This window comes from Delphinus delphis, chromosome 1 (assembly GCF_949987515.2).
Source record: "Delphinus delphis chromosome 1, mDelDel1.2, whole genome shotgun sequence".
Taxonomy (NCBI): domain Eukaryota; kingdom Metazoa; phylum Chordata; class Mammalia; order Artiodactyla; family Delphinidae; genus Delphinus; species Delphinus delphis.
Window position 1 is genome coordinate 27,556,090 of NC_082683.1, and position 128,881 is coordinate 27,684,970.

General features: G+C 46.6%; 2 protein-coding genes across 4 annotated transcripts; both read right to left on the reverse strand.

Moving 5' to 3' along the window:
- Nucleotides 1-22,769: 22,769 nt before the first annotated feature.
- On the reverse strand, nt 22,770-26,701 carry SMIM12 (small integral membrane protein 12). The gene is made up of 2 exons (XM_060018810.1): nt 26,574-26,701; nt 22,770-23,721 (listed from the first exon to the last, which is right to left on the reverse strand). Exon 2 carries the CDS (start codon nt 23,714-23,716, stop codon nt 23,438-23,440), a length of 279 nt encoding a protein of 92 aa, XP_059874793.1. The 5' UTR covers nt 23,717-23,721; nt 26,574-26,701; the 3' UTR covers nt 22,770-23,437.
- Nucleotides 26,702-31,261: 4,560 nt separating this feature from the next.
- Nucleotides 31,262-92,757, reverse strand: DLGAP3 (DLG associated protein 3). Of its 3 annotated transcripts, XM_060003624.1 has the most exons (13): nt 88,658-88,743; nt 88,317-88,425; nt 71,232-71,314; nt 68,622-69,770; nt 64,222-64,427; nt 63,825-63,897; nt 52,117-52,330; nt 51,528-51,841; nt 51,062-51,147; nt 34,278-34,762; nt 33,230-33,321; nt 32,846-32,989; nt 31,262-32,144 (listed from the first exon to the last, which is right to left on the reverse strand). In XM_060003624.1, exons 4-13 carry the CDS (start codon nt 69,717-69,719, stop codon nt 31,926-31,928), a joined length of 2,931 nt encoding a protein of 976 aa, XP_059859607.1. In that variant the 5' UTR covers nt 69,720-69,770; nt 71,232-71,314; nt 88,317-88,425; nt 88,658-88,743; the 3' UTR covers nt 31,262-31,925. The 3 variants fall into 3 exon arrangements, with proteins under 3 accessions (XP_059859607.1, XP_059859601.1, XP_059859614.1); XM_060003618.1 differs by lacking the exons at nt 88,317-88,425; nt 88,658-88,743 and adding an exon at nt 92,596-92,756; XM_060003631.1 differs by lacking the exons at nt 63,825-63,897; nt 64,222-64,427; nt 88,317-88,425; nt 88,658-88,743 and adding an exon at nt 92,596-92,757.
- Nucleotides 92,758-128,881: the final 36,124 nt, after the last annotated feature.

Sequence of the window (128,881 nt, forward strand, 5' to 3'; positions counted from 1 at the left end):
GCCCCTCTTCATCTCTAAGTGACGTTCAGACTACCTGCCCTTTGTTGCAAAACTCTTATATATCCTGGCTCCCCGCTTTGCCTCCTCGGAGCAGTTCTCTCAGGGTTACTTGAGATGCTGCCTCCTGGGCTTGAAGTCCTAAAACTTTCCACCGAATAAAGCATAACTCTCAACTTTTATATTTTTTTTAAATGGACAAACTTTAATTCAGCACGCTACCTCCTGATTCCAAGTCTTTGGAAGAGAGGGAGTGTACATCCTGTCACTTGACGTTTGTAACAGATGCTAGAAAGCAGTGCTCTGTCTGCTTTGGTCCAATTTGTCCCTGTGCAAGGGTACACCAAGGTGGAGGGGGGAGTGGTCTACCCCACATGTGGTCAATAAAGGGGTGCATTGTCTGTAGCAAATTTAAAAAGAATAATAAAACTGACTAAAACTCAGCCGGCTTTTAGGGCTTCCCTGGTGGTGTAGTGGTTAAGAATCCACCTGCCAACGCAGGGGACACGGGTTCGACCCCTGATTTGGGGAGATCCCACATGCCGCGGAGCAACTAAGCCCGTGCGCCACAACTACTGAGCCTGCACTAACTAAGTCCGTGCGCCACAACTACTGAAGCCCATGCACCTAGAGCCCGTGCTCCGCAAAAAGAGAAGCCACCGCAATGAGAAGCCCGTGCACAGCAAGGGAGAGTAGCCCCCACTCACCGCAACCAGAGAAAACCCTCCCGCAGCAAGAAAGACCCAAGGCACTCAAAAATAAAATAAATTTATTTTTAAAAATAAAAATAAAGGAAATAAAACTCAGCCAGCTCTTTGTTTTCGCCATACAGTGGCAATTCTAGAGAATGTCAGTGATAAAACAGTCCTCACCACCCCCCGCCAAGGGGGACTGCTCCCACCACCACCCCTAAGGCACCACTGCTTGGTGCCACTCCTCTCCCACTCTGTGTCTGTGACAGACATTATAAAGCAGTCAGGTCTCTCTTTTCCACTGAAGTGAGATGCTGCTTCAAAACCTCTCCTCCACACGTTACTGTAAGCAAACCTGCTCTGAGCTGGCATCAAACTGATCCCTAGCACCTAAGATCCCTGGCCCAGGCCCTGTTCAAGAAGTGTTCCACAGGGCTTCCCTGGTGGCGCAGTGGTTGAGAGTCCGCCTGCCGATGCAGGGGACACGGGTTCGTGCCCCGGTCCAGGAAGATCCCACATGCCGCGGAGCGGCTGGGCCCGTGAGCCATGGCCGCTGAGCCTGCACGTCCGGAGCCTGTGCTCCGCAACGGGAGAGGCCACAACAGTGAGAGGTCCACATACCACAAAAAAAAAAAAAAAAATGAGGCTCAGAGACCCCCCAGGAATCCAAGGAGGCTCAGCAGCAGGGGCTCCAGCTGAGGTGACACCGTGGGCAGAAGATCTGGGCAGAATGCTGCTGCATTCTGCAGGACAGGTGCCTGTCCCTGCTGGCGGCAGGCTCGGCCTCTCTGAACAAACCCGCGGCTGCCCTTGATCTCTGGCTCGTTCTCTCTGGACTCAGAGTCCTGAGCCTAGATCATACACCCCCACCCAAGCTGCCAGAAAGGGGGAGGGAGGATGATCTCACAAAGCGAAACGTCTGTAGTGCGAGATGGGGCTCAGCTTCCTTCTAAGACACATGTGAGATTCCCCCAAAGAGGGGAGTTGGCGTGCTGGGCAGCCAAAACTATACGACAAATATCAACCTCAGACCTTTGCCTCAAGGAGTTTACATTTTGGAAGGAGAGGTGAGGCGGGACCTTGGAGATCATCTATTCCAACATCTTCCACATGTTGTCAGTGGAACACCATGAGGACAGGAGTATGAGGAAGGCTAAGTGAGAGACACTGGCTAACCCAGTTCCCTCATTTCAGGCCTCTCGGAGCCTTTGATGGGCCAGCATACGCTGTGAATGTCCAAGGGAGGAAGGGATCATCCGCTTTTCCCTTATTTCACCATGCAGCCCTTTTCTTGGAAAGTATTCTATAGAACTAGTATTCTGTTCAGCAGACCACACTTAGGGAACTCTAACTCAATCCTCACTTATAGACAGGGGAACTGAGAGACTTCCCTGGCCTCACTGGGTCCCTGGCCTCCTGACTGTCCACTGAGGACTTAGGGAAAGGACCTGTTCCCAGGAAAAGGAGGCAAAGATGGAGGCAGAGACCTGGGCCAAGGCAACTGCTCAGGCCCTCCCCCTGACTGGAGTCGCTGACATGAGCTCACTCTCCAGGTGCAGATGAACAATGCCCACCCTCTAGGCCTTTGGGGCCCACTTCCACCCTCAGGAAACCCCTTCCGGGGAAGGAGGCGGGGGACGGTCATGGGCAGCACAAGGCCACCCAGAACCAGGTCCCAGCTTCCTCAGCACCAGAGGGAAGGATGCAGGACACGCAGCAATTAGCAGGTACTCGGGACATGGCTGTGCAGCAGGTGTGCTGGAGCCCAGCCCCCGCTCTGCCACATGGCTGTGTGACCTTGGGAAGGTTAGTTAATTCTCTGAGCCTCGGTTTCTTCAGCTGAAAGAAAATGATCCCCTGAACTACAAATGACTCAGTAAAGTGTGAAGTATTCTTCAGATATGAAGTATTGTTGAAACAAACTTGCTTCCTTTTCTTAATGAGAGACACTGAAAAAGACTTCACAGGTAGGTCATGGCCACTCTTTGCGAGGCTTCCCTAAAAGGAGGGGTCTCCTATTTGGTTATGTTTGGCAGGGCCATAGCCTACCTAGAAACAGAGACAGGACAGCATTAACATTGAAGTATTCATTCCGGAAATATTTCCAGAGTGCCAGGAATTGTGCTCAGGGTTACATATTACACACACACACACACACACACACACACACACAGGAATTGTGCTCAGGGTGACATATTACACACACACACAGGAATTGTGCTCAGGGTTACATATTACACACACACACACACACACACACACACACACACACACACACACACTTCATGGTGCCTCACATCTTTTATCTCCATGCCCTTGCCCTAACAGTCCAGGCTGCCTAGTAGGCTTTCCCCTCTTCACCTGGTAAATTTCTATTTATCCTTCCAACCTCAGATGAGGGGTCTCCCCAGGGAAATCCTCCTAGCCTCTCCTCTCTCCAACCTAAGTGGATGTCTCCTCTGTGCTCTCTCTGTGCAGACCCTCATCGCTGATCTTCCTACCCTAGAGTGACCTTACCTGTCTGTACACTGGTCTCCCCAAATAGACTATGAATGACTTGAGGGCTAGGAGCCTAGCCTGGCACATACAGGTTGAGTGAATTAATGTATAACCCAACCTTCAGCTCTTTCTGTTGTGGGAAGCTTGGGGTTTCTCCTCATGTCAACCCTTGAAGCAAGAGTCCATATGTCTTCCCATCTACCCCAAAGAAAATACACGCCACACAGCATCTGACTGCTGTTGATTTTGTAAAGACAGAGGACATGCACACCCCACAGCAAGATCCTCCAAATACCCATCAGACATGTTTATTTCTAATCTCCTTCCTATGACACCAGTAGTCCTTGATGGTAGCCAGTATGATGCCCCCTCCCAAGATGTCCAGGTCCTAATAATGCCCAAACCTGTGATTATGTCAGGTTACATGGCAAAGGGAAATTAAAGTTGCAGATGGAATTAAGGTTACTAGTCAGTTGACATTCAAATGGGGGATTATCCTGGGATTATCAAGGGTGTCGTAAAAAGTGGAAGAGGATGGCAGAGGTGAGTCAGAGTGATGTAATGTGAGAAGACCTTGAGCCAGCTTTGAAGATGGGAAAAGGAGAAAGGGAGTCATGTGCCAAGGAATGGAGGTGGCCTCTGGAAGCTGGAAAAGGCAGGGAAACAGATTTCCCCCTGGAGCCTCCAGAGAAAAACGCAGCCTGACAACACCTTGATTTTGGCCCAGTGAGACCCATTTTAGACTTCTGACCCCCAGGACCATAGGAGTACACTTGTGGGGCTTCCCTGGTGGCACAGTGGTTAAGAATCCGCCTGCAAATGCAGGGGACACAGATTCGAGCCCTGGTCCGGGAAGATCCCACATGCCGCGGAGCAACTAAGCCCGTGCGCCACAGCTACTGAAGCCTGCACGCCTAGAGCCCGTGCTCCGCAACAAGAGAAGCCACCGCAAGGAGAAGCCCGCGTACCACAATGAAGAGTAGCCCCCACTCGCCACCACTACAGAAAGCCTGCACGCAGCAATGAAGACCCAAAGCAGCCAAAAATAAATTAATTAATTTGCTTAAGAAACAATACACTTGTGTTGTTTTAGGCCACTAAGTTTGTGGTCATTTGTTTCAGCAGCAATAGGACACTAATGCATCCTCTTGCCCTTGTCCCTTACCATGCCCAGACTCTCCTGCCTCCAGCAATTCCACTCTAGCCCCAAACTTGCACAGCTCACCCAGCTGAACAAAAGCCCTGCAGTTTGCCCAAATGCACCCTCCTTAAAAGGCAGTTTAGCAACCATCTGTTGTTATATAAAGTATATCCCTTGACAAGCGGGCTCACACCCTCGCAACTAATCAAAATACTGCTTCCAAATAGATACGATATTCTCCCTGAGATATTCTCCCTGAGGGAAGTCTGGCGAATTGATTTTCTCCCTCTTACCACAGGTGAAATAATAATATAGCTAACATTTGGGAGCACTTGCTATAAGCCAGGCACAATTCTTAGTGCTATATGTATTAACTCATTTCATTCTCCCAACAACTCACTGAAGCAGGTGCTGGTCTCAGCCCCATCTTACAGTCCAGGGAATTGAGACACAAAGAGTATAAGTAACTTGCCCAAGGTCACACAGCTGAGATTTTAATTCAGGCGGTCTGACTCCAGTCTGGGCTCTTAATCACTGCACATCCTGTCCCCCCATACGTGAGCAAACGAAGAAATGAGGCATGTGTGCAAAGTGCACGTGGATGTGCATGTGGATGTCTCTGTGTGCAGATGCTGAGAAACCAGGTCATGAAGACAGAGGTCCTGTGCTCACGTTTCTCATGGTCCAGCGGGAGACAGGAGGCCAATTCATCAGTCCAATGCTCTGAGAGCATCTGTGCAGAGCTCTGGGAGCAAAGGGGAGAGTCCAGATAGGAGTCAGGGAAAGCTTTCTGGAAGAGGTGGCATTGAGCTGAATTTTTAAGGGTGTGTAGGCAATAGTCAAGTGAAAGGTGTCAAAGGGCATTGGGTCAAAAAGACCCTGAGGCCTGAAAGAGAAATACAGAGACAGGACAGAGCCATTGAGAGACAGAGAAACACTGACTGCAGACTATAGAGGCAGAAAAAAAGAGGCAGAAAACAGCTGACTGTGTCGCATCTGGCTGTTCCCGGCCCAACCTCCCTCCAGTTCTGGGACAGAAAATAGCCTGGCTGACCCGTTGTGCGCAAAGCATTTCCTGTGCAGCCCTGGGGACCCCCGAGCTGTACTTTCTCAGGGGTGGGGCTGGCGGGGGGTGGGGCAGTGAGGGCAGTGGGGGAGGGGATGAAGTCTCCAGGACGAGACTGGCTGAAGATGGGAAGGAAGCATGTGCCTATGTCAGGGTCCATGTATGCGCACGGGGGTGCATGTGCGGGAGGGTGCCCCGGGTGTGCGTGATGCGCCTCCGTGTGTGCACATGGCTGACCCTGGGGTTCATGTGTCTCTTCATGGAAAATGAAGGCTGGGTGGACACACAGCAGGTCATGGCGGCCACCTCCCTGTCTTAGGTCTCGCGGCAAAGGGCAGCTCTAGAAGCCTTCTTGAGTACACACGCCATCTCCTCTGGGAAGCCACCAGCATCAATGCTCCTGAAGCAGCTTCCAGTGGACTCTTTATCCTGCCTGGTCCCCAGGGACGCCACCTCTGCATGCTCCCTTCTCGGGTCACTGACCTAGTTCCAACTCTTGCTGGGGACTGAGTGATCCAGCCAGAACCTTCTCCGAGGACCTTTCCCAGAGAACAGGGGGAGGATCTGGGGACAGTCAGGCCTGGCCTCCAGAGCCCAGAACATCTAATCAGGGAAGACATCCTCCTCTCAGGAAGATCCCAAACAACTCCAAGTGACTTCTCCGTGCCTCCAGCCTAGCCCCTTCCCTCATCCACCTCACTGAGTCCCTGTCACCACATTCCCCAAGGTTGTTTTTGAGACTGTCGTTAAACAAGCTCTCCCTACCCTATCTTTATGCAGTTTATTATTTTGCCTTCTACCCCCGCTAGGTTTTTATCATTCCAACACACGTGATATCTTTGAATCTAGAGCACACATTTTTCCTATTTGATGGACCTGCAGAGACTGAATGGCCAGCTGCTGGGTGGCCACAGAGGGACCGCTGCAGAGTGGATTCCTGTGCAGGAGGGAGGCTGGGCTTTCATTTTCGGCTGGGTAGAAACGCACACTGCAGGAGGGGGTCCAGGTGGAACAAGGGCTTTCGGGACACTCAAAATGTATGTTCCCTTGCTCTCCTTCTAAGCCTGAGGTCTCAGCCAGCATCACCTCAAACTCTGACACACCTAACAACCAGCCAGGATCTTTGTTTCCACCACACTGGGGCCCATGGAGCTCACCCCAAAAGACCACAGAAGAACTTCAAGGCTGGAGATACACTGGCTTCACCTGGCCGGGCCAGCCAGGCCTTCCTGGCCCTCCAAAGGCCTACAGCCCTGGCTCCCAAGCAGCTGCAAAAATAAGAGGTGCTGTCGTCCTCGGCCTCCCAAAAGGAGACCAATGAACTCCTGGACTAAGAAACAGGAAGTAATGTTGTGGAGCACCTATCACGTATCTCCTTTAACTGACACCAACCCTTCTAAAAGGGAATTGCTATTCTGGTGAAGAAGGGGTTTCCAGAGGAGGCTAAATCAGGATTCCAAGTCAGGTTGTGTCTGATACATTTAAAGGACAGCACCCCCTCCCCCCAGCAACCTTTCACAAGGGGAGGGCCCGACATCGGGGTATTTACAGGACGCAGGCTCCCAGAGAAAGGGGCCAGAGCAGATGACCTTCCCCCGGCCCAGCTCCTGGGACTGGGACAGAACGTCAGGGAGAGGGATGAGCTGCTGGCAAGGGGAATTTCTCTCCCGGAGGATCACGTGAGAGAAGGCTCACAAGCACACAGCTTTGGGGCCCAGAGACAAAGTATGATCTGAATTTGGTGAGAGGAATCTTCTCCCCACTTTGTGGAACTCCAAGTGGCTCCAGTTCACGGAGGACTGAAGGAAACAGGATGCCACCTGGCACCCAGTCTGCTCGCGGGTTTGAGGGCACGGGGACAGCACCGAGCAGGGAATAAGGGCGTTTTCAGGGGTCCCATAGCCCTTCTGTGGCTTGCAGGCCAGGACCAGTCATGAAGTAACAGACTATGAACACATGTGAGATGTCCTGGGAACCCTCCGCGTAGGTAGAAGTCTGGGTGCTATAGATGGGGAGCTATGAGGCAGAAAAAGTAGGGCGTTAAGGCCCATGTGATTTCATTTGCAGGCACAGGTTGGTGAGGCCAGGGAAAGCCACATCTCACACACTTTAGAGATGGGGGTCAGGCTCAAAGAGGCCAAGTCACAGGCTCCACAGCCTTCCACTCCTTCCAGGACAGCAGCTGACCTGGGTCACCACTAATGTCCACCTCAATGCCAAGGCCCCAATTCTAAGGCCAGTGCATTTCTACTAAGAAATCACCATAGCAGAGAGGGCTGAGCCTACGTGGCAAACCCCTGCCCTGCCCAAGAGGCATTATCATACCCATTTCCCCTGTAACGTCTGCCTTCTCTGAGAACTGGGTCCCCTTCCACCAGCCTCTGCAGAAGCTGTCGTGTCTCACCTAACACTCACCTTTCCCCCAGGCACTACCTGCTAGTCAAGGGCCAGTGTGTCTCTTCTCTGGGATTCTTTTGGATTCAGAAACCAAGGATCAAAGTTGTTCCTGTAATATATCAGACTTGGGAGCTCTCAGCAGCCCTGTTTTCCTCCACATGGAAGAAAAAGGTGTGCAGTGAGAGGCTGAGAGAGCACTGGTGAGCCCCGTGTCTGCCACTGAAGCAACTCTGCGGAACTTGAAGGTCTTCTTTGCCTGCACAGTACACGTTGGAATTTGGTCACTTGCCTAAAGCCCTGCCCAGCCCCCACACGCCCTTTCCCCTCCATCCCAGGACGGGCCGGACAACGAGCAGCGCCAGGGAAAAGAAAAGCTGGGGGGGGCACCAGTCAGGCTGTCCCTTGGGGCTCCTCCCAACAATGGCATGGGCAGCACCCTGTTTGTTCTGGGTCAAGACACCTCCCCGGATACCCCCACCCCTCAGCTGGCAGTGAGTGAGGCAGAGGCAGAAACAGACGGTAGGGGCAGCTGCCAGTATCTTTGGAAACCTTCTGATGCCTGGGGACCACCTCCCTGACCCCAACTTTGCGTAAGCAGGGAGGGAAAGAGGAGAGGTCAGATGGGGGACGAGAGAATAACTTGTTCTATGCTGGGGAGGAAGGCGATGACCCTGGTCTTAGGTGGAGAAGGGGCTGGGAGACCTCTGACCAATAGAAGAAACAAGATGGCCCGACTGGGACCTGCAACGCAGCTGGAGCCAGCCATTTCTCTTGTCTTTCCTTCAGGGTCCCCAACTGTGAAACATGCAATGGGAGCAGAATATACTCTGAACTAGAGAACCATGATCTCTCCCAAGTTTGGGGATAACTTGGCATCACGTGTGATCCCAGACCCACTCCTAACCTTAGCACCTGCCAAGCTCCCCTGAACTCTGACTACTATGACTGTCTGTGTAGCTGCCTAAGGTGGGGGCAAGCATAGGGGGCCAACACCAGTGGCCTCAGGTGCCAGGCATGCTGGACTTCACTGCTGGTGCAAGCTGATGGGAAAGGACGGGAAGCTGGGACTTGGGCAGGGAGGGTGAGTTCCTCCAAAGGCAAGATTCAGCCCAACATCAATGTCTTTAGGCCAGTTTGGTATTCAGAGCAGACAGCTTTTAGAACTGGAGCTTCAGGAGATGAGTATATTCAGAGCAGGACCCGAGTCCTGCAGCTTGGGGGCACAGAAACCCATCCCAGCCCCTCTGGGGATAGAGGGCGAGAGGAGAGGGACACCAACAAGACTAGACAGGGTATCCGGAAGCAAAGCAGGGCTTATCAATGATATCGACTGGGAAGGTGCAGCTGGGGTTAGATGGCTAAGATCCACGGGTGCCCAAAGCTAACTCCAGAGCCCAGAGCAGCCACGTGAATGGCTCTGGTATCTACACCAAGGACAGGAGACAAAGGGGGAAGAGAGTCCAGAGCAGCAGGCTTTGGGGTAAAGAGTCTCCGGGCAGCTGTGGCTCCCCCAGGCCTAAGCAGTCATGATTCGTACATGCACGGGGGCCACGGAACACTGTCAGGCCTGGAGGTGACCCAAGCCTGGAGTGCAGGGCTGACTCTGGGCAGCTTTCTCAGCCCCGTCTCAGAGGTCCCTGGCATTTGTGCTGTGGATTAACTCCACTGATGGCAGAAGAGTGCCACACACAGCGTCCGAGACCACAGACACTCCAAGTAGTAGAGGGCCACTCCTCAGCTCTGGGTTACCCACACTCCCACTCCCCAGTCATTTATTTCCCTCCTTATCTGCTTATCAGATTCCGGGGTTAGAGCACATCCCCCAGCACAGCGCTGTCCAGTGGAACACTCTGCGATGACGGATATGTTCTGCCTCCTCTGCCCAGTACAGTAGCTACCAGTCACCTGTGGCTATTGGACATTTGAGATGTGGCTGGCGAGGAATCGAATTTTTTTATTTTAGTTCATTTCACTTTTTTTTTTTTTTTTTGGCTACACTGTGCGGCTTATTGGATCTTAGTTCCCAGACCAGGGACTGAACCCGGGCCCTCGCAGTGAAAACGCGGAATGCTAACCACTGGACCACCGGGGAATTCCCCATTTTACTTTTAATAGTTACATGTGGCTAGCACCTACCATACTGGACAGAGCACTCTGTCAATACGGTGGGGCAGTCAACCCTTCTGAGGTCCAAACACTTAACCATGTCGTTGTGCCAGGAACGATCAAAAGGGTTCTCTGTTAAGGTAGGGCTGGAGTGACAGAGATAAGAGGAGAAAGAAAAGAAAGGAAGACGTATCTACCTTATCTCATCCTCACAGAAACCCTGCAAAAGCCATATGATTATCTCCACCTTACAAATGAAGAGACTGAGACTCGAACAGGTCTAATAACTTGCCTAGGGTCACACAGTTAGTTAGGGTCACAGTCAGGGTTTGAACCCAAGTGTCAGACTCCAATGTCCACGGTTTTCCACTTCATCATGTGTCTGAGGAAGAAAGTGTCCCTTCCTGGCACTGACGGGTCAGGGTTGGGAGGGCAAAGCCGTGGGCTGCTGGACGGTGCTCTAACGCGCCTCTTCCTGAGCTAGGTCTGCCCTGTTAACAACTTCATTATTTATCTTGAAGTGCATTTCAAGAACTCGGACACACCCAGATCCACACATAAGGCCAAAGGCACATGGCCAAAGAAAAATTATCTGTTCTGTGCTTCCATTAGTGCAGATAATTAACAGCTGGCTTGATATTCTTGGCATAAAGGAAGACAGAGCTCTTGTTTTGTTTGGGCTGATATTAAAATAACTATTTATCCCCTCTGCACGCGGATTTGCTCACTCACTGGAGAACCAGACAGCAGGGTCAGAAGTGAGCTGGAAGGGAAGGAGATGAGGGTGGAGAGGGAAATAACATTTCTTAGACATCTAAGACTTGCCAGGTACCAAGCTAAGAACTTCAACAAATTACTCAACTAATAATCATCCGATGAGGTAGCTATGACTATTCGTGTTTTACAGGAGCAGGACTGAAGCTCAGAGCGGTGAAGCAACTTGCCCAAAGTCACACCGTTGATGGTGGCAGAGTATGACTTCAAAATCCAGGTCTGCCTGATTCCAAGGCCATTTTAAATCACACTGGCTCCTGGCAGAGACCTGGAAAACTCCCCACTGCTAGCGAAGTGCCTGAACTCCTTTCCAGCTCTGTCTGGCACCACACCTAAAGCCAGGTTCCTGCTACAACCATCCCTTCTCCCAAGTTCAGGCTCCCAGGAGCGGGAGAGGACCCCAGCCCCCAATCCCACTGTGCAGTCGATGACAATGAGAGGCAGGCGTCCCCTTCTCACCGACCACTTTCCTCCCCACCCCATGGGGAGCTGCCAGTTCAGCACAATAGTGCATTCTGTGTCCAAGAGCCTCTGCTGGCGGTCCCCACGCTTTTGCAGCCCCTCCAGACAATGGCAGGGCCCAAAGGCCTGATAACCAGTGACAAATGTATGTGAATGACCAGCTCACAGGAAGTGGCCTTCAATAGTCCGATAGCTTCCTGTATCCTGACATTGTGAAGGCCCACTTCCTGTGCTGTCTCCGAAAATACAGCAAGACAGAGCTGGGGGCAGGGGCAGAGGCAGAGGCAGGGCTTCCCTGTCCACCCCCAGGCCAGGTACTATTCAACCCTCTCCCCCAACGATGCCAACAGTCTCACCTGACTCCTGGCCAAACCCCACCCCAGCCCAGGCACAACAGAGGACCTATTTTTAAAGGGTCTGCAGCCTTTCTCAGTCCCCCACCGCCCACCCCTGCCCAGTTGCAGGATCCCAAGCCTTCTGCTGGGAAAGGCTTTCCCATGGCTACTTGCATACCTCGGGTGTACACTATAAACACACTTCCCTGTGTCCGCAGGTCACTCGACTCTGAATGATAACCTTCAATAGGCTTACAAATGCTTATTAAGTCACCGGCTTCAACCTTATCTTCCCAGAGCGGACAATCACAATTCCTTCAGCTTCCTCCTTGTCAAAAAAGGCAAAGCACAGCAAGAGCCAGGGAGGCCTCTGCCCTCACTGGGCTCCAGATGGACTCAGCAAAAGGCTTTCCCAGGTTTCACCTTCCCAAGCACCTTTCCTCCCAGAAGGAGCTGGTCAAAGAGATCAAGACCGCCTCCCAACTAGCAGGAAGGTGGGGTAAGAGCAGGGCTACTGTCCTGAGTGTCTTCCGTGGAGTCAAGCACTATGCTTAGAGCTTTCCCCTCGATTACCTGGTGACGGAGGTAGGAAATCCTCATATTAAAGATAAGCACTGAAATAAGCCAGACAAAGACAAATACTACATGTTATCACTTATATATGGAATCTAAAAAATAAAACTATGAATATAACAAAACAGACTCACAGACATAGAGACTCACAAACTAGTGGTTACCAGTGGGGAGAGGGAAGCGGGGAGGGGCGAGATAGAGGTAGGGGATTAAGAGGTACAAACTACTATGTATAAAATAAATAAGCTACAAAGATAAGTTGCACAACACAGGGAAGATAGCCAATATTTTATAATAACTATAAATGGAATGTAAACTTTTAAAAGTATGAATCACTCTGTTGTACACCTGAAACATATAATATTGTACATCAACTATACCTCAAAAAAAAATTTTTTTTAATAAAGACAAGCACACAGAGAAGTTAAGTCACTAGCCCAGGGTCACCCAGCTAATGAGAGGCAGAGCCATACTACCCCCAGCCTTGCTTGGCACTGGGAGATAGGTTTAGGTAGAGGGGAAAGGGGAGGATACCATTCGCCCCCTCCTCTCATACCCTCTCTAGGACACCCACCCACATTCCAGACATGGAAAGTCCTCCCCTGCCTTCCCGGCAGGCAACCCTGGAGGAGGGCAGGGGGTTGCACCCACCCCATCAGTGGCCTGCTGCTGTGAGTATTGTTCTCCACTTTCAATGCCGGGGCACTGAATCAGCCTCAGGCCATTGTGGTCGCTGGGTGGGAGGGGGGCTGGTGTGGGAGGCAGGGAGAGGTCAAGAAGTGACAACCTATTCATTGCCCTTAGCCATTGGAGACCTGAGAGCTGCAGCTCAGCCAGTAGGAGCCCCCAGGTTCCGTGTGTCCAGGAATCGGGGAGAACAAAGAGGTCTCTGGAGATGGAAGGAAGGAGGGCAGGAAGCCCTCACCAACTTTCCCACCCTCCACCCTCCACCGTCACAGGGGAAGAAAGTAAAAGGGAGTGGCAGCCAGCTTCCCTGGGGGTAGAAAAGAACCCAAAGCCAGCAGCCCAGGGCTGAATTCCACAGCCTTCTCCACCAGTGACTTAGAGGGTGACTTAGCCTCTGAGTCTGTGTCCTCACCTGTAACTAACTAGGCTTTGCAGGGATTAAATGAGGTATCATGAAACACTCAGCCCCACGTTCACTGGAGCTCAGTGAGCAAGTAGGTTTTCCTTCTCAAGTTTTCTGGGCTTTCTCTGCCTCGGGTTTCCGTGACTAACAAGGTCCACAGCAGAAAGAGGGTGGCTGCCCTCTTCCAGCCCTTTTCCAAGAAGCAGGAAACCCGCAATCGTGGGACTCGTGGAGTGGTCTGGGCAGGAGGCGGCTGGCAGCCTGGCCTAAAGCACCGTCATCCCTGCCTCCAATGCTGGCTCCTGGACCCTGGGGGACCCGCGGCCACATGAGACCCTGGGCTGCTGACCACAGAGGGAGGCACCGAGGGCTGGGGAGGGGCAAGGCACCATCAGAGGCCCCTGAAGTGACCTCTAGCCCACCTAGTGGGGCTGCATAAAAGTGACAGGGAGGTGGGCCCCTGGATTTGTTATCTGTGGCCAATTCTGAATCCCAGCAAACTTCTGAGCCACTTTCCCACCTGCTCAGCTTTTATCAAAAAACACATAGCTCAAGGGAAAGAGTCTTTTCCAGAATATCAGCCTGAACCAAAACAATCAGACAGGTAAATCTTCTAGAAAACAGACAACAGAAGTGATGCTTGGATGCTCAGTGCCGCTTCTACTCCTCCCTACACAGAAGGGTCCCAAGTTGCAGAGCTCAGCTAAAGCCCAGGCAGCTGGAGTTGTGTCCCCTTCAAAGTCAGTGTGGCCCCTCTGGGAGGGCCTGGGGCCACGGCCAGACTCTAATGGTTGCCTAGAGGCGGAAGGGCGTCCAGTCTCTGATAAGAAGGGGAAGAGAGGACCAGTGCCTGCACCCCGCCACTGACTGTTCCTTCACCCCAGAGACCACAGGGATAACCAGCTCAGAGAACCTTCCAGCCCAGGGTTCCCACCCCGAGGCTTCTGGTGAGAGGCGCCGGCACCAGCCTCACTCCAGGACCAGGCCAGCAACCAGGGACCAGTGAGCTCCTGCCTCAGGAGGCTGGGCACCCGTATCCAAGGCTCTGGCCACTGCCGCCCTCTCCTTGGAGATTCCCCCAGAGGCAGCCCCTTCCATGATGCCACCCTGTCTATCCTCCTATTATGGGCTGAGCTGTGTCCCCCCCCCCCCCAGATTCATACATTGAAGACCTGACTCCTCACCCCAGCACCTCAGAATGTGACTGTTCCAGAGACCAGGCCTTAAGCAAAGTGATTAAGCGAAAATGAGGCCATTAGTGGGCCCTAATCCGATCTGATCAGTGTCTTTATAAAAGGAGGAGATTTGGACACAGACACCAGGGGCTCAGGTGCCCAGAGGGACAAGCTTGTGAAGAGGCAGCAAGAGCATGGTCTCTGCAAGTCAAGGAGAGAGGCCTCAGAGGAAACCAACCCTGCTGGCACCTTGATCTTGGACTTCTGGCCTCCAGAACTGTGGGAGGACAACAGAACAAATTTCTGTTGTTTACACCGCCTGGTCTGTGGTACTTCGTTGCAGCAGCCCTAGCAAACTAAGACAGCCCCCCGCCTCGTCCGGGGATCATGAGGAGCGGTCTGGGGGGACTGCCCCCCATTTACTCCCAGCTGAGCCTCACAATGGGTTGGCGCTCCAAGAGCCACAACAACCCAGGCAGGGCCCCTCCCACTCAGCCCCACCCCTCCGCTGCCCAGCTTCTACATCCTCTTCCAGAAACCCCCATCTGCCTGCAGACCATGCAGTGAGCCAACCAAGGCAGGGCTATGTGGGCATCAGGGCCCCCCACCGGAGCTGGGGATGCTGTAAAATACCAAGGGGGTACAGAGGGACTGGGAGTGGGGGAGGCACGTGGGAAGAGAGCAGCATCGAATGGCAGAGCCAAGCGGCCTCAGAGTTGAGGACCAGGACCCCTCACCATCCCCCAGCCCTCTGCCACGGCATTGCCCTAGGCCTCGGTTCCCCTCTACAGTCAGGCACCCCTTCTTAGAGACCACAGACCTGAGTCCTGAAGTGCGGGTAAATGCATGGGATGGAAAAATACCACTAATCAAAATAACCAACTTTTCCTAAGGGCTAACTACACGTGAGTCTCTGTGCCAAACGCCTTGCGTGTTTTCTTTCCATCTTCACAATAACCCTGAGGTAAGCAATATATTAGTTCCACCTGACACTTGAGATTAAACTCTGAGAAGTTAAGTAGCTTGGCAAAGGCCAGAGAGCTGTAAGTGGCAGTGCTGGGCTTTGAACCCAAGCAGTCTAACTCCAGAGCCAAGTTTGTTGGAGGCAGAAGGGGAAGGCTGGGATCTGAGCCCATTGGTGACGCGAGGGCCAGCCAAGGACAGGGCTTTAGGGACAACAGCAGACGGAGCAATCCACCTTGTCATCAACTGACCAAATTATAAACACAAAGGCCTCCATCTGTGGGAAAGACTGTGACCTCCTACCCTCCCGCACGTGGGGAAAACAGCTTGGAGAGCATCAAAGGGGCACAGCTGCCCCAAAGCTTTATCTTTGGTCTGTGTGCTGGGAAAATGAAACTGGGAAGGGGCAGGAGAAGCGGGCTGCAGCCTCGGGCAGAGACAAGTCACGCCAGCCACCAGCAGAGGGGCTGTGGCAGTGCCAGCTCTGTGCCCACTAGCCCTCACACACTCAAGGGTGTTTCCATTGGTAGAGTCAACTGGTTGGCAGGCCAGCTGACCTCAGTTTGGTGTGATGACAAGAAGCAGACTGGGAAGGGGCGGGGCCGTGGGATGGCCGCAAGCCAAGCTCTGCCAAGAATTCCCTGTGTTATCTTGGGTGAGCCATTTCCCGCCCTGCGCCTCGATCCTGTTAGCATAAGGGGAGCCAGGACTCCTCTCCTTTCTGTTTGAGCTCCTTGGGGAGAAGGGACAAACGAAGAGGGCTTCATATAAACACAAGATGTTCTAGGCCAGCTTCTTGATGAAATGAGGATACCTAGGGAATTCCCTGCTGGTCCAGTGGTCAGGACTCGGTGCTTTCACCCTGGGGCCCAGGTTCAATACGTGGTCAGGGAACTAAGATCCCGCATGCTGCGCAGCATGGCCAAAAAATAAATAAAATAAAATGGTTAATTAGAAAAAAAAAAAATGAGGACACCGAAGCCTGCCCCATCCCTGTTTTCAAGGCTTCTGCCTCACCTTCCAGCCCACCCCCTCCCAGGCCACAGCCAGAGGGAAGGCACGAAGGGGAAAAAGGAGACAGAGAAGACACTCCAGAAACAGCGGTTCCCTTGGGCTCCCAAGCATTCCCATGCCTTCCCAGATTTCCGTGTTCCGCAGGGTCAACCCAGAGGTCTGCTGAGGCTGAGGGAGAGCCCTACCTGGTAAAGGCATTAAGTGGTTCCTTGGGCTCTGACCCAGAGCCCTGCCGGGCTCCTTGGAGGGTTCCCATCCACCCTGCTGAGCTGCTACACGGCTTTGATCACTACTACACGAAGGGTTTCCTGAATGCTTTCCTGAGGACATTGTTCCCCACTACAGAGTCATCAGGGTCAAATTCATCATGGGCTATGCTGGTCCAGGTCCTACCCAGTGGGGAAAGCCCGCCCTCTGTCCAAGCCCCACTTCCCCTGGGAAAATTAAGCCAGTGGTTGCTCTTGGTTTAGCTCATTACCAGCTTTGGGGAAGGCAAAGCTGTAGCAAGACACGGCTGCCATTAGCTCAAGGCTGCCAGGCAGCTCAAAGCACACACCTGGGAGCCCTGCTCCATCTTCCAAAGAGGCTTGTCTCCAAACCCAGCCCCAGTTTCTGTCCCAGAATCACACTCAGGGGCCTCTTAATTCATTCAACATTTATTGGAAATGAATCTGTGCAAGGCTTGGTCCCTGCCCTCAAGGAACTCACAGTCTAGGGAAACAGACACACGACCATCACAGTGCCTTGTGTAAATGCTGCAGCAGGAGAGCGGACACAGGGTTAGAGAGGCAGAGGGAATGGCAGTCCCTGCTTAGCTACCTAGGCTGTCTTGTGGTGTAATGGAGTTCACCAGGCAGCCAAGGAGGCCCGATGCGTAGTGCACCCGGAAGCATCAGGATCGGAACGAGCATAACACGTCAGGAAACGGTATCAATACAAAGCATGTTCTGTCCTGGGGATGACGGGAGGGAGGCTAGGGCAAGATGATGAAAGAATCTGCATGGCACACAAGGGGCTTTGGTGAGAGAAGCCATGGAGGTCTTTAAGGAGTGACCTCATTAAAGATGTGTTTTAGAGAGAAAATGCTGCCAGAAATGGGAAGAATTTTCAGGAAGAGACCAAAAGTTTAGGCAAGAGATTATAAGGGCAGGGAAGTAAGATGGAGAACAGAGGATGAATTCCAGATGAAGAAGAAGTGGGTCACCACAGGTTGGGGGAAGGGGGAGTCAGAACCAAGTTGAGCAACAGGAGAGAGGAGACGGAATCCATGCCAAACACCAGGCCGGGTGTTTTACAAACACCCTCCATCTTCACAAGAATCGTCCCCATTGTACAGATGATGCTTAGAGAAGTTAAGTGACTTTTCTGGTCACGCAACTAGATTACAGAGTTAAGCTTCAAACCCAGGTCAACACCTTTAACTGTCATACAAATCTAGACAGAGATGCAGTGAGCTGTTTCAGAGAATGATCTAGAGCTTGGGGGGAAATTCACGACTACAGATAAGACATCTGGGAGTCCTCAAGGTAGATCAGCAGGTGGTTGAAGCCACGGGTGAGGCTAAAACAGTGCAGCAAGAAAAAAGCCAAGGATGAAACTGGAAGAACACTCACAGGTAGGAGAACAGGAGGAGCCAGTGGCAGAGGAGACAGCTGGAAAAGGAAACACAGGTGGTGGTGATGTCAAGACAGAATTCAGTGAAGAGTGCCGGACACTGCAAAAGATTAATTAGTATGACTGGGAGTGGATTCCACATGTGCAATCACAAACGCTTTTAGCCAAACTGGTTTCACCACTTTAGTGGTGGAAGTGGAGAGCAAGCAGCAAGGGCTAAGAGGAATGCAGGGGTGGGGCTGACGGCAAGCTGGCCTCACAGCTTGTTTTCTTTTTTTAAACCAAGCTTGTTTAAAAAAGAAATCAGGAACTTCCCTGGTGGTCCAGTGGTTGAGACTCCATGCTCCCAATGAAGGAGGCACAGGTTCGATCCCCGGTCAGGGAACTAGATCCCACATGCCGCACAGCACAGCCAAAGAAGACAAATAAATAAGAAATCACCTTGAAGGCTGCATCTGAACCCATACATGCAGAGTGTCAGGCCACACGGTTATGCAAAATTCTCTAGCTGCACTGGGCAGTTCAGGCCCAGAAGCAAACAGAAATGGACAGTGGAGCTGGGGTTGGAAGTGAAGGAACAGGGCCAGTGGAGAGGGGCATAAGAGTACAAGGGACTTTGGACTCTTCTAGACAGAAGAGCTGCCCTTTCTGGGACACCAGTAAAGATGTTTAAAAATCTCAAAAATATTTGGAGGACCCATTTGGAATTTTTAAACAAAAAACCAAAGCCAAGGTTCATCTCTGCATTGTGTAAAAGGGATTTGATAAACAGATAACTAATGTTAACAAATTTAATTTAAAAAGAATAAACTTTTTAAGTACATCAAGGCACCACTGGAACAGGATGCAAAATGATACACACTAATTACTAATTACTCCTCTTTACTCTTCAAGCTGATTCCCCAAAGACTTCTACTTAGCAAATACTTTGAAGAGACTGTTCAGAAAAAGAATAAAGGAGCATTTATGTCTATTCCATTATTCAGACTGGCTGCCATCCTGCTTCGATAAAAGGGAGATTTTACTGGGATAGAACAGCACTTGCACATTTTCGAAGCTCTAAGCTGGCTTCTCGCTCTTTTTACACTACAGCAGGAAGGATATCAGTACCCCTATTCTTCCAAGGCCAGAAGAGGTGAAGGGGCATGTCCCAGGCCACCCCAGTCTCTTGCCTCCAAGTCCAAGGCTCTCACCTCCACCCATCCTGACGCATGCTACTCCCCGGTGTTCCCCCAAACCTCGCTCCGCCCGTCTTGTCTCTGACCTTGAGACGGCACCGATGCGGCTACTACTTAGCGACACAGGTTGAAGCCTGCACCCCCGTGGCCAGCCTGGTTCTTGGACAAGGCAGCCTTTCCTGTAAAATACTCCTAAGAAGCCCTCAACCACCAGGCCTGAGAGGGTCCCTGTGAGGGTGGGTCCCTGTGATCACCCTCCCAACCACGGCTGCTCTCCCCTCCGGATCCCTAGCTCAGTAGGATCACAAGGCTACGTGAACTCACTAGGATCACAAGGCTACGTGGAACTGTTTTTCTGCAATAAAACTCCAGCAGCCAATATTTATTGAGCACCTACTTGTTGCCACGGACTCTGCTAAGAACTTTACATATGTTACCTTAACTTTGTAACAACCCAGCAAAAATAGGTACTCTTATTCCTGTTTTACAGATGAGGATAACCGATACCTGAGGCTCAGAAAGGCTACGTGACTTGCTCAAGGTCACTCAGCTAGTGGTTGAGGCAGTACTCATAAGTCTGTCAGACTCGAGAATCCACTTTATTTTCACTGTACCACACCGCCCTGGCTCACCACTCTACAAGTGCCTAGAGACCCACACCAGAGTGGAAAAGGAAAAGTGAGGCAAGGCACGAGCCTTTTCATTTTCACTGCCTGGCTCCCAAGTGACTCTGGGGACGCTAATCCCATGGTGTTTCACTCGGCCGACGGCCTCACCAGCCTGGGGCCCTGGGAAGCTGACAGGAGTCAAAGGGCCCCCTGGCAGGCTTGTCCTGGCAGCTGCCCAGCTGACTTGAGCTAACACAGCAACAGGCACAGGAAAGGCTCGAGAGAGAGTGGAAAAGCACCAGACCCTGGGCCGCTGAGGGCAGAGAAGTGATCCCGGCCATGCTCAGACGGGATAACGCAGCTCTAAAGCCACCACTATCACCAGGCTGGGAAGAGACGGGGCGGGGCCGGGAGGGGTGCGTAAAAGCCCCAAGTACATCTACTTACTAATGTGTTTCAGTGAATCGTGACTGCTGGGCCAACCCAAAAGAGGGTCATGTGCCTCCAAGGTGAATCAGCAAGTGTGGAAGAAAACCAGTCCATGCCCTGGTTGGTCCCAGCAAGCCTGGCCCACCTTTGCCCCATCCACAGAAACCCTGCTGCCTGATGATACCTGAGCAGAGGCAAGAAAGCACGCATGATCTCACAGCCCCGCGGTAGCAGCGGAGCTCAGCCAGCCCGTGGGAAAAGAGCGAGCCAGCTGAGAATACTAACAGACTTGCTGGAGGCAAAAATTCAGCGAGGGCAAGCCCGAGGAAATAAAATTATTTAAAAGGAGCACAAAGTGAGACTAGAAAAAGGGAGCAACTTGGACTTCCAAAGATAGTGCTTCTTCCATCAGGCACTGGGAGGACGTACATCAGTGGTGGCGGGGTTATTCTAAAATATCTGAAAATCCAAAAATGTCTTAGTCTGTGGGAAAACTTTTTTTGTGTTATTTCTGTAGGTTTTCTGTCCTGTTATGTTTTGCTTAGGCCGATATTAAACTACATATGTGCAGGATGCCCAAAACTGTTTTGAGGGAACCAATCCTGGGATCTAATGTTTGCCACAGTTGTTAGACTGCTTAAAAACAAAGCACACCTCTAAGATTTCATTAGAAGGCAAGGGGCAGCTTGACAGGTGGCATATTGGCAGCCACTGGATCAAATTAACCCTATGGGTATGTTAACATGCTTAGAATTTTTAAAAAAATAAATTTTCAACATTTAAAAATCAGAAGTTTCCATACCACACACCTCCCCCGTCCCCCCAAAAAATCTGAACTTCTGGCATCTTTTCGAGAGGAAAACAACAATCTGGTATCTCTGGGCAAGCAGCACAAATTGCACGAAGCTGCACAGCCACTGCCCCCTTTAGGCAGGCCTGTGCTTTTCTAGCACCTGGCCTGGCCGCTCATTTAAGCCACCTGACTGACCCCTGTAGGCAAGAGAGTTTGCTACTGGTGGTTTAGCCCAGTGAAGGGATCCCAGGCTTGGTCGTCCTCAGGACTGCCACAGGGGGGCAGCACTGGTCTGCCCATGAGGCCTGGACAGCCTGAGCCTGTAACCAAGCTGAGCTTACTAGCACATCCTTCCAGAACCAGAAACCTCACCCTCACTTCAGCAGCAGACCCTGCTTCCCCACGCTCCCCATCGGATTTATGCCCTGAGAAGCAACAGCAGCTCATCTCAACATTCCCAGCAGGCCTCGGCGACTGAGGGGAAGCCACCGAATCGACTTGCCCCTCCTCCTCTGGCTTCTGGCTACCACTTTCCACGTCCCCCCGCTCCTCCCACCCCACAGCCGGCATCTCTACCTGTTCAGGAATTCTACCTTCACCCACCTGTTAACACCACTGGGCCTCAGATCCTGAGGTAAGAGGCAGGGCAAACACCCTCCTCCTTTTAAGGCAGGTTCATTCTTCATCAAATGCTCATTACTTGTCTTTGCTCACTCAGGTTAAAGGTCAGTTGACTTCATGAGGCAATAGGTTGGCTCTCTGCTCTCACCCCTTCCAACCTCACCGACAACATCTTTAGTGGCAGCATTTAGTATAAGCTCCTACTGCCCTTCAGGAAAGACATTTAGTATTATGCATTGAGGCCCTTAAAACTGTTCGTCCCATTTCATCCAAAATGCCATTTACTCTTAGAGGAAAACACAGGCAGAACACTCTATGACATAAATCACAGCAAGATCCTTTTTGACCCACCTCCTAGAGAAATGGAAATAAAAACAAAAATAAACAAATGGGACCTAATGAAACTTAAAAGCTTTTGCACAGCAAAGGAAACCATGAACAAGACGAAAAGACAACCCTCAGAATGGGAGAAAATATTTGCAAATGAAGCAACTGACAAAGGATTAAGCTCCAAAATGCCATTTACTGTTCCTACCATTTAGTCCAAAAAAGCAGGAAAATCCTTATATGAGATACTCTTTGCAGTATTTCTCCTAGTGAATGACCAGAAACAACCCAAATGTCCAGCAATAGGGAAACTGCTAAAAACAAACTATGCTGTATTCCCACTTGATGGGCAATTATACAGCTAATGAAAACAATTAGGATTACGAGGACCATGTGATAAGACAGGAAAGTGATTATGATATGAAAACACTATGTAAAAAAAGAATATAAAATTAAATGTACAGTAGTATCTAAAAAAACTAGTCCAAGAATTAGTGAAAGATACCAAAATGTTAATATTTTATCTGTACCAGAGCCCTCAGAATGTGGGTAACCTTTTTTAAACCCCTACCAAATTTAATGTACATATACTACTTTTATAGGGAAAAGTATGTGTGCATGTGTGTGTGAAGTTGGAAAATTTGATAGCAATTGTTAAGCTCCTTGGTCTACTCTTAATGTAGACTTTGAAAGTATATAAGCCTCATGTCATCATGATAAAAAGGCCCTTGGGAACCTGCGCCTCCAGGACTCACCGCCTCCAGGATCCAATGCAGCCACGCTAGTAAAACAAAGCTTGCTTCCGGGGCCCCAAAGTCCTTAGTTAAAGGCCAATTTTATCCTACCCGGAGATGCCTGCTTTGCATAGCTCCTAGGAGACCCCAGCACCACCTGGAAGACAGGATTAGATCAAAATGGTTCTCAGACGCCACTTTAATCAAGTTTTGCACTACACAGTGACGGGGTGGGGGGTGAAAGACAATGACTGTTTTCAAGCAAATTCACCTGCCCCAAGGTGAACAGCCTGGGCTCCCAAGAACAGAAAACTGCTTTCCTTCCCAGGGGAATCCCCTTCCTGAGCTGACAGGACAGGATTTCAGGGAGAATGCGCACAAAGGACAGAGCAAGCTAGCTAAGGGAGCCAGGGAGATTTCTGAACTCTTCCCAGTGCAAACTAGAACTAGGCATGTAGGTACCCCTCCTAAAGGCATCACCCCAATCCCAGCCACTCCCACCTGAGGCCAAACTGCCTCCCCACAGGGACTGACAGCCAATGTTCACTTCATCACTCTCCTCCCTGTGGTGCACCTAGCAACGCAGAAGCCTGAGCAGCTGTGGTCACCATCCAGCAGAGGCAGCCTTCAGGCCAGAACCCTCACGGGCCTTCCTCTTCACTGGCCCCTCAGCTACTAGTGTGTCTGCCTGGCCATAGCAGAGCAGCCAGTATGTGTGTGGCTGTGTGGGGCGGGAGGGGCCAGAAGAAGCAATAAAGTAAATCAGATGTGGGTTCTGGTTGCTGGGTCGACATGGTGGCAGGACCAGTCCTGGCCCCCAGAAGGACCCATAGGGCCCTGTGTCCTCCATTAATTCTTCTCCGGGCGGTTTCTGTTCAGGACAGCTTTAGGGGCAAATTCCAGCTTGTCCTTAAGGCTCACGACCTGGGTGTGGTCCTTGCCTAGCAGCTCATCCAGCTTGCGGTCCTCCCGGCGCTCCGAGATGCTCTTCTCCTCCTCCACAGGCTGGAGATCCTTCCCCCGGATGAACCATTCCAGGTGGTAGCCCACAGCCCCAACCACGAAGGCCACGGGAAAGGTGACATAGGGAGCATAGGTACGCACCACGGTCCAAAGCACAGGCCACATGACATCTGCAGAAGAGTAGGAGGCCGCATTAGGGAGAAGCAGCACCCCTTCCCACCAAACACGGACAACCCACCAGGGCTCTCCACTCACCAGGCAGCCTGGCACAATTTACTGAGCATCCACCCCATGCAGAGCAATGCAAGAGGGCACCCTGCTTTATGCAACAGTTGGGTCTCCGAAACAATCCAGGAAATTTCAGAAGAGTCAATTGTTAGGGAAGGGGGAAAGAATCTCATTTACGTACTACACTCTTTGACAATTATGCAACCACGTATGGCAGCGTTCCCCACGAGAGGACCTCTGAGCCTTACCTAATAAAGCTTCAATCCTACTGTTGACCCCAGGCCCTCCCTGCACAACTTGCCAACATTCTAAGAGTGGGTAAGAGCCTTTCTCTGCTCTACAATATTCCTCCATCAGCAGAGCCAGCCATCCTTTCCCCACCACGCTCACCGCTGTGAGTCTCCTGTCTCCAGGTTAATGAGAAGTAGTTCCTCTGCCCCACATAAAGAATAAGCAACGTATTTAGGCAGCCAAAACCCCAAACCATTACCCAACCACTCTGGATTTTAGATAAAGATAATGGTTTTTTCCTATTCTGAACCTGACTTTTCTAACAAGACAAACCTCTTCCTTACAAATCTGCTTGCCAAACCCCTTTCAAAATACACTCTCTTCAACCAAAGCCATATCCTCGTATTTGCATAAACTCCTAAAAATATCACCAGCCCATTATACATACTCTGGACACACTAGAACTTGAAAATTCTATGTTAAAAAACTACTGTACAAGAAGTGGAGAAACAAAGAAGTGGAATGACCCCAGGGCTTCCAGAAATTAAGTAAGGCAACACCAGGATAATGTAAAAACACAAAAATTGGGTCACTCTCAGCCATTTAGTCTCAAATGATTATTATCATTATTAACAATTATCAAAGACTATTCACAACTATCATAATAGTGATAGCTCCATTTATTGAGCACTTATTACATGCCAGACCTTGGGCTAAGCTCTTTATATATACTCTCTCCTTTAATCCGCATGTCCACTCTCTTGATGTAGCTGGCATGACCAGAGGGTTAAGTAACGTGCCCAGAAGTCTCAACTGAAAGATCATTCCTTTTGTGCCCCTGCAGGTATTTCTCCAATCTAGCTATTTCTGGTCTGAACCTCACCAAAGTTAAGATGACTCTCTCCCCCTCCCTTTGGTTCCAATTCTCTCTGGAAGAACCCCAGCATTTTGTGGACCCAAGACTATAATGGACCATCACCAAGGAAAAAACTGCAGCAGCTCCAAGACTGCCCTCTGAGTCCCTGTCTTAGCACCAGGCACTATGCTGGACAATTAACACACTAGTCATCATCTGATCTTCACAACACCTCTATGAGGTAGGAATTATTAGCCCAGATTTTTGTTGAAGGCCACAAAGGCTCAGGGACATAAGCTTAACTTGCCCAAGATCACCAGAAGTGAGAGAGACATTGACTGGAACCCAGGCCTCTCCAACTTCAACACCTATGCTCCTTCTACTGGAAAGAACACACTGCAAATAGGTGTATGGTTTCTGTCCAAATCCTGGACTTGAGAAGAACTTACTGCAATTTTTTCCCCATCAGCTTGGCATTTCACTACCTAGAAGAGCTTCCCTTTTTGCAAACTCTAAGATTACACTCAGAGATTTGTGACATTACAAGATTTAGGAGTTGTTAAAAGAGGCACCCTTGAAGAATCTCAAACCTAATATTTCATTTTCTTTCCTACCTGTAAGCAAGTTCTCTATAAGTAAACACTTTTCCTAAACAGCAACTCTCCACTCAGATTTCCAATCTGTCTTCAAATATATGAAGCATGAGTCCACAACTAATATTGCTTCTCACATGCAGCCCGAGGTCTCCCTCTGTGGTCGGGTTCACATTCTAATCATTCCCAAATAACGTAATCCTTTCATTTATTCAACATTTATAACCACTTTCTCTACGTCACACATTGGGCTGGCCTACCCCATTTGTCTGCATTTCTCAAAGCACTTAACCCTCCAAGAGGGAAAGGCCCATGTTTGTGCGTCCCCACTGTGCCCTATTCATCCCCCACCCCTCCCACCACGCCCGGCATTAAGTGCTTAAAAAGTCTGGTGAATGAATGAGAGCCCAAGCAACTCATTTGTGTAAAACCACCGCAGTCATCTAACCACCCGCCCTCGAAAGGCGGCAGGAACACAGCAGGTGACTTTGCTGATTACAAGAAGCTAGATACTCTAACAAGTCATCTCCAGGGTGTCAAAACGAAACAGGCAAAAGTGGCAAATATTTCCAGCCCCGCAATGAAGGAGCCTGAGCGTCCGGTGAAGGTCAAACGGTAAAGGTTGCCGGGAAACCTGCCCTTGTGCCGGGGACCTCGGAGGCCCTAGGAGACGCGAAGCCGCAGTCCGAGATTTGAGAACTGCTAACAAGGGCAGAGGAGACCTGACTGGGTGGAAGAATTCATTCTGACCGGTACTGAGCCCGGTCCGGGTATGAGAGCGCAAGGAGGTCAGGTCCAAGGGTCTGCCCTTCTCCCTCCTCTACGTTCCCGGTCCCCTGCCCCTATCCCACCACGCTCACGGCCTCGTCTGGTCTGTCCTCACCCACGTGCCTAAGGCCGAGAAGCCCGGGCTGCAGAATGTCTGCAGGGCGCTCAGACTGCCACGCCGAGCCCGGGGAAGAGAGGGAGCAGTCTAGCCTGGCCAGGGCCGCAGCGGACGCTCGCCATCTCCCTTCCCCTAACTCAGAGGTCAAGGCCACCAGCCGTCGCCACAGCTACGGGCGGCCCAGCAGCCGCTCGGGGGTAGGAACTGCCTGCCGGGACGAGTGCTCACCCGCGCCGCAGCTCACACCCCGCCGTCCGGCCCCAGCCCTCCGCCCGCGAACCGCCCGCGCTGGGGGAGCTCCGAAGCCGCCACTCCCAGCGGCCCGCGAGACCTCGCCCCGGACCCCGCCCACCGGCGCCGGCTCCCTCGGAGCGCAGGGATTGGCTGAGCTCCAGAGCCAAAGGCCTGAGGAAGCTAGGGCTCCGCAACGGGCCGCGCTGCGCTGAGGGACACAGCGCCCCCTCCCGGACAGGAGGTTTCCCAGTGACATCACCACGGGCTTTCGCGTGGAGAAAGTGGAAGGTCACGCATTCATGTATTCAACTGATGTTTATTAGGCTTCTTCTAAGACCTTGGTCTGGGCACAGAAAAATAAAAAACATGATCCTTGACCTCAAGAAGGTCTCAGCAGAGTAAAATCTAGAACTCTTAAGAACTCTTCTCGTCTGGGCTAGCTTTCTAGCAGCGTGACCTTGGGAACATTGTCAATCTGCCTGAGCCTCCTTTCCTTCTTATGCATAGAGGTAATAACACCTATTTCACAGGATGTTGTGAGAGTTGATGAAACAATGTATGCAAAGTGCTGTGCTGGCACATAACAAGCAGGGAAATAAATGGTACTATTGTTAGTACACAAATAATTGAAATATAGTAAAACCTGTCTTACTCGACCCCTTAGGTGCAAGTATTCACTGCCTCCTCTGTGTCCCCACTGCGCTCTGTACAGATGTCTACTTTAACACATATAGAAAAAAAAAACACCAAAGCTTAAGCTCCATAACACCCCCACCTAGCCCTGTCTTTCCACCTTCATTCCACTAGTCTCAGGCAGGCGTACTTATTTACCTTTGGTAACACATACTAAACCCCTCTTATTCCCCTCCCCCACGCAGACCAAACTGTTTCACACCTCTGTGCCTTTATTTATGCTTTTTCATCTACCTGGAGTGCCCTTCCCACCTTTCTTTACCAAAGTAGCTCTGTCTTGTTTTTCAAGCTCAAGGGACACCTTGGTAGGAAGCCTCCTAGATTGCATTATCAGGGTAGATTCCCTTCCTTTATGATCTCAAAGATCTCAATGCTAAGCTCTGACAATGGAGGTGGAGAAAAAGGAACAGATAAAGAATAAAGAAATGTGTACGAAACCATTATTAGCAGAACGTGTTCACTGAGGGAGGACAAGGGAACAGAATTGCCCAGAATAACTAGCATTCAGTCAGCCAATTAACATGTGCTAGGCATTGGGGATGCAAAGATGACTGGGACCGTGTTTTCCCCCAAGAGTTGTCTGACTAACAGGGAAGCAGAGGGGTCTACAAAACGTCAAGAGAGTGTGAGAAATGGGATGACGGGAGCATGCACAAGTAGCACAGAGAAGGAGCCCCAGGAAGAATCAGGGGAGGCTCCCCAGAGGAACCTGCCCTTGAGCTAAGTCTCAAGTAGTGGCTAGCAGTTCTGTCAGGCAGAACTGAGTGGGGCTGCAGGGCACAGATTTAGGAATCAGAGAGTTGTGGGTTCAAATCCTAACCCTGCTGCCTGCTAATCTCAGGAAAGCTGTTTACACTCATTGTTTTAAAAAAGACAGTAATAGTACCCACCCCCCTTTGGTTGTTCTGTACTAAATCACCTAATGTGTATAAAATGCTTAGCATTTACAGTATATGGCACCTTCTAAGTGCTTGGTAATTGATCACCAGCATGTTTAGTATTCCTCAAATTTACTCCTCCTTCTGTAATGTCCTATGTCCATTTATGGCATTACTTACTTACCAAGCCAAAAACCTGAGTGACACCTTCAAGGCCTCTTCATCTCTGCATTATTCCCCAGATCCAGTTTATAGCACCTATGCCTCCTGAATGTCTCTCAAATTCATCATCATCTCTTACCTGGACCACCTTGGCAACTCCCTTCAATGGTCTCTCTGCCTTCCATTGCCTCCTCCAGTCCATTTCTATTCTGTTGGCCAAAGAGTCTTTCAAACACTTAAATAAAACCATGGACTCTCCAACTTAAACCCATGGCTCCCTTCCAGCCACATCTCCTTTATTTCCCCTCTACCTGTTCTAGCCTGTCACCTCTCTCCAGTCTCTGCTCTTCCCATTATCCCCCACACACATAGCATTCCATGCCTTTGCCTAAGCTGGTCGGTCCTTTTGCCTGAAATGAATGTCTTCCCTCCTCATCCCTGACTACAAAACTCTAATTCATCCTGCAAGACCCAGTTCAAAAGGCTCCTCTTGCAGAAAGGTTTCCTAGACTCGCCGGCTGCTAGAGGCTCCCTCCTCTGGTCTCTTCAGCCCCTCTGGGAGAGCAGGCCTCCCTTTGTACCATAACTTTGTGTTTATGCGCCTTGCTATGGCCAGATGGGAGCAACTCAGGCACAGGGACTGGATCTAATCCTTCACATGTCCATGGAGCCCAGCACAACTACCTAGGCCACAATACCCTAAGGAGACTCCCCACATGCCCCCTACATTAGCCCCACAAGGGGAGATTTTAGACATCACATCTGTAGCAGGATGCCCACACAGTCTTGGATGCTACCCGGCTCTCCGTGTCCATTCCCATATACCTCATGGTCCCGGCAAGCCTGGCCCAGTTTCTGGGAAAACACAGAGACCCATAAAAATCTATATAATGTAGAGGTTAAACTTGGACTCAGCTACTTCCTGGCTTCGTGGTTTGGGCTAAGTTGTTGAACCTCTCCAAGCCTCGGTTTTCTCATCTGTAAAATGGGGGTGATAACAATACCTGCTTCATAGGATTGCTCTGAGTATTGTCTAGTTCAAACCTCTCCCAGCTCCCCATTTTCGAGAAAACTGAACCTCAGGATGATAGTCACTCAGCCAGTGCCCCACTTGGCAAATCTGGGGGAAATAGACATATGAACATTTCTAGTTGAAACTTTGAGCCATCCAATTTCAGTATTCCCAAACCTGGCTGCCATCAAAATGATGCAGTGGTTAAGAATCTGCCTGCCAATGCAGGGGACACGGGTTCGAGCCCTGGTCCGGGAAGATCCCACATGCCGTGGAGCAACTAAGCCCATGTGCCACAACTACTAAGCCTGCGCTCTAGAGCCCGCGAGCCACAACTACTGAGCCCATGTGCCTAGAGCCCGTGTTCTGCAACAAGAGAAGCCACCGCAATGAGAAGCCGGTGCACCACAGGGAAGAGTAGCCCTCGCTCACCGCAACTAGAGAAAGCCCGCACACAGCAACGAAAACCCAACGCAGCCAAAATAAATAAGCCAAAAAAACTCATCTGAGAGCAAAGACTCTTCACTAAGTCTTGCACAGGGCCCAGGAATCTGTTTGGGATCAGCTCCAGGCTGATTCACTTTTGGGAATTCGGGTCGCACGGGAGCCCTCTTCACCTCCCAGTGGTCTCAAATGAGTGTGTGTGGGAATATGACCTCTTGCTTTTCAGGTGGTCTTCCAGACCAGCCTGTAAAATATGTTCATGCCACTCTCTTGTTCAAAACCCTTCTGTGGCTCCCCGTGGCCCTCAGGACCCAGGCCCACCTTCCTCAAATTGACCCCAAAGCCCAGCATGATCAAGCCTCTGCACTCCCAATACCTCTTTCTCCTCCAAGCCTCTGCACAGCTGTTCTCTGATCTTGAACACTCTTCCCAGCCCTCGCCCTCCTTCAGTGGCTAATACCTAGTCATCTTTCCAGCACTCACCCTTATAATGTAACTGCTTACTTACTTGTCTTTCCCATATGGCTGATAGCACCACAGAGCAGAAACTAACTTGTTCAGAGCTATCTTCAGGTGCTGGACAGGGCCAACAGTGGTTCTTGATAAATATTTGCTGAATACATGAATGAGAAGAACTGGCTAGTCCAGTGTGGCCCAGAAGAGCAGCCAACCCTTTTGGAAGGTTCTTCGTCCTGCCTCAGAGTCCACGTCAACGCAAAGACTGGAGAGAGGGCTTTGTGGGTAGGAGCTGCCATTCAACTCTTTCTGGGCTCAAAAGGCTGTAGAGCTAAACGCTCAGGATTTACATTAGACAGACTTGGGTCCACCACTCTTAGGCCTGCCTGTGACTTTGGCCAGGGCACTTGACCTCTCCTGGGCTTCAGCTTTCTCATCTGTTGTAAGGATGAGCTACGTTCATGTAAAGCACTCTCATCTTGCCTGACCCTCAGCAAGCATCCAATAAATATTAGCCATCACTACTAGGTTTGGGATGCCACTGAGCTTCCCAGGAAAGTTCTGTTCTCTCTTTTGTTCCCCATCAATGTACCCATGCACAGGAGGCATCAGAAAACATGACAGCACAGAATTGAACAGTTTTCTGGAGCGGAAAGAACAGTGGCCCCTTAGGGAGAAGGAAACCAATATTTGCCCATATCGAAGAACAGCAGCCCTCCTGTTTATGGAGCACACGCTGTGTGCCAGGCATTGGGCTCTGGGCTTCCCTCTCTGGGGGAACCCTGGGGAACTGGAAGGCAGAAAGGGAACCGGACTAAACTAGGAGGAATTGGAAGACAGGCCTCTTCACCCCACCCGGGGCCCCTTCAACCCACCCGGGCCCCTCCAGGAGGGCTCAGGTCCTCTGTCGCCACCCGGCGGGGCCGAATCCCCGTTCCCCCAGCTGGCCCAGACAACCCCGCTCTCCCCAGACCAAAAGCCTGGGCTCCGGCCTCTCCTCCCTCCACCCCGTCCCAGGCTCGGGCAGAGGTGGCTTCTTCTGGAGAGAGCAGCTGGCTCGAGTGCAGTTCTGCCGTTTTATTTTTCCTGGGATACTCAAGGGGATGTGGGAACAGCCACAGGTGTGGTGAGGGGAAGCCCCCATCTCCCCTCCCCAGCAGCTGGGAAAGGGGAGAGGCCCAGGCGCCCTGGTCCTGGGTTGGTCCAGCCACTGTGGTCCCTGGGCCCGGTGGGCTGAGGGCTGAGGGTAGAGCCCCTGGGAGGGTGGGGCGGGCTCCTAGGCGGGGTTCGGGAGTCTTCATAAAAAGCCACGAAGCTTGATTCCCCACGAAGCCCAGCCCCGCGGGGTGGGGGGGACGCAGAGCCCAGATGGGGGACCCGGCCCGGCCTGGCCCGTGGGGTAATGGCAGAGATGGTGCCCGTGGGGAGGAGGTGGGGACGAAGCGTCGGACCTGGAAGGTGGGGGGTCCCGGTGGGAGCGCAGGGCGGAGAGGCACGGCCCCCAGCCCAGCCCGGGCGCCTTCGCGTGGGGTCGGGAAGGTAAAAAACCCACGAGACCGTGACGGGCAGGAGGGGCCGGGGCGTGCGGTGCCGGCGGGGCGGGCGCACGGGGCAGCCCGCGTTCACAGTGACCTCGACGCTGGGTGTACAGTACGGGTAGAAAACCGCGGGCCCGGGGCCGGGCTGGGCGGGCCGGGCCGGTCACAGCCTGGTCTGGGCCTCGGGGATGTAGATCTCGATGCTGTCGGCGCTCTCGGTGGCCGAGCTGTGGCGGAAGGAGGCGGCGCGCTTGGCCGCCAGGAGCCGCTTGCGCGCTTCCTGCCGCTGCCGGTCCACCGAGTCCAGGGAGCGCTCCTTCACCGGCACGCCCCGGCCCCGCAAGGGCTTCTTTGGTATCGGCGGAGGGACCTTCTTCTCCTCCTGCCGGCAGAGGGGGCGGCACTTAGTTTGGGGGCGGGTCCCACCCGACTTCCCAACCGGCGCCCCCGCGGCCCGGAACGGTTAACAGCGCGCGCCTCTGACTCGTGAGAGAGGTTCTTGAGAGCGTGTGACGGCCCCCGAAGCCCCAGGGGTGCTTGTTCTGCCGAGGTGAAACCCACATTTTTCATTTTTTAAAGAGATGGACTCGAGCGCCCCCTGGTGGAGCCGTTTTCCACAACTCGCATCAGAGCGTTCGCTCCCTCCTGGTCCAGAGGAGTGCAGTTCCCCCGACGCAGGCAAGGCAATGAGGGCTCACGTTCCAGGCTGCTGGGACCCATCACTGACAAGGTCTAGTGAGATGAGGGCTGAGGGGACCTTGAAGGTCCCCTCTGTGCCGAGGTCCAAGCTGAGGGCAGTCTGCCCTTCTGGAAGCTCTAGTTTGGCTCCCTCAAACGACAGCTGGTCCGAGGTGGCTGCAGCCACCAAAGGGTTCTTGCAGCTCAGGTAGTGATGAGCAGTGGGACCAAGCAGAGGGCAGTGACCAAGAGCAGGGTCAAAGAGGGTCACCATCACCTGTCCAGGACTACCTTTGCTGCCCAGGGTCTTTTCTCCTGCCTTCCTCCCCCCGCCCCCACCCACACTCTCTGGGGAAGGGCATTTTCCAGGGTCTGGACTCTTGGTTTGAAGGGACCTCCCCCCACCTTAGGCTCCAGGAGTTTCCAGCTGTTGGCCTTGAGTTGCTGTAGCTCCAGGAACTTGAGGGTAACATCCTCGATAGAGAGCTGCAAGAGGTCCCAGAAACCCGCCAGGTCCTGGAAGGTGGGCACGGGGAACGCAGTGGGGTCCTGCAGTGGAGGGAGACAGAGGGGAGGCAGTCAGTCGGCAGGGTCTGAGCCCCAGCTTGGACCAGAGAAAGCCCAACCCACCCTCATTGTCAGGAAGCTCAACCTGGGAGAGTGGGGAGGGGACTGGGAGGTAGGGAGACAAGACAAGACAAACACCTGGTCTCACTTCCAGGCGTACACACACTCCAGTCCCCTACCAGGTACACACACCTGATAGGCTCCGTGCCAATGGGCACTCACCATGCTTTGCTGACACAGCCGGAAGAACTGCTGAACCTTCTGGGACAGGAGAAGTTGTGTGCTGCCCACGGCACTGCGGATCTTCTCCAGGACTGGAGAGCAAAAGGAGATGCGGGGAGAGGAAAGATGCCTCTCCTTACCCAGCCTCCAGGAAGTCTGCCCTGAATGACTGACCCCTCTGTTATCTGGCACCGTCTATCCGTCTGTCTCCTCCGGGCCCCTCCCCATCCCATCCTCAAGGTCATAACAAGCAGCTCCTATCCCACTTCACCAAGAAGACTGTCTCCTCAGACACTGATGTTTCTTCTTTCACACGATCTACACGTCTTGACCGCTTATCCTCCTGTGTCCGCTTCCCTCCCATGTCAGAGAACAGATGGAAAGCAGTGCCAGCCTAGCCCAATAGCCTTAGCCAGGCACTAGGTCCGTGACCACTCACTGGCAGAACTTTGTCACTCCTCAGTATATGACTCCTTGGCTCACTGAGAATTACCAAATAATGTCATGTGCATGACTCTTGTCTGCTAGTCACTATCCCATCAAATTGGGGATTCTGCGGTTAAGACTGTGTCTCCCCTCAGACTGGACTTGCAGGGAAGGGCATGTCCTCCCTCGTGCAGGGCCCTGTCTCCCTGGCTGAATCTCCTTCTCCTAGGCCTCAGACATGAGCTGACACTGTGCACTGCCTCCCCCTCTGCCTGAAGTCCTGGTCTCACACCTGGATCAGACCTGGATTCCCACACCAGCCCCGATGGGAATAGGGTCCCCTCAATCCCCATGGACTTGGGCTGGCAGCCATCTCCTAGAAGGCCCAGCCCTTTCACCCGGTCACTTTCCCAGTCCTAGCTCCGACCTCTGAAGCTGCTCCCTGCTTCCTTCCGAGAGCTCCCAACATGCCCTACTGCCAATGGGAGCCACCAAGGTCTGGGGCCATACGACCAAACTGTGAGAAAGGCACAGTCAGGCCCAGCCAAAGGCCTCTCCTATCACATCGCGGTAGTGGCCGCCGCCGCCACGATGCCTCCGTGCCCGGGGTCCCCTCACTCACTCTCCTCCGGCAGTTCATAGTCCTCCGCCTCGCGCTCCATCTGCTGGCACCAGTGCTCCAGCTTCTCCACCTCCGCCCTCAGCATCTTGATGAACCACTCGCCATCCCGTGGGCTGGGGGACGTGCGGCCTGAGTCGGGGAGGCTACGTGAGCCGCGCTCCATCCAGGAGTCACGGCGCCCGGACCCGGGGCCGGGGGTAGGGGCAGGGGCGGGACCGGGCGACCCATCGGTGGCCGGCGGCTCATACGGCAGTGGGTAGCCCTCGCGGTAGGCCCACTGGCCCTGCGTGTGGACCGTGCGGAAGACTGAGTAGGTGGGGGCCCGGGGCCCGGGCTGGGGCTCAGAGGCGTGCCTCTGGAAGGAGCGTCCGAACTGCAGGGCCTTGTCTTCTGTGGCCACGGTGGCCAGGCCGGCCAGGCCCTCCAGCTCCAGGTCGGCCTGCACGCCGGCTGTCACACTGTTGGAGCGCTTGAACCTCGCCCGCCTGGTGAGAGAGCTGGCGGTTATCTCTGCCCCTGCCCAGTCTCATCCCAGCCCTCACCCGCACCCCAGGCCAAAAGGAAACCTACAAAGTGATGGACATTAATTCACGACCTTTAAATGTATCAGTCCTTGCCATGGGTCGGTACATAACATACCTACCTGTTGCACCGGTTCTGGACAGGGGTGATATTCAAAATATTTAACCACCTGTACTTCATGGGCAGAACAGATGCTGGCAGACACCAATCAGACGGACAAAGCCAAAGTGCTAGGGCATCACCCCGCAGAAGCTGGATTGTGGGCCAAAAGGGCCTGGGGAGGGTCCAGGGTGGTGGCTCTTTACCAATGAACACAGCATTATTTCAGCATTTTAACAAACAACGTGTCTTCGCTAGTTCATACCAGCTGTACGGGTATATCCTCAGTCCTATGGAGAGATGAATAAACTATAGCACAGAGAGGCCCACAGTCAGCCAGCTGGAAAACAGCGGAGCCAAGATCTGGACCCAGGGCTGCCACGCTCCACAGCCCAAGAACTTCCCACCACACCAGCTGCTAGAACATCAGGAAGAACTGCCTTAGAGCAGCTGGCGAGAAGGGGTGGGCTGCAGCTGGGAGGACTTCTCCTCTAGGGACCCCATGGCTCAGCACGGAGCCTGGCCAGACACAGTCAGCGGGTGCCAGTGGAGCTGAATTAAGTTGTTGGCAGGAATGACACACGGCCTGGAAATTTCTTGTCTTTGAGTTAATAATATGCAAATCTTATGCAAAACAGGACGTCAGTTGACCTTGTTCTCCCCCTCCCCACCGAGTTCAATCAGAGTGAGGGCTCTTTTCTATGAAGAAGTAAGTGCTCCCTGAGGCGCATGAGGTTGGGGTCAGATAATAGATAATACTTAAAGAAGAGAGAGTCAGGAGATGTGAGGGTGGCAGGGAGAGGTGAACAGACGTTTGAGGTCTGGAAATTCAAGGACCATGAAAGAAAAGCCCATGTGTCCTAAGCTACCTCCACCCTCATATGGTCAGAAGAGAGAGGGTTTTAGGGGGCCAGATTTAGGGGCTCCTCCTGCTTCCCAGAAGACTCCCCCACCCCCCACAACTTTAGCCTTCCTCATGCTGCCTGGGCCTTCTCTCCCTGCCTGCCTGCTTCCCTCCAGCTGGCGGGCTGCCTGCTGGGAGCCTGTTGCCATAGAAACCAGACCCAGAAGGATGCTGCAGGACCCAGGAAAGAGAGATGCACTCATGTGCAGTCCCCAGCCAGCCCTATGTCCCAACCCCCACCCAGAGAAAGAGAAAGCAGGAACATATCCGCATTGCCTCCCATGTGGTCTTCACCTTGGCACCTGCCCTGGTCGGGGCTTGCATCTCTCTTTCCTTGACTATTGGATCAACCTCCTTTCGGACACTGCTGCCTCCACTCAGAAGAGCACAGAAGAAGAGCAGTGGATTGCGAGGCAGACCGGAGTTCTAACGCTGGCCTTGTTGCTATGTGCCTTTGGGAGGTCACTCACCCTCCACCTGGGCCTCCACCTGGGCCTCCACCTGGGCCATCTAGTACGTATATATGTATGTGTGTATATAAAATACACTATATGATATATATGAATATGTATTATATATAAACACACACACACATATGCTATAAAATGACAGGAATGAACCAGTACCAATGCCAAGGTACCTCCTCTCTCTAAAATTATACTTTGCAGGTGGGGGATGAGTGAAATAGGTGAGGGGGATTAAGAAGGACAAATTTCCAGCTACAAAATAAATAAGTCACAGGGATGAAATGTACAGCACGAGTAATACAGTCAGGAATATCGTAGCAACTTTACACGGTGACAGATGGTAACTAGACTTACCGTGGTGGCCACTGAATGACGTACAGAAATATTGAATTTGTGCACCTGACACTACATAGTGTTGTAGGTCAATTACACTTCAATAAGAAATAATAATAAAATAATTTTTTGAATAAAATAAAATGAAATTATACCTTTTAAAAATTATACCTTGTAAAATTCTACCTATGCATATTTTAAGATCTGGGGCCCAACATTCTCTCACCAATCCACCCAGCACTGGAGTAGTCTTTCTAAAGCTGACCTCTGCCCAACCCATTCCCCTGCGCAAAACCCTTCCATTGCTCCCCATTGCCAACAAGATAAAGCCCAGGCTTCCTGTGCTAGCATTTACTCTGGATGCAGTCCTCTCTGACCTCATCTCCCTTGAACCCTCCTTGCTCCCCAAGTAGATTATACTGGCCCTGACTTCAGCCTCTGCACGTGCTATTCCCCTGCCTGAAATGGCCTTCCTCCCCCTCACTGCCTGTTGGTTCCCTGCTCAAGCCCCCTCCTCTTCTGTGAGCCCCCTGACTGCCCCGAGGCCATCCTCGTACCATCCCTCCCTCAGCCGTCTTCTTGCATTTGGAGGCGGTCCCACGGTTTGGTTACCTTGCTCTGTTTCTGGTGAGAGTTTTGTACGTCTAACTGAACTGTCAGGGTGCCCTTTGGCTCCCTTTAAATATTTTTGTGCTTTGAGCTCGTTAGCCTCTGGCTCCTTCGGCGCTCCAGCAATTGCAAACCACACAGGTAAAGGTGGGGCTTGCCCCAATAAATACATTAGTGAAGATCTGCCTTCCCTATTTGCTTTTCTGTTACCCCCATGAAACATGGAGCTGTCCTTTGTCATCACTGGGTCTGTGCCTTTCACTGTCCTCTGAGGGGTCCTGAGAAGATCACACTGTATCTTTTTTTTTGGGCTGCGTTGGGTCTTCGTTGCTGCACGTGGGCTTTCTCTAGTTGCAGCGAGCAGGGGCTACTCTTCGTTGCAGTGCGCGGGCTTCTCATTGCAGTGGCTTCTCTTGTTGCGGAGCACGGGCTCTAGGTGCACAGGCTTCAGTAGTTGTGGCATGTGGGCTCAGTAGTTGTGGCTCATGGGCTCTAGAGCACAGGCTCAGTAGTTGTGGCGCACAGGCTTAGTTGCTCCGTGGCATGTGGGATCTTCCCGGACCAGGGCTCGAACCTGTGTCCCCTGCATTGGCAGGCAGATTCTTAACCACTGCGCCACCAGGGAAGCCCCACACTGTGTCTTGATGGAAGTAGGCCACGCAGTCTGGAACAGAAGCATGAATGCCCCAGGCTTCATGGTTCTCAAGTCAGTACCTCAAGTAGCTCTCTCACTGTGTCTACTTGAAGGAAGACCAAAGAAATTGAGGAGCTTATGGGATTACTGGAAACACAATCTTCACCAACACTTCCAGCCAGGAGCCAGAGCACAGCACAAGCAGGAATTGGTCATCTTTGTGCAAGTGGCATTTAAAACCAGCAGTGTGAGACAAGATCACCCAAGAAAAGAGAAATGGAACAAAGATGCAAAGCCCTGGGGAACACAGACATTTCAGGGGCCAGTGGAGACGGCAGAGCCCCAGGCATGTCTAAGCCAGAGAGGAAGAGGAGGAAAATCAAGAGAAAGTCACCTAAAGGCAGACAGGGGACCACAAAAGGATCAAATCCTCAAAAAAGGGTCTCAAGCAGGAATGAGCAGCCAACCGGAAAATGCAGCCAGTTGAGAATGAAAGGTGTCCATTGACTTGGCAATATGGAAGCCACTGGTGATCAGGGCAAGAGTCAGTTTGGTGGAGTATGGGGGCAGACGCAGATGGGAGGGGGTTGTCACGAGGTGGAGAAAACTAGGCAAGACAACTCTTCCAAAGGGCTTGGTTGAGAAGGAAGGAAGAAAGAAGACAATGTACCTTTAAGGAAGGCATGATCTGGTTATTTGTCAATTGTATCTCCATAGAGCTTGAGGGGGAGAAAAAGGAGGGACATCTGGATGCTTCTCACATGCCATATCCCCAAGGGGTAGGAAGAATAATGGCCACCCAAAAAAGTCCATGTCCTAATTCCCAGAACCTATGAATATGTTACCTTCCACAGCAAAAAGGACTTTGCAAAAATGATTACGTCAAGGATCTTGAGACGAGATCCTGCAGTCTCCAGTTGTGTCCATTTTAATCAAAAGGGTCCTTATAAGTGAAAGAGGGAGGTAGGAAAGTCAGAATCAGAGAAGCAGATGGGACAATGGGATCAAGGTTGGAGGGATTGCCTGTGAGGACTCAACCCGCCGCTGCTGGCTTTGAAGACAGAAATGGGCTACAAGCCAAGGAATGCGGACAGCCTCTATAAACTGGGAAAGGTGAAAAAATGGATGCTTTCCAGAGACTCCAAAAGGGGTCAGTCCTGCCAACACCTTGATTTTAGCCTAGTGAAACCCAGTTCAGACTTCCAACCTCTAGAAATGTAGGATAATAAATATGGACTATTGGATGCCACTAAATTAGTGGCTATAATACTGTGCTGTAATCATACAGCAGCCGTAGGTAACTAATACAACCTGTAAAGAGAAGTCAATTCAAGCTAGAGAAGAGAGAGGCAGTAATCCAAGGACCAGATAGGAGGGGAACAAATAATAACCACTTTACATGAATCAATATGCTCGGCCCTCACATTAGTATCACCCCTACTCACAGACGAGAAAACTAAGGCTTAGAGAACCTAAGTGACTTCCTAAGACCAGACACTTATTAATTTAGTGCAGTCTGTCTGCAGAGGCCAGCTCTTAAACCATTACACTCCACTGCCTTCCTAGGACGGAGGGACAGGAGCAGCTTTAACCAGAAAGGCAGATGCCTCAACCCCTGAGGCAGGACTGCTGGAGGAGGCAAGGAAAGAGATGCAGTTGGAGGCTGGTCCGGCAGTGGAGAGGGGTCCCACCAATGACCTCAGTCGTTACAAAGAAGTAAGCAGGGAGGTCGTCTGCTGGAGATTTGGGGGTGAGAAGGCTGGGGGAGGGAATGAGAATGAATAGTTTTAAGGAAGGTAGGCTAGCAGAGTGGTTAAGCATGTATGCGCTGGAGCCAGAATGTCCGGGTCCAAAACCCAGCTCTATGGCTCGTGCCTCAGTTTCTTCATCTATAAATGAGAATGATAATAGTACCTACTCACAGGATTGTTATGAGATAATGTATCTAGGAAACTCAGAACAGCACGTGGCCTGCCCACTGCAAGTGTTAGCTGTGACATGGTGAGGCAGGAAGGTTTGTAGCTCACACTGAATAAAAAAGGGAGGTGGACAAATAAAACAATGGGAGTGTAGCACTGAGAACCCAGCCAGACCATTGTAGTTATTGATTATTATGATTGCTGTTGATCATTCCCATCTGTTCTCCCACAGCACTCTGAATAAAACCTTTTTTATACTCCATATCACATTGTATTGTAGTTAGTTATTTACATATCTGTCTCCCTTACTAAATTGGGCACTTCCTCAAATAAACGTTGGTTATTTGGTTGGTTGGTTGGAAGGGAGGATAGTAGAGATTACGAATCATCCCCCAACATCCATTCTCCTTTCTTCCTTAGTAAAAGAATCCCACGATTTTAAGCTAGACACAGGGCCCCTTCAAATAAAGATTCTTTTACCCATCTCCCTTGTAGCTAGGTGCAGCTATGTGGCTAAGTTCTAGCTCATAGGTTATAAGCAGAAGTAGTATGTGCAACTTTCAGAAAATGTCCTTAAAAGGAAAGGGCAGGCCCTTCTTTGTTCCCTTCTCCTCCCTGCTGACCATAATGTAGATATGATGGCTGGACCTCAAGCAGCCATTTGGGAACATGAGATGGAAGCCACGTGCTGAGGATGGAGGAGCAATAAGATAGAAGGAGGCTGGGTCTGACACTGCGGAGCACGTACCAGCCCTCAACTGACTCTCTGGACTTCTAAGCAAGAGAGAAATAAACTTCTATCATGTTTGAGTCACTGTCATTTGGGGGTATTCTGTAACTCACAGCCAAACGTAATCCTAACTCTAACTGATCCATTTTCAGGGTAGTGAAGTCCAAGGCTTATGTCCCTATTTAGTTTTGGATTTGGCAGTATTTGCTGCAGTCTTCACCAATCGCTGCAAACACAGGAGAGAAACTGGCTTCAGTTATGAATCATCACTAATTCATAACAATGCCTTTTACAATATTTTCTCCCCAAGCCTTTTAACACGGTTGAGGAGGCCTCCTCCCCTCAAGTCCTTTAGCGTGACAATGCTCACATTCCTGATGATTCTGGAAGTTATCATGGTTACTTCTGGGAGATGTTTCTCCTGTGATTCTCTAAGGGATAACACAAAAGGCTCTGGGAAGAAACTGGCTTATCCCAAGAGACATACTGTCCAAGGAATGATCAACATCCAGGAGTTGTCAAGAAGTTTTGCCAGGAGTATTTGGCAGCAGGCTGGCGGGGGGTGGGAGGGAGAATGGGCGTGGACATTTCAGCAAGGCTCAGCCATTATAGCAGCTCCCTCTCTGAGAAAGCATCTAAGAGCTTAAACATATAATCAATCAGGAATCCCCAAGCCCACCACCGCAGGCTGGGGGCTGTGACAGTGATGCCGAGGTGGGGCTAGGGTGGGAGTTGAGGAAGAGTCATGACCATCCTGGAGTTGATGCTGAGGAATAGGGGCAGTGTCCACACCCCAGGCTTGTGGTCAGTCAGCAACTCGTTGCTTTTGCAGGACTGCTCTTGGAATCTAACTTCATGAGGATGGAAGCTTCCTGTTCTTTCTGCACATTCCCTTCCCAAGGTCCCAAAGCCGGAAATGATCATGAAGCTGAGGGAGGGGTGGACTTCCAACACAGAGTTCTCCAGGGAGCCCTGGTTGGGCACAAGGGGATCTAAGTAGGGTTGTCAGATAAAATACAGGACTCCCAGTTAAATTTTAATTTCAAATAAATAACAGATAATTTTTTTAGTATAAGTATGTCTCAAGTACTGTTTGGGAAGTACTTATACGAAAAATAATTCATTGCTTATCTGACAATCAAATTTAATTGGGTGGTATGGTGTTTTTACTTGTTTACTTTGTTTTGTTTCTGCTAAATCTGGAATTTAAGATAAGATCTTAGTGGCAGGGATCTAGAAGTGGAAGCTACAAGGGGATCCCATGATTAGTGAGAGAGGCAAAAATCACATGGTTTTGATGTTCTCAAAAGGCCCTAGGGACAGACTTCTCATGTCCATCAATGACATTTGATGCATTCTTTTATCATGGCCCACAGTGTGCTGGGTCCGGGAAGACAGGTGCTGTAGGATGCCCTGAGATGGGGGTGGTAACTGTTTCTTAATGATGCTCCCTCCCACCACAGGGCCTTAGCACCTGCTGGGCCTTCTGCCTGGAACACTCAGCTCCCACTTTCACTTTGTTAATTTTTGTTCCTCCCTCAGATCTCCACTCAAATGTCACATTCTCAGGAAATCCATGCCTGAGCCCTCTGCCTGGGTCAAAGGCCCCTATTACACACTCTCATAGTGTACACACCTCTCCTTTGTGGCTCCTTCTCAGCTGTACTTCTGCATCACTCAGGAGGTTCTTAGATTAACATGGCAGCAAGCTTCACAGGGCAGGGGCTGTGTCTGGCTCTGCTCACCTTTGTATCTTTGGTGCCCAGTACAGTACTTGACAGATAATAGGGTTATAATAAATGTCTGTGGACAGATGAATCTTAGGTGGAGGTGCGGTGGACATGGAACTGAAGGGGCACCAACCCCAACCCCTGTCTATTTCTAAGCCAAGTCACCACTGATGATGAGCAACAGAACGGACCCACAGACAACTCCCAGGTATAAAGGGCTATAAATCTGCACTCCTCACCCTATAGGTTAGCAGGGAACACCTGAAAGGCAGAAAAGGAGAAACTTTTCCTCCCCAGCAATTTTTTTAAACCAAAGTACAGAAAGAGAGAGAAATACTGGGACCAGTGAGACAGAAGCAAGGACAAGAGAGTCCAAGAAAATGGGGTGGCAGTGGGTGGGGGGCTAGGCCTGGATGTGTGCCTAGAAGGGCTGCTGGTATTCGTGGCTCACTTTTATGTACCAGCTGGGGCATGGTGTGCGGTAAGTCAGACTTAAAGTGCCAGGGACATAAGGGAGAGAAAGGACGGTGCAGGTGTATAACTAAGGATGCCTTCAGCAGACAAGCAAGGGAGCCTGGCCAGAAAGATGCGCCAGATTTCTTCTCTCCCCACCTGTCACCCCCTCTGGATTCCCAGTGTGATCACCTGTCCCAAGCAATCCAGTTCTTTAGACATTTATCCATAAACCTTCTCCTCTCCCCTGCCCACCCCTCCAAACCTCCCCAAGCACCTACACAAGACCAAGGAAGACCTCATTCTCTGCCTGTCCCCACCCTTCCCTGACTTCACTCCAAACGCTTCCAAAATCGGTCCCACTTCTCTCTGTAACTGCTGCTGACGACTGATCCATGTAGTGGACTGGACTAACTTAGGAAGTGCCCACCCACCCCACCCCCATACCTATAGAAATGCTGGATCAAATAGAGCCCAAAAGATGGTTTTGCTACAATGCCAAGCTTGAAAGCAGGAAAGAGACATCTTCAGGTATCAGAAACAAAAAGGAAATTCAAAACCTTAGTGGTGAAAGGGAACCGAAGCCAATGAGCCACAGGACTATGGGCCAGATATATCCTAGAGGCTAGATGGTAACGCCCAGGGAGGATTAAAGGAGAGACCCCAAGCCTCTGCATCCTGCGGACCTGGAAGGAGACCCCACGCATAAAGCCAGCAGCCAAAAAAAAAAGGTGGTTTCATTTACAAATGTGGACTAGAAAATTCATGTCATGATTCAGGTATGCGGCCTGGAAGTAGGATGCTGAGAAATCAGAATATTAAGGCTGCTCTGGTTGTGGGTACGGGGTTTGAATGAGTAGTACCAGTGAAATACAGAAACCTCAAGCTGAGATATTAACTCTAAAACTGGTCCCAAGCTCAAGCAATGCTTGAGCATAAAGGAAATTGAACCCAGGAGGAAGCAGTGGGCAGTAACAAGCAATAGTGAACGCATAAATTGTTAAAACATGTTTGTAAATCCAAACTATTAAACCATAAAAGATATAACAACAACAGATTCTTTAAAGGGTTTTAAAGGCAGGGTTTTTTAAAGAGGTATAATCAAAATACTAGATAAATATAACATGGAATGGGAGAAAATATTTGCAAAAGAAGCAACTGACAAAGGATTAATCTCCAAAATATACAAGCAGCTCATGCAGCTCAGTAGCAAAAAAACAAACAACGCAATCCAAAAATGGGCAGAAGACCTAAAAGACATTTCTCCAAAGAAGATATACAGATTGCCAACAAATACATGAAAGGATGCTCAACATCACTAATTATTAGAGAAATGCAAATCAAAACTACAATGAGGTATCACCTCAAACAGGTCAGAATGGCCATCATCAAAAAATCTACAAACGATAAATGCTGAAGAGGGTGTGGAGAAAAGGGAACCCTCTGGCACTGCTGGTGGGAATGTAAATTGATACAGCCACTATGGAGAACAGTGTGGAGGTTCCTTAAAAAACTAAAAATAGAACTACCATATAACCCAGCAATCCCACTACTGGGCATATACCCTGAGAAAACCATAATTCAAAATGAGACGTGTACTACTATGTTCATTGCAGCTCTATTTACAATAGCCAGGACATGGAAGCAACCTAAGTGTCCATCATCGGACGAATGGATGAAGAAGATGTGGCACGTGTATACAATGGAATATTACTCAGCCATAAAAAGAAACAAAATTGAGTTATTTGTAGTGAGGTGGATGGACCTAGAGTCTGTCATACAGAGTGAAGTCAGTCAGAAAGAGAAAAACAAATACCGTATGCTAACACATATATATGGAATCTAAAAAAAAAAAATGGTTCTGAAGAACCTAGGGGCAGGATAGGAATAAAGACGCAGACATAGAGAATGGACATAGAGAACGGGGAGTGGGAAGGGTAAGCTGGGATGAAGTGAGAGAGTGGCATGGACATATATACACTACCAAATGTAAAACAGATAGCTAGGGGGAAGCAGCCACATAGCACAGGCAGATCAGCTCGGTGCTTTGTGACCACCTAGAGGGGTGGGATAGGGAGGGTAGGAGTGAGACGCAAGAGGAAGGGGATATGGGGATGTATGTATACATATAGCTGATTCACTTTGTTATACACCAGGAACTAACACAACATTGTAAAGCAATTATACTCCAATAAAGATGTTAAAAAAAAAAAAGTGCTGACTCAGGGCTGGAAGGCATGGGAAACACTGGCTCTGCCCTGAAGGAGGAGGAAGCTGCCTGTTGCCAGACACACCTGATGGCTTTCACACTTTGATGGCCCTTGAGATTGCTTTGTAGAATCACTCTTTTTTTTTACCAATAAAGGAAGAATTTAAAACATATATATATATATATATATATATATATATATATATATATATATATATATATATATATATATAAAACATGGAAAATGGGAGGAGGGAGTTAAGAAGGAAATTAAAGTATACCAAGGTTCTTGTTTTGTGCCTATTTCAGGATAGAAGTACTAACTAATTTTAGACTTTATCAGAGACATATGAAATTAAGTATATTTGTTTAAAATTTGAGGGAAATCACTACTAAAACGTAAACTTCCAAAGCAGTGGAGGGATGGAGGGAACAAGAGAAATAAAGTCACCTTGATCGGTTCAATAGAGGACAGAAAAGTAGGGGAGGAGGAAAGCAAAGAAAAAGCGTGTCCAGGGCTTCCCTGGTGGCGCAGTGGTTGAGAGTCCGCCTGCTGATGCAGGGGACACGGGTTCGTGCCCCGGTCTGGGAAGATCCCACATGCCGTGGAGTGGCTGGGCCCGTGAGCCATGGCCGCTGAGCCTGCGCATCCGGAGCCTGTGCTCCGCAATGGGAGAGGCCACAACAGTGAGAGGCCCGCGTACCGCAAAAAAGAAAAAAAAAAAAAAAAAAAAGCGTGTCCAGTAGAAAATTTTTAAAGAGATGATAGAAATAAGGCCAAATAAATCAGTAATCAAAAAATCTATAAATGGATTAAATAGGTCTACTTAACTCTATTAAATAGGTCTACTTAATGGATTAAGTGGATTTAATAGGATTAAAATATATAAATGGATTAAATAGGTCTACTTTACTTAATTTTAGGAGTTTAGCATAACCTTAATGCCTGAACTGAAAACAATAAAACAATAAAAAAGCATGTCCAGTAGAAAATTTTTAAAGAGATGATAGAAATAAGGCCAAATAAATCAGTAATCAAAAAATATATAAATGGATTAAATAGGTCTACTTAACTCTAGCTCCATACTGCTTACAAGCAACATATGTAAAACATAAGGCTATGGTAGGCTGAAAGACAAAGGATGGAAGAAGATATAATGGAAAATTAATCAAAAGAAAGCAGACGTAGCAATAAAATCAGGCAAAATCAACTTCAAGGCAAAAACCAATAGTAAGGATGAAAAGCATCCTATTTAATGATAAAAGGGCCAACCCACCAAGAAGACACAACAATCATAAGCCTGAATGCTAAATAGCATTCTCTCAAATTAAGAAAAAATTGATAAAATTCCCAGGGAAAATGACACATTCACAATCATGGTGAGACATTTTTAAAACACCTCACTCAGAACTCTTAGATCAGACATCCAAAAAATATCAAAGATAAACATTTGAAAAATGCAATTTATAAGTCTGACCATATATATGCTATGTGTATATGATGAAGGAAGCCTTGACAAATTCTAAGGAATAAATATCATACAGAATGCATTCCATGACCACAATATAGCAAATCTAGAAATCAGAAGTGAAAAGGAGCCCCTCAAACCAAAAAATACATTTCGAAACTAAAAAAAATTAAAAAATAAAAAATTCTTCTAAATAATTTACAAGTTAAAAAGTAAGTTATGATAAACTTCCTAAAGGAAGTTAGTTACAAACTATTTATAACTGAACGATGAAAACACTGCACCCCAAAACATATGAGATACAGATACAGCAGTGTAGTTAGAAGGGAATTTATAGCCTTAAAAACGTGTTAGAAAATAAGAAATAGTGTTCAAGAAGCTGAATAAAATCAAATATGGTAGAAGAAAGAAAATAACAGAGAAGTAGTAGAAGAAAGGAAATATTAAAGCTAAAAGAGAAACAATAGAGATGCTCACCCAAACCAAAAGCTAGTTTTTTTAAGACTAATAAAATATAATTTTAAAAATATATTAAAATGATAAAATATACAAACCTTGAGCAAAATGAATCAAAAAAGAGAGGTAGGGTATAAGCATGTGGTATTAGGAATAAAAAGGGGGGCATAACCTATAAATATAATAAAAATGTGTAAAATTATAATACCATGAGAAAGAATATTTGTACCAAAAATTTTGAAAACTGTCAATTTTTGTTAAATGGTCCATTTTTTAGAAAAATATAAATCATCAAAATTGACTGAAGAAGAAAAATAAAACCATAATAGATCAATAACCATGAAATAAACTGAAGCTGTAGTTCAAAAAGTTTCTCTTATCCCAAAAAGGCCCAGATAGTTTTATAGGCAACCTTTACCAAACCTTAAGGAATAGATAATTCCTACTTTACACAAATCGTTTCAAAGAACAGAACAGAGAGAATGTTACCAAACTCATTTTAGGAGTTTAGCATAACCTTAATGCCTGAACTGAATAACAACAATAAAAACAAAATTGTAGGCCGATATCACTTATGAACATAAATATAAAAATCTTAAATAAAATAACAGCTATTCAAAAATCCAGGAACCTATATGAAAATAATACAGCAAGACTGTGACAAAAACTGTTAGAGTTCCATTTCCCATTCTTCTCTTTGTGTTTAGCCATAAGAACCCTGATTTTCAGCTCTGCTCATTGCACATTGCTTCCCAATAAGAGACTATTCCACAGCACCTCCCTTGAAGCTAGATGCCACCACGGGATGAGTTTTTAGCCAGTATGATGTGGGAAAGTGTTGTGTGTAACTTTCAGGAAATCTTTTTTTTTCTTTTTTTTTTTTTTTTTTTTTTGGCCTCACCAAGCAGCTTGCGGGATCTTAGTTCCCCGACCAGGGATTGAACCTGGGTCATGGCAGTGAAAGTGCCAAGCCCTAGACCATTGGACTGCCAGGGAATTCCCGCCGGAAGTCTTTCTAAAAGGAAGAACTGCATCCTTCTCTCTCTCTCCTTGGTGCTGCTCAGAATGCAGACAGGATGGCTGGGGCTTGAGCACCAGCTCCTTGGTTATGAGTGATATACAAAGGGTAGAAGATCAGCAAGACAGGAGGAGCTGGGGTCCTGACACTGAACTTCTACATCCAGCCTTTTTCTTTTTTCTTGGTGAGAGAGAAATATACTGAAGTCACTATTGAGACCCTGTTACAGCCAAACTTAATCCAAACTGATAATGGGATCAAGTGGGATTTATCCCAGGAATGAAAGAATGGGTCAACATGGAAAATCTATTAATATAATTCACCACATTACAGATGAAAGTATTAAATCTATGATCATCTAGGTAGATTCTGGAAAAGCACTCAATAAAATTCCACTCTCATTTTTTATTAAAAAATAAAAATTAAAAGCTCTTAGCCAACTAGGACTAGAAGGGAATTTCCTTGACCTGATCAATAGTATCCAACAAAATCTGTTGCAGGGCTTCCCTGGTGGCGCAGTGGTTGAGAGTCCGCCTGCCGATGCAGGGGACACGGGTTTGTGCGCCGGTCCGGGGGGATCCCACATGCCGCTGAGCGGCTGGGCCTGTGAGCCATGGCCGCTGAGCCTGCGCGTCCGGAGCCTGTGCTCCACAATGGGAGAAGCCACAACAGTGAGAGGCCCACGTACCACAAAAAAAAAAAAAAAAAAAATCTGTTGCAAACATCATCACACTTATAACTGGGCCTTAGAAGATATTCACTAATGTCAGGAAGGACATAAGAGTGCTACACTCAACAGTAAACTAGAAGTCCTCTTCAATGCACTATTACAAGGGAAAGAAATTATAAAAATACAGATTTAAAAGAAATATCCTCATCTGCAGAAAATATAACTGACTATATAGAAAACCCAGCGTGATTTTCAGACAAACTTTGGGTCCTAATAAGAGAGAGCAGCAAGGCTGCTGAATACAAAATCAACATATAAAACTTAATAGTGTTCCCAGACACTGGTACTGCCCAACAGGAAAAAAAAAAAAAGATCCCCAACAGAAGATTGTCCATAATGCCTTTCTTCTGGATCATGAAAAAATCCTGCTTTCTACCTCTCCATACCCACCATTACTTCCCTGAAATTCATTCTCCACTCAGCAGCTAGTGATCTTTGGTAAACATAAATTAGATCATACCACACTCCTTCTTTAACCTTTTAAGGGCTACTCATTAATTAGAATTAAATTCTAGTTCTTTATCATGCCCATGCTGTACATGACCTGGCCCCCACCTATTCTCCAATCTACTCCCTCACCATTGTCCTGTCCTGTTCCACACCAGCCACATGAATTTTCTTTCAGTTCCCAATGCATGTCAAACTCTTTCCTCTCCCAGTGCCTTCACATATGCTATTCCCTCCTCCTGGAATGCTTCCTCCCCCGACCATCACCTGAGTGTTCCTAGTCAACCCTCAAGTCTCAGTTTAAATGTCACCTGCTTAACCTAAATAAAGTTCCTTCTCTCTTAGTGCCTGCTTTTTTCTTTCATATTCCCACCATAATTGTAATAATATCACATTACCTATTATACCACAGTGTGTAATCATATTTTTACTCATGGTTTGTTTATTCATTGCCTTGACTCCCTTCTAGGCCATAACTTCTACGAAGGTAAGAGTCATGTCTTCCACATTTCCCTGAGCATTTAACAGGCGCTGTCATATGCTTATGACATAATAAGTGTTAATAATACTTATTAACAGATGCTTAATAAGTATTTTCTGAATGAATCAATCCACAAATGAATGACAGAGGTTACTGACATAGTCTGAGTCTCAGTAGAATGCCTGCTGCACTCTTCCCAGGATTCAGGCTTGTTAGGAGGAATGGGGGGACCCCCAGGGGTCTATATGGATGAGGGACCAAGAAGCCCCATGAGGGAGCAAATGGGGGCACATGGGCTTGGTTTCTGGTCCATGGGCAGCATCAGAGCTGGGGGCAGTGGTCTGAACACAGAGCTGCACCCAGCCATGACTCCTACCCCACCTCTCAAGAACTCAAGTCATAGACTTGCAGAATTGGCTTTACCGTAAAGCGCTACTTTTCTGTGATCTTTGTGGAATATTAAGAATTTGGAAGACGGTAGCTTTCAGTAATAACGGGGGCAACAAGGGCGCCTTTTTGCCGCACCCGATGGAGGCATTTACAGCTTCAGGAGCATATGGAGCTGCAGGGAGCTAGCGTGAGAGTAGAGAAAAGTGATGAATCCCCACAGGAACCCCAAGAAGTCTTGATCAGGCACACACACACACACACACACACACACACACACACACAGATGCTCCCAGGGGTTCCCAAAAATAGTTGGGGGAATTTAGGGAAGGTCTAAAACCCAACAATGGCAACCGGGAACAGAGCTGTGAGGGACTGCTTCTGGCACTCTACTTCTATTCCTTCAAGGGGTATGGCCTGGGCAACACAGATTACCACGAAACTCTTACAGCCAGCCCCAGGCAGGTTCCCAGACACCACACTTAGGGCCACTGGCCTGGGAGCACTGCAGCCCAGAGGGCGGATGGGCCACTGTGACGCTGCCACATGGCCATTAGAGAAAGCATCTTCCCATAGGAAGCCAACAACAGAGGGATTCCTCCCAGTATTCCCTCCAGAGTTCTCAGTGCAAATTTTTCAGTTTGAAATTAAGGAAACACTGTTTCTGAGGCCACCTAATGCCAGAATAGTGGCATACCCCCAACTGGTTAAATGCTTGTATGAGCCGAGTGGGGAGGAGTATTATATCTGCCCGGGGCCCCTGAGAGGCAATCTTCATGTTTATTTGTTTCTTTGGGGGTTCACATACTTGTACACCACAGGAAGTAACGAGGGATTGGAAAAATCCTGTTATCCCCTCTAAAGGACAATTGCTAGAGGCCTGCTTTGCACCTACCTGCTACTTCTCCCTACTACCCCGTTCCCGGGACCACTGTATTCTCCTGTCCACCTCACAGCACCTGGGACAGGTATGGGTACAAGGAGAATTCACTTTAGACTGCCCTGGTGACACCTCCATGGAGAGCCTCTGTGGCTGCTCTGACACCTCCCCATTCAAAGGGCTTGTTCTCAGGACCAGGAAGAGAGGGTGTGCAGGGAGCCCAGGCCAGTGAGGTCGTTATGCATCCCTCTCTCCTCTTCTCCACCCCACCCCCAGCAAAGCCTGAGATATCCCCACTCGGACCCACCTCTTGTCTTCTTCCACCTGTACACCGATGGAGTGGAACTCTCTTCGACTCCTGTTCTCCGTGTCCGAGTCTGAGATAGTCTCCACCTGGTGGCAGGATTGGGAAGTCAGTGGCCAGGGCTAGACCGAGGGATGCAAGTCCTTCCCAGGGAGAAGGGCAAGCGATGCCTGAGCCCCAAGCCAGCTGGCAAATCCTGAAAAGACAATCTGCCTGAACAAGACGAGAGACCCAGGAGGTTAGATGCATCAAGGTGCCAACCTCTGGGCACCGCTCTCCGCTCGCCAGGGGTGATGGTGCCAGGATGAGGGACAAGGATGTGGGCTGGGACTGTCTGGAGCAGCCCCGTCGATGATCAAGCTAAGAGTAAGCGAGGAAAAGGTCTATATCCAGAAGGGCCCACTGACCCCCTCAATCCATCCGCAACCGGACGGGGCCTGAACTTCCTCGGCGCCTCCTCCTTCCATACCTGCACCCCGATGGACGGCCGCCACTTCCGCTGCCGCGCCAGGCTCCGCAGCTCCTCCCTGCCTGGAATGGTCTTGATGATGAGTGTGGGGGGCTTGGGGCTGGCCCGGGGTGACACCGGCGCCAACTCCAGGGTGCGCGCGCCCATGGCCGGGCCGTCCAGCCCGTCGGCGGAGCTGCAGCGCCGGGCTGGGCCCTCCGCCGCGGTGAAGCTCTCATGGGCGGAGTCGGTGCTGCTCTGGGCGGTGATGGAGATGCGGGGCGGGGCCTGGCTTCCCGGTGGGATGGGGGGCGGGGCCTTTCTGAAGTTGAAGGCTGTGGCCAGGGAAAGCAAAGACACATAGGGTGAGAAACACGTCCTGACAGGTGTCTGCCACTCCCCACACCCACGCGGTACCACGGGACCCAGCAGCCACGTGTACTCCACGTGCTGCTACCTACAGAACCACGGATCCTTCGCCCCATCATCCGACCCAGAGAGGCAAGCGATCTGCCCAAGGTCACACAGCAGAGCCGTGACCAGGGCCAGAACCGGACCCAGATCGCTCTCCAACCTAGGGCCGGGCCAGGGACAGAGGGGGCGTACTCACAGGAGCCGGGCCTCCCTGAGACAGAGGCAGGGGTAGAAAGGAGGGGCAGGCAGTCATCGTCTTGAGAGCAGCCGGCCTGGATGGCCCGGAGGTAGCTGTGGCTCCGCATGCGGAAACAGCCGGGCAGGTCCAGGGCGTCCACGGCCTGGGACTCCAGCTCCCCAAACACGGACCCGCACACGGCCTCCAGCTGCTGGTTCAGCTCCTCGCTGAGCTGGGTACAGGAGCCAGAAGGACAGTTACCGTGGTGCTGAGATGGGATGGGGGCGTCTCTGAGGCACTTTGCCTTAGGAATATATCTAGTTCTGCAGAAGCTGTGTCTCTGTATGACTCTTAACGCCTTTGGACTAAAAGAAACCCTCACCCCCTGCAAAGAAAGACGGAGGCACCTCTGCCCTGTGCTGCTCGCCAGGCCTGCTTTGGGACCAGCCTTGGGGTCTAATCTTTCCTCTAAATACTCCTCCCTCGACCCCCCCCGCCATGCCTCTCCCAGATGCCTAGCTCGGGTGCCTCCAGACCACCCCATCTTCCTCCCCACCTGTCCCAGCCCTTCACGTTTCTCTCACTTGACCGTGGGGGGAGAGGACCAGAGAGCTGACAGCCACCCTCCTGCCAAGTATGGGGATGGGGTACTGTAGGGAAGGACAACTTTTATTTTATTATTTATGACCAACTGCATTACAAAAACGATGGAAAGCAACCTATAGAGATAAAATGATGTGGCAGGAAGGAAATTAATGGGTACATAACAGAGCAAAAATTATCATCCTTCAAGTGTTCCAAGCCCTCCCCCACCTCCTGCCCACTAACTAGGGTTCTGGTTCAGCCTGCCGGTTCCTTCCCTGCCCTCATCCTCTGAGGAAAGTTCAGCCACTGCTGATTGAGGTTCTTGGTTTTGGTTTTGATATTTTGTGATGCAGAACCCGTGGTGTTTAAAAAAAATTGAAGCAACTAAGAAAAAGCAAAACAAAAATTTTGTTCATGGAAGCATGTCACATAACACTCCACTAAGACTAAATATACCAGCGGCTGTAGCTTCATTTGCTTTATATGAGAAAACTGACACAAAGAAAATATAAAGTTAGGGAAGGAGGTGGTTCAGTGGTAAGCTCAACACCCAGAGCACAGGATGGTTGCACATTTGACCCTGAGCTTCAGAGCACCCATAGCTTCAAGGAGTATAGCTTCTGGGTTGCCCACATGGGCTAGGTTGTGAGACTCAACTGGACTCAAGTGCTGGCTCTGCTACTTCCTAGCAGTGTGGCCTGGGAACATTAAAGTTTTGGGCCTCTGTTTAATCACCTGTCAAATGGGAATGATAATGGTACCATCTTCATAGGGCGATTTAGGAAACTCAGAGAAAAACAAGGGAGGCACTTGGTGCAGGTAAGCCCTCAGTCAGTGCCACAGGATGGTCTCAGGGCCTACCTGGTAGACACAGGCCACCACTCATGACAATCACACTATTCTTGTCACTGAGTCCAAGAGAAATTCCCCCATGGGTGATTATGTAGAGGCCACTGGAGGAAGTCATGGACAAGGTCCTCAGTAGCATCCACATGGTGAATGTGACAGCAAGTATCCCATGGTTGCATCTTGTGACCTCCCAGGAAAGATTCATGGCATCATATTTATGTACAGTCAACAGAGAAAGGAGTAGCTTGACTCATGTGTAAACTGCAGCTCAGTGTTTCCAAACTCGGCCCCCAAAGTGTATATGACATTATATCACTAGAGTCTACCTCAAATTGAGCAGGAATTTCCATCCTATTCTACAGATAGGCAAACTAAGGCTCAGAGAGGGCAGATGAATTATCCAAAGATGCCCAGCATGTAAGTGAGAAAACTAAAGTGTCCAGTTTCCTGTCTCTCCTGCCAGGCTAACTGAGCATCAGAATGTCCTGGAGAGCTTGTTAAACCTGTATTAACTCAGTCCCCACCCTAAGGATCTGAACCCAGGGTTCTCTAACTATAAGCCTCTCTTCACCTTGGCTGCTTTGAAGGTCAGAGCCAAATTTGCTGGAGATTCAGTGATGCCAACATGGGTCCAGTAATTAAAAAGAAAGACTGTCTGCAGCTTTTTCTAAAGGAACTTCATTACAAGTGTACAGAAATCACAGGCCATGGACAAATCAATCCAAGATCCTGTAGACATGAAGTTCTCCCATGTTTGTCCGGCACAAGCCACACTCCTGTGGCACCTGTGACTTTCACGACTCCTTGTGAGTCTGCCTCTCATTTTCCTATCTCTTGACCTCTGGGGTACCAAGCACCAGTGGTACCTGAAGTTCAGGAGCTGATCTAACTCTTGCTATTGCTAGGCCGGGCTCAAGATACTCCCCAACTAGAACCAATCCAGCCCAGAGGGTCCCTCTGAAGCACAAGAAAGCTTATCTAACCCTAGCAGAGAGCATTTCAGTCTCAAGTCTGGACACCAAGGATGGAAGGAATCTCACTCTGTGGCTTATATCTGTATCTCCAGCCCTTTTCTCTGTGTAAAGCACTAGGCATAATATCTGGCATATAGCAGGTGCTCAATAAACATTAACTACTATTATTAGTAGCAAGAGGTTCTTAAATCACAGTGACAATACCTCTCAAAGGCCCATCTTTCCCAAGGGTTCTCAAGCTCTTGAAATCCCCACCATATGCTAGTCCCATGACCAATTCTATCCAAGGCAGACGGAAGGAGGGTGTGAAACTCTCTGGGGCTACACATATTCCATCTCTACCAGCCAAGAGGAGCTTCTGGCGTTCCAATAAGGGACCAGGACCTAAGGGAAATGTAGATTTTTATAGACTCTCAGAGGAATACTACATCTGAGCTGATCTTTACGGTATTACAAGTATGAAATTGTGACATTGTGCTGTGAATTCTCCTATTTTCCCTACACTGCCTTCCACCCTGCTCCCCTCAACTCTCACTTTCAGGAGAGTCAAAGCCACAGAATCCTCTTGGGAAATGAGAACCTTAACCTTTCTGCAAACCAGACTCAGAATCAGTAAATATTTCCAAGGATGTGGGATATTTAAAAGAAAATACTTTGTTTGGGTCTAACTGAAAATTATCTGTACTAGAGTTAGTGGGTCCAACTGGGGACAAGGCAACATCCTGTATACTTTACATATGGCATTTGGTTTAGATAACCTTGGAAAACCCTCCCATTTTAAAACGTTCTAAAACACTTAATAAAATATAACAAACGTTTTATATACATTAATTGAGCTCACAAGAAAGTGAGGTAAGTCCCCAGGGGACAAAAGCAAAGAGGAGACTGGAAAATCGAATATTAACTGTGTGAGCCAATGCTGCAAACAGCCCAGTGGAGGGTGGGAGGCGGGGGCAGGGGTTGCTGGTCTCAGTAACCAAAGGGCTTAGATTTTAACACCCACTTGGGCCCACACGAAGCGTGGAATTGGAAATGGGAACCTGCATAAAAGTAGGAAAGGGGAAAGCTTTGATGAAAAGACAAACTAGAAAAATCAATTATCAACACAGACTGATGACAAGGGAGCTAGTCTGTAGTCCAGGCACTGGGGAGAGGGGAAAGATGATAAATCTCCTAAGAATTTATACCCACAAGCTCGTCTTCACACAGACCCAGCCTTCAGTGTCTGCATGGGCCAGACGCCCCCCAAATTAAAAATTAACATAAAAAGGTGCCAGACCGAGAATAGTTGAACAGAAGCAATTTAAAAATATTTTCTGAATGGTTCTGAAGAACCTAGGGGTAGGACAGGAATAAAGACGCAGACGTAGAGAATGGACTTAAAGACACAGGGAGGGGGACGGGTAAGCTGGGACGAAGTGAGAGAATGTCATGGACTTATATAAACTACCAAATGTAAAATAGATAGCTAGTGGGAAGCAGCCGCATAGCACAGGGAGATCAGCTCAGTGCTTTATGATCACCTAAAGGGGTGGGATTAGGAGGGTGAGAGGGAGATGCAAGAGGGAGGAGATAGGGGGATATATGTATATGTATTGCTGATTCACTGTGTTATAAAGCAGAAACTAACACACCATTGTAAAGCAGTTATACTCCAATAAAGATGTTAAAATATATTAATTAATTAATTAAAAATATTTTCTGGGGGACCCACTCCTAACCCAGGCTGATGAGGGTTCTCAAAGATAAAGCTACACTGAAGATGAGCTCATATTAAACTGTGTGGTAGACAACCTCTAACACAGCTCCTAATCATCTTCACCTCCTGCATTCACATCCTTGCATAGTGCCCTCCTCTTGAGTGCAGATTAGACCTATTGGTCCACTTCTAATGAACAGAATATGGCAGATACAATGGCATGTCACTTTTGAGATTAGATTACAAAAAACACTGAGGCTTCCATCTTGGACACTTTCTCTCACCATCTCTCTCTCGGAGTCTTTGCTCTGGGGGAAGCAAGTTGTTATGTTTGAATTGTGTTATGTTGTGAGCCATATGGTGAGTCCCACACATCAAGGATCTGAAGCCTGCTGACAGCCATGTGAGTGTGGAAGGGGATCTTCCTCTAGGCAAGCCTTGAGATGACTGCAGCCTTGGCCAACACCTTGATGAAGCCTGTGAGACATCTGATCCATGCGGCACCCAGCTAAGCTGTGCTTGGATTCCTGACCCACAGAAATTGTGAGATAATAAATATTTTTTGTTTAAGACTCTATGTTTTGGGGTAATTTATTATGCAGCAATAGATCACTAATGCAGACAGTGACATAAACAAGAACTAAACTTCTACTGAGTGAAGCCGTTGAGAATTCAAGGTTTATCGGTTACTGCAGCTAGTGTTACCTTAGCTAAAACAGAATAGCTTTTAAACAATGTTTAAATTTTCTAAAACTTAAAAGATAAATAAAACTGAAAACATAAGGATAGAATAAAAGCTTTGAGGGACTTTCCTAGCGGTCCAGTGGTTAAGACTCCACGCTTCCACTGCAGGGGGCACAGATTTGATTCCTGGTCAGGGAGCTAAGATCCCACGTGCCGCATGGTGCGGCCAAAAAAAAAGTTTTGAAAAAACCAGAAAGATTTGAAAAGGGACTAAATCAGATTTCTAGGGGGCAAAGGGGGAAATTTAAAACACAACTAATGAGTAAATGAAACACAATTGAAGAGAAAAATAGTGAACCAGTGAATAGTGAATAATATCTGAGGAACTTACCTAGAAGGCAACATAGAGAGGTAGAGATGGAAAATATGAAGGAGAGAATAAAAAGGCCTCAAATACAACAAATAAGAGTTCTAGAGGGGGGACTCGATAAAATGTAGAAGAGGCAATATTCAAAGGGTTAATAATAGTCACTGAGAATTTTCCAGACTTCTGACTTCAGACACAACAGAGTGAGGATACCAAATCCTGTCCCCCAAGACAACTATAAAGCTGCACAAAACTGTCAAAAACAACCATTTTATCACTCTGAAAATCAATCAAAGGTATACAGCAAAGAAACACATTCATGAAAACTACTGAACTTTGGGTAAGGACAGCATGAGTCTGTGGTGTCCTTGCCTGAGGCTGCTCCCATTACCCAAGCTCCCAGCTCTGTCTGTTGCAATAGTTCAAAAAGGGTGGGCCAGGCTATGAAAACCAGCTGCTTCACTGCAACTAACAAAGGGAGCTCACTTAGTTTTGAGCATTGTCTGTTATAGTGTCAAGGATAGGAATAACCAGCAGCCCTGCCAGGCTGAGGTTTCAGCACTGTTTGGGGGCAAGCAATGGGACTGTCAGACTAGACAGGGATTTGATGGGGAGTTCCAAGGGCTAAGACAGCCACAGAGAGTTTGATAAGCTCTTCACATAGTCTGGGTTAACTAGAGGCTGGGTGCATGTACAACAGAGATCAGAGAGGCCTTGAGCCCACCCACATATCCTTTGCCAATGGAGCCTGTGCGTACGTGCAGAAGAAATGCAAGAGAGCCTGGTGGAAAGTAAAAGCCAGAGATGGCTTGAAAACAGCACAGTGTTTGTACTCCCCAGATCACACATAGAACCATAAAAGGAGAGAGAAGAAGTCTTACGGGCTTGAAGTTTTTGAGCACAACCTCTGATCAATCTCTGGCTGGACATTAAGCTATGCAGAGACAGGGTCAACCCCTAGGAAACCAGGCTTTAAAATAAAAACAAGAAAGAAAAAAAATTAGTGGAGAAATCAGAGGCTGCATCTGGAATCATAGATAGATTTCACAGATTTAGCCCAGGGATTAACAAACAAACAAGCAAAGCAATAACAATCTTCAAGAGGTAAAATAAGAATCCAGAGTTGCTACAATACATTAGCTAAAATGTTCAGTATTCAACCAAAAAATCTGTGACACATGTAAATAAACAAGAAAATGTGAATGTCCCCAAACATTTGATTTATCAGACAAAGACTACAAAGCAGCTATTATAAGAATGTTCAAAGAACTAAAGGAAAGCATGTTTAAATATTTAAGGGAAAGTATGACAACAGTGACAGCATTAATAGAAAATCACAACAAAGAGAATTTTTTTTAAAAAGGAACAAGAAAAGAACTTCCCTGGTGGCTCAGTGGTTAAGAATCCGCCTGACAATGCAGGGGACATGGGTTCAAGCCCTGGTCTGGGAAGATCCCACATGCCGCAGAGCAACTAAGCCCATGCACCACAACTACTAAGCCTGCACTCTAGAGCCCATGTGCCACAACTATTGAAGCCCATGAGCCTAGAGCCCCTGTTCCGCAACAAAGAAAAGCCACCACAATGAAAAGCCCACACACCTCAATGAAGAGTAGCCCCCGCTTGCCGCAACTAGAGAAAGCCCTCACACAGCAACGCAGACCCAACCAGCCAAAAGTGGCAGCCAAAAATTAATTAATTAATTAGTTTTTTAAAAGAACAAGAAAAGAATCAAATGGAAATTCTAGAGCTGAAAAGTACAATAACTGAAATTAAAAATTCACCAGAAGGGCTCAGCATAAAAAGTGATCAGTAAACTTGAAGATAGATGAGTATAGATTATCCAATATAAAGAACTGGATGGGGATAATGACTGAATAGAAATGAACAGTGCCTCAGAGACCTATGGAACAACATCAAGTCTATCAGTATGCATGTAATGGGAGTCCCAGAAGAAGAGAGAGAGAGAAGGAGGAAGAAAAAGTATTTGAAAAAATAAGGGCCCCCAACTTTCCAAATTTGATGAAAAACATTAATCTACAGATCAAAGAAACTCAATGAATCCAAAGTAGGTTAAACATAAAGAGATCCACACCCAGACACATTACAGTCAAAATGTTGAAAGACAAAAAGAAAATCTTAACAGCAACAAGAGAAAAACAATTCATCGCATACAAAAAAAAATATGATTAAAAACTGTCTTTTCATCAGAAACAATGAACACCAAAGGCAGTGGAATGGTATAGTGAAAGTGCTAAAAGAAAAAAACTGTCAACCAGGAATTCTATATCCAGCAAAACTATCCTTCAAAAAATGAAGTAAAAATAAAGACATTTCCAAATAAATACAGACTGAAGAAATTATTGCCAGCAGAACTATCTTACACGAAATACTAATGGAAGTTCTTCAGGTTAAAAGGAAGTGATAACCAGTAGTAACTCAAATCCACAGGAAGAAATGAGGAGCACCAGAAATGGTAAATATGTGAGTAAATATAAATAGGTCTATAAATATATTTTTCACATTTTTTTCTCTCAACTTCTTTAAAAGACGTAAGCAAAGCAATTATTATAATACTATTATTGGTTTATAATAATTTTTAGGTTTATAACACAGGTATAGGTAATACATATGACAATAATAGCACAGAAAAGGGAGAGAGAAAGGAGATATATTACAGCAGTGCTTCTGTATTTTACCAGAATCAATTAGATTTTAATAAGTTAAGATACACATTGTAATTTCTAGTGCAACCACTAATAACTTGAATAATATAGTAAAAAGGAATTAACGAAAAGAAATTAAAATGGTACACAAAGTATTTAATACAAAAGAAGGTAGTAAAGGAAGAACAGAGGAACAAAAATGACATGAGACAATCCAACCATATCAATAACCACATTAAATGTGAGTAGACAAAACACCGTCATTCAAAAGGCAGAGATTTTCAGACTGGATAAAAAAGCAAGTAGATAGAAAGTAAAAAGAAGGAAAAAGATGTACCAGCAAACAGTAACCATGAGAGAATTTTCCAGATTTGATGAAAGACATGAATCCTCAGATTCAGGGAACACACCACACACACACACACACACACACACACACACATCATAGTGAAACTGTAGGACACCAAAATCAAGGGCAAAATTTTGACAACAATCCGAGAGAAATGAAAATAACCAAGAAAGACTATTAGATTGATAGTAGACTTCCCCACAGCAACAACAGAACAGATGACAGAGGAATATCATCAAAACACTGAGAGAAAATAAATGTTGACCTAAAATTCTGTAATAAGCTAAATTATATAAAATAGTGAAAGTAAATGACATTTTTGGTTAAAGGCAGAATTTGCCACTAACAGACACTCACTGAAAAAAGTTACTAAAGAATTTACTTTAAAAGGAAGAAATGAAATGTAAGAAGGTATAGTGAGGGGGGAAAAGGTAAAAATGTGAAGTATTAGTAATACTACTAATCAAGTATTGGTAGTATAAAATTTAATAACAATAATAAAGACTAACTGAGAGAGGTAAAAAAAAAGGTGGGACTAAAATACTGGGCAACTGGTACATGTAAGAAGGGAAGAGGTGATCAAAAGTAAAGCGTCCTAAGGTCTTTACGTTGTTCAGAAGAAGGGTAGAAGTAATTGTCAATCTAAGACAATCTGAGACTTTGCTAAGTCAAATATGCACATGAAAGTATAAGAATAACCACAAAAATAATGAAATTAGTACATATAACTACCAAATCAGTGTGGGATTTGGTGAAGAGAAAAATGAAGAAAATCCAATTGATCCAAAAGAAGGCAGCAAAGGAGTAGAAAAGCATCTCCCAAAAGGCAGGATAAATAGACGGGCACAAAATAAGATGACAGAAATGAATCCAAGCATATCAGAAATCACAATAAATATAAATGTACTAAACTCTCAAACAATTGTCAGAATGGATATAAAATAAAATATAGATATAAACTACTTACAAAAGACACACCTAAAACATAAAGAGACAAAAAGCTTTAAAGTAAAATATAGGAAAAGATGTTCTAGGAAAATACTAGAAGGGCAAAAAGTGATAAAGATAATAGAGTGACGTCGCTAGTTCATTAAACCTGTAAATTTCCTCTTCTGTAAATCAGGGGTTATAAACCATGCCCCCCTGGAAAAATATGTAAAGTATACATGATGTTAGATAGTGTAAAGTGATGAAAAGAAGAAGTGGTGGGGGGGGGAGGAAGAGGAAAAGGAGAAGAACAGAGAAGGGAAACAGGAAATGTTGAGGGGGGTTAAAATTAAAATTTAGAACGTTTGGGTAAAGACCTGAAAGAAGCGAGGGAGCAATCCATGGGAGTATCTGGGAAGGAGAGATCCAGGCAGAGGTAGCAGCAAAGGACCTAAGGCTGAAGCACACGTGTGGTGTCGGAGGTGCAGCAAGGAGACCAGGGCTGGAGTGGGTGTGGGATGGGAACAGTGTTAGAACAGGAACTCAGAGGTAGCAAAGGGCCAGATCATGCAGGGCCTTATACATCATAGTACAGTGTTTGACTATTCCCCTGAGCAAGGTCTTGACTGAATGCAATTTTATTCTTAAATGATCACTCTGGCCGTATTATGAGAGAATGAAGTGGAGCAAGGACAAGTGCAAGAGATCAACTAGAAAACAGTGCAACAGTCTAGACAAAAGAACATGGTGACTTGCACTGACGTGCTGGCAGTGGAGATGGTGAGGAGTGACTGGATCCTGGAAATACTTTGAAGGTGGGACCGACAGGATTTACTGAAGGGTTGGACATGGGATGTGTGAGAGAGAAAGGAGTCCAGACTGACTTCAGTGTTTTAGATCAGTGCTCCTGGAATAATAAAATTGCCATTATCTGTAATGGAGAAGACATTGGATGGAGTAGGAAATTTGAGGAGGGAGAAAAGGGTACCAGCAGTTTGGTTTTGAACATCTTAAGTTTGAGATGTCTACTCAACATCCATGTGAGATTTCAACACACAGATATATATGCATTTATGGGAGAATGTGGGCTGGTGATAGACATTTGGGAGTCATCAGGCTCTCAATAATATTCAAAGCCATGAGCCTGGATGAGCTCACCCAAAGAGTGAGTGTAGGAAGAAGTCCAGGAACTAAGCCCTGGAAAACTCCAGTGTTCAGATCCTGAAAAGTTTGCGGGCACCAGTGACACAGACTAAGAATAGGCAACCAGAGAGAGAAGGCAGAAGAACCTAAAAGGTGTGGTGTCCTCAAAGCCAACTGAGAAAAGTGTTTCAGGAAGGAGAGAGTCATCAGCTGCATTAGATGTTGCTGATGGATCAAGTAAAACAAGGTCTGAGCATTAACTAGTGGGTTTAGCAACATAGAATGGTCTTCTGTGAAAAGATGGCTGTGCCAATCAGATTCCCTGATTCAGGAAATGTAACAAAGAAATGCTGAGAGACTGCAGCAGCAAAACCATGGGAGCCAACCAGGACGGTCTTTGCATTGCTTTTTTTGCCCAGCAAACAGTAAAAATAGCTAACCTTTATTGAGTGCTGGCTGAGTGCCAAGAACACTATTATGATGCCTATTTTTAAATAGGGAGAGTGGGGCTCAAAAAAGTCAAGTATCTTGCCCCAGGTCACTCAGCTGGTAAGTAGCTGAGCTGGAATTCAAACCCACCTCATGCATTTAATCACTAAACTGCACTGCCTCCTTTAGTTAAGGGTAAAGTCTACACTTAGGTAGAACTCACACTTGTAAAATACCAGTGTGGGGCCAGGTACCTTGTGTTTGCATATATTTTCTCACTGAACTCACAAAACCCCTGTGAGATAATCATCATTACAATTGTCATTTCAAAGATGGGCCAACAGGGGCTTGGCTTCCCTGGTGGCGCAGTGGTTAAGAATCCGCCTACAATGCAGGGGACACAGGGTCGAGCCCTGGTCCGGGAAGACCCCACATGCCGCGGAGCAACTAAGCCCATGCGCCACTACTCAGCCTGCGTGCCGCAACTACTGAAGCCTGCGCATCTAGAGCCCGTGCTCCGCAACAAGAGAAGCCACCACGATGAGAAGCCCGCGCACCACAACGAAGACCCAGCACAGCCAAAAATAAATAAATTACATTAAAAAAAAAAAAAAAAAAGATGAGCCAACAGAGGCGTTGAGAGGGAGGTATCTTGCCAGTGTTCCACAGGGTGGAGTGGAGGGGAAAGACCTCAAGCCCTGATCATCTCTGAGACTGCAGTTCTGCCTATCTCCAGTCTATATGCTCAATCTTGCCTTTTACATGGGGTGGGTTGGGAGCAATCAGGCCACGAAAGGGCTGGGGAACCTCAGAGAACTGACGCTGCCATTACAAGTTCATCACTTTGAGGATGCTTTGTGGTTTTTAAGGATGTGACTCTCTGAGATCCTCAGTCTGAGTCAGCTCCAGGAGTCCCAAGGCAGGCTTCCCAGATCCCCAGAACAAGACCTGTTCTCTCTCCATGGGCAGATTCCTGATTTTAAGGCCTAGGCTGAGCATGGGACTGAATCCCCCTTCCCACCCTTTCCTTCCAGCATGCTGGGCCTCTCCCTACCTGTCCGGTGGTGAGGGAACGGCTATAGCCAGGGATGGAGCTCCGGGGGTGGATCCTGGGTGGGACACAGCAGCTGGGAAAGGTCAAAATTCCAGATTCAGAATGGGGGTCTGCTAGGAGGTGGGGGAGGGGAATGAGAGCACTGAGGCCCCTGAGCAGGTCTAACCCTCAGAAATCCCAGAGATCCCCAGGAGACTCCTGGGTAAAGGGATTCTGCCAAAGAGACATTCAGATAGGGGTTATCACAGGCACCCCCTCTTTATATGGGGCAGGGCAAGACTGCCCAATTGAACCCTAGGCAGGGAACCTGACTGGTACCCACTCTACGCACATCTCCTACAGGCACCCAGGATCAGCATCCTACACCCCACCCCCACCCAGCTCTCCCTGTCCTTACTTGATCCGGGCCTGGTCCACGCTGGAGGAGCGGCGGGTGGTGAAGCGCCGGGCGACCGCTTTGGGAGATGTCTTGGGGCTGCCATCTGAGTCTCCACTCTCCTCATCCCCCATGGCTTTGATGTAGCTGCCGCTCCGCATCCTGCGGCAGGGGATCTCCCCGTCCTTGCCCCCAGTGGGGTAACCCCCCCAGTCATCTTGCGGCACCTGCAGGGACAAGGGGCCTCTATCTTTCAGACAAGTCCCTGCTGAATCTGGAAGTGGGGACCCACATTCTCCACTGCCAGTGGGAGACACTCAGCCCTGGCTCAAGCAGGCCACGTTCAGGAATGTGCAGAGGCAGAGCAGGTGAGGTCTCCGCTACAGGAGATGCCTCATCATCCCCCATGTGCCTTTCGCTCCTTAACTGAGGACCACCTAGAGAGTCTAGGAGCTGACATGCCAGGTGCCAAGAGGCTGAAGCTCAGAGGCCAAAGTGACCTATGTCAACCTCACCCCTATAAAGTGTCACCTGACCTCAGTGACCTTTCACCCCTCCTTCTCCTTCATCCTCTTAACTGCTTATAGCCCAAATCCTCTAACTTTCTGCCTCCCTTCTGTGAAGAACCACAGAGGGAGTGACATCAATCTGTGCTTCAGAAAGAGCACTTCAACCGTCCAAATAGAGGATGGATCGTGGAGGGCCAGGAGCAGGGCAGGGGCTCAAGTGGCGAGAGGGAGACCAATTAAGAGGCTGACGCTGTTATCCAGGCAAGAGATGATGAGGCTTAAATTAAGACAATGACAATGAGGGGGAAGAGGAGATGGAAATGAGAGGTGTTAAGGAGCATCAGTGAGCCTGATTAGACGTGGGGGGTGAGGGGGTGGGGAGGAGTCGATGACGACTGAGATCCTGCTGGCTGAGGACCTGGGGGGATGGGGCTGCTGCTCACTGAGCCACAGAATCCCAGAGAAACAGGTTTGGGGAAAAGGTGATAGGTTCAGCGTTGAGCATCTTGAGTTGGCAGAGAACTGTGGAGCAGGTGGTTGGGCGTTTGGTTCTGGAGTTCAGTGGAGAGATCTGGGCTGGAGGCAGACATGGGGGAGTCATGGGTGGCAGCTGAGTCCACAGGAGTGAATGAAACAGCCCAGGGGAAAGAAGAAAGAGAGGTGGGAAGGGATCCACTGACATTTAAAAGGGGACTGCGAAGAAAGGGAGAGGAGCCTATGAAGTCACCTGAGAAAGAGTGGGCAGAAGGGTGGGAGGGAAGTCAGGAGAATGCCATGTCATGGAAACAGGAGACATTTCCAGAATAGAAGGAGTTGATAATGTCAAATGCCACAGTGCGTGCAGAGGTTAGTGATTCAGGCTAGGGAGTTAGAACCATGTTCGAATTCTGGCCCCGTCACTTGCTAGCTGGGTAAACTTAAGCAAAACTGATTAATCTCTAAGCCTCAGTTTCCTCGTCTGTGAACTGGTGATGATAATTATGCCCACTTCACAGCATTGGTAGGAAAGATAAGTGAGCCAATATAGAGTGCCCAGCACAGAGTAAGTGCCCAATGTTGACCATTGTTATAAGCATTGAAAGGTACCTTTCAAGGAGAGTTCTCAAGAGACCATTGGTGACCACTCCCAGGACATTTTAGAGGACAGGGGTGTGGAAGTCAGACTGCAGTAAAGGGGAGAGTGAAAGGAAGTGAAGTAGTGGAGTCTACACTCTAAGAACTTGGAAATGAAGGGAAGACAGGAGGGAGATGGAAAGGGGTATGGGGCTGAAGAAAAATATTTTTTTTTTAGGATGAGAGAGATTTGGGCATGTTTGCAGGATGAGGGAAAGAGTCAGTAAAGAGACAGTCTTTAAATGTGGGGAGGAAGGGGGGACAGCTCATGGACAGAGGGGATCCCAGAGAGATGGGCTCAAGCCCTGTGGAGGCGTCATGCTGGGATGGGTGGTCCTGGCTTCTCCTCTGAGCCAAGAAGGAAGGGTATGAGGGTGGCTGGGGATTTTGATGAGTCCCCAGGTGCACTGACAGGAAGGTGAGGGAGTCTGGGATGGTTGGCCTACACTGTGAAGAATGAGGTGTAATGAAGGCATGCGGGAGGGGCCCAGGGCAGGTAGCGAAGATTTAAAACACCTGTTGAAAAGAACAGGTTAAATGGGGTGGGGGTCAGGCTTCAGGGAGAGCATAGGGCTCGGGAGAGGAATAGAGATTCTGGGGTGGGACTAAATGAGGGGTCAGAGATCAGTGTAAGAACAGGGATGGGATGGGGCCCCATGAAGGAGCCCTCAGGGGGTGAGGCGGACAGGGCTCGGTGTGGGGCTGGGCTCAATCAGAAGATGGGAACGCAGGGAAGAGATGAGGCTCCATAAAGGAACAAGGGCTCTGAGTGAAAAGAGGGATTCTGGAAGAAGTCTGAGAGAGAGCTGGCATCCAGTAGGGGAACAAGGTCTCAACAACAGGACTGGGGATCCAACAAAGACACCTGGTCTGATGTGGCCAGCTTCCCCTGCTTTTGTGCCAGGGGGGCACCAGTCTGTCTAGAGAGTCCCTGCAGCCCCTTGTTCTCCCCCAAACAGGCTCAGACTTTCCAGTCCTAAGATTCCCTGGAACCCCAGCCCCTGATCGATCCTTGCCCTTCCCCATACTCTACAGAGAGGAGCCACAGAGGCAGAGGGAGGCAGATGGGACAGCCAGGCACGCTCTGCACACTGCAGGGCTCCCACTCCATAGCCACTGCGGAGCTGCTGGCTCCTCTGCAGGACACTGTGAGTTGCATGTTAAAAAGGAAGCCCCCAGGGAGGTGAGGGAAGCCCTGGAGAAGCAGCAGGGAGCAGCGGAGTGGTGGCAAGGTTCCAGGGATGGGAGAAGAAGGGTTGGTGTTCTCTCCTCGACCCTTTCTGCTGGACCCTTCAATCCCCAGCTTAGAGAACCTCTCTCCCAGGGAGGGGGCAATCCAAGGCCAACCCAGAAGTCCTGAATCCTAGAAGTCTCCAACCTCCCCTTCTGTCTCCCACCCCTTCCTGCTTCCACTGTGGCCCTATCTGTTCCCTTGAGCTTTTGTGGGTTCCCTATCCAGGAGAGCCCTAACATGTGAACAACTTACCAAAAAGGCCAGTGACACCCAAAGACACATGCAAGCTCAACTCTCCACACCTTTGAACGTGCTGTAGTCTCTTCCTGGAACACCCTTAATCCTGGAACTTCTGCACTCAACTAACTCCAAATTCTCCACTGAGATTCTGCTCAGGGGACATTCTTCCTAGAAGTTGTTCTGGCCACCATCACCCAGGTGGGTGAGGTACCTCCTCTGGGCTCCCAAGGCTCCCACGGCTCTCTCCTCTCACAGCCTCATCACAGTGTATTCTACCTGATGCCTTGTCTATCCCACCTTTAAATGGTGAGCTCCTCCCAAGCAGCATCTGTGTCTTCATCTTTGTATCCACAGCACCCAGGAAATGCTCACTAAATGAATGGACGCAGACGAACTATGCGGAACGTGGGTTTGGGGGATAACCCTAAGTCTACTCGACTTCTAGGACTTGTCTAGACTTTTCCTCCTAAAACTATAGCAGGGCTCAAGAAAGCCTGTCAGGGGATATGAGAGGGGAGCGTAAGGCAGAGAAGAGGGAGGTTGATGGCAAGAAGAGCCCCCGACCCCATCTCAATAGGAAGACGGAGAGGGGACAGTGAGAGATGGATGAAGGCTCCATAAGAAGAAGGGTTCAGAGCTCTTAGCCTCAACTGCAGACACTATAGAGTTGGTAGAAGAGGACAGGGACAGTGTGCCCTGGCCTGCTGCTGTGTCTGGAGCTCAGACTTGTGTGAAGCCCAGCCTGGGGAAACCCATGAGACAGGCTCCCAGGCTCTTGCACAGCCTCACGGGTGTCCTGCTGCAGGTTCCCCAGAACAACAAACACCAGCAGAGGCACATTCTGGAAATAACTGACCTTCACATTCAAACAATATCTGGACCACCCAGGTTTGGGCAGAAAAGAGGTCTGGAGAAGGCCTAAGGGGCAAGAGGACTGCTTTCCAACGGCTGACCTCCAATCTTGGGGAAGCTACAGGCAGGGAGCACCGCACTGTACTGTTCACTGCCTACTCTCAACCTCATTCTGCCTCCAGCCTCATGAGGCAGAGGCCAGCACAGCTTGTCCAAAACCTCAGGTAAAGGAAAAGTCTTCCCGGCACTGACATACAATATCAAAATAGAAGGGCCCCTTCACTGCATAAACAGGGAAACTGAGGTCCCCAAAGGGGCTCAAGGCAATACAGTGAGGCAAGGGAGAGCCTCCCTGACTCCAGACCCTCCATCCTGGGAATAGCTGGCTCCCACCCAACCCTTTCCACAGCTCCCTGGGTGACAACATTGATGAGGGCTGAGGACCCTGTTCCCCACCCCCACCAAAGCCTCACCTGCAGATAGTGATAAGTCCTGGCTTTGGCCTTGGCCTCCGGACCCAGGAGCCCCTTGCCTGGCCCGGCCCCTGGGTATCCATCCCGGCCCTGGCTGACCATCATGGTATGCCAGGCACTCCGCTTGACCGATTGTCCGTCCAGTGACATGGACATGCCAGTGCAGGCGAGACAGCGGCCTTCCGACCCGCCCGAGCGCCCCTTGAAGCTCAAGTCCCGGTAGGACCCATCTGGAGCCTCCAGGCAGAAGGGACCACCAGGCTCCCCAGGGGGCCGCCCACCGGCCAGGAAGCCGCTGTCACTGTCCAAGTTGTCGTCGGAGCTCCACCAGCCCGCGGCCTTGGCCTGCTGCCGTCCATCCCCCTTGCGGTCCTTGCTCTTGCTCCTCTTGCCATGCCGGGACTGGTGGTGGTGGTGGTGGTGGTGATGGTGGTGGTGGGAGGTGTGGAGGCCTCCAGAGCCCGGGCCAGGGTAGCTGTCTCCGCCGGAGCCACCTCTGCCCTCAGCCTTGGGCCCATTATAGTCCCGCTTCCCTGGCGCCTCCAGAGAGTGGGACTTGGCAAACAGCTTCTGCACAGAGTGAACCAGGTGCCGGATGCGGCTGGGGCTCTCGCTGCGGGCCTCCGGGGTAGTGCCAGACCCTGGCCCGGGCCCGGCCCCTGCTGGCCCTCGCTGGTATGGCAGCGTGTGGAAGCCATCTTGTTGAACGGGCAACTGCTTTTCAAACTGGTCCAGAAGTGTGGGAGGCAGGCGGGGGGCACCCTTGCCCTGTGGGTGGCCCACACAGTCTTCACAGGTGTCGAAGGGGCCCTGGCCAGGGTACATCCTGGGGAAGGTGCTGCTACCCCCCCCAACCCCGGCCCCTCCCGGCCCTCCCTCGGGGCCTGTCGCTGGTCCCTCACTCAGGCTCAGGGGCCCTTCAGGAGAAAGGTGTCCCAGGCCAGCTCTTGGGGCACAGAAGCGGGGCTCGGTGGAGAAGGCCTCCCCGGAGCCCAGCAGGTATGGAGCCCTGGCAGCGGGGCCCACGTCCATATGCTGCTGGTCGGCAAAGCGGGCTGGGCGGGGATGGCTGCCTCGGTCGCCATGATAACCCCTCATGGCCTCAGCAAGGGCTCTTCATAGTGCTGGGGGCCAGGCCCCAGGAACCGCCTGGAAAAACAGGGAGCAGTGGGATTAGGACTGAACGACAGGCCACGTCACCTGAAACTATCTTTTATTAGGTATTCTTATATCCCTTTAGGTAGTGCATACCAATTTAGTGCGATTGATTCCACTATCTTTCCACAAATGGGCTTAAAAGCCTTAAAACAGTCATACTAGACAAAGATGCTCACAAGGGCACAAAATAACGTCACCATTCATCAAATGCTGCAGATATGATAAATACTTATTCACAAGAGGAAATGCCCTCAACCAAATGGGTTTTTAAAAATCCTTAGGTAACCCAAAATAAAAAGATACCAATACAGACATAAAAACAATAGTCAAACATACTAGCCATTAGGTGAACTAGCTTTTAACAAGCTGACATGAGGCAAATCGATCCAGCACCACACCTGTGTCTCATCCCTACCCAATTCCACGGCTAGGAAGAGTCAGGCCTCTGGGTCACAGCTCCCAGAAGCAATAACCAAAGAGAACACTGGACCCAAATCTACGTATCTATCACGATTCTGCAGGAAAACCCCTCTGCTTCCTTCCACACCCAGCTCCTTCTATCTGGCTGTAAGCTTATTCTCCTTCCCCCCTACCCAGGACTGAGATAGGAAGGGATAACCTGAGATGACTCCACCTTCCTCTTCCGGGTTCCAAATATCCCCTGATGAAATTTCCCCTTTTGCCTTTTACCACCCATCCCCATTCCAATGGAGGGGAGTCATGAAGGGAGGAGAAACATAAAGAGGAAGAATGCTGGCTCTTCGAGCAGCATCTGAATCCTAAACTGGGGTTAGAACCCAGGAGTTCCTCCTCCCAGGAACAGTGGGCTGGCAGGGCAGGGGGGTGATGGAGAGAAAGCATTGGAACCAGTGCTCCTGGCCCCCATCCCAGGCTTGCCAAGACTACAGGACAGAGAGGTCAGCTCTCAGCAAGTACTGCCTCCAATCAGGACTCCAGAGCTGCCAGGACAGGAGCTACGGCAGGAGGGGGTGCCAGCAGGAGGGACAGGGACTGAGGAGCTGGCAGACGGCGCCCTCTCTCATCCCAGACCAGGCTCCTGGGCCATCTGCTGACTATGAGGTGATGACAGCCTCAAAGACTCCAGACAGCAGCACCTCCAAGGCTCTTCCTCCTTTCCTCCCCTCCACTGCCTCCCCATACCCACCATGGGGATGGCTTCTTCCAAATCCTGCTCACAGCTCATCTCTGAGCACTTGCTACGTACCAGGTAGTGTGCATACCTAATATTCTCTAATCCCACTGAAATCCTATGTGTAGACATTATCCACACTTACCCATGAGAAAATTGAGCTCAAAATGGTAAGGTCACAAAGCCGGTAAATGGGTGAGTCACTTTGAATCAAGAGTCAAACCCAGGTTATTCTGATTTAAGAAGCCCATCTCCAAAAAAAAAAAAAAGAACCCCATCTCCCAGAGTCTCCTACTACTCACCATCCGGGTTGTCCCATCCTTGGTGTCAGGATTCCCACCGCCAGGCAGAATCCTAACTTCAGAAGGCTCAGGACCACTGGCTCCTGACCAAAAAGAAAAGGGTGGTAAGCAAAGAGGAAAAGAGATTCTCCTGGAGTCCTCAGAGGATCAGTCTCAGGCCTTGACAGTTTCCCTGCCCAACCCCCCAAACCAGGACTGATTGGATCCCCCATGATGCAGAGCCTTTGGGCCCCCAGAGAAATGAAGTTGGCTTCATTATGCAAATGTATGCAAATGAGCTTACAGTTTGGACTACCTCCAACTGCAGGTGTCTGTGTGATCTGTCCATGGTGCTGAGCCACTGCATTTTTTTTTTTCATTGCCCTCAAAAATGATTCCATTCCACAAATATTTGTTGAGCAGCTACCATAATAATACTCGGAATGAGAAGTGTATAGAGGTGATTTAAGTGTGGCCCCTGTCATCGAGAGGCTTGTAGTCTAACAGGGGAACAATCTCTCACGTGATAGGGTTATTTTAGGTCCCTGTATTTTTGCACAAGCTGCTCCTTCCTCCTAGAATCTCCTTTCATCCACCTTCCAACCAACTCCCCTGGCTAACTAACACTTATTCATATTAAGCCCACCTTCCCTCGAAGACTTTTTGTGCTCTTATTCTGGGTTATGCCTCTCTATTGGGTTTTTATCACACCCTGGGTTCCTCCCATGAAAGCAGCTATCACACTGCACTGAAATTGTCTGTTTCAGTTTCTGTCTTCCCAACTAGAATCTGGTCTTCTGCAGGGTAGGAACCAACCTCTATTTATCACTGGATCTCCAGCACCCAACTCGGGGCTTTGCCCAGAGCTGGTACTTAATAAATGTTCGCTAAGTAGATGAATAAATGACTGTGCTGGAAAGAGGTACCAAAATGTCAGGCCGTTAAGATGAGGGCAAGAGCAGATCCAATAGAGGGAAATTGAGGAAGACTTCCCAGAGAAAAGTGTGTTTAAGATGGAGAACAAGATGGCTGTGTGTAAGGGAGAGAGAATTCCCAGTGGAGGGAACAGCAAGCATAAAGGCAGAAGAGTTGGGCAAATAAGGAATTCTGAGGCGTGGGTTGAGAGAGTTCCAGCAGACACGGGTTTGGAAAACACTGGGAAGAGATGGGAGAGAGTCAGAAAGGAAGACGACTCTGAAGTTTGCAGCAGCCGTGACTGGAAGACTAATGATGCCATTATTAGGCACAGGGATGTCAGGAGGAGCTAGCTCTGCGGACATGATTAATAGTAGTGGAAGAGACACAGTCAGACAACAAGAAGAACTTCCTGACCCTGAGGGATGTGAGACAATGAGGAAGATTGTGAAGTCTCCTGGGAATCTTCCACAGAGGGGAAGGTAGGACATGCCCAGCCCCTGGCCCACCCTATGGCCTGGGCTGGAGAAGATGTTCATTATCTTGCCTGGAGGGGAACTGGGTGGGGGGCACCTCACAGATATTAACTGCCTGGCTCTAGATGACAATTCTCCTCCTTTGCCCCTCTCTGGGGAAGCAGAGGGGACTTCAGACCAAAATGGCCTCTCAAGCAGCTATTGGAAAAGCACCTAGAAGCATCTCCCCACCTTGGAAAGAAGCTTTGATAGCTTGGTCTTTCATCCATGGCATGGTCCTCTTCTTCCTGCCCCAGGCAGGACCCATGTCTGAGACTCACAGCACAAAAGGCCACTTTGACAGAAACCCAGACCATCCCATTTGCTTTCTTTGTGGCCACATCAAACCTGGGAACGTCCACACCAATGGTGTGGGCATTCCCAGGTTTCCCCCCTTCCTCCACCACCACACAGGTGCTGCTGCCAGCCCTAAACCTTCATCAAGATCTTATCAGTCTCTTTAGCATCAATCCATGTCCTCCCAGCTCTAGTCTCAAAGGAGATGGGTCCCTGTGTTTGCTTCTCTCCAGACAAGCCACCCCCAACTCCCTTACCCATGTCCTACAGGGCAGTACTCGCTAGTGGAAAAAGCTCAAGCCCTGAAACCAGAAAGTGTGTGACGCTAGACAAGTGACCTACCCTATCTAAGCCTAATGATACCTGCTCACCTATCTCCAAGGATTTTCGTATCAAGCGATACAAAACCACTCTGTAAACTCTAAAAGATTACACAATATAATCCCACAGGTGAAGCCTTCATTTTGGACTTCCCAAATCCCCAACGTCCAAATATTAAACAATACAATCAAATCCAAATTACTGGGAGAAGAAGATATCCAATTGATGGATTTCCTAAAGAGAAGATTTAATTGATATAGATTCCATTATATAAACTTCCTCCTATATATCACACTTATGATCACATACCTTCTGCTGCCACCTCCTTACTAAACATAATCCACAGGCAGGAAAAACAAGCGAGGAGGGGACTAATAATTCAATCCATCGCCAAGTCCTATGGATTCCGCTTCCTAAAAATAGATCTGCCCACTTATTTCCATATGCACCAAATCACTGTCGGCTGACTAGCCAAAACTCATTCTCAACCTCCTTTCCCCTTTCCCAGCCTCCCTTGTACCTAGAAGCCACATGATTCACTTGTAGCTAACGATATATACATAAAAATTTGATGAGGGATTCTGGGAAAGATTTTTGCCTTTATAATAAAAGGGATGGGGCTTGCAAGTACCATCCTTCCTCCCTTTCTTTTCAACTTGAATACAATCATGATGCCTGGAGCTAGGGTAGCTGTCTTGCCACCATGAAAGAAAGGCCTAGAGAATCACAGAAATGCTGGCCCTGGAGTCACTGAGCCATGGCTCCGACATAAAGCAGTTGCCTTCCTCCAGGCCTAAATGCAGGAAGGAGTAAACTCCTCCTTATTTAAACCACTGTTGGCCAGATTTTCTGTATTTGCAGCAGAAAACACTGCTAACTAATCCAACTACCTCAGAACATCATCTCCTGCCTGGACGTCTGCAAAAGCCTCCTAAATGGTCTCCCTGCTTCCGTTCTTACCCGGCTCCAATCCAAATGGTCATTTGGAAACACAAATCTGATCATGTCACTTCTGTGGTTAAAACTCTTCACTGGCTTATTGATGTTCTTAGGATAAAATGCCTTAACCCATCCAACAAGGCCTGCAGGCTCTGGCCCTTCCTGGGCTTCCAAACTCTGCTCACAACACTCTCCCCCTTGCTTCCTCTGCTCCAGCCAGGCCAGTCTTTCTGCAGTCCCATGATCTCTCCCATCACGGGGCCTATTCCCCACCCCCTACCCGTCCAGAAAGCTTTTCCCGTCCACCTCTGCCTTGCTAACTCCTACACACCCTTCAGATCTCAGCCCGGTTGTTGCTTCCTCAGGGAAGCTTTCTCTGGCCTCCCTGACTAGGTCAGATCCCCCTGCTGTGTGCTCTCAAGGCACTGTGTACCTCTATAGCTCTTCTATCATTACCATTGTCAATTTGTGTGATTCAGAAATTGTCTGTCTCTCTTACATGGAGCATGTAAGCTCCATGTAAGTGGAGGAATTTCGTCCATCTTATTCACTGCATTACCCCCCCCCCCACTCCTAGAACAATGTTTGGTAGATGGCAGGTGTTTGTTGAGTGAATGTAAGCCTATGAAGAACAAGATCCTTTTCACTTATGACATTTTAATTCCCACAACTATGCCAAGGGATAGATATTATCCCCACCTCCCAATTTACAGAAGAAGAAACTGAGGCTTGGAGGGGCTGACCGTCCCAAGGTCATACAGTTGGTGACAAACCCAGAAGTCAAACCCAGTGTAGTCCCACTCCAAGGCCTGAGCTTTCCTCATACCTGGGCTGCTGCTCAGGGAAGCCAAACGGATTAAACACCCTTCTGAAGGAACACAGTAATGAATTTGGTTTTTTTGTTTTGTTTTTTAAAAAGGAAACAAATGACTAAGAACCACACACATACTACACACTCCAGAGGTAACCAAAGTGTGGTTTAGCCTTTTCCCCTGAGTGGTGAGTACTGAATTTGTTCCAAGTCCAAGGTCAGATAAGTACAGAATAAAGGAAGCTCCCTGAAACCCTCTGACAACTCTGGATGCTGGTGCTACTTTCCCCCATTTTATTGCACCAAGTCATCTATCTACTATCCCAGGCCACCAGCACACAGAGAGCTGCCCGGATGGCGAACCTCTGAGCCCAGGGGAGCCGCTGCTTTTGCCGTTGCCTGTAGCTGGCTAGGAAGTGGGGAGTGAAGGAGGCTAGGAGGGTGCTGTGAGTGACACATTCTCTGATGCAGCTCGCATCTATCTGGGATTGGAAGAAGTGGCACACATGCTGTCACCGAGAAATTACCCAATTTAGCACCAACTACACAATCCAGCAATTAGTGTCTTAAACTGGAACTTGCTGGGGGCTGCCAGGCTGGCAGAGTTGTTGTTACAAATCTCACTGGGAAACCAGCTGTGTAATTCGCCAGGAGGTTGTCACTGCCCCAAGCAATTACCTTCCAGAAAAACAATGGGAAATGGAGGAAGGAAAAGGGCTGCAGAGGAAAGAGTCACAGTGGTTTCTTGTCCTCTCCCCCAGGACCCTGTGTGGCCAAACCAGCTGATTTTCCTTTCTTGAGACCTAGGTGACTCCCAAACTCCCTGGATCAAAGCAGTTATTGGTATAGCCTCTGTTGTCAGACTCCATTAAGTCCCTTTCCATTCACTTACTAGCTGTGTGTACTTGGGCAGGTGATTCACCTCTCTCAGCCTATTTTCTCTTCTGTACAATGGGGATAATATTAGCACCATCAGAAAGAGATGAAGGATGTGATGGTTAACCAGGTAAAGCATATAATACTGCACCTGGCACATGATGAATACTCAATAAAGGTAGCTATCCGTATTTGCATTTTCATTTTTATGACTTCCTCCATTGGTTTACAGTGTGACCTTGAGTAGGTCACTTAGTATCTCTGGGACAGCTATATAAGACCGAAGGTATTCTACTGGAAAAAAGCAGTTCTTACTCAAGATTGTCCACACCTGGGCAGCCAAGGAGCAAGGTGCCTTCGACAAAAGCCAGGGTCTCAGAGGCTGACACAAAGTGATGCTTTGGGCAAAGATAAAGATTTCAGAAATCAAGTATTAACTGCTTCATGCCTTCCCCCAAGAAGCTGTCTGGAAGAGCTACAAGCTGGACATGATGGTCCAGATGGCAGCAAAAGGGTACAGTTGCTCTCTTGCTGTGGATCAGCCTTCTCTAGTCCCCTCACACTGGAGCCTCTGAGGTCATCCCCTCACCAGTTCCAACATAGCAGAACCTACAGCAAGTGAGGCCTGGAATTCATTTTGCTGCTGTAGGCCCAGGCTCCTCCACACCTGCGGGTGAGCTACGTGTGCCCTTGGGACCTCAAAGTTTCAGGCATTGCCTTCCCACCCCCTTTCCCTGTGTCAACCTAACCAGAGTGGCCAGGATTCTGCCTCAGTTTCCCTTTCCAGTCCTCCTCCACCCCCTATCCTGACAGCAGCTCAGAGGCTGGGGCTCCATCCCCGGTGAAGGGGCCAGCTAGTGGGGGGCCCTAACACAGAGCCTCTGACCTGTAGCCCACACTCCCATGCCCACGGATAGGGATTCCTCCTCAGCCCCAGCCTTTTCCTGCATCCAGGGCTGTCCCAGCCCCCTTGACCATTTCAGCACTGGCTTTTCTCAGCTGCCTTCGGCAGGATCTCCACAGCTGGGCTGGTTTCCTCACCCCTGGCCTCTTGCAACCTCGCTACCCAGCTCTGTCACTGAAGACTCGGCAGGCCTCGTGCCCAGCCCCCACCCTTAGGACCCTAGAAAAGCCTTCTCTTCCTCTCACTACCCCAGAAAGTGGAAAGAAGGGAGGGGGAACAGAACAGGAGGGAGGGTTGGGATCTTTTTCATTCACCTTTATTACTTCATTTAATCAACTCTTCCTAGGGGTTTAGGGTAGGAATTTTACAGAAAATGGGCTTTCTGCTCCAAAACACTTGAGACACAGGAAGATCCAAGTCTAAATCCATCTCCTGACCCGTTGGACAGTGCTCAGCCCGTGAATAACCCACACTACCTATAATCTCTTTGAAAATCCCACCTCAGGGGGCTTTGTGCTTGATGTTCTCTCTGCTGGAACACTCTGCCCCAGATATTCCCATGGCTTCCTCTGTCTCATCTCTCAGGTCTCAGCTCAGAGAGGCCCTCCCTGACCACTCTCTAACTAAAGTCGGACTCCAGCCCCCAGAAACGCTCTACATCACCCGGTTTCATTGCCTTCATAGCACTATTGCTCTTTGAAATTATTTTCTTTATCTATTACATGTTTATAGTATGTTTCCCCATAGCAGAATATAAGCCCCAGGAGGGCAGGGACTAAGTCTGTCTTATGTGCTGCAGTATTCTGAGTGTCTAGAGCAAGGCCTAGCACGAACAGGTGCTCAAAAAGTATCTATCGCATGAATGAATGTCGTCACTTTCCACTCCACTCCTGTGCCCAGCAGCCCACAGAAAGGACCTCCGCTCCTTTCCCTATAAGGGCTCTAGAGAGCCCCTGGAGGATTTGGTATTCGAAATCCCGCCACCAAACCCAGCCCTGTTCGTCACTGTTTATCTAGGCCCTCTCAAATGGCAGGTAAAGATGGTTCTTTTCCAGCCACGTCTGGGGCTCTCGAGGTGTGCCCCTTGGCAGAGTTCAAGGAAGGCAGCAAGGGGAAAGAGGAATGAAGGGGGAAATTTACACTCCCCACACTGCAGAGCAGAAGGAGGAGACTGTGAGGAGGGAATCTCCCAGCCCCAAATAGGTCTCTTCCTCCAGACTCTCTGGGTCCCAGCTTCTCTCCCAGCTGGGGCCATATAGCCCAGAGGCACCAGAAGCAAAGTTCAGGCTTCTCCAGGGCTACCAAATGCCCTACGAGATACAGTTCCGCCTGACCAGCCTCACCCCTCATACCCGCTAGCTGCGACCACAGCCAACTGCTTTTGGCCCGTTCTGCCCTTTCTGTCAACTCATCAATCCTCAGGTTGCTCAGCCTGTCCCTGCTCCCCCTCCTGAAGGTCTCCAGGAGTCTTCTTTGGGGAAGTCATCCCAGCCAACCGCTGAGAGGCAGGATCCCAGGACTAGACTCCTATAGGACCCTGGTCAGGGACGGCTAACGAGAGAGACTGTGGGTGATGGGTCCCGAGTGACAACTGTTTGGGTTCATGTCCCAGGTCCACCAGTTACTAGACACGTGGCCTTAAGGAAGTCCCTGCATCTCTCTCTAGTTCAGTTTCCTCACCTTCCAAATGGGGACAAGCCTAGCTCTTTTCTCACCATGATGTCACGAGGATTAAGGTACTGCGGGTCAAGTAGCACAGAGCTGAGGGTTAGCTCCTGACTACCAGGGAGAAAACACTAAAACACGTGCGATCTGGGAGCAGCGCCTTTGAGAGGGTTCCTCAGACAGCCTCGGTCAGAGGCTGTAGCCATACCTGAATCAGGTATGGATCAGAGATCCAAAACCCTGAATACTCATTTGTTTCATGCTTCACCCAGGACTTTCTGTTTGCCTAGGTTCCTTTTGAAGACCTCCCACCCCTTAAGCATGCTGAAGACAGCAGAGCAGCTCTGGTGGCCAAAGATGATGGCATCTGAGAGAACTAGACGCCCTTGATTTGTAGACCCCACTGATCCCCGCAGCCAGGGCTGGTGGTCTTTCTTCCAACTCCAAGGATCCGGGAGGGAAAGCCCGGTGAACTTATTGCTCGGTATTGAAAAGACAATCATCTGCTTCCGACCATTTCATCTCAGTCTACCTGCGTGACCATGAGTCTCAATTTGGTCATCTGTAAAATAGGGATAACGATACCTACCTTCTAAGGCTGTGGCAATGAGAAAATAAGCTGATCTGTTCAAGGCAACTGGCACATATGTTTCCACACGTTGGCTTCTCCTGACGTGAGCACCCTAGTGCCTTCTTTTATTTGTATGTGTTTGATGAGATTTGGGCTGACGCTGCCCTGGCCTCCAGGATGCTGCCAGACCTGAACCTTCTAGGGCCATTAGAAAACAACAGGTAGAATCCCAAGTCCATGGCAAGGGTCCCCTGGGCAGCAGCTTCTCAGCCAGGCCAGGCCTGTGGCCTGTGCTACTCTCTGGCCCAGGTGTCTTGCTGCCCCATGAAGCCTGCCTCCTGGGTTGGCACACTGTCCTGGAAGCTCTCTGTGAGAGGTGGGGCCAGGATTGCCCGCACCAGGGTCTGTCTTCTCTGGGCCTCTCCTACAGGGAAGTCAAGCACAGAGCCAGCCCCCAGGGGACCCGATGAGGGCTAGTTGGTTGGCTAACTGCCAGGTTGACGTGGTGCCACCTCCCTCCCCTCTGCTCTGCCTGATCCTCCCCCAGCAGCCAGGGTCTCTTAACCCCTGCTCTCCTCGCTGGACTTCCGGGCTTAGCAGGAGCTAGGACCACAACGGGAGAGAGTATGGGGAGAGGAGTCAGCACAGACTATGAGATTCTTCCGTATGGAAAGCCTGTCCTCCCAACTTTGCCTCTGATGCAGTTCAAGTATCCTCTCTTCCGAGAAACCTCACCTAAGCGTGCCCTCCTCATCAATCCCAGAGCACAGCAGTTGCTACCTTCTCTAAGGTCCCATACTTCAACACAGTAGGATAAATAGCTGTCTGCAGGCTGTGAGCTCCTTGAAAACCAGGATCCATCTGATCTATCTCTGTATAAACAAAACCTGGCCTATAGTAGATGCTCAATAAGTTCAAGATCAATAATTGAGCCATCAAGAAGCAGCACCCCTCGGCTGGTGCATAGAAATAGGGAGAGAAATGGGAGAAGGCATGAGGGAAATGACTCCCTGCAGCCGGACCAGAACTCTCCAGCAGGCAGAGCTGGTAAAGTGTGACGTGGGTTTCCTGAAGAGCTGGGAGTGTCCTGTCCAGGGAGGCATATAAGCTGAGATTGGAGGACCATTTTGGAGGATGGTATAGTATGCATTCAAGCACAGAACACATTTCAGATCATACACCCTCTGGTACCTTTCAACTCTGAAGTGTAAGGCTCAGCTCTTTGAATGCCTACAACTGAACAGGCATTGTGTTAAGTGCTTTAGATGTACTTCTGTGTGTAGGCCTCGCAACCATCCTTTGTAGTAGGTTCCATTATTATTCCCATTTTACAGATGAGGAAATTGAGGCTAAGAAATGCAAAGAAAATTGCCCAAAGTCACACAGGTGGTGGAGGATTTGAATCTGGATCTAGTCCTGGCCTGACACTCTCAACCACTAGGAGACCAACCCCTGGCAGGTCTAAAGGAGCATCTCTCTCTGACCAAACTGGTCTGTTGAGGTCACCAGGTGGACCCTCAGTGTGCCCTGATTCATCACTCAGCCTCAGGAAACCTCCACCCTTGCCATCCCTCCCTTGCACATGGGCATCCGGTCCCAAGACTGCTTATTCACAATTTAACACACGTGTTCTCCAGAAGCAGCTTACACAGCCATGCAGACTCATCCAACGCAACTCACATGGCATTTGTCCTCAAATAGCTAGTCATCATCACATAATGTGCACAGATATATACAAACTTGTTCCCACAAGGGTCCACACGCACGTGCATTTTCATCCAATGGACATTGATGCCTGTGCACACAGAAGCTGTGCAGATATAGAACCTCACATACACGTTCACATGTTTATCCCCACACAACCGACATACATGTTCATTTCACATCACTTAAGCACCCACATCTGCTCAATGTCATACACTAAATCCTCCCCCAACAAGAACTTTATCCATTGTTCCCAGATCCAATACTAGGCCCAGGTGAGCAATGATGCTGCCTCCCTCTGGGGTTGGCCAGGCAACCCAAAGATCGGGAGATGGTTCAGCCTGCCTGTGATGGATGGAATTAATCTACTGAGCTGGAGAAACTAAATAATTAAATCCCTAATCACCCCCCCCAAGCCAGCCCAAGCCAATATAGCTGAGGGAGGGAGGGGGCTCTGAGGCCCAGACCAATATCCTAGAGAGGAGGAGGGGCTTGGGAAGAGAGGCACAGACAGAACCCTCCAGGAGGGTTCTCTGGAAGGCAGACAGACAGACATGGTTCTCCAGTGCTACCGGCTCTCCCTTTCCACATGGAAATGGTGCAGCTTGGGAAGACAGCCCACCATCACCCACTAATACAGAGTGAGAGGAGGGGTACAGTCCTTCTCCCACCCTCCCCAGAGTCCTTCCTGCCCCTCCACGGTGTGCGTCCTAGCAGTGTAAGGGGATGGCAGACAGGACACTCAAAGTGCCCAGGACCATGGCCGTCAATGGGGACTGTCAGCCCAAAGGGGGGCTGACATAAAATCACTCAGGCCCTGGCCACCCCTGGAATAGGCCCCTCCCCTGCCTGCCGCAGATGGCAGGGACGGACCCTCCACACAGGTGCACCTGCTTCCCTCAGGAAGTGGGTCCAGCACGTGACTAACAGGCTGAGGATGGAGCAGAGGCCTGGGCAGGGGGGCTCAGGGAATGAGCCTGGGAAAAGGCCCCAGTCCGATTGGCTGAAAAGTGGGTCATTTTCCTTTTGAAAAATAGTGAGAAAATGGAGAAGTAGGTCGTGCTCTCATCCCCTCAACCCCAGGCACTATCCCGGACTTGTGGGGTGGGGCGAGAAGGAGAGGTCTGCACATGCCAAAGCCCCATCTCCCCCAGGACTCCACTGGGGGGGGCGCCCAGCCCAGGAGGCCAAGGTTGTCATCACTCAGGACGCCCAAGGACACGCACTCTCTGAGGCCAGGCCGGGAGCACAAGCCCCACCCTGCCCCGGGGGCCCTGGGCCAAGCTGGAGGGATGGGCGCTCCCGCGTGCAAGACCCTGAGGAGCCCCCTCCCATTCTCCTGTCTGTTGTGGTGCCTCCTCTCCTCTCTTCTCCTCCCTTTCCTCGTCGTCCACGTGGGCAGAGTCGTTGCCATGACACCGCGGGCAGGTGGGCGGCTCTGGCGGCTCTTTCGGCCCAACCCCCACGCTCAGAGCCCAGGTGGGAGGGGAGCGGCGGCAGCGCCCCCGCCCCTGGTCCAGATGAGAGGAGAGATTGGCAGAAGGTCCCCATCATACACCCCGGAACCTGGAAGGGGCTCTAGCTCTTGGAAATGAGGCAACCCAGCTCTTGGAGGGGTTGCGGAGGATCTCTCAACGCGGATTTTAGGCCTCAGGGCCCGCCCCCTACGCAGGTCAGGCAGCGGCACGAGCGGGGCTGACCCACAGGTCCCACCTCTTCCTCCTTTTCTTACCAGCCCGCCTCCAAGCGTTCCCCAGGTACTAAGTTTCAGTCACTTCACCCTAGAAGCTGAATGGTCGTGCCTGAGGTCTAACCTCAGTTCCTCATTCTGCAACACAAGCTCAAGTCTCTATGCTCTTTCCTTAGAGAGGAAATCAGACACAGCAGAGCCTCTCAGAGAGATTCCTTCCCTACCGCCAAAGCCCCAGCCTGTCCGCTAGAAATCGGGTCCCAGTTCCCTGGGTGTCCCCACATCCCGGAACTCCCACACCCTAGTGGGGAACCACTCACTCCTAAGCCCATACTTGGTCAAGGCACCCACCCGGCTAGGAAACGGGACCAGAGTGGAACAGGGAGAGGAGTGGGGCCAGGGAAAGGTGAGGGCTAGAAAGTGGACGCTGCCTGAGGATGCTGTCCTGCCTCCCACCACATCTGGCCTCAGGAAGTCTCGGCCAGGCCTGAGCTCCTCACGGGCTCTGAGCACTCTTCTCAGGGTCCACGTGTTTCTCCCCGTGTGTCTCTCAGGCTCTGTGACTCTGCCTTCCAAAGACCCTTTCTACCGCTCAGCACCCTGTGCCCTATCCCTATTCCCTCAGGCAGCGGCCCTGCATCACTGATCAAATGGAACCTGCCTGGCAGCCCTTCGCAGCCTGGCTGACAGGGGTAGACATATGTGGGGGGGGGGGGTTGGTGAGAAGATCCCATCATCCAGGGTTAGCTGGAGGCTGTCCCGCTTGTCACTGGGTGTTCATGACATACGTACCAATTTACATATAGACACTTTTACTTTCTTCCTTAGCCTTCCGCGACTAAGATAGGAGATGTCACTGGCTAAAATATGACATGTGCACACGTGTGCCTGTGTGTGCATACATGCGCGTGTTTGGACACTGTATCTCCCTTTCTCCACCTCCACTCCCAATGTTCTCCATCAGGCTGCCCTCATCCTAACTTCTCACTAAAGCTCTTACAATGGGTTCCTAACTGATCTCCCTGCCTGTATCCTGGCCCAGCCCGATCCACTCTCCTCACTGGCTGCCAGTGCGATCTTCCTAAAATCTGTTTCTTCAACAGATACGTATTGAGTGCCTCCGAGCCAGGCACTCTTCTGGACACAGTAGGTACATTAGTGAACAAAACATTCTCTTGCTCCATTCTCATGAAGTTTCTCTCCTAATGGACAAAGAGATGATGAACAAATATATGAAATAATGGAAGTGGTAAGTGCTGAATTATTTTTTAAAAAGGGGAGGTGAGAGGACAGCATGACAAGGGGCTATTTAAGATAGACTGTGGGGCTTCCCTGGTGGCGCAGTGGTTGAGAGTCCGCCTGCGGATGCAGGGGATACGGGTTCGTGCCCCGGTCCGGGAAGATCCCACATGCCGCGGAGCGGCTGGGCCTGTGAGCCATGGCCGCTGGGGCTGCACGTCCGGAGCCTGTGCTCCGCAACGGGAGAGGCCCCAACAGTGAGAGGCCCGCGTACCGCAAAAACAAAAACAAACAAACAAAAAAAAGACTGTGGGGGAGGCCTCTCCAAAAAAGTGACTTCTGAGCAAAGACTTGAATCAAGCGAGGGAGCAAGTCATGTGGGTATCTGGAGGGGAGAGCGTTTCGGGCTGAGGGAAAAGCAGAGGCCCCCAACGTGAGGCTGTGCTCAGCATCTTTGTGGAACCGAAGGGAGGCACTTGTAGGGGTGGCATCTGAGATCAGGGAGGTCCCTGGAGGCTATTTTACACACAGCACTTATGTCACTCCGACCCCACTAAGCACTTAGGATTTCACTCTGAGTGAGATGGAAAGCCACTGGAAAGGCATGATCTCATCTTAAGCTGGCTGCTTTTGTGGGGAGACTCTCCGGAGGAGGGGCTGGCAAGGGTGGAGGTAGGGAGACCAGTTGGGACATTTCCTGTCACTAAACCACCTTTTCCTACCTCTGCCCACCTGGTGAACACCTGTTCAAGCCTTGGCTCAAAGGCCTCCTCTTCTATGGCTCCTTTACCAAACCCCTCCCTTCCCCGCTCCAGAACTGACCAAGCCCTCCATAGGCCTCCACTTGCCCCCGTGAACACTTACGTCCTCCTACTTTCCTGAACACTCTCCTTACTTGGGTCCAGGTCTTTTACCTTCTCTAGACTGTAAGTTACCTGAGGTCAAGGACCATCACCAGTGTCCAGCACGGTCTGTGGCGCATCACCGACATAAGAAAAACGCTGGCTGAATGAATGGATGAATTGGGGGAGGCACATGTGATGGAACAGGGACTATTTGTAGGCTGTTGTTAACCTGGGTGAGTGAGGTGCACGTGTATGTCATCGTGGGTGGCAATCAGGCCAGTATTAACACATGCCCACATATTTCTTCTACTCTGTCTATATGCATATGTGTGTTAGCGTGTATGTACATGTCGACAAATCCTTCTGTTGGTATGCACATTCCTGTAGATTTTTCACGTGTATGTATACATTTTAGAAAGTGCATTTATGTTCAGACATGCATATTAAGGCATAGACAAGTAATGCACACATATACATGTACACACGCCCATGTGTGAAGCTGATGCACACACTTGGGCCTCCCTAAAAATCCCTACCCCTTTCATCCACTAAGCCCAGCTTGTTCTGCTTCATTCTTGAAACTTCAGCAGTAACGTTCAAGCTCCCAAACTCTTTCCCCTACATACACCCCTGAGCACCATAGCATCTGATGCGCCTTGAGCTCAGCTCCCTTTCTCAGCTGTCCCCAAGGCCTGTACAGTTTTCTCCTCTGCAAGATCCTTTCATACGGATGGTGGCAGGGAAGAGTTGGGTCCCCATGAGAAGATAACTTGAGACACCTCGAGGAGCCTGGTTTTTGGAAAAGAGCCACAGGCATGAGAGTGGATCAAGTTCAAGCTTGTGTGAAAACGACTTTTGGACAGTCCCAATGTTTAGTCAGAATCTCTCCGTCTCATTCTTTCTGTCACATTTATTCACACGAATGACTCAACTTATGTACACATATTCACATGCTGTTAATTCATGTGCCCCCACATACGTGCTCACATGCATACTTACACTCACATATATGTATGGTTGGGTGAGCACCCTCCCACACACGGGTTTAAGTAATTGCTTTTATGGTCACATATATACATAGACGCATACACAGAGTCATACATACATATACACGTAATACACAAACTCATAAATGTGTTTGTACCCATTCATACAGCATACTCACACATACGTATGGACATATACACAGTCACACACACATGCACATGCACTGGAATAGCAGAGATGTGCACAAAGCCAGGAGTCCACATTCTCTCCAAGTGACATCACAAGTTTGCGTTTGCTCTCTCCTCTTGCCAGTCTCCCACTTCATTTTGGAAAGTTATTCCTATTATCAATAGGATATGCCCCACTCCTGGATATACTCCATTCCTACCCACTCAAAGAAAACAAAAGTCATTCCAAAAAAGGGCTCTGTCATCCCCTTGTCTCATGCCTGGAATAACCAATATTTCCACAGACAACCTGGGAGGCAGGGAACAATGGAGTAGGTACACCTCAGAATAGGTGCACCTTTTTCCACCCAACAGGCAGCCCCCACCTCCCATATATATACAACTTTTTAATTCTGAAAGGGGAAATGAAGAGAAAATATCAAGGCCAGAGTTCTTCCTCCCAGTATCTCTGGGTATGGTCCACGGCTCCCAGACTCCAAAACAGCTATTGGGGCAGAGGGAGGAACAGGAAGAAAATTATCTCTGGGCCTTAAAACTTCTTGGGGATGCTTCTCTTCTTCCCTAGAGGGCAGCTTCATCATGTTCAGTGAACCCCTCCCACTCCAGCCAAGGGCCCCAGCAAAGACAGGGTAGACCTGGAGGCTTAAAAACGTAAAGGGGCAGGGGGTGATCTCGGCTCACAATAATAAAAGAAGCAAGTATTTAGAAAAGAGTAGCTGGGTAGGGAGCAGGGGAGCAAGCTGAAGACACCTCCCAACAGGAAGGCAGCTGCTGGAACACTGGGTCGTGAATAGCAGGACCCTCCAATGGGCCAGGGAGAAGGGGGTGGACATCCAACGTTCCATGTGGGGGTGGAGGGGTGACTGCTTCAGGCAGTAGCAGCAGCTCCAAAGTAAAGTCTTATCAAAGCTGTTATGTAACCAAGGGAGCTGAGTGGAGCACAAACACCTCCCCTCCCCAAACAGGCACCCACACCCACACCCACCACCTCCCAGCATCCACAGCATAGGAGAACTCAGCTCCTCCCAAGCAGCTAGAGAAGGGAGGAATCATCTTGATGAGTTACATCAAAAACATGATGGGTGAGGGGCTCCTTAGTAAGTAGAAGTCACATCTGGAAAGGGATGAACGGGTTCAGTTTGGGGTCCCTAAATACCTCCCCTTTTTTTTGAACTCCCTGCCACACCCAGTTTTTGCCCAGCATCCAGAAACTTTCTCCTTCCTCTCCCCTCAAGAAGGATCCCATTTGAATATTTGATTGTTCCTTGGGGATGGGAGGTGAAGCTGCTATCATCCACTCCTGCCTGTTGTTCCCCCACAGCTTCATCTGCATGTCCTGACATTTGGCTCTCATCCCCCTGGGATGACAAGGGAAGGGACCTGGAAAAATAAGTCCTTGCTCTATTCCCTTCAGATTTACAAAGATGGAGCATAAGAACCCAGAAAATTAAGATGATCCTGACCCTAGATTAGTGCGGGAAAGATTTACAAGGGAGCTAAGAACTGAAATCCAGACCCCCATCCCCCGATTTGAATCATTTTTCTCCCCCCAGATTTTTCTCTTTTCCCACTGCCCCATCTCTAGTAGCCTCCTCCTTCTCTGCTGCATGGCACTGAACAATCCCACCCACTCCTTAAGTCCTTTGCTTGGAAATCTTTCTCCCCAACAAAGTCTCTCCCAAATGCTGCTCTGAGCTCTGGTTGGGGTGGGCAAAGCATGAGACAGGCTTGCAGAAAATGTCACTGTCTCCTGTCCTGAGTTTGAAAGTATGGTGGGCAGGGGGATGCTACATGGTCAATCAAATTATCCTAAACTCCTGAGCTCTACGCACCCCAGGCCTAACCAGCAAAACCTGAAGTCTCTTAATCCAGATCTGCCTTGAGCCTGAAGTTCTGGGACCCAGTAGGAGAAAGGCTGGTGCCAATACCCCTAAGCTTATTGCACTAAAAACTACCCAAGAGAAGAAAGCTCATAGCCGCAACATCACCCTCCATCCCTACCCCCACACCAACAGTCGGGTGGTTTTGGAAAGGGGAGAGGAACTGAAACAGGAAAAGAGGAGTCCCTTTCCCAAATACCGTTAGGAACCGTGAGGCCTAAGGTCAGAGGAAGGACCCCAAAATCTATCTTTCCATCCAGGGATCCTGTCCTTGGAAAGTAGGTCATCAGGGAGAATTTTTCTAGTGAGCCCTCAGCACTGCCCAGCAGCCTTTCCATCATTGGGCCCCCAACACAGCCCCATTCAATACCCGGGACAGTTCCAAAGGAGCAAATCCCACCGAGTCCAATTCAGCACTTGGGACAGCTCCCAGCCACTCTGCGGTCCTGTTGCCAGAAACCCAGGATGCCAGAAACGAAAGGCTTACCCCACTACACCCCCGGTTTAGTACAGAAGCCCCTCTCCCCTGCCCCTCCCACACTCGCTCCCATCCACCGGAGGCACCTGGTACTCCTCTCTTCCCTCTATGTCCAAAGAAAGAAAAGAAACCCAGACTCCAGGCTTCCCTGAGTGAGCCTAGAGAGAGGACCCCACCCACCTCCTTTCAGCCCTGAGCCTCTCAACGCCACTCACAGCTGGTTCTAAAACCACTTTCCTTCTCAACCACCCCCCCAAAAATAAAATAAAATAAATACTCACGTGGGGGCCCCCAGCCCTGTAAGCAGATATGGCGGGGGGAGGCAGAGAGAGGTAGCTCCCCACACCCCGTTCTGAGCCCCCTTTCCGAAGGAGCCAGCTCCCATCTGGACTGGGGGGAGGAGAGACATGTGGAAGCACTGAGTGAGGGGAGGGGAGAAGGGAGAGGGGAGGAGGCAGGAGCGGAGGACTGCGGGGGGGGTGTCGGGATGGGGGCGAGGGAATCCTTCAATTTCATTCTCTCCCCATGTCTACATCAGCCCTGCAGGCTCAGCTCTTTAATATTTACACACAGGAAGAGGGAAGGATGAGAAAGAACAGAGAGTGAGGGGGGCAGGAGATACCTGAGCTCAAAGGGCATAAACGCAGGGGCCTTGGGGAGCTAGGAGCTCACACCATCCCCAGCCCATTCCCATTCTGAGCTCTTGACTGGAAGGAAAAAGGAACCCTGGGACCATTCTGTCCCTTTGTTAACAAGACACTTTGAAGCAGCATCAGAAAAAGATCAGATCCCCACCCACATACCTGGACACCCCCACAAACCCAGATTTCTCGGGTGCCTTATGTTCAGAGGGCAGAGGCAGTATTCATGCACAAGCACGTTCTCATGCTTGGAGGAGTGTTTGCATGTGGACCGCTGTGTAACAGCACATGAACATGTCAGCTAGCATGTACAGGTTTACACAAGTATGTTCTGAGTGCATCCACATGTAACAGCCCATGCAGTCATACGCAAACTTATATAATCGTATGTGTCAACCAGTCCCCAAGCGACCTCCTCGCAGCTCTCCAGCTAAAACCCCAAGGACAAGGCCACCCACCTCCCCAGATTCCCTTTTCACAGGCCCTTCCCTCACAGCCTCACTTTTTCTTTCTGTAACATGGGGAGAAGAACTGATGGGAAGGCATGCTGCATTTGAGCCCAGGAACTTGACAAGTTATTAGCAACGATGAGCTGGCAGTGCGTTGCCATAACAATGGTGCCACCACCTCACCCCAGCTCAAACCCAGACTCCCTAGACGGCAGGAGGCCCGCTGAGCCAGCAGCCTTCAGACCTGGGGGAGGGGGGGGGTAAAGAGGGAATCAAGACGTACTGCTTGTAGAGTGGAGGGTATGCAGCTGTTCTTCCAACCCCCACTGAGAGACAAAGCTTTGAATCTACCAAGTGGAATGAAATCAGATGCTGGAACGGTTTCCTGACCATGGGGAGGGAAGACACTGGAAGGGGTCTGTAGAAGCCCCTCTAGGCAAAACCTCCTGTTGTCACTTGCTCTTTTGTCCCCTCACTCAAAAGAACCTCTTCTACTGATCTCAGTAGATTATTAGAAAAACCAAACAAATAGGAAGCACTTCTATGAATTCTGATTTTCCCACCTGTAAAATGGGAACACTTATCTTTTTTTTTTTTTTTTTTTTTTTGGCGGTACGCGGGCCTCTCACTGTTGTGGTCTCTCCCGTTGCGGAGCACAGGCTCCGGATGCGCAGGCTCAGCAGCAATGGCTCATGGGCCCAGCTGTTCCGCGGCATGTGGGATCTTCCTGGACCGGGGCACGAACCCGTGTCCCCTGCATCGGCAGGCGGACTCTCAACCACTGAGCCACCAGGGAAGCCCGGGAACACTTATCTTTATCATTTAGCCCAGGCTCCTGGAAGGCTTAATTAGAAAGAGTTTAAGGGTAACCACAGACCCCTCCAAAATCAGACAAGCCCCAGAAGTTTCTCTACCTAACAGGAACATATGAAGTAAGGAACCATCAGGCCAATAAGGCAAAATGCATCAGAAACTGGATGGGATGAAGGAAAATGGAGCTCAGCCAGCCCAAGTTCCAACATCAACTGGAGAGAGATGAAGGCAGCTGCTGCCACAGAAGAAAGTCTGGGAGTTTGGCCTGCAGCAGCTTCAACCCCTCAGCAGGAATTAAGAGATGCTCAATGGCCTACCTCAGTGGTGGGTATGGCTAGGAATCCCCATTCCCAGGAACATCTGTAACTCCTTCTCTTTGGAAAGGGGTCCCAGGTTGAAGGGTCTACAGCCTTAAGGTTACTGAGTCTTTGTTTCTTCTCCCCAAATCCCCTCTGCTCAGTTTTGATGAGCAGAGTGTGGGGTGAGACTGGGGGTTTCTAGGAATGGAAAGCAACATGGAAGGTTGTAAAGTTCCTAGGCTAAAACTAGCCAGGAACCCACAAGTTTGCTGTGTGACCTTGGGCAAGTCCTCTCCCTTCTCTGGGCTTCAGTCTCCTCACTTTGTAATTAAGAGGTTGGACCAAGTCAATTCTAAGCTTCCTCCCCTGGCCATCACTCTAGAGCTACATACAAGCGCACTCCTTGGATGTGAGCCCCCTGGCATAAAATGCAGTGGGCACTGCCTGCCAGATCAGTGGGGCGGGGGGTGGGGGATGCGGGGGTTGTATCTGAGGCTGTTCATCCTATGTTCATGTTCCTTTTAGAAACACCTGCCACCCTAGCCCTCCCGGCTCCCTTTTTAGACCCTGATTCACTGCCAACTCACGAAGCCTCTCCCTCCCCTCCCTCTTCTCTCCTCCTCTCTCCCTTTTAGGCCTTGGCAGCTGGGTGCAGAAGTAGCCCCAGCACTCAGGGAATGCTGGGTGGAGGTGGAGGGCAGTGCCACCAGGGTCAGAGAGAGCACACCAGGGAGTACCACTCTCTAACCCTGGCCCAGCCCAGCTCTTTGAGTCACCAAAAGACCTGGGTTGGAGTCTTTCCGAACCACTGACTAGCAGTGTGTGATTGTGGGGAATGCAATTCACCTCTCAAGCCTCAACATCCTCATCTGTAAATTGGCTTTATATTAAGTTGAACCACATGAAATTGCTGTTTTGTAGGTAAAAAACAAAAACAGTTGAATATTGACAATTTCATATGGCTTAACCTGCCCTGCCTGTTTCCCGGGATTGTTAGGAAGATGAGAAAAGTGTTGAGAAGGGAGCGTTTTTTAAAAGCCCTGAACTGACATAAGGGCATTTTTTTTAAATTATTATTACTTCAAAGAGCTTTTGCACAGACCCACCAGAGTCAGTGGGCTGAACCAATGACCCAGAACTTGGAAATTTAGGGATTGGAAGTCTGGAAACAGCCACCTGCTCTGATGACTAAGAACAGGACAGAAGCCTCCACCTGGCCTCCTGAGCTCCTGGCTCTAAAGGGCCCTTGGTGAAATAGTACTGGGGTGACACAAGTTCCAGGCCCCAAGAAGGAGAAGCACACACAGACACATACACTCCAGCTCCCCCACCCACAGGCCCAAGGGCCTCAGCATGCAGCTAGGACACAACCAGTAGCATCACAGAGGGTACCCCATGGGGTAGGTGAAGGTGGGAACCAACGTGGAAAGTGCAAAGCAGCTCTTGCCTGAGTCAGGGGTGAGGAGTCCCTGGGGAGGGGGTTTGAGCTGACCTCTGAAAAGTCCCCTCTCCCTGTCCCATCCCCAATACCACCAGAAATCCCCTGGGAGAGGAGGGGACAAAGCCCAGGTGCGAGTGATTCAGAGTGAACCCTGCTCGGATACATTCTCTCTCCCTCTCTCTCTCTCTCTCTCTCTCTCTCACACACACACACACACACACACACACACACACACACACGCACACATTCACACAGGCCACAGATACCTGGACCCACTCACAGAAACAGTCGCACCGGCACACACACATCCATTCGCATACACACTCAGAGACATCCACAGACACACACACAGCGACAACACACACTCATTCACACACATGTCCACCGACACATACACAGCAACACCCTCCATACTCACACGGCATACACCCACTGACACGCACACACTCACCCACAATGACACACGCACACTCGCTGCATACACTCACTGGCACACACAATCACCCACAGACCCACGGTGACACGCACGCGCACTCACACACCTGCAGAGGAAACTTCTCTCTGGATCTCCCCGACACCGCCACTTGCCCTCCACAACCCAGCTGGCTACTCCCTCCCAGACCCAAGCCTCAGCGGGCCAGGGCTGGGCCGGGGCGGGCGGCCACGCGGCTCTACCCCGAGAGCCGGTCCGCGCTCCGCGTGGTCCGCCACCCGTCCCTCCGGTCAGGCCCGCGGGCAGCCAGGGCGGGGCGGGGGCGGCGGAGGAGGCCCAGTCCTCCCCCATCCCGGGGCCGGGAGCCGAGGCCGCCGGAGCCCGGGGCGTGGGCGGCGCCGGGGCCGCAGCCAGGCCGAGGCTGGGGGGCGCTGCAGAGGGCGCGGCGCGCAAGGCCCCGTCCCCACCCCTCTCCGCGCCTTACCTGGCCCGGCTTGGGCTCCGGCCGGGTTACATGGTGCCGGCGGCCCGGGCCGGGGGCGCTGCGGCGGCTGGCGGGCGGGCAAGGACGGGGCCCGGCACTGCGGAGCCCCAGGCTGAGGGGCCACGCTGGCTGCTGAGCCCCGAGCGAGCGCCGAGCGGCTGCGGGCGCGGGAGCGGGAGGCGGCCAAGCCACGGAGGCTGGATTTCCCGGGGACCAGGAAGGGGAGGCGGGGGGGATCCCGCCCGCGCGCTCCGCCTCCGCCCCCGCCTCCGCCCCCGCGCACGGCCGCTTAGCCCGGAGCCGGCGAGAGGGAGGGGACCGAGCTCCCCGCCCCCGCACGGGACCCAGGAGGGCCGAGGTTGGAGCTAGCGAACGGCCGCCGGGGTCTCAGAGGAGACCCCGCTTAGCTGAGCGACAGCGCTGGGGAGACCCAGGTGGGGGGGCGAATAAGCCCCCGCCTTCCCGGGGACCGCCGGGGACCCAGGAACGGGCACACACAGTGTCACAGTCACGCACAGCCGCCTAGGCACAGGGACCCCAGCCCAGAGGCGGGCGGTTAGGGAAACAGTCACACAGCCTCCCAGACACGGTCTCGCGCCCCACTGAGGCACAGTCACACCCTGAATGTCACACACAGCCCCCCGGGCACATCCCTCTAGGAGACTCTTCGGGTTTCGCGGGTGAGCTACTCGATTTCAGCTCCTGGCCTCGGGTCTAAGAGCCCCCTTCCTCTGTTTCCCAGGGTGGGGCGCTGTGCCGGGCCTCAGAGCCACAGACAGGCATCCCCCATTCACAGTCCACACAGCCCAGGCATCCCCAGTGTGGAGCGAGAACCCCGCTAGACCTGTCGACTTTGCTGGGGCCCCCACCTGTACCCACTGTGCCCGTCCACCGCTAGGCCCTGAGCCAGGGGTCGTGCCTAGGCGGGGGCGGGGGAGGGAAAGGGGACGGTCCGAAGCACAGCCGGAGGCTGCAGAGCCAGGACACAGGCTGCAGGAGACAGGAGAGGCAGAGGAGAGCTGACTGCAGCAGTCCCTGGCTTGAATCCGTCTTGGCGCCCAGAGCGATGCTGTAATGGGGGGGCGGGCGCGCGCACTGGGGAAGCCGCTTGGGGAGGGGCTCATTCTGGATTCCGATTTCCCTGGGTGAGTGTGAAGAGAGCACTGCCCCAGGCTCCGAAAGTTGGGGTGGAGAGTAGTGGGCAACCTTAAAGCCTTCTTGCCCTCTTCCCTCCTCCACACTTTCTGGTCCTGAAAGCTTTGGGGTGGTGAGGTGTGGGCTTGGGAGGCTAGGGACACTGACCATCCTCCTCTCTAGGAAAAGACCTTGGAGTAGTTCTGATTGAATACCCACCCAACAACCTCCTTCTCCCTGTACCCCTTTGGGGTCACTGGCTCTCCTCCTCATATAAAGGGGGAGACTGAGGCAGAGAAAGTAGAAGTCACAGGCCCAAGTGAATTAAAACTGGGAGTCAAGCCCTTTTTCCATTTCCCAAGAAGATGTTTAAAGATGCCACATGACATAAAGTTCTGGTGGGAGATAGGCAGACTGGTCACCTGTCCTGCTGCCCACATGACCTGTTCAGTCAAGACGTTTCAACATGAGCTAAGGTTGCAGATAATTCCCCAGCCTAGGGATCGGCCAAGAGCAGATATTAGGGAAAATAAGATTTAAAGTTGATCCTAGGAACCCCCCTTAGAACTACAAGAAGCATCTCACTTTCCATGAAACATAAGAACAGCCATCATGTAGGATGCTAAAAGGCACCACTATGTTTTCTCGGTTCTAAGATGTATACTTTGTTACCTATTCTGAAATTGGAAGAGCATCTTACAATGGATAGGGACATTTTATGTGGTTTTCTACATTTCTCTTACAGTTGTATAAAAGAGCTGATGTGTTTTAGAATTGAGAAACAGTGTAGTTTTCACTTGTTTATTCCACAAACACTTACTGATTGTACCTGGCACCTTGCTAGCCCATTGAAGCATAAAGATTAGTCAGACAGACTTTAGACAGTGTTCTCCCACATCCATCCAGTGATGTATAAGGGAGATGGAGACGTAAATCAATCATTACTATGAGAGCCAGCTTCATGGGAGTGTGAGCGGTGCAGTCACACAGAGCCCCATGCTTACAAGGTTTTATGCTCTGCTGTCACTGTCTTGAAATTCTTAATAATTTTTTAACAAGGGACCCTGCACTCCACAAATTATGACTGCTGTATTAGGAACGCCAGGCCTTAGTAGAAATGGGCACTAAATACTCTTAGCGTCTAGAGCTCTGTCTGGGTGAAGAAGGGCAGTCAAAGAAGTAAAGAAGCATAACGGAAGCATATGAGTAGAGTTTCAAAGATTGGTAGAGAGAATTAGGGTAGAGAGCCACACATGTACAGAGACAGAAATTCATCAAAATGTCAATCAAGCAGTATGGCAGACCAGGGGCTTGGTTCACCCTCCCACTGAAAGCATGATAAATGAATTTTTTTTAATTTTTAAATCTTCTTAAATTCATCAATGAGCTGGCAAAAAAAAATAAAAATCACTCCAGCCAAAATCTAAGTGAAGGCAGAACCAGAGAAGTGAGCAGAGCACTGAAGCCTGTTAGCCTTGGGAGCTGTAACACACTGGTTGCGAAAGGGGCTCACCTCTTCCTGAATCCTTGTCTTTTGCCATATGACTTTGCAACTTCCTGCATCAAGAGGGCGCTCTATTTTCCCACCCCTTGAATCTGGGTGGACTTGTGACTTGCTTTAACCAATAGAATGTGGAAGAAGTCATGGTGTGCCAGTTCTAAGCCTAAGCTATAAGAGGCTTGCCTACTTCTACTCTTTCTCTTGGTCTCCTGCCTCCTTTCTGAGAACAAGCCTGGTAACCTGCTGTCGGATGAGAGACAAGATACAAGAGAGCTTTGCTATCCAAGACAAGACCATCATAGACTAGCCTATAGCCAGCTGACCCCCAACCATGTGAGAGAGTCCAGCCGAGAGCGACAGAGACATATACCTAACCGTGGCTGACTGCAGATATTTAAGTGAGACCAGCTGAATGAGAAGAACCACCCAGTCAGTTTGATGACTCTTGAGCAATAATAGATGCTTATTAATTTAAGCCACTGATTTTTTTGTTTTGTTTTTTTTTTGCGGTACGCGGGCCTCTCACTGTTGTGGCCTCTCCCGTTGCGGAGCACAGGCTCCAGACGCGCAGGCTCAGCAGCCACGGCTCACGGGCCCAGCCGCTCCGCGGCATGTGGGATCCTCCTGGACCGGGGCACGAACCCGTGTCCCCTGCATCGGCAGGCGGACTCTCAACCACTGCGCCACCAGGGAAGCCCTAAGCCACTGATTTTTTGAATAATGTGTTATATCACAATTTTTTGGCAATAAATAACTGATTCAGGGGTATTTGCTAACATATGAAATTGAACTTCACTTTTTGTGAAAGAAAGACATGAGGGAAAGACAGGACAGGGCATGAGGGAGAGAAGATGAAGCACAGGGTTTAACTTGGGCAAATACTTCCCTGTTTAAACTTAGAACCCTAAAGGGCTCTACTCTAATTTACAGGTGAGCTAGGAAAAAACTCACCCCATCCCCACATGTAGGAAATTGCAAGGAAAATTATCTGTTTTAAACCTTGGCAATAACAATGAGTGTAGGGAGGAAGAGTCACCTCCTGAGATTCCATAACTACAACTTAGACCTCACGTGCAATCAAACTCACTCTACCGAGGTGATCTGAAAAACCTGAAACCAAAAATTTAGTATAAATTGTTCCCAGACAGGTAGTGCCCCAGGTGCCTGGCAGAAGCAAATGTAAATCTTTGTAAGAGGAACTCACTTTCATCTTAGGCCTCAAATAATTTCCACAGATAAAGTTCCAAAGAAAATGAACAACAACAAATGGCAGAAATGCATCTGCAAAGAACCCAGTTATTAGACTAATGAGACACAGAACATAAAATAATTATGTTTAATGTATTTAGAGAAATAAAATAATCCTGTTGCCTTTGGCTTATTTTCCTTGTCTTATTGTGCTGGCCAGAGTACAATAGAGTACAACGTTAGGTAGAAGTGGTGACGGCGGGTATGTTTGTTTCATTCATAACTTTAATGCTCTGACATTTTTTCTTTAGGATGATACTTATTGTAGGATTTTTGAACACCTCTCTTGATCAGGTAAAGGCAGTTCCGCTTTACTTCTAATTCACTAAGAGTTTTAATCAAATATATGTTGAATTTTTCAAGGACTTTTTCTGCATCTTTTGACATGATCATATGGCTTTTCTCCTTTAATCTGTTGCCATCATTCCATTTAGAGATTTTCCTAACATTAAATTTCACTTTCCGGAGATAAACCCAACTTACCTGAAGAGCTTAATGGTTTACTTTACATATACTGTTGGATTTGATCTGCTAAAATTTTGTTTTGGATTTTTGCATCCTATATTGATAAGTAAAATGAGCCTGATATTTTCCTATTTTTTTTTTTGTCTAGGATTTGGTTTCTAAATTATCCTAGCTGCATAGAGTGAGTTGGGGGAATATTATCCCTCTTCTTTTCTCTGAAGAAGTTTGTATAAGATTGGGATGGTCAGATATTTGTAATTTTGGTGAGACGCATCTGTAAAACCATCTGGAACTGGTGTGTTTTTTTTTTTAATGGGAAGTTTTCCGTTTTGCTTTGTTTTGTTTTGTTTCACTATTGCTTCTGTTTCTTTAACAGGACTATTCATTTATTTTATTTTTATTTTTATTTTTTTGGCCGTGCTGTGCGGCTTGCGGGATCTTATTTCCCTGACAGTGAAAGTACCTAGTCCTAAGCACTGGAGCACCAGGGAATTCCCTAGTAGGACTATTTCAGGGTTTCTATTTCTTTGAATCAATTCTAATAATTTATATCTTGCTAAGAATGTCTATTTTTTCTAAGTTTTCAAATGTATTGTCATAAAGTTGATGATAAAATTCTATCATCTTTGGAATCTGCTTCCTCTGCAATTGTCCCCCCTTTTATAATATTTATTTGTGCCTTCTCTGTTTTTCTTGATTCTCATTGCCAGAGACTTGTCCATATTTTAATTATTGTAAAGGAGCAATTTTTTTAGTTTTGTTGCTCTTCTCTATTGTATCTTTTCTAATTTCTTCATTTCTGCTCTTATTTTTATTATCTACTTCCCTCTATCTTCTTTAAGTCTACTCCTTCTTTAACTCACTGGTTAAATTGGAAATGTAGTTTTTTTAATTTTGGGCCTTTCCTCTTTTTAAATATAAATATGTAAGGCTATAAATTATCCTTGGGAATTCCCTGGTGGTCCAGTTACTAGGACTTGGTGCTTTCACTGCCAAGTGCCCGGGTTTGATCCCTGGTCAGAGAACTAACAACCTGTAAGCCACAGCGTGGCAAAAAAAAAAAAATTATCCTTGAAGAAGTATTTTCACTGCATTTCATATGTTTTCATTATCATTCAATTCTGAGTGTTTTTAAGTTTCCACTGAGATTTCTTCTTTGACCTATGAGTTATTTGGAAGTGTGTTAATCATTTCCAAATAGCAGTATTCAGTGTACGTTTTTGTTATTGTCTTCTAACCTAATTGCACTGTGATCGAAGAATCTTGCCTGTATGATAGTTATTGTTTGAAATTTGCTCTGTGACTAGTATATAATCAATGTTTGTAAATGTTACATGTGTGCTTATGGTAGTTAGTCTCCAAGGTGGCCCCCAATTATTCTCATCTCAAGGTGTTTATTCTTTTGGGTAGTCCCCTCCCACATTGAATAATAGGGCTGTTATGTACAACCAATATGACGTTGCAGAAATGACAGTACGGGATTTCTGAGGCTACATCGTGAAACATGTTGCAGTGTCCATCTTTTGGTCTGAGGTTGCTCACACTGAGGGAAGCCAGCTGCAATGTCATGAAGACACTCAAGTAGCCCTGTGAAAAGTCCTACATGGGAAGGAACTGAGGCTTCCTTCCAACCACTAGCACCAGTTTACTTGTTATGTGGGTGAACCTGTTTGAAAGCAGATCCTCCAGCTCCAGTCAAGAAGACTGTAGCCACTGACAACATCTCTCTGAATCTCATGAGACATATTGAACTAAAACCACCCAGCCAAGCTGCTCCTGAATTCCTGACCCACAGACACTTAGAGATTTTTAAAATGCTTATTTTTGTTTTACACTATTGAGTTTGTGCAGCAGTGGATAACTAAGACAGTTTTGAAGAAGATTTTGTACTCTCTATTGTAGAAAGGAGAATTATGTACAGTCATGCTTCTGTTTGTTCAATTTTATTGTTTATATCTTCAATATATTTAGTGAATTTTTATCTGCTTGACTTATCAGCAATTTAAGAAAATGTGTTGAAATCTCCCATCATAATGTGGATTTGTGGATTTCATATTGTAGCCCTATCAAATTTTCTTTATCTTAAGGTTACTTTCTTAGGTGCCTGCGTGGTACGATTAAAGAGGAAAAATAAAACTATCATTATTTTCAGATGACATAATTTTCTACATAGAAAATAATCTAAAGACAAACTATTAGATGTAATTGTATTTAGCAAGGTATCTGAATAGAAGATCAATATACAAAAGTCACTTGCATGTTTTTACATTAACACAATAATAAAACATGTAATTTGTAAAAGTACATCATTTATAATAGCTACAGAGGTGTTAAATATTTAATAATAAATCTAATAAAAGATACATAAAAGTATAAATATTTACTCAAATTCATTAAAAAAGACCTAATCAATGGAGAGATATTTCACATTCATGGATAAAAAATAATGATTTTGTAATGATGTCAGTTCTTTCCATATTGATCCCTACATTCAATGCTATTTCAATTTTTAAAAGTGTAGGGCTTCCCTGGTGGCACAGTGGTTGAGAGTCTGCTTGCCGAAGCAGGGGACACGGGTTCGTGCCCCGGTCCGGGAAGATCCCACGTGCCGCGCAGCGGCTGGGCCCGTGAGCCATGGCCACTGAGCCTGTGCGTCCGGAGCCTGTGCTCCGCAACAGGAGAAGCCACAACAGTGAGAGGCCCACGTACCGCAAAAAAAAAAAAAAAAATGTAATTTGATAAGCTGATTCTAAAATCATTATGGAAAAATAAAGAACCAAGAACAACTAAGGCACATTTTTAAAAACTTTTTATCATGAAAAATTTCAAACACACACACAAATATATAGTAGAAAGACTAGTATAACACCCCCGCCCCCATGTATCTATTACCCAAATTCAATTATTATAAATTCCTGGCCAACTTAGTTTAATCTATATATCTCCCACTCTCCCTCTCTGTATTATTTTAAAGTGAGTCATAAACATAATATTTTGTTAATAAATATTTTAGTATGTATCTCCAAAACCCAAGAATTTTTTGTTAAACCTAATTGCAATATAATGATCACATCTAATAAATTCAACAATAATCCCTTAATATCATCAAACATCTAGGGAAATAGCCAATCAAATATTTCTGATTTCTCATACATTGTACAGTGGACCCTTGAACAACACAGGTTTAACTGTGTGGGTCTACTTATTCACAGATTTATTTTCAATGAATGTGTACTACAGTACTACATGATCCATGGTTGGTTGAACCCACAGATGTGAAACAGCAAATATGGAGGGTCCACTGTAAAGTTATAAGTGGATTTTTGACTGCTCGGAGGGTCAGCTTCCCTAACCTCCACATTGTTCAATGTTCAAGGGTCAGCTGTAATTGACTGATGTCATTTAAGTCTTTTTAATATCTAGATTCCCTCTCTCCATTTGTCTCAGCAAATTTATTTGTTGCAAAAAACAAGATTGTTAATCTTGAGAACTTCCTACAGTTTGGATCTTTTTACCTGCAGAGTTATTTATCATATTTCTTTATCCCTCATATTTTTTGTACATTGCTAATTAGATCTAGAAGTTTGATCAGATGCAGGTTCAACTTTGGGGCAATAATTCTTCATAAGTAATGTTATATATTTCTATTATAATCTCTCTTTTTATGATGTCTCCTTTTTCTGCATTAGAGGCTGCAAAATGGTGGTATACCAATTTTATAATACCCTCCTCAATTATTAGCTGGAGCACTTTTACAAAGAAATACTTCTATCAAAAGAAACTTCTCTCCTCAATTATTTTACTGCCCTAATGTAAAGTTTGTAGAGGAAAAGAAGAAAAAACACGTGATTTTTTTTCCCCTTCAGTTTTCAGTCTTTTAAACAATGAGTTGGGTAAAAAAATGAATCTTGACCTCAAAAAGTAGAAGAAAAAATCTTTGACTATAAAAAAAGCAATTCAACATGGATTATAGACCTAAATGTGAATGGTAAAATATTAAAGCTTACAGAAGAAAATATAGGAGAATATCTTTATAACCTTGAAATGGGCAAGTATTTCTTAAGCAGGATGCAAAATGTGCTACCAGTATAAGAAAATATTGAAAAGAGGATTATGGGAATATGGTGGAGTAGAAAGCACCAAGAATCTGTCTTCCCACCTATACATCTGCATTGTGAGAATTTGTCTGATATAACTATTTTGGAACTATGGAGGCTATTGAGGGCTTGAAACTTTCAGGGGAAAACTTGGACTGTAAATTGCTATTGATTTTGGTCAATTTCAGCTTTTAGTACAGTAGCAGTGGCCTGTTCCCCATCCTCAGCCATGTAGCAGGTAGCTGTGCATGTATTCCTAGAGCAGTTTGCATAAGCCAGGGTGCAGAAAGGGCCCTGTTCTCCAACTATCAGAGATCTATGCTCTGCTCAATGAAGCCATATCTAATAATAGAGGTATAGACAAAGAGGAAGTGTCCATTGTTGTTGGACTTCCACCTATTATTGCAAGACCTTACCCCTCTGGCTAAAGTGATTTCCAGAGATTTATGGGCCTGGAGATTTTTTCCCCATTCATTTTCCTCTTTTCCATTTTTGGGACACAGGAATTAAAGACTAAGATATTCAAAAGCAACTACATATTCAAGAGAAATTAGAGTGTCACCATCCATGCCCAGGAAAAGGTACAGGCTCAGAAAACACTTGAGAAGACCTCAACTTTACACCTCATGTTGATCCTTGGTACAGAAACAGCCTACAAGAATTTATGTTAAAAAAACAACAGCAAACCCTCAGGATGAGGGAAAAATCTGATTTCCAGAGTTACCACATTATTAGATTAAAATGTCCAGATTTCAACAAAAACAATAAAATCACAAAGCCACAAAAAAAACCACAAATCACAAAGAAACAGAAAAGTATGGCTCATTCAAGGGAAAATAATAAGCCAACTGAAACTGTCCCTGTAAAAGAACTAATGGTGGCTCTACCAGCCAAAGGCTTAGAACAACTGTCTTAATAAAAAGAAACTGAAAAGATATTCTGGAGATGAAAAATATAATAACTGAGGGGAATCCCCTGGTGGTCCAGTGGTTAAGAATCCTCCTTTCAATGCAGGGGACACAAATTCAATCCTGGTTGGGGAACTAAGATCCCACATGCTGCAGGGCAACTAAGCCCATGTGCCACAACTACTGAGCCTGGACTCTGGAGCCCGCAAGCCACAATGAGAGAAGCCCGTGCACTGCAAAGAAGAGCCCGCGCACCTCAACTAAAGATCCTGCATGCCACAGCTAAGAGGTCCACATGCCACAATGAAGATCCTACATCCTGCAATGAAGACCTGACACAGCCTAATTAATTAATTGAAAAAAAATACAATAACTGAAATAAAAATTTACTAGAGTGTCTCAAAGGCAGATGTGAGCAGGCAGAAGAAAATATAAGTGAACTTGAAGATAGGACAATGGAAATTACTGAGGCTGAGGAACAGGAAGAAAAATGAACAGAGCCTAAGGGACCTGTGGGGCACCATAAAGGAGACCAATGTACATATTGCAGGCATCCTAGAAGGAGACAAAAAAGAGAAAGGACAAGAAAGAGAAAGGACTCTTCAAATATTTGGCTAAAAATCTCCCAAATTTGATGAAAGACATGAATATAAACATTCAAGAAGCTCAATGAACTCCAAGTAGGATGAACCTAAAGAGACCCACACTGAGACTAATTATAATCAAACTTCAAAAGACAAAGAGAGAATTTTGAAAGCACAAAAGAAAAGCAATTTGTCACAAACAAGGGATCATCAATAAAATAGTAAGCAGATTTCTCATCAGAAACTTTGGAGGCCAGAAGAAAGTGGCCAATATATTCAAAGTGTTAAAAGAAAAAACTATCAACCAAAAATCCTATATTCAGCAGAACTGTTCTTCAAAATGAGGGAGAAATTAAGACATTCACAGATAAACAAGGCTGAGGGAGCTTGTTACCAGTAAACCTGCTCTGCAAGAAATGTTCAAGGGAGTCCTGCAGATTGAAATGAAAGGACACTAGACTCAAAGCTGTATGGAGAAATAAAGATCTCACTACAGGTAAATTCGTGGACAATTATAACAGCTAGTATTATTGTAATGATGATTTGTAACTGTATTTTTTGTTTGTTTCTACATGATTTAAGAGACTAATACATTTAAAGAAAAAATTAGTGTAAAAGTTAGTATTACTATAAATTTGGTTTGTAACTCCAAATTTGTTTTCTACATAATTTAGGAACTAATGCATTTTAAAGAATTATTAATTTATGTTATGGGGCACACTATATGTAAAGACAAAATTTTGTGACATCAACAACCGAAAGGGGTGCAGACAGAGTTTTTTTGTATGTTATTGAAGTTAAGCTGGTATAAATTCAAATTATTGTTATAATTTTAGGATTTTAAATGAAATCCCCATGGTAAGTACAATGAAAAATAGCTCTAGAATATACACAAAGGAAATGAGAAAGGAATTTAAATGTTTCATTACAAAAAAAAAATACCTAAACACAAAAGAAGACAATAATGCAAGAATAAGAGTGGCTATACTAATGTCAGACAAAATAAAATTTAAATCAAGAAGCATTACAAGAGGGCTTCTCTGGTGGCGCAGTGGTTGAGAGTCCACCTGGCAATGCAGGGGACACAGGTTCGTGCCCCGGTCCAGGAAGATCCCACATGCTGCAGAGCGGCTGGGCCCGTGAGCCATGGCCACTGAGCCTGCACGTCCAGAGCCTGTGCTCCACAACAGTGAGAGGCCCGCGTACGGCCAAAAAAAAAAAAAAAAAAAAGTATTACAAGAGACAAAGAAGGACATATGCTGAATGAAATAAGCCAGTCATAAAAAGATAAATACTACATGAGGTAGTATTTATATGAGGTACTTAGAGTAGTCAAAATCACAGAGACAGAAAACAGAATGGTGATTGCCACTCATCGGAGGGAGAAGGGAATGGACAGTAATTGTTTCAATAGGTATACAGTTTCAGTTTTGCAAGTGGAAAAGTGTTCTGGATATGGATGGTAGCGATGGTTGTACAAGGATATGAATGTACTTAATACCACTAAATTGTACACTTTAAAATGGTTGTGAGGGTAAATTTTATGTTATGTGTATTTTACAACAATTTTTTTAATTGAAGAAAAATATTAACAAATTGGATTTTGTTAAAATTAAGCAGATGTTCACTAAAAGACACCATTAAGAGAATGAAAAGGCAAACGACAGACTGGGAAAAAATATTTGCAATACATGTATCCAATAAAGAACTCATATCCAGAATATAAGAAGAATCCCTCCAAATCAACATGAAACAAAATAACAAACAAAAAAATTTAATGAGAAAAATACTTGAGTAACTACTTCTCAAAAGAAGGTCTCTCACTGGCCAGAAAACCTCAATTGGATACCACCACACACCCAACAGAATGGCTATATTTTTAAAAGAACAATACCAAGTGCTGGTGAAATGTGGAGCAACTAGAACTCTGATATATTACTGGTAAGTGTGTAATGGTACAATCATTTTTGGAAAACTGTTTGACAATATCTCTTAAAGCTAAACATATACCTACACTATGACCCAGCAATTCTACTCCTAGATATATATCCCCCCAAAGTGAGCGCATATGTCTACCCAAAGACATGTACAAAAATGTTCATGGCAACTTAATTCATAATGGCCCCCAACTGAAAACAACAAAATGTCCATCAATGGTAAAATAAGTAAATAAATGTTAGAATATTAAAACAGTGGAAAATCATGCAGTAATAAAGAGAACAAACTACCGCTACATGTTACAACAGTGAAGATTTATAACCTTGCTTCTTAAAATGTGGTCCACAAACCAGCAGTATCAGCATCACCTGAGAGCTTGTTAAAAATGCAGGATCCACGGTCTTACTGAATCAGAATATACATTTTAACAAATTCACTAGTTGACGCAAATGCACACTGAGATTTGAGAAACACTATTCTATATCTTGTTCTGAGTGATAGTCGCATAGATGTATATAACTGTAAATTTTCATCAATCTTTACATTTAAGATAATACTTTCAATTGTACACATTTAGATCTATACATTTAAATGCACTCTATTGTGTCTTTTTAAACTCGATACAAAATTAAGATAATCAAATAAAAGTAATGATTTGGTTCACTAGCATTCTTAAGGGCACCAATGAGGATTTTAAAAATATCATTACAGGGACTTCCCTAGTAGTCCAGTGGCTAAGACTCTGCGCTCCCAATGCAGGGGGCCCTGGCTCGATCCCTGGTCACGGAACTAGATCCCGCATGCCGCAACTATGGATCCAGCATGCCACAACGAAGATCCCGCATGCCGTGACTAAGACCCGGCACAGCCAAATAAATAAATAAATATTTAAAAAATATCTCATGGGATTCTCTGGTGGCACAGTGGTTAAGAATCCACTTGCCAATGCAGGGGACACAGTTTCAAGCTCTAGTCTGGGAAGATTCCACATGCCATGGAGCAACTAAGCCCATGCACCACAACTACTGAGCCTGTGCTCTAGAGCCCACAAGTCACAACTACTGAAGCCTGCACGCCACAACTACTGAAGCACGGGCGCCTAGAGCCCATGCTCCGCAACAAGAGAAGCCACTGGAATAAGAAGCCCGCATACCACAACAAAGAGTAGCCCCCGCTTGCCGCAACTAGAGAAACCCTGCATGCAGCAATGAAGACCCAACCCAGCCAAAAATAAATTAATTAATTAATTAAAACAAAATTTTTAAAAATCTCATTACAAACTCTTGGATTTAAATATATTTAAAGTATTTAAATCCATTGAATCCATGAATTAATTATTCTATTTTGCTCTCTTTTTCCCATCTTTGACCAAAGAGAGCCTCTTTAAGCTGACTGCTGGGCACTTTGCAACTCCAGAAATATTGGTGATTTCCTTGCTTTCTAATATAAGAAAATGTTCCAGAACTTCCCTTGTGGCTCAGTGGTTAAGAACCTGCCTGTCAGTGCAGGGGACACAGGTTCAAGCCCTGGTCTGGGAAGATCCCACATGCCGCGGAGCAACTAAGCCCGTGTGCCACAACTACTGAGCCTGCACCCTAGAGCCCGCGAGCCACAACTCCTGAAGTCCACACGCCTAGAGTCCATGCTCCACAACTAGAGAAAGCCTGCGCACAGCAACGAACACACAACGCAGCCAAAAAAAAGAAAAAGCAAATGTGGTACATATATACATATTATACAATGGAATACTACTCAGCCATAAAAAAGAACAAAATCATGCCATTTGCAGCAACATGGTTGCAACTATAGATTATCATACTAAGTGAAGTAAGTCAGAAAAAGACAAATATCGTATTATATCTCTTATATGTGGAATCTAAAATATGACACAAATGAACCTGCCCATCAAACAGAAACAGACTCACAGACATAGAGAACAGACTTGTGATTGCCAAGAGGTGGGTGGTTGGGGGAGGGATGGACTGGGATTTTGGGTTTAGTAGAAGCAAACTATTACATATAGAATGGATGGACCACAAGGTCCTACTGTGTAGCACAGGGAACTATATTCAGTGTCCTGGGGTAAACCATAATGGAAAAGAATATAAAAAGGAATATATGGGCTTCCCTGGTGGCGCAGTGGTTTAGAGTCCACCTGCCGATGCAAGGGACACGGGTTCGTGCCCCGGTCCAGGAAGGTCCCACATGCCGCGAAGCGGCTGGGCCTGTGAGCCATGGTCGTTGAGCCTGCACGTCCGGAGACTGTGCTCCACAACAGGAGAGGCCTCAACAGTGAGAGGCCCGCGTACCGCAAAAAAAAAAAAAAAAAAAAAAAAGGGAGTATACATATATATATATATATATATATATATATATATATATATATATATATATAACTGACTCACTTTGCTGTACAGCTGAAATTAACACAACATTGTAAATCAACTAAACTTCAATTTAAAAAGAATTGGCATCAAGAATTTTTTAATTTCTTTATATGAGTTCCTTCAAATGAATGAGAAAAAGATAATGAAATAGAAAAATATATGATACAAGAGTAAAATACATGAGCAAGATATATGAGCAGGGAATTCTCAGAGGAAAGGCCTATGGTTAATATACACTCAGAAAGATGCTCAAACTTATTAGTAAACAGGAAATGCAAATCAAGATCACATTGAGATACCAACTTACACCCTTTTTTTTTTTTTTTTTTTTTTTTTGCAGTACACGGGCCTCTCACTGTTGTGGCCTCTCCCGTTGCGGAGCACAGGCTCTGGATGCGCAGGCCCGGCAGCCATGGCTCACGGGCCCAGCGGCTCCGCGGCATGTGGAATCTTCCCGGACCAGGGCACAAACCTGTGTCCCCTGCATCGACAGGCGGACTCTCAACCACTGCACCACCAGGGAAGCCCAACTTACACCCATTTGATTGGCAAAAATTAAGATATCTGACAATTCCAAATGTTGGAGAGAATGTGGATCAACAGAATCTCCTATATTTCTTGTGGAGGTATAAATCTGAACAACGATTTTTAAATAACTTGGCATTAATTTACAAAGTTTGCCATTACACAGACCCTCAAGGATAATATTCAGAGTATTAACAACCAATACCAGATGGATACGGACAAATTAGAACAGATGCCTGGCCAACCAGACTGGATGCTAGCCAATAGTGCTACTGGTGTGCACTGGTTTGTTACTAATGCTACTTCCAGTACAACTCAGCATTCCACCCCTATTTACATACCAATGGAAACTTGTTCATGTTTATCAAGAGATAGGTACAAGAATATTCATAGCAAGACTGTTAGATATTAATGCCCAGTCAAAATGCCTATTACCAGAAGAACAGATAAAACAATCATGGAGTAGTCACACAATGGAATATTATAAAGAGCATGTAGAAATATGGATAAATCTTAGTTAATATAACGTCAAATTTTCTCTAAGTCCCAGAAGATTATATACACGCTAATACGCTTTTCATAAAGTTCAAAAACAACTAAAACTGAACAATATACTTAAGCCACATAGACATGTTATAAAACTATAAAAACAAAAAAGAAAGGGAATGATCATCACAAATTTAGGAAAGGGGAAGCACAGTTATAGGATGAAGAGGAGTAGATAGGTAGCTCTTCCAGCTGTGGGGTTGGATGGTGGGATTATAGGTATTCACTACATTCTTTTATATATACATACAAACATTCATTCATACACAAATAAGAGGTCTATGTCCAATGACGCCAGTGACCATGAACTAAGGGTTATGATTTATCCAATTCTGTGTCTCAGATTCATTAAAAAATTAAAGGCAATTTTGAAACATGAGCAAAGAACAAGGAATTTTAAAGAATGACCAAGCAGATAAGAAAAGGAACTAAATATAACTTCTAGAAATGAAAAATATACTAGTTATAATTAGAAACTCAATAAATGGGTTTAACAGCCAAGTGGAAGCAGGTACTAACAGAACCAGTGAAACAGAAAGATAGGACTGAAAAAATATATGCAGGAAACATCATAGAGAAATAAAGCTCTGAGGGAGAAGGGTTTAGAGACACGAAGGGAACATGAAATGACCTAACATACTTCTAATCAGAAGCCCTACCCCCCAAAAAAGAGGGAGAGAATAGGGCAGAAACAATATATGGAGAGAGAATGATGATTTTTCAGAACTGATAAATATATCAAACTATAGATTCCCAACAAATTTCAAGTAGAATAAATAGAAAGAAATCCACACCTACAACATTATATTAAAACTGTAAAACCAAAGATAAAAAGAAGAATTTAAAAGCAGCCAAAGACAGGTTGTCTTCAAAGAAGCAATAGATAAGCTAACAATTGACTTCACACAGCAACAACAGACACCCAGGAAACAGTGGATCAGTATGTTCAATACGCTAAGGAGACAAAACAGTCAACTTAGAAATCTGTGCCCAGTTAAAAAAGACTTTTCACATTTTTTTTTTTTTGCTATACACAAAACCATCAATTTTATTCCAGAATACATCATCTTAATGATAATAAAAAGCTTCTGTATGCACATACTGCCAAGACATTTTAAAAGGCCCAAATTTTAACAAATAGAATAGAGAGTGGCATGGACATATATACACTACCAAATGTAAAATACATGGCTAGTGGGAAGCAGCCGCATAGCAGAGGGAGGTCAGCTCGGAGCTTTGTGACCACCTAGAGGGGTGGGAGGGAGACACAAGAGGGAGGAGATATGGGGATATATGTATATGTATAGCTGATTCACTTTGTTATAAAGCAGAAACTAACATACCATTGTAAAACAATTATACTCCAATAAAGATGTTAAAATAAAAAGACTTTTCAAGATCATGGTGAAATAAAGATATTTCAGAGAAGAAAAAATTGAAAGATTGCCATTAGCAGACCTCAATAAAGAAAATTATAAAGGAAGTTCTTTAGACAAAATATCTTCTCATGTAAAAAGTGATCTCAGATGAAGGTTTAGGATGCAAGAAGTAATGAAGAACAAAGAAAATGGTAAATATGCAGATACATATAAATAGGCCTTGACTGTATAAAACAGTAATAATACAGGATGGTGGGTTTTTCAAAGATAGAATTAAAACATATGACAACAATAACATATATCTCTGGAAAAGAAAGAAAAAAATGTAATTAAAGTATCTAAGACCACTGTATTTGATGAGAGGAGGATAAAGAGATCGATTAACTTCAGACTTTCATAAGTATAGATGTTAAATTTTCTAGAGTAATCAAAAAAAGAATAGAAATAGAATATATTACTTCCCAAACAGTTGTAGAAAAATTGAAATAAAAGTTCGTCAATGAAAGTGGGAATCCAAGTACCATTTCAAGATGATGAGACTGTGGGAATAATGGTAGGAGATGAGATTAGTCATAAAAGCAAGAGTCAGATTATAAAGGGTCTGGTGAGCCCAGCTGAGGAGTTGGATGCCTAAGCAATGTGGAGTCAGCGAAGTTTTAATTTAGGCAAGACTGACATGATCAGATCTGCTTTAAGAAACAGCATTTTTTGTTTTTTGTTTTTTGTTTTTTGTGTTTTTTTTTTTGCGGTACGCGGGCCTCTCACCGCTGCGGCCCCTCCCGCTGCGGAGCACAGGCTCCGGGCGCGCAGGCTCAGCGGCCATGGCTCACGGGCCCAGCCGCTCCGCGGCATGTGGGATCTTCCCGGACCGGGGCACGAACCCGCGTCCCCTGCATCGGCAGGCGGACCCTCAAACACTGAGCCACCAGGCAAGCCCAAGAAACAGCATTTTAACAACAGTGTGGATATAGACTAGATTTCATGTACACACACACACATTTATATAAAATCTCACAAAGATAATCAGAAGTGTCAAACTTTGCCAGGAGGTGAATACAAATGTCACCCATTAACATTCACAACTAAATCTTGGTAGCTTAAAACCCAGGCCTTTTGAAAGCAAGCAAAAAGTGAGAGCTTTAACCCGTGGCTAGCCAAGCCAGAAACCTGCTCAGTCAGAGCCCAAGCATTTGTGGAAGCTCCCTCCACACTGGCATTGGCACCCCCATCATTGTTATGTGCCATTGTTAATGGAATTAAAATGCTGCTGCTTTGGCTTGAGATTAAAGTTATCTCTTGTGAAATGGAGAGAAAGCTTTTTCTATGTAATGCTCAGTTGGAGAGGTCCTGCAGTGAAATTGCTTGAGCTGTTAGTTATGTCATTCTTTTCCTCATTGTCATGGATATACAGGCGGGGACTCCATACCTCAGGCCCTAACGTTTCCATGAGAGTCATACTCCTGCTGAAGCTCCATGCTTATCGATGTTATCACCACCACCACCACTAGGAACCAATGAAGCAGGAACTCAGCCATGCCACATGCTGGTAGAGTTGGAATTCAGCTGTAGCCTGAAGGTCATGAAACTTAGAGCCTGTACTGTACTCATGGCCAAGAATCCATGGCTTCACTCCTTGGAAGTAAGAAAGAGACTGTCCTGATGAATGTTCAGTGGAAGAGAGGAGGGCAGCCATAGCGAGGTTGACTGAGCCCCACGGTGTTATAGATATCAATGATTTGACACTTCCAATTCAAAAAATAAAAAGTATTTTTATTTCCGTTGTTGTTTATCCACCCTACATATAATACTTTGCATCTGCTAATCCCGAACTCCCAATCCGTCCTTTCCCCACCCACCCTCCTCCTTGGCAACCACAAGTCTGTTCTCTATGTCTGTGAGTCTGTTTCTGTTTCATAGATAAGTTCATTTGTGTCATATTTTAGATTTCACATGTAAGTGATATCATATGTTATTTGTCTTTCTCCTTCTGACTTACTTCACTTAGTATGATAATCTCTAGGTCCATCCATCCAATAATGCAAATGGCATTCTTTCTTTCTTTTTTATGCCTGAGTAGTATTCCATTGTATATATGTACCACATATGCTTTATCCATTCATCTATTGATGGACATTTAGGTTGTCTCCATGTCTTGGCTATATGTTCTAGGGCCCTATGTGGGCTGCATGAGCTCTTCGGCTGTGATGGAGCCAACTACTGTGGACACGATGGTAAGAGGGACTGGCCCCTGGTCCAGTTGCCTCCAAGGCTCATGCAATAGCTGTGGACCCACTGGAGGGTGGGGTAGACTTCCTGTGTAGTAGGCTGTGTAGCCAAGGGCAGGGGGAGAGGTGGTTGAGGCTGGTGCCAGACTACTGGTGGGTGGGACCAGGTCCCCAGCACTAATAGTTTAGATAGAGGATTCCAGAATGATGCTTGCCAGCACTGGTGTTATTGCAGTAGAATGAGCTCCCCAAAATGGCTGCTGCCGGCATCTCCATCCCCAGAAAGAGTCCCAGTTGCCTCATTCCCCTCAAGAAGGCTTTCCAGGATCAGCAAGAGGGTCGGATGCAGGCTCCTTTCAAACTGCTGCTTCTGTACTGGGACTCAGAGCATGTGAGGTTTTGCATGCCCTGTTTAAGAGCAGAGTCTCTGTTTCCTATAGCCCTCCTGAATGTAAGCTCCACTAGATTTCAGAGGCAGATGTTCTGGAGTCTGGTCTTCCTGGTGCAGGATCCCCAGGCTGGGGAACCCAATGTGAGGCTCAGACTCCTCACTCCTGCAGGAAGACCTCTACAATTGTGATTTTCTGCCCTTTTGTGGATTGTCAACCCAGGTGTGCGGGTCCTGACTATCCCACACCCCTCCTACCTGTCTTGTTGTGGTTCCTTCTTTATGTCTTTAGTTGTGGAAAATTTTTAATGCTAATCATCAGGTCATTCTCATAGAGAGTTGCTCTGTAAGTAGTTGTAATTCTGGTGTGTCTGTGGGAGGAGGTGAGTTCAGGGTCTTCCTACTCTGCCATCTTGACCACTTCCCCCTAAGTATTTTCTAATTTTCCTTGTGATTTCTTCTTTGCTCCACTTGTTTAAAAGAGTATTGTTTAATCTCCACAACTTTGTGAATTTTCCAGTTTTATCTTTGTTATTGATTTCTAACCTCATCCATTGTGATCAGAGATTACTTTGTTGATATCTATCTTTTAAAAATCTATTGAAACTTAATTTGTGGCCTAACGTATAGTCTACCCTGAAAAATGAGCCATGTGTCCTTGAGAAGAGTATGCATGCTGTTGTTGTTGATAGAGTGTTCTGTATATGTCTGTTAGAATACTTTGGTTTATTGTTCTGTTTAAGTCTTCTATTTCTTTACTTCTGTCTGGTTGTTCCATCCACTATTTAGAGTGGGGTACCAAAGTCTTCAACTATTATTGTGGAGCTAGTTTCTCCTTTCAATTCTTTCAGCTTTTTCTTCATATATTTTTATTGTAATTAAGTGGTAAAATTTATAATTGTTCTATCTTCTTGCTGTATTAAACCATTTATTAATATATAATGTTCTTTTTTGTCTCTTGTAAACTTTTTTATTTGAAGTCTATTTTGTCTGATATAAGTATCGCCATACCAGTGCTCTTTTGGTTACTATCGTATGAAATGTCTTTTCCCATATTTTCACTTTCAACCTGTTTGTGTCTTTGGATATCAGATGAGTCTCCTGTAGACAGCATATAGTTGGGTCATGTGTTTTACAGAGCTACTAAGCTCTGTCTTTTGATTGGAGAGTTTAATATGTTTACATTTAAAGTAATTACTGCTATTCACTTCTGTCATTGTGCTATTTGTTTTCTATATGTCTTCTATCTTTTTTGCCCCTCATTTACTGATTACTGTCTTCTTTTGTGTTTAGTTGAAATTTTTAGTGAAATATTTTGATTTTTCATTTCCTTTTATGTATATTCTAGAGCTATTTTCCTTGTGGTTTCCATGGGGATTACATTTAACATCCTAAGATTATAACACTATAATTTGTATTTATACCAGCTTAACTCCAATAACATACAAAAACTTTGCTCCTTTACAGGGCTGTCCCCACCCTTTTCAATTGTTGATGTCACAAAATTATATCTTTATACATTCTGTGCTCAAAGTCATAAACTAATAGTTCTTTTAAATGCATCAGTATCCAATTATGCAGAAAATAAGATTTGGAGTTACAAACCAAAGTTACAGTCATACCAGATTTTACACTAATAAGTTTTTTTAATGTATTAGTCTCTTAAATCACATAAAAAACAAACAAAATACAGTTACAAGCCACTGTTACGATAATAATTGCTCTTATAATTGACCATGCATTTACCTTTACTGAGATCTTTGTTTATCCATACAGCTTCCAGTTACTGTTTAGTTTCCTCTCATTTCACCTTGCAGGATGCCCTTGAGCAGATACAGTCATGACAAACTCCTTCGGGTCTTGTTTATTTGAATGTCTTACTTTAATTTATCCCTCCCTTTTGAAAGACAGTTTTGTCAGTATAGGATTCTTAGTTGACAGGTTTTTTTTTTCTTTTGGCACTTCAGATATATTGATCACTGTCTTCTGGTGTCCAACGTTTTTTTATGAGAAATTTGCTGATAATCTTATTGATGATCTCTTGTATGTGACAGGTCACTTCTCTCTTGCTGCTTTTAAGATTCTCTCTCTGTCTTTGTCTTTTGAAAGTTTGATTATAATGTGGCTCAACATGAGTCTTTTTGAGTTCATCTTACATGGAGCTTGTTGAGTTTCCTGGATGTTTATATTCATGTCTTTCATTGCATTTGAGTAGTTTTCATCCAGTATTTTTTTCAAATATTCTCTCTGCCCCTTTGTCTCTCTCCACTCCTTGTGGGACTCCCATTATGCATATGTTGGTCCACATGATGGTGTCCCACATGTTCCTTAGACTCTGTTCACTTTTCTACAATCTTTTCTCTTTCTGTTCCACAGCATCAACAATTTTCATTGTCTTATCTTCAAGTTCACTGATATTTTCTTCTGCCTGCTCAAATCTGTCTTTGAATTCCTCTAGTGAATTTTTCATTTTAGTTATTGTACTTTGCATCTCCAGAATTTCCTTTTTGGTTTCTTTTAGATTTTCTATCTCTTTCTTGATATTTCCATTTTGTCCATACATTGTTTTCTTGACTTTCTCCACATCTTCCTATAGTTCTTTGAGCATCTTTAAGGCAGTTGTTTTAAAGTCTTTGTCTAGTATATCTTCCATTAGATCTTCTTTAGGGATGGTTTCTATTGGTTTATTTTTCTTCCTTTGAATGGGCCACACTTTCCTGTTTCTCTGTGTGCCTTGTGATTTTTTGTTGAGCACTGTACATTTTACTCTAATAATGTGGTAACTCTGGAAATCAGAACCTCTCCCTCCCTCAGGGTTTTCTGGGTTTTTGCTTCTTTTTTCTTTTTTTTTTTTCTGCAGTACGCAGGCCTCTAACTGTTGTGGCCTCTCCCGTTGCAGAGCACAGGCTCCAGATGCGCAGGATCAGCGGCCATGGTTCACAGGCCCAGCCACTCAGCATGTGGGATCTTCCCAGACCGGGGCATGAACCTGTGTCCCCTGCATCGGCAGGTGGACTCTCAACCACTGCGCCACCAGGGAAGCCCTATTTTTTCTTTTTTGTTTTTGTTTTTTATTGTTGTAGGTTGTCTCTATGCTGATGATCGACCTGAGTTGTAAACTTAATGTCTTCTTAGATCTTTTCTATGCCTTTTTGTGGGACTGTGTGGTCATTATTTAATTCTCCATGTAAATGCAGTTTCTTTTGAATGTGCTTGTCTTTAATGTCTGGTTCCCAAAAGGGAAAAAGTGAAAAATGAAGGAGGGGGAAAAGGGCACTGGTTCTTTAAATCCCCTGAAAGTCACTTCAGCCAAGGGGGAGGGTCTTGCAACAAGGGGGGAAGGTGCAACAACAATGAATGCCCACCTCTTATCACCACTGTGATAAGAAGCAGCAATTAACAATCAGAGCAGAGACCAACTATATTTGGCAGACAAGATCATTTTTGCTACCACATGCTATGTGCAAACTGCTCTAGGAATACCTGCACAACTGCCTGCCACCTGGCTGAGGGGTGGGTATGGGTCACCTGTTATTGTGCTAAGAACTGAAATTAACCAAAATTAACTATAATTTACTGCCCAAGTTTCCACAAGAAATTGTAAGGCCTCAACAGACTCTAGATTTCCAAAGTAGTTACAGCAGACATATTCTGCCAAAGCAATTGCTGTCTAGGTAAGAGACAAATTCCTGGTGCTTCCTCCTCTACCATCTTCCCAGAATCCTCCTGAACAGCAAACTAATATTACATATATTGTGAACTACTAAAAGAAAATATGGAAGTCAAAAATAATTACTGCATAATTAGTTTTATACCATTGCTAGAAAACCAAGATTTTTTCCTTTTTATTGGCATATACTTCATATGCAGGAAAGGGCACAGACCCTTAATGTACAGATCAATGAATTATTACATATGTAATCGCTATCCCGGTGAAGAGGTAAACATTTCCAATATGGCAGAAAGATTTCCTTATGTACCATGCCACTTAATATCTCCCATGAGATTACCCACTATTCTAAATTATATCACCATACAGTAGTTTTGTCTGTATTTTACATTAAAACAGATTCCTACATACTATATATAGAAAATCCTAAAGATGTCACCAAAAAAAACTAATAAATAAATTCAGTAAAGTTGCAGAATACAAAATTAATATACAGAAGTCTGTTGTGTTTCTATACACTAACAACAAACTATTAGAGAAATTAAGAAAATAATCCCATTTACAATTCCATCAAGAAGAATAAAATATCTAGGAATAAATCTAACCAAGAAGGTAAAAGACTTGTATTCAGAAAACTCTAAGACATTGATGAAAGAATTGAAGATGACACAAACAAATGGAAAGATATACCAGGCCCATAGGCTGGAAGAATTAATATTGTTAAAATGACCATACCACCCAAGGTATTCTACAGATTCAATGCAATCCTTGTCAAATACCAAAATACAAAAATACCAAAGACATTTTTCACAGAACAAGAACAAATAATTCTAAAATTTGTAGAGAAACACAAAAGACCTTGAATAGCCAAAATGACCTTGAGAAAAAAGAACAAAGCTGAAGGTATCACAGTCCCTAATTTTCAAACTATACTACAAAGCTACAGTAATCAAAATGGTCTGGTAGGCACAAAAACAGACACATAGACCAATGGAACAGAATAAAGAGCCCAGAAATGAACCCACGTTTATATGTTCAATTAATCTACAACAAAGGAGACAAGAATATACAGTGGGGAAAAGACAGCCTCTTCAATAAATGGTGTCGGGAATACTGGACAACTACATGCATAAGAATCAAACTGAACTAATCTCTCACACCATATAAAAAAAAAACAAACTCAAAATGGATTAAGGCTTAAATGTAAGACCTGAAAGCATAAATCTCCCAGCAGAAAACATAGGCAGTATGTTTGTTAATCTTTAGTATATGCTTCCAAATAGTTTTACAAATGTTTGTACAAGTTTATACTCCCATAAGCAATGTACAAAACTTCTAGTTTCTCTACATCTTCATCAACTCTTGGAGTTTTCAGTTCTTTTAATTTTAGCCATTTAAAATCGGATGAGTATGAGGTGGTATCTCATTGTAGTCTTCTTTTTTTTCTCATTGCAGTCTTAATTTACCTTTATCTGAAAGATAATAATGCTGAACAGTTTTTACAAATGTTTACTAACCATTTGGATATCCTCTTTTGTAAGCAACCTATTCAAGACTTTTTAAGTTTTTAGTTGTAGTTTTTTTACATTGCTCATGAAAGAGTTCTTGATGTATTCCTGTTATGAGTTCTTTTTCCAAATATGTGTTTCAAACATTCTCTACAAGTCTGTGCTTTGCTTCTACAGTCCCTTAATTTTGTCATTTGTTGAAGAGAAATTTGTAATTTGAATGAAGTCAAAATTACCAATCTTCCTTTTTACAATTATTTCTTAACTATAGTCCTTAAACTAAGTGCTGTTTAAGAAATCTTTGCCTACTTGAAGTTTATGAAGATATCTCCTCTGGTTTCTTTTAGAAGCTTTATCATTTTACCTTTCACATGTAGGTCTATGCTTCATCTCCAATTAGTTTTTAAGTAGAGTGTGAGGTAGGGATCAAGGTTAATTTTCTCCTATATCACTTATTTAAAAGACCCACTTTTGCCCCCACTGAATCACAGCAGCATTTTACTTATAAATCAGAGGACTATATGGGTGTGGACCTATTTCTTCTCCTCTACTCTGCCCCATTGAGCTAACTGTCAATTTTTGCACCAATTACAAAATATCTTAAAGCAATGTCTGCCTTGACCTCAGCCTCTGGCAATGATGGACTTATGGGACCTATGCTTAGCCTTCCACCAAAAGAAGTAGGAAGGCTTCCTTGGTGACACAGTGGTTGAGAGTCCGCCTGCCGATGCAGGGGACACGGGTTCGTGCCCCGGTCCGGGAAAATCCCACATGCCATGGAGCAGCTGGGCCCGTGAGCTATGGCCACTGAGCCTGCGTGTCCAGAGCCTGTGCTCCACAACGGGAGAGGCCACAACAGTGAGAGGCCCGCATACAGCAAAAAGAAGAAAAAAAAGAAAAAAAAAAGAAGTAGGAAACTTGACAAAGTATATGCAACAACTGTTTTCATACATTGGACACATAGAGCAGAACTGTAAACCTGAGAGAAGGAAAACAAGCATAGTGAGCCCTATGAATTCCCCAGCAATCTGCCTGGAGATGCATTCTGGACCATGGTGCAGAGTAGATGATCTTATCCCAAGCAGAGTATGGAAGTCTTGTTTAATTGAGGAAAATAGAAATTGGGATTTGTGGAGCCTGACCTAGCTGCAACTCACAGGGCAAAGTTACAAATAAAAGGAACCCTGAAAAAAAGAGCTCTAGAAATCTGGTTAAAGGTTCCCTTGGGTTTATTCTAACCCCCAAGTCATGCACAAAAAGGGGAACACCACAGGGCAAAGAACATGTAAGGAACTGTAAGGTTAAAAGTTATCAGAGCTTGGGCTTCCCTGGTGGTGCAGTGGATAAGAATTCACCTGCCAAGGCAGGGGACATGGGTTCGAGCCCTGGCCCAGGATGATCCCACATGCTGCAGAGCAACTAAGCCCACGTGCCACAACTACTGAAGCCCATGCACCTAGAGCCCGCACTCCACAACAAGAGAAGCCACTGCAGTGAGAAGCCCGCACACCACAATGAAGAGTAGCTCCTGCTCACCACAACTAAAGAAAGCCCGTGTGCTGCAGCAAAGACCCAATGCAGCCAAAAATAAAATTAATTAATTTTTTAAAAAAGTTATCAAACTCACACAAGTTTGGGAGACATTCAAACTCTGACCAGTTAGAGTGGAGAGCCCTCACTGAACACCCGTGGCATTCACTAAAGCTCTCAGGAGGATCATGCATTAGTAGTAGGGCTAAATTATCCCTATAGTAAAGATTACTCCCAACTAGTCCTGATAAAACTTTAAAACAATGCTGAAGAAATCAATATGATTTGAAATAACTTAGTTGCCTCATAGTACAAAGTACAAAGCTCTTTAGAAAGACACTGAAACTCAATAACATAACTTCCAAAATGCCTGACATCCAATCCAAAAATGATAGATATGCCAGGAGAATGTGATCCATAATAAAAAGAAAAAAATTAGTAAATAGATACAAAGATCAGAAATGAGAACGATAATGGAATTAGCAAACAATGACTTTAAATAACTCTCATATATATGTTTAATATAGTCAAGAATGTGAAGGAAAACATGAACATAATAAGGAGGTAAATAGGAGACTTAAAGATAACTAAGTGGAAATTCTAAACATAAAAAATACAACATGAAAAAGTCACTGGATGGGATTAATAACAAATTAGACGCTCGTGAAAAAAAGATCAGTGAAGTTGAAGACAAAATAAAACTTCAAAATAAGGAATAGAGAGAGGGGGGGAAAAGAAAGACTAGGAAAAATGAACAGACTCAATGGAGCAATTTCAAGTGGGTAGAACCCTGCCAAGCTGTGGAGGCAATGTTGCCACCCCAGTGGGTGTGAATGGCAGAACATCTAACCAAAGAGGATTTTTCTCCAACCTTAAAATCTTGTGGAGCTTGCCTTGCTAGATTTTGGGCTTTCTTGGGACCCATCGCCCCTTCCTTCTTTCCTATTTCCCCCTTTTGGAACGGGAGTGTCTCTCCTATGCCTGACCCACCATTGTATTTTGGAAACACATACAGTGGTTTGTTTGGTTTCACAGGTTGAAAGCTGGAGCATAATTTTTTCTTGGGTTGGATTATACCTTGAGGATCATCCATATCTGATTTAGATGAGACTTTGGACTTTAGATTTTAGAATTGATGCTAAAACAAGTTAAGACATTTGCAGATGTTGGGCTGGATTGAACATACTTGGTTATCAGAAGGCCATGAATTTGGCAGGAGGTTGGGGACAGGAATGAAATACAGTGGACTTGAATGTTTGTGTCCCCCAAAATTCATCTGTCAAAATCCTGCCCCCTCCTCAATGTGATGGTTATTACAAAGTGGAGCCTTTTGAGGTAATTAGGTCATGGGAATGAAGCCCTCACGAATGAGATTAGACAACCATCATACACAAAACTCTTTCAGAAAATAGATGAGAAAACATCCCATCTTGTTTATAAGATCAGCATTATTGTGGTATCAAGTCCAGACAAAGATATTTCAAAAAAATAAAACTGCTGATCAATATCTCTCATGAACATAGGCACAAAAAACCCTAGATAAAATATTAGCAAACTGAATCAAGCATTATATTAAAAAAATGTCTTGATATCTGGAAGTGTAAGTCCTCAAAATTAAGTTCTGTCAAGACTGCCTTGGCTAGTCTAAGTCATTTATATTTCTATATAAATTTCAGAATCAGCTGTCAACTTCCATAAGGATAACCCTGCTTAGATTATAACTGAGATTGCATTGAATCTATAGATCCATTTAAGGAGCACTGACATCTTAATAACATTGAGACTTCCAAACCGTGAGTGTGGTATATCCCTTTATTTACTTGGATCTTCCCTAAGAATATCTTAAGATACTTCAGTTTAGAAAGTCTTGTACATCTTTCATTAGATTTATTAATAGAATTTGTGTGTGTGCATACTATGGTAAATGATATTATTTTGTTTTGTTTTCTAACTGCTGCTGTTGTATAGATATACCATTGTTTTCGCATATTGATCCTGTACCCAGTGACCTTGGTAAGTTCACTTTTTAATTCTAATATTTTGTCAATTTGGATTCATACGCAATCATCTACAAATATTGATGTTTTACTTCTTCCTTTCCAATCTTTTTAACACATTTCTTTTTCTTTCTTTATTGCTAAAATTGTTTTCTTTCTTTCTTTACTGGCTAGAACTTCCAGTAAAATGTTGAATGACATGGTGATAGCAGACATCCTTATCTGTTTCTGATCTCAGGGCTAAAGGTTTCAATGTTTCATAATTAAGAATAAGGTTAGCTGTAGAGCTTTTGGCAAGTAACTTTCATCAGAATAAGGAAGTTTTTCATTCCTCATTTTCTGAGACTTCTTATCATAAATGAGTATGATATCTATTAGTTTTTCTTTATTCTACTAATGTGGTGAATTACATGGACTGCTTTTTAATATTAAACCACAACTTGCATTGTTAGAATAAAACCTTCTCACTTGGAATGTATTATCCCTTTTGTATATCATAGAAATAAGTTTGTCAGAATCTTGCTTAGGATTTTTGCATCTATGTTCATGAAAGATATTGGTGTGTAATTTTTCCTCTCTTGTAATGCCCTTATCAAGTATCATTGCTATGGTGTTCTCACAAAATAAATTGAGAAGCCTTTGCTCTTTTTTCTATTCCCTGGAAGAGTTTTTGACTAATGGTATTAGTTCTTCCTTAAATTCTGAAGGTATTCACTAGTCATCTGGACTTGGAACTTTCTTTGTGGGAAGGTTTTAATTATGGGTTCATATTATTTAATATATAGAGAGAGATTCTAATTTTTACTTTTTTCTTGTGTCAGAATTGTTATGTCTTTCAAAGAATTTGCCCATTTCAGGTTTATTATCTTTTAAATATTTCCATAATTACTTCCCCTATTGCTATGTATATTGATAATTTTGTTTTTCAATCTTATTTTTCTTTATCAGTTTTGCTGGTTATTTGCCAATTTTATCAATCTTTTCAAAGAAGCAACTTTTGGCTTTGTTGATTTTATCTTTTGAATGTCTGTTTTATTTTCATTGTTCTCTGCTCTTATTTCTTATTCTTTTCCTCGACTTTCCTTAGGTTTAATTTGTGTTTCTTCTTGTAGCGTCTTATTCTACTTTTTTTTTTTCTTCCTATTTTTTTGGCCATGCCTCCCCAACCAGGGATCAAAATCGTGCCCCCTGCAGTGGAAGCATGGTGTCTTGACCAGTAGACTACCAGGGAAGTCCCTGTAGCTTCTTGAGATGGAGGCTTAGATCATTTGGTTTTAAACATTTCCTCTTTTCTAATATATTTACTTAAAGCTGCAATTTCCTTTCTAAACATTGCTTTAGCTGACTCTCACAAGTATAATAGTATAATAAGGGACTTCCCTGGTGGTCCAGTGGTTGAGACTCTGCGCTTCCAATGCAGGGGGTGAGGGTTCGATCCCTGGTTGGGGAACTAAGATCCCACATACTGCATGGTGCAGCCAAAAAAGAAAAAAAAAAAAAAAACTTAACCAAAAAAACAATATAAATAAATTTTAAGAACAAATATAATAAAATATTTGGAGCTAAATAATAATGAAAATGCAGTATCATTCAGCTTAAATATTTTATAATTTAAATTATGGTTTCCTCTATGACTCATGGGTTATTTAAGACTGAATTGTTTAAAATCCAAATATTTGGAGGATTTTCTATTTATCTGTTGTTCCAGTTTCCAGTATAATTTCACTGTGGTCAGAGAATCAGGTTAGGTCAATTTTTGAAAGTTGCTGAGACTTGTTTTCTGCTATATCATATTTTAAATGTTCCATTTCACCTAAAAAGAATGTTGTTGAATATTATGTTTTATTAATGTCAATTAGATGCAGTTGATTAATTGTGCCATTTAAACACTTTATATTCTTACTGAATTTTTGTCTATGTGTTGTATCAGTTTCTGAGAGATATATGCTAAATCTCCAATCTGTAGATTTGTCTATTCTCCCTTTTAGTCCCATCAGCCCTTCCATTACATATTTTTGAGGATGTATTATTATTGGGTGCATATAAATTTAGATTTGCTATATATGTGTTTTGGATGGACTCTTTCATCACTAAGAAATGTCCCTTTTCTTCTCTATTAATACTTCTTGACTCAAAGTACACTTTGTCTGATATTAATATAGCTGTACCAGCATTCTTTTAATTAATATTTATATAGTATATCTTTTCCATGTTTTCACTTTCAACCTGTCTGCATCCTTTTATATAAAGTGTATCTCATAAAATGCAAATTGTTGGGTTTTGCTTCTTATCTGATCAGACAAACATTGTCTCTTAATGTTATTGTTTGGTCATTTACACTTAATGTAATCACTGATATAGTTTGGTTTAAATCTACCATCTTGCTATTTGTTTTCTCTGTCTCATTATTTCTTTGTTCTTTTACATTGCTTACTTGCCTTTTTTAAATTAATCAGATATTTTTTATTTTATTTTTTTCACCTCTATCACCTTTTTATGTTATACATTCTTTTATAATTCTTTCAGTGTTTACCCTAGAGATTGCAGTATGCATCCTGAACTTATGATAGTCTACCCTAAATTAGTTTTTCTTATATTGTAGGCATATTAGTGATGAATGTCCTCAGCTTTTGTCTTTTTTGGGGGGATTTTTTAAAATTTTTATTTTAATTATTTATTTTTTATACAGTAGGTTCTTATTAGTTATCTATTTTATACATATTAGTGTATATATGTCAATCTCAATCTCCCAATTCATCCCACCACCCCCACAACCCCCACTTTCCCACCTTGGTATCCATATATTTGTTCTTTACACCTGTACCTCTATTTCTGCCTTGCAAATTGGTTCACCTGTACCATTTTTCTAGATCCCACATATATGCATTAATATATGATATTTGTTTTCCTCTTTCTGACTTACTTCACTCTGTATCACAGTCTCTAGGTCCATCCACATCTTTACAAATGACCCAATTTCGTTCCCTTTTATGGCTGAGTAGTATTCCATTGTATATATGCACCACATCTTCATCATCCATTTGTCTGTTGATGGGAATTTAGGTAGCTTCCATGACCTGGCTATTGTAAATAGTGCTGCAATGAACATTGGGGTGCATGTCATGCATAATTCTTTTTGAATTATGGTTTTCTCTGGGTATATGCCCAGTAGTGGGATTGCTGGGTCATATGGTAATTCTATTCTTAGTTTTTTAAGGAACCTCCATACTGTTCTCCATAGTGGCTCTATCAATTTACATTCCCACCAACAATGAAAGAGGATTCTCTTTTCTCCACACCCTCTCCAGCATTTGTTGTTTGTAGATATTCTGATGATGCCCATTCTAACCAGTGTGAGGTGATACCTCATTGTAGATTTGATTTGCATTTCTCTAATAATTAGTGACGTTGAGCAGCTTTTCACGTGCTTCTTGGCCATCTGTATGTCTTCTTTGGAGAGCTGTCCAGTTAGGTCTTCTGCCCATTTTTTGATTGGGTTGTTTGTTTTTTATAATATTGAGCTGCATGAGTTGTTTTTATATTTTGGAGATTAATCCTTCGTCCGTTGATTCATTTACAAATATATTCTCCCATTCTGAGGGCTGCCTTTTCATTTTGTTTATAGTTTCCTTTGCTCGGCAAAAGGTTTTAAGTTTCATTAGGTCCCATTTGTTTATTTTTGCTTTTATTTCCATTACTCTAGGAGATGGGTCAAAAAAAGTTCTTGCTGTGATTTATGTCAAAGAGTGTTCTTCCTGTTTTCCTCTAAGAGTTTTATAGTGTCTGGTCTTACATTTAGGTCATTAATCCATTTTGAGTTTATTTTTGTGTATGGTGTTAGGGAGTGTTCTAATTTCATTCTTTTATATGTAGCTGTCCAGCTTTCCCAGCACCACTTATTGAACAGACTGTCTTTTCTCCATTGTATATCCATGGCTCCTTTGTCATAGATTAGTTGACCATAGATGCGTGAGTTTATCTCTGGACTTTCTAACCTGTTCCATTGATCTATATTTCTGTTTTTTGTGCCAGGACCATATTGTCTTGATTACTGTAGCTTTGTAGTATAGTCTGAAGTCAGGGAGTATGATTCCTCCAGCTCCGTATTTTTCCCTCAAGATTACTTTGGCTATTCGGGATCTTTTGTTTCTCCATACAAATTTTAAGACTTTTTGTTCTAGTTCTGTAAAAAATGCCATTGGTAATTTGATAGGAACTGCATTGAATCTGTAGATTGCTTTGGGTAGTATAGTCATTTTCACAATATTGATTCTTCCAATCCAAGAACATGGTATATCTCTCCGTCTGTTTTTGTCATCTTTGATTTCTTTCATCAGTGTCTTATAGTTTCCTGAGTACAGGTCTTTTACCTCTTTAGGTAGGCTTATTCCTAGGTATTTTATTCTTTTTGTTGCAGTGGTGAATGGGATTGTTTCCTTAATTTCTCTTTCTGATCTTTCATTGTTATTGTATAGGAATGCAAGAGATTTCTGTGCATTAATTTTGTATCCTGCAACTTTACCAAATTCATGGATGAGCTCTAGTAGTTTTCTGGTGGCCTCTTTAGGATTCTCTATGTATAGTATCATGTCATCTCCAAACAGTGACAATTTTACTTCTTCTATCCAATTTGGATTCCTTTTATTTCTTTTTCTTCTCTGATTGCCATGGCTAGGACTTCCAAAACTATGATGAATAATACTGGTGAGAGTGGACATCCTTGTCTTGTTCCTGATCTTAGTGGAAATGTTTTCAGTTTTTCACCATTGAGAATGATGTTTGCTGTGATTTTGTTGTATATGGCCTTTATCGTGTTGAGGTAGGTTCCCTCTATGCCCACTTTCTGGAGCGCTTTTATCATAAATGGGTGTTGAATTTTGTCAAAAGCTTTTTCTGCATCTATTGAGATGATCATATGGTTTTTATTCCTTAATTTGTTAATATGGTGTATCACGTTGATTGATTTGCGTATATTGAAGAATCCTTGCATCCCTGGGATAAATCTCACTTGACCATGGTGTATGATCCTTTTAATGTGTTGCTGGATTGTGTTTGCTAGTATTTTGTTGAGGATTTTTGCATTTATATTCATCAGTGATATTGGTCTGTAATTTTCTTTTTGTGTAATATCTCTGTCTGGTTTTGGTATCAGGGTGATGGTGGCCTCATAGAATGAGTTTGGGAGTGTTTCTTCCTCTGCAATTTTTTGGAAGAGTTTGAGAAGGATGTGTGTTAGCTCTTCTCTAAATGTTTGATAGAATTCACTTGTGAAGCCATCTAGTCCTTGACTTTTGTTTGTTGGAAGATTTTTAATCACAGTTTCAATTTCATTATTTGCGAAAGATCTGTTCATATTTTCTATTTCTTCCTGGTTCAGTCTTGGAAGGTTATACGTTTCTAAGAATTTGTTCATTTCTTCCAGGTTGTCCATTTTATTGGCATAGAGTTGCTTGTAGTACTCTCTTATGATGCTTTGTATTTCTGTGGTGTCCATTGTAACTGCTCCTTTTTCATTTCTAATTTTATTGATTTGAGTCCTCTCCCTCTTTTTCTTGATGAGTCTGGCTAGAAGTTTATCAATTTTGTTTATCTTCTCAAAGAACCAGCTTTTAGTTTTATTGATCTTTGCTATTGTTTTCTTTGTTTCTATTTCATTTACTTCTGCTCTGATCTTTATGATTTCTTTCCTTCTACTAACTTTGGGTTTTGTTTGTTCTTCTTTCTCTAGTTCTTTTAGGTGTAAGGTTAGATTTTTTATTTCAGATTTTTCTTGTTTCTTGAGGTAGGATTGTATTGCTATAAACTTCTCTTAAAACTGCTTTTGCTGCATCCCATAGGATTTGGATTGTCGTATTTTCATTGTCATTTGTCTCTAGGTATTTTATGATTTCCTCTTTGATTTCTTCAGTGATTTCTTGGTTATTTAGTAATGTATTAGTTAGCCTCCATGTGTTCGTGATTTTTACGTTTTTCCCCCTGTAATTGTTTTCTAATCTCATAGCATTGTGGTCAGAAAAGATGCTTGATATGATTTCAATTTTCTTAAATTTACCGAGCTTTGATTTGTGACCCAAGATGTGATCTATCCTGGAGAATGTTCCATGTGCACTTGAGAAGAAAGTGTAATCTGCTGTTTTCGGATGGAATGCCCTATAAATATCAATTAAATCTCTCTGGACTATTGTGTCATTTAAAGCTTGTGTTTCCTTATTAATTTTCTGTCTGGATGATCTGTCCATTGGTGTAAGTGAGGTGTTGATATTCCCCAGTATTTACTGTCGATTTCCTCCTTTATAGCTGTTAGCAGTTGCCTTATGTATTGAGGTGCTCCTATGTTGGGTGCATATATATTTATAACTGTTATATCTTATTTTTGGATTGATCGCTTGATCATTATGTAGTGTCCTTTCTTGTCTCTTGTAACATTCTTTATTTTAAAGTCTATTTTATCTGATATGAATATTGCTACTCCAGCTTTCTTTTGATTTTGCTTTGCATGGGATATCTTTTTCCATCCTCTCACTTTCTGTCTGTGTGTGTCCCTAGGTCTGAAGTGGGTCTCTTGTAGACAGCATATGTATGGGTCTTGTTTTTGTATACATTCTGCAAGCCTGTGTCATTTGGTTGGAGAATTTATTCCATTCACATTTAAGGTAATTATTGATATGCATGTTCCTATTACCATTTTCTTAATTGTTTTGGGTTTGTTTTTGTAGGTCCTTTTCTTCTCTTGTATTTCCCACTTAGAGAAGTTCCTTTAGCATTTATTGTAGAGCTGGTTTGGTGGTGTCAAATTCTCCTAGCTTTTGCTTGTCTGTAAAACTTTTAATTTCTCCATCGAATCTGAATGAGATCCTTGCCAGATAGAGTAATCTTGGTTGTAGGTTCTTCCCTTTCATCACTTTAAATATATCGTGCCACTGCATGCTGGCTTATAGACTTTCTGCTGAGAAATCAGCTGTTAACCTTATGGGAGTTCCCTTGTATGTTACTTGTCGTTTTTCCTGGTTGCTTTCAATAATTTTTCTTGGTCTTTAATTTCTGTCAACTTGATTACCATGTGTCTCAGTATGTTTCTCCTTGGGTTTATCCTGTCTGGGACTCTCTGTGTTTTCTGGACTTGGGTGGCTATTTCCTCTCCTGTGTTCAGGAAGTTTTTGACTATAATCTCTTCAAATATTGTCTCAGGTTCTTTCTCTCTCACTTCCCCTTCTGGGACCCCTATAATGTGAATGTTGGTTTGTTTAATGTTGTCCCAGAGGTCTCCTGGGCTGTCTTCATTTGTTTTCATTCTTTTTTTTTTTATTCTGTTCCATGGCAGTGAATTCCACCATTCTGTCTTCCAGGTCACTTATCTGTTCTTCTGCCTCAGTTATTCTGTTGTTGATTCCTTCTAGTGTATTTTTCATTTCAGTTATTGTATTGTTCATCTCTCTTTGTTTGCTCTTTAATTCTTCTAGGTCTTTGTTAAACATTTCTTGCATCTTCTTGACCTTTGCCTCCATTCTTTTTCCGAGGTCCTGGATCATCTTCACTATCATTATTCTGAATTCTTTTTCTGGAAGTTTGCCTATCTCCACTTCATTTAGTTGTTTTTCTGGGGTTTTAACTTGTTCCTTCATCTGGTGCACAGTCCTCTGCCTTTTCATTTTGTCTATCTTTTTGTGAATATGGTTTTCATTCCACAGGCTGAAGAATTGTAGTTCTTCTTCCTTCTGCTGTCTGCCCTCTGGTGGATGAGGCTATCTAAGAGGCTTGTGCAAGCTTCCTGATGGGAGGGACTGGTGGTGGGTAGAGCTGGGTGTTGCTCTGGTGGGCAGAGCTCAGTAAAACTTTAATCTGCTTGTCTGCTGATGGGTGGGACTCGGTTCCCTCCCTGATGGTTGTTTGGCCTGAGGCTACCCAGCACTGGAGACTACCCGGCTCTTTGGTGGGGCTTATGGTGGACTCTGGGAGGGCTCATGCCAAGGAGTACTTCCCAGAACTTCTGCTGCCAGTGACCTTGTCCCCGCAGTGAGCCACAGCCACCCCCCGCCTCTGCAGCAGACCCTCCAACACTAGCAGGTAGGTCTGGTTCAGTCTCCTATGGGGGTCATTGCTCCTTCCCCTGGGTCCTGATGCACACTCTACTTTGTGTGTGCCCTCCAAGAGTGGAGTCTCTGTTTCCCCCAGTCCTGTCAAAGTCCTGCAATCAAATCCCACTAGGCTTCAAAGTCTGATTCTCTAGGAATTCCTCTTCCTGTTGCTGGACCCCCA

Bases quoted from the DNA above. Each gene is read 5' to 3' on its own strand.
- DLGAP3 (XM_060003618.1), bottom strand. From the start codon at position 69,719: ATGAGGGGTTATCATGGCGACCGAGGCAGCCATCCCCGCCCAGCCCGC. The intron at 64,428-68,621 runs GTGAGGCTTTGG...TTGTCCCTGCAG, and splicing joins GGACTTATCACTATCTGCAG to GTGCCGCAAGATGACTGGGG. The intron at 32,990-33,229 runs GTGAGTGCCCAT...CCTCCACTGCAG, and splicing joins GGCTGTGTCAGCAAAGCATG to GACCCCACTGCGTTCCCCGT.
- SMIM12 (XM_060018810.1), bottom strand. From the start codon at position 23,716: ATGTGGCCTGTGCTTTGGACCGTGGTGCGTACCTATGCTCCCTATGTC.